This window comes from Pinus tabuliformis, chromosome 7, assembly GCF_031772625.1.
Source record: "Pinus tabuliformis cultivar Carrire ecotype Pingquan chromosome 7, CPIR1, whole genome shotgun sequence".
Lineage (NCBI taxonomy): Eukaryota > Viridiplantae > Streptophyta > Pinopsida > Pinales > Pinaceae > Pinus > Pinus tabuliformis.
In genome coordinates, this window is record NC_142293.1 from 1,623,072,083 (window position 1) to 1,623,216,261 (window position 144,179).

The 144,179-nt window shown below is 39.3% G+C and overlaps 1 protein-coding gene across 1 annotated transcript; it reads right to left on the reverse strand.

Moving 5' to 3' along the window:
• Positions 1 to 27,039: 27,039 nt before the first annotated feature.
• LOC149254450 (tRNA synthetase beta subunit family protein) lies at positions 27,040 to 92,471 on the reverse strand. Its single transcript, XM_089460160.1, has 19 exons — positions 92,236 to 92,471; positions 92,039 to 92,094; positions 91,723 to 91,820; positions 81,079 to 81,208; positions 80,893 to 81,008; positions 73,794 to 73,860; positions 59,439 to 59,480; positions 59,215 to 59,256; positions 58,838 to 58,914; positions 58,502 to 58,628; positions 58,039 to 58,206; positions 46,377 to 46,490; positions 46,089 to 46,199; positions 30,925 to 31,059; positions 30,549 to 30,623; positions 28,527 to 28,634; positions 28,012 to 28,107; positions 27,724 to 27,807; positions 27,040 to 27,339 (listed from the first exon to the last, which is right to left on the reverse strand). The coding sequence occupies exons 1-19, from the start codon at positions 92,291 to 92,293 to the stop codon at positions 27,271 to 27,273; spliced, it is 1,773 nt and encodes a 590-aa protein (XP_089316286.1). The 5' UTR covers positions 92,294 to 92,471; the 3' UTR covers positions 27,040 to 27,270.
• Positions 92,472 to 144,179: the final 51,708 nt, after the last annotated feature.

Genomic DNA, 144,179 nt, shown 5'->3' on the forward strand with positions numbered 1-144,179 from the left:
TCTTCTGGATTGCTCTTTATATATTATTCTTCCATAAATGACTCAACATATTTTAGTTCTACACTTCCACAGGCAACCACCTTCAATAAGTAATGACAACATGTTTGTGTGAAAGATATTATATTTTGAGGGGTTAGGGTATATCTTCAATATATGGCTTGCATTCAAATTAAGGAGAGAATCTGATACATAATGTCTTCTCTCCAAGGCCTCATGTTCAAATTTAGTTATCCATAAACCCACTCAATTTTGTATATTGACTAAGTACAACCTTTATTCGAATTGGGTATCCATACACCCATTCACTTTTGTGTTTACCACCCACTTGAACTTGTATTGAGCTAGCCACTCTCAATTTTATCAAGTTGCATATTTATAAACACATTTTCATATGTAAAAACTAGCTCTTAGATATATTTGAGTTGGGTGTCCATAAACCTATTCCCATGTAGATTGAGTTAGGTATTGATCAACCCAGTTTCATATTTATTGTGTTGGGCACCCATAAACCCACTTTGCATCATATTTGAGTTGGATGTCCACAAACCCACCCACATTTGTATTGAGTTCGCTTCCATAAACCCACTCTCATTTTGTATTTTAGTCACAACACATCATATATTGAGTTATCTATCCATAAACACTCATTTATAATTGTCGTATTTCAAATGTATACAAATTGGAATCCAATACTTCCACTCTTAGTGGTATTTGAAACGGGAATCCATACACCTCCTCCATTTATATTGAATATTTATGTAAGCTCACTCTTAGTTGTATTTGTGTATGGTATCTATACACCAAATCCATTTGTATTGGGTATATATAAACCTGCTCTCTCTTTGTGTTCATCATTATTCTTCGTGGCCTCCTACTCAACTCAAGGGGGAATGTTGAAATATTGAGAATGGTGTAAGCTTCATTTCTCAACAATCAATCCTACTGTAATCATTCTTATATCATTTACTAGATTTGAAGTCAACCTATTCACACCCATTTATTACGTATTTCTAGGTGGTTAGGTTAATAGTGGGCCTACAAACACTCTTGTAGATGTTTCCCTCCTCTTGGTTCTTGTATAATCAAATAACCAACTCTCGTTTGTAAGATCATCATGTGACCACTTTGATTCTTTACTAGAAGTGACTTATTCTTTTATTCTATAGGAACCATAGCTAGAGTTATTCTATTTTCATGATCTAATCTATTATTCACTGGTTCTCTCAAGTGTTGCAATCTCTTTTTCTTGAGTGATTCGTCTCTAAGGTGTACTCTTGGTTTCCTTCCCTTTGACAAAAAGGTTGTAGGAAGTCACTTGGGATACACTATTTTAATAATTAACACAAGATGATAGTAGATAAAAGACCTTTACAAGAACATCTTAGAGTAAATATTTGATTTTGCATGTTCTATATTATTAGGGCAAATAAACTCACATTTGTTTAATACTACTTCAAATTTAACATCAAAATAGTATCAAAATGAATTAACATTTCAAGAACATCTTGGAATAAACATTTCATTTTTCACATTTAATCTATATTCATCAGGAAATCAACTAACATTGTTTAATAATACTTGTGGATATCCTACGAGTCTCATTGTTTGTTAGAAAGTGTAACAGTGCTAATTGTTATGCAAAAGTACACCATATTCAAGAAAACATTTCCTATTAAATATGTTATTTGGCCCTAGTTTTGTCATCAGGCAATCTTGCATCCTGAAAAAAATTATTTTTGTCTATATCTATAAAAGAAAATAAATAAATAAAATAGTTTGCAAATTTAGAAACCCAATTTTCTAGGACAAGCTTTTCAAAAAAAATTATCCCTACAACCACTGTGAATGGACTTTTATTTAACTAATTTTAAAGAAAACATGTGGGAAACATCATTGTATTGGTTAATAAACTTCAATATTTTATAATTTTTTTGACTTATAATTTTTTAGCTATTAACAATTATAATGCAACAATCATTATTTGAACCAATAATAAATAAAAACTATATCATCTATCACCAACAATTATATATGGATAAAATACATTTCAGCGCTTATTCAATGCCATGCAATTAAAATGTTTTTTTTAATCATGATTATACATATATATATAACAATAACGATTATGCAAGGGCTTCTTTCTTTATATTTATTTTACGTGATGTAGTGACAAAATTTCCAAAGGGATACATGTATTTTTATGTCGATAGGCATTTCTTTTGGATCAGTGCACCTCTTGTTTTCCTCTACACTTCTCGTCTTCATCTGGCATCTGTTCACAAATTTTTACGCCGATCCTTAAGCTCTCTGCTTGACATTTGTTCGCACCATTTTTACATCGAAGTTCCAAGACATATTTCCTCTATGCCCTTTGGGTTTCTATGAATTCTTCATGGTGTCTATGGCAGTGAACATGATTTTATGGTGCATGACGGCATGATGAAGACTTTGTCGATGGCAGTAAACATCCAAAACCGCTAATAAACTTGTTGTTTCCATACGCTGCATTCTTCTCCTCTCCGCTTGACATTTGTGTGCATTATTTTTTCGCCGGAGTTCCAGGGCATATTTCCTCTGCCCTTAGGGTCTCTCTGAATGTCATTTCCAATGGTTGCATTTCAGAGGAATGGTTCTAACACTCTATGAGCGAGTTTTATGGTGCACGACCACACAACGAAGACCATGTCGATTTTTGTAGTGCACAACCAACAACTTCTTAATTCCATGCAATCAACACATTTGTTGTTGTGTCGAGTCAAAATAAGTTCATCAATTCATATTTTTGTTTCTCAATTCCCTGCTTGTATGTTTGTTTCTCAGTTTGAATCATATGGGGTAACTTTGTTCGACAAAAAATGCGCACTGCGAGCGGCCCAAGTCACAATCTCATACATGCATCCCAAAGAGACTAAAGAAGGTAGGCCAGTCTCACACAATCAAATTTTGTCTGAGTTCAAAACTTTGTTCCTCTCTTGAAGTTGTTCATTTTGTGCCCTATAAATAATATCAAAAAGGAATACAAGGAAACCCTTCACCATGCACCAAAAACCATTAAACTATGCTTGGAGGTCATTTAATGGAATATGATAGATTTTTGTTATGAAATATTCCCCTCTAACATTGCCAAATTTATTTTTCTTTCTCAATTGAAGTTATTTGAATCTGGGCAAAAAATATCATGGATGAATTTGGTTTTTATGGACAAAAAAATAGTCTTAAGATTTCTTTATTTTTGTTTCTGGTGGGTTTATGTGCATTTGGGGGAGGGGGAGAGGGGACATCAGGGTTGAATTGGAGTTCTATGAATTCAAATAAAACGTGAAGAGAAAAAGAAATGACTTTGTATCCCTTTTCTTTCGATCAATTTATATTGTTTTTTCCCGGGGAAAAATCGTAATTTTATTCAAAGAGAGAAAAATCACATGTTGTAGATGCTAACGAGCATATGTAGTAATAACAGGTCCCGATTTCTGAGAATCCATATAAGACTAATCTATTCTTTCCTACCTTTCTTCTTTTCCACTTTTCGCCAACCACATGTGTTGGGCGTGGAAGTTACAATAGACATTTGATTCTCGTTGGTAGTAGTAAGATATTCTTTGACGAATCTGATCCCTCCGATCCATGAATTTGTCTGCTGCCGCCAACTTCTTTCCCGGTTGCGTGTTTTTTGTACTACTGCGAATGGTTGTTGGGCCGTTGTATTGATGCAGAATTATGCTTTGTGTTGTCTGTCTGTGGATTGATCTGTTCAGTCTGCTCGATGTTATCTGCAGTGTTCTTTGCAGTCTCCTCTTCTACTATTGTTTCATCTTGATGCTCTCTGCATTGCCAGCCTTTTGGTTTTGTGATTGTTTCATATTTATTTTGGTGTCTTTTTTAGCTTGTGGGTAGATACTGAGAAGGTGACTTGTTTTTCGGCAACCCTGACACCTGAATGTCATATTTTCATAATCAAGTAGTTGTGTCCACTGTAGGTTATTATGGATCAGAATGATGCTATCAGGTAATCCTTGACTAAGATCTACCTCAACACATATTCGGGCGAAAGTGAATATGCCTTTGAGACTCTTTCCACATATGACTTGAGAAATTTTCCTATCGCATTCCCCATTCCTTATAATACTTTGGGATGCCAAAAATGTAGTGGGAGGTTGTGTATCCTGACCCAAACAGGCATTTTAGAAACAACCATAGTTGTGGCGTCAAAACCTGGGAACCAATGGGTCATGAATAGTCCTGCCTTGCCCCAGAACCATGGTCCCTCATTGAGGGCATATTCCTTTTCCTTGACTGTGTCGAATTTGACAATAAAAAACCCTTTAGAGCATAGATGGATATCACAATTTGTTGTCCATGTGGTGTAGATCCATGATCAATTTATAATGTTACAAATAAGTGAAAAAAATAGAGATAGGCGATTAATTGAAACTTCCATTGGTTAGAATTTTTAGAAAATAATTCATCCCATAGTGGGATTCATTTTCAGTGATTTGTTTTTAATCTTTGTCAAATTTAAAGAAAAAAGGAGAAACTTGGACTTTTTGTTTCGCCTAATTCCAATCTAGGTATTTTATTATGTCATCGTTTTCACTCGCTCCATATTCGGAAGGGTGGCTTGAAGACTCTGCCTGTGAGTTTCATGGTGAATGACCACACAACTAACAACCCTCGAAGATGTGCACTTTAGCTTGCCACAGGCTTACGTAGTGAAATCACCATCACTTAGAGTTTGAGTCATCACCCTCCACTACAAAGGAAAGATCTTACACTTAACCCATATGCCCTCCATGCAGAAGATGGCTTTTCAAAATATTTGGTTTGTTTCATTAGAAAAACTCGAAATTAAGAAAACTTACAGTATAAAAGAGTTGCTTTAGGTTGAAATAAATTTATAACAAATCCATAGATTTTGGTTTTTGGATTCTTAGTTTTGGTATTCTAAACAAAGAAACTCTATATAACATTAGTTGAAATCCAAATATTATCCTTGGTTTGGTTGGTATGTATTTGTTTTTCTATTAAATTTATTTATTTCTCCACTCTGTTATATCAGACAACATTCGAGCTTGTTACCCTCCTTAAATTAAGGAATTCAATTCATACACTGCAATGCAATGCTTATAATTATGTTTTCCTCTAGCTTCAAAGGAGAGTCGTTGTCTCTGTGGTGTGTTTAGAATTCATCTGGTTTTTTAGAAAGATAATGAATACTATTGGTGGCAAACCAACGAATAAGACAATAATAAGGTTTTGTATACATAATGAGAATAGGTTACATGATGTACATGATTATTTGACCTCCATTTCTTTATTATGTACCTCTCTCGCTTGTGCTCAACATTGTTGGAAATACTACGAGGGGGGGTGAATCAATGTTTCTTTTCAATTGTTATTTTTACTAGTTAAATCATGTATATTTAGAACACAAAAATGAACAATAGCAATAGATGCTTTTATTCATATAATATTTACAATAAAACAGATACAATATATATATGGCTTCAATCTGTTGCCAAGCACCAACTTGGTCTTTTGTGAGGCTCCAACCTCTAGGGCACCAACCCTGTTTTGTCAAGGCACCAACCTTGGATTTAGGAGCACCGACTCCAAGGACATCAATCCTTCCAATTCTGAGGCACCAACCCCAAGGGCTCCAACCCTATCTTTTCAAGGCATGTTAGATAGTAATTTTTTGCTCCCAAAATCTTCTTTACTGAATTCTGTCAATTTACAGCTTCACTGTAGTCTCCATGCTACAACATCAATGACAACCTATCTTTATATGAAGGAGTCTTCACAACTCTTCATACTGTCCACACAAAGTCTGCAAAGTTACCTCATGATGATTTCAAATAGGCATCATGATCTTCAATAATGTTTCCAAGATTTGTTGAAGCTTTCCAACAAGATATCTAGGCTAAGCCTCAATGTATGCATAAAACAATTCTCTGTTTTCAAGCCTCTGTTTTTATTGTCGCAATAACTGCTTTAGAAGTGATTGTCGTGGTATCTTACCTCCAAAGAACATACTTGCAAATACTTTAACGTTGGTGTTGTCCACTACTCCCTTCAACTGATGACTGATGAAATCTTACTTGACTGGTCCGAGGTCAAACAGATCTTTGTCTTTCGCTACATCGTTCGGCTTCCTTCTGTCCTGCTGGACCTTCGGCTTTCTTCTGTCCTGCTGGGCCTTCAGCCTCCTTCTTTTTATTGTTATGTTGGACCTACGGCATACTCTATTTCTTCCAAGTCTGCCAGACCTTCGGCTTCCTCTTTTTCTTACAGTTTCACCAACCAATAAAATTTCCTTGTTCTATGTTATATATGCCTAATACGCCTAACCTTTTGGCTTCCTTTTCACTCGCTTACTTTTCACTCACTTGATCTTTCGGCTTCCTCTGTCTCTTCGAATTCACCAATACTCAAAGGACGCATTCATTCGGAATAGAAGCCGAATTACAAAAGTGTTGCATATTAAAAACTATATTAGGGAGGCCCTTTTTAATATTCATACAATATACATTAATTGTTCACGGAAATCGCATCACAAGAGAGGTTATACCCATATTGGAGATCCACATGCCGCGTCATTCCTTTAATCGCAATCGCAGCGTTTGGAGGTCTTTTACGAGTCGTGCCCATAACATACTCTGTCCTTCGATATCAATATCATCAATCTTCATATATCAACATAGTTAAAAAACAAAACATATAATAGGTGGTCCCACCAGCCAGATCATCACCTTAATCGCAATCGCAGTTTTTCGGAGGTTCGCACATAACACAGTGATTCTGCTACTGCCGATGGAGCGGATGCGATGCGATCTTAAGCAGTAGTTAATATACCCGTCGGGTCCATAACCTTATCACAATCGGCGGTTTTCCATTGTTACATCTCTTGAAGACTTGCAATATGTGACGGATGTGATATTTCTTTAGAGCATAATATAATGGTGCAACAGGTCCGCATACTTATATCGCAATCGGGGTTTTAATGTGACAATAGATTTAAAAACTTACAATGTGGCAAATGCGATGTTGTATTACAGTGTATTGTAATGGTCCTGTGGGTCCGTATATATATATCGCAATCACAGATTTCAAGTGGCATTCCTTTTTAATACATGACTTCCAATGCGGATGCGATATAACTTTAAATCATATTGTAATGGTGTAACGGGTCCACAATAATATCGCAATCGCAATTTTAACGTGACAAGGCTTTAAACACTTGCAGTATGGCGGATGCGATATTTCTATAAGGTGTATTATAATGGAACCATCGGGTCCACTGTGTTATCTCAATTGACGGCTTGTGGGACTTCGACTGGCACAAGGATTATAAACCGGCCTTAACCCCCGCAGTTGACTGTGATCTAGGGTTGACTTATGAGATCGACGGCTAGGATTGAGTGTGGGACTTCAGCCGTACTTTCCTACCCCTGCTCTTTCGATAGATGTTGCTCCTGTTGGCTCCTTCCTCGCTGCGTGTTCCTCTTTGCTCCTTCTGATGAATTCTTCCTATCAGTTCTTCTTGGGCATATATTACATGTGATACTCCCGATATGGCTCCTTTGATGTTAACTCTTATGATACTTCATGGATTGGCTTTCCTATGGCTTCTCCTCACTCTTCCGCTCTTACACTTTGGCTTCATGATGGCTTCCGATAAACTGCTTCCAATGATCTTGGCTTGGCTTTCCTGTGGCTTCTCCTCACTCTTCCACTCTTACACTTTGGCTTCATGATGGCTCTCGATAAACTTTTCTGATATGCTTCTCTTGCTCCAATAGGTCTTCCTTTGACTTCCGATAGCTCTTCTTTGATAGCTCATGTTACTTCACAGATCTACTGCTTCCGATATCTCTTATTTGACTGCTCCTGTTCTTGACTTCCAATGGCTTCCCTGATGGCTTTGCTCCTTGGTTTCTTGCTCCTGTTTCTTCATGGATCTGCTCTGCTTCTCCTTGGCTTTATATCATCATTTAGTATTTAAAATACTTCCATACTGACATCAATGACAATCTAGATCAACAAACATGAATGTACAGATCACCTTCATACGTTAACGTTTATATATTTTCAAACATTATAATATATATGTTCAAATTTTATAATGTGTTCATTAAGAGATGAACTATTATGTACCTCTCTCTCTTGTGCTCAACATAAAAGAGCACCTTCATGGGTTCATGTTTATAAATTTTCAAACATTATAATATATATGTTCAAAGTTTTTAATGTGTTCATAAAGAGGTGAGGCTATGAACATAAAAATTTCACATATAATCCCTCTATCAAATCGATTAGTGGATTAGCAAAGAATTTCTTTTTTTTTTCGTGCTCTCATTGTGAGGATAGGAACGTGACACTAACTAAAAAAATCTCACATATAAATCCTTTCTCTATTAAATCAATAATCAATTGGTTATTGCACAATTTCTTTGCCTTTTTCATCCTCACAATTGTCTCAGGAATCAAGCATTATGTTTTTTTTCCTATTCCATTAGTCATATACATTTTCTAAATATGAATAATGGCTACATAGCATAAGTAATGCAGATCTATGTTTTGGTTGCAATGGTATAGGTTCTCATCTTGATGCAAGAGAATCTGACCCCTTAATCAAAATTGCAAATTTTGAGTGGAGAAGAGGAGGACGTGGACCATCAAAGCAACACAAGGGACAATGTTAAAACAGAGTAATTTGATGGACTTAATTAAATATTAATGTAATCTACCATGTATTCATATGTATCCATATAGCGAGTTGTAGAGAGATTTAAGGCTTGTTGAGATATTTGTGAGAGGAATCAAGGAGTGGATTTGATCAGATCCTTCCAGTGATCCGATCCAATATTTCTTATATATATATGAACCTGCGTAGACAGTAATAGATAGAGAGTGACAAATAGAATTGCATAAACTAGAGTGAGAAAAAAGTAATCGATTGGGAGTTTGTTCTAAGGCTAAAATGCCTTAGCATGTAATTGTTCCGTGTATAATATAAAAGTGTGCTTGTGTTGAAATTATGTGCCTGTGTGTTTATAGATAATCTGAATGTATTAGTGTTGCAGTTTTGATCGACCATCGATCACTGTATGGATCGATGGCGATCTAAAATATCAATTATATGAATGTCATGTATTAAAGGGAGTATGGCAGAAGGAAACCACGAACGGTGTAAATCCATCAATGGCAAACGAGATCAAGCCAAAGAGGAATGGATGGGTCAATACACAGGATCTGTTGGATCGATATGATCAACGGACAGGATCATATCACTGAGAACAGATTCAATTGATATCGCATCGGCAGAACCCTTTATGCATTATTGGAATCGACCGTGGAGCGATTGCGATTGCGATGATGTGATAGATCATGGACCGTCGGATGAAGAGTCAGGATCAACGGTCGCGATCTAATCACTGATCACAAATCAGAGAGGCAGGGACAGCGCGATGGAATGTCGATGAGCGATATGGTGATATCGCCGATATGCAATGAGGTGTGATCAGAGATCGGAGAAAATGAAGATCGGGGGAGCGTTATGGAATGGCTGGAATGAGCGGACCTGACAATTTAAAGATGCGGGCGTAATGCATATGAATTCCGACTGAGTGTTTTGGAGCAGGGTTTCCCCGTGTATCCTGTGTATCCTGTACATTCTGATAATTAAATGGTCCCGGGTTTTGAGGCTTAAGCAAAAGCTAAAACGCTTCCGATAGTTAAGTGGGCCATAACCCACAGGCATCAGGATCGAAAATTTATAAAGAAGGGGGAAATTGGTATACCCCAAAATCTCCTTTCATCAATTGGTATCAGAGCAGGGAAAGGTTAAGGGAAGAAGATTTCCTGCGATAAGGAAGAAGGAGTGCAAGCAGAAGGAAAAGAGGTACAGTTATTGAAGTATGGTGAGTTTATGGTCTTTATTGTCGTGCATATAGCGGTAGCAGAAGGTGATAAGACTTGCAACAGCCTAGAGCAAGGAGTGCTCAATTGGTTCCAGAGAAGAGAACTAGAAGGATGTCGAAAGACTAAGCTCAGAGGAGAAAGCTTGGTGAGGTATCATGTAGCAGAGAAGACTGTCACTGCAGAGGTTGGTTGCAGCTCACAGAAGATCATGAAGGCAGTTCCATTGACAAGTGGGTAGAATTGCTAAGGGATAAGGAGAATCATATGACCAGGAGGTCATAAAATTTTGTGCCTTGGGAGTCTGATGCATGAGCATCTGACCCCTTAATCAAAATTGTAAATTTTGAGCGGAGAAGAGGAGGACGTGGACCATCAAAGCAACACAAGGGACAAATCTATTAAAATAGAGTAATTCGATGGACTTAATTAAATATTAATGTAATCTGCCATGTATTCATATGTATCCATATAGCGAGCTGTAGAGAGATTTAAGGCTTGTTGAGATATTTGTGAGAGGAAATCAAGGAGTGGATTTGATCGGATCCAATATTTCTTATATATATATGAACCTGCGTAGACAGTAATAGATAGAGAGTGACAAATAGAATTGCGTAAACTAGAGTGAGCAAAATGTAATCGATTAGGATTTTGTTCTAACGCTGAAATGCCTTAGCATGTAATTGTTCCGTGTATAATATAAAAGTGTGCTTGTGTTGAAATTGTGTGCTTGTGTGTTCATAGATAATCTAAATGTATTAGTGTTGCAGTTTTGATTGACCATAGATCACTGTATGGATCGATGACGATCTAAAATATCAATTATATGAATGTCGTGTATTAAATGGAGTATGGCAGAAGGAAACCGTGAGCGGTGTAAATCCATCAATGGCAAACGAGATCAAGCCAAAGAGGAATGGATGGGTCAATACACAGGATCTGTTGGATCGATATGATCAACGGACAGGATCATATCGCTGAGAACAAAGTCAATTGATATCGCATCGGCGGAACCCTTTATGCGTTATCGGAATCAACCATGGAGCAATTGCGATTGTGATGATGCGATAGATCATGGACCATCGGATCGAGAGTCAGGATCGACGGTCGCGATCTAATCGTTGATCGCAAATTAGAGAGGTAGGGACAGCGCGATGGAATGTCGATGAGCGATATGGCGATATCGCCGATATGCGATGAGGCACGATCGAAGATCGGGGGAGCGCTATGGAATGGCTGGAATGAGCGGACCCAACAATTTATAGATGTGGGGGTAATGCATTTGAAGTCCGACTAAGTGTTTCAGAGCGAGGTTTCCCCGTGTATCCTGTGTATCCTATACATTCTAATAATTGAATGGTCTTGGGTTTTGAGGCTTAAGAAGAATCTAAAACACTTCCGATAGTTAAGTGGGCCATAACCCACAGGCCTCAGGATCGAAAATTTATAAAGAAAGGGGAAATTGGTATACCCCAAAATCTCATTTCATCAAGTGGTATCAGAGCAGGGAAAGTTTAAGGGAAGAAGATTTCCTGCGAGAAGGAAGAAGGAGTGCAAGCAGAAGGAGAAGAGGTACAGTTGTTGAAGTATGGTGATTTTATGGTCTTTACTGTGGTGCAAATAGCGGCAACTGAAGGTGAGAAGACTTGCAGCAATCTAGAGCAAGGAGTGCTCAATTGGTTCCAGATAAGAGAACCAGAAGGATGCCGAAAGACTAAGCTCAGAGGAGAAAGCTTGGTGAGGTATCGTGTAGCAGAGAAGACTGTCACTGCAGAGGTTGGTTGCAACTCACAGAAGATCATGAAGGCAGTTCCATTGACAAGTGGGTAGAATTGCTAAGGGATAAGGAGAATCATATGACCAGGAGGTCATAAAATTTTGTGCCTCAGGAGTCTGGTGCATGAGCATCTGACCCCTTAATCAAAATTGCAAATTTTGAGCAGAGAAGAGGAGGACGTGGACCATCGAAGCAGCACAAGGGAAAAATCTATTAAAATAGAGTAATTCGATGGACTTAATTAAGTATTAATGTAATCTGCCATGTATTCATATGTATCCATATAGCGAGTTGTAGAGAGATTTAAGGCTTGTTGAGATATTTGTGAGAGGAAATCAAGGAGTGGATTTGATCGGATCCTTCCAGTGATCCGATCCAATATTTCTTATATATATATGAACCTGCGTAGACAGTAATAGATACAGAGTGACAAATAGAATTTGTGTAAACCAAAGTAAGAAAAATGTAATCGATTGGGAGTTTGTTCTAAGGCTGAAATGCCTTAGCATGTAATTGTTCCGTGTATATATAAAAGTGTTCTTGTGTTGAAATTGTGTGCCTGTGTGTTCATAGATAATCTGAATGTATTAGTGTTGCGGTTTTGATCGACCAACAATCACTGTATGGATCGATGGCGATCTAAAATATCAAATATATGAATGTCGTTTATTAAAGGGAGTATGGCAGAAGGAAACCGCGAGCAGTGTAAATCCATCAATGGCAAATGAGATCAAGCCAAAGAGGAATGGATGGGTCAATACATAGGATCTGTTGGATCGATATGATCAACGGACAAGATCATATCACTGAGAAAAGAGTCAATTGATATCGCATCAGCAGAACCCTTTATGCGTTATCTGAATCAACCGTGGAGCGATTGCGATTGCGATGATGCGATAGATCATGGACTATCAGATCGAGAGTCAAGATCGACAGTGGCGATCTAATCGTTGATCGCAAATTGGAGAGGCAGGGACAGCGCGATGGAATGTTGATGAGCGATATGGCGATATCGCCGATATGCAATGAGGTGCGATCGGATATCGGAGAAAATGAAGATTGGGGAGCACTGTGGAATGGCTAGAATGAGCGGACCTGACAATTTATAGATGCGGGCGTAATGCATTTGAAGTCCGACTAAGTGTTTCGGAGCGGGGTTTCCCCGTGTATCTTGTGTATCCTCTACATTCCGACAATTGAATGTTCTCGGTTTTGAGGCTTAAGCAAAAGCTAAAAAACTTCCGATAGTTAAGTGGGCCATAACCCACAAGCCTCAGGATCGAAAATTTATAAAGGGAGGGGAAATTGGTATACCCCAAAATCTCCTTTCATCACATCTCATAGGCTCTGTAGGATAATTTTAGAAGTAAGTTTTATTAAAAGTCTTCAAGGCTTCCTAAAAAAATTAGGCAATTTCTATTAAGCAGAACCTTCCTCTTCATATCAATTAAAATTCAATATGGACTCTTTGCATTTGTTTGGACAAAGATATACGTTATTATTAAATCCAGAGGAAGTCATAGAGAAATTTCTGGATTCTTATCATTTTGTATTCCTACTCAATCAAGTTAATTTCCTCCTTCAAAATGATCTAAAAATATTCCGTTGTTTTGACTCAGAAACTGGAGTGCAAACACTCACAGTGCTCCAAGCTGAGTGAGTTTTGACAAAAGCAATGTCTTTCTTCTTGGTTTATGTTGCACTAACTTCTTTGTAGTTTTAAATTTAGGTGTAGAGCCAAATCTAGCAAGGAAGCAAGCCTCCTGGAGTGGTGTGGAGGGATCAATAAATAGTGTACCATCCAAAAAAATCTATCATCCCATCGTTTCCTTTCTTGGTACATCAGTGTCTAATCTTGACCTAAGCTGAGATATAATGCTTAAGATTGTAATTGATTCTTCTAAAGTGGCCAACTCTAAGCCAGCATAGGGGAAATGTAACATAAACCCTGCGATTTCAATTGAATATACTTACAAAACAAATGGTTTAAAAGACTCATAAATACCAAAATGAGTTACTACAATTTAGATTTAGGATTTGTTATATTTTAAAAAACTTTTAACATAAAACTTCCATGGAAAACCCATAATCCATAAACATAACATATGTTAACTATTTTGCATGCCATCCTTGTTTGAGAAGTTCAATCTTTTTATCCAAAGTCAAGGAACATTTTATTATTCTATTAAAAAAAATGGTAGGGGTAATTTATTGGTCTTTTTATTCGTTAAATTTTGCATATTATGTTTTGAAAGTCTATAATTTTGTTGGGACATAGGTATAGTTTGAGTAACTTGTAATTATGAGCAGAGAAGAGCAAAGCAGGGCAGTGAAATACATAGGTATAGTTTTAATAACTTGTATTTATGTTTGGGCTTCTTGATCCTACATTACACTGAGGCCGACCTAAACAATTTGTACATGTGAGAGAATAAATTCAAAACCACACTTCTACTTGCCCGAATGAGATGATATTTATATCAAACTTGGACCTCTCGAAAAGAGGAATCCAATGCAATAATCATCTCAATCATATGAGTTGTCCTAAGGTGGAATTTGGCCCTGGTTTCCAATTTTAACACTCCCTCTCAACTAGGGAGAATTCCACCTACCAATCCATCTGTCGTCATCATGCCACCGTGTCATCTTGTACCATCCCTGTCATCACTGCCCTACTCTGCTCTGCTCTGCTAAACCATGAAGTAATAATGAAGAAGAAGTGATCGAGAGTGAGTCATAAGATCATACCACTCTCCATTGACAAAAGTCAATCCATAGTGGATTGTGCCCTGGAGATATCTCAAGAGATTCTTAGCAGCAATCCAATGAATGTGATGAGGATCAACCATAAATTGACTCAACGTGTTCACGGCGAAGCATATGTGAGGAAGGGAGTTGACCAAGAACATCGGGGCCCCCACAAGTTGACGATACTCGGAAGGGTTTGCTAATTCGGTCCCAGCAACACTTCCATATAGCTTCTTAAAGTTGAGTTCCATCGGAGTAGTCACGGACTTGCAATCCACCATTCCACGTCTCTCAAATAACTTCACAATGTATTTCTCACCTAGATTTTGCCAGACCTCCAGCCCTAGGAAGTAATGCATCAGTCTTAGGTCCTTCATCTCGAATTCGGAAGCCAACTCCCTCTTGCAGTGATAAATGAGAGGGTCATCACCTGTCAGAAAGAGATCATCCACATAAAGGAACAGAATGAGAGGCTTATCTTTTTCAACCTTGAAGTATAGGTTCATGTCAACATCCCCCTTGTAAAACCTAGCTTCATAAGATAGTTATCAATCCTCTCATACCAAGCCCTAGGGGCTTGCTTCAACCCATAGAGGGATTTCTTCAACCTGCATACATGTGTCTCATGATCTTGAACTTCGAACCACTTGAGTTGTTCGACATAGACTTCCTCTTTAAGCGAACCATGCAAGAAGGAAATTTTGACATCCATCTGGTGTAGGCTCCATCCTTGCGAAGCGGCAAGGGCTATGATCGAACAAATGGTGGTATATCAGGCAACTAGTGAAAATATATCATCATAGTCTACTCCTTCCTTTTGAGAGAAGCCTCGAGCAACAAATCTGGCCTTGAATTTCTTAGCACTCCCATCAGCTCCATGTTTGATCTTGTAGAGCCATTTTGAAGTGACCACTGACTTATCCTTGGATCTAGGAATCACATCCCAGACATCGTTCTTCATGATTGACTCATACTCCTCATTCATCGCATCCTTCCAAACTTGGTGTTTCACGACTTCTTTGAATGTGCAAGGCTCATATTGTACAATGGTACACATGGCAGCTAAGTACCCTTGGTACCTATCGGCTTCTTTCTTTCACGAAATGTCCCCCTCGATGCAATATGTTTCTCAACATCTTCAAGAGTATCTTTGAGCCACAAAGGTATTTTTCTTGAAGTAGTGGGCTCACTAGAAGGTGGGTCAATGGGATCCATTGAACCTTCAACATCGAGCATCGGTTCATCCTAATTTTCTGTATCAGCATCATCATTGTCCTTCCTAGGGATAAGAAGATCTCAGATCTTTCTAAAAGCAGAATCTTCATCAAAATTAACATCATGACTTAATTCCACTTCCCTTTAACCAGGCACATAGATTCTATATGCCTTTGAAGTTTCACTGTAGCCCACAAACGTTCCTTTCTTCCCAGATGCATCTAGTTTGTTTCTCTTCTCTTTCGGCACATGAAAATATACGGGACAACCAAAAATTCTAAAATGAGAAACATCAGGTTTTTTACCGGTGAATACTTCTTCGAGTGTCTTGAAGTCCAAAGCTTGATGTGGGAATCTATTTTGGACATACACATCGGTGTTGGCAACTTCTCCCCATAAGAACTTCGGAAGACCTTGAACATGGCATGGGTGGCTTCTATGATAATATGATTCTTCCTTTTGGCAACACCATTTTGTTTAGGAGTATATGCAGTAGTGGTCTCCCTCTTAGGTACATATAGTACTTCTTGCAAATGAAGAGTTTGACCTTGATTTAAGTGGAGAGTAACAAACCCAATTCCTTTTAGGGGATAGGTGGAATTATCCCCAAGCATAATCTCCATATTCGTCTTCTTTTCAATCAAGCTAGAGAGAGATTCTTTGTACCTAGTGAAGTGCTTGAGGCACCACTATCAATCAACCAATGATCCAATGTATCTGGAGTCGAAGGGGAGGCAGTGGTGAGGGCAGAAATAAGATAAAAAATAAAATAAAATAAATAAATAAAAATTTGCTCTACAACATTAACTTCTTCATACCTAGATTTTCTCGACTTCTTGGGAGGACGACCATTTCCATTTCGAGCAACATGAGCATTCCTCTTTGTTATTAAACTTGGTGTTCCTTTTATTGCCATTGCCCTTAAAGTTGTTGTTATGGTTGTCATCATCTCTTATAGTATCCTTCTTGTGAGGACACTCCCTAGCGAAGTGGCCAAACCTTTTACAATTGAAACATATTCCTTTTCTTCCTTCTTTAAATATCGACTTGAACCCTTCTCCTTGATTCCTTAGACTAGCATTGTTCCTCCTTTTAGAATGAGGGGAGAAGGTGGTAAGATTGTTTCCATTTGAGGGCTTGTCTCTTTCCATCATTTTTATTTTTTCTTGAATGCATCTAGCCAATAATTCATCAAATCCTGGAATCTTGCCATTGTTGAGGATGGTAGTGTTGAACACATCCCATTCTCTTGTAAAGCCTCCAAGTGCGATAAGTGTAAGCTCCCTGCCACCAATGAATCTCCAATAGATAGGAGATCATTCTTGATCTTGGTAATCCTCATGAAGTAGGATTGGATGGACTCTCCTCCATCTATCTTGATGTCTTTCAACTTGCTCTTGAGAAAGAGAACTTGATTTGCATTATTTACTTTGAACATCCCAACCAGCTTGTCATACATCTCCTTAGATGTTTCCAAATCAGAAATATATGCAGCCAAAGGCTTCTGAATAGAATCAACAATAATTTTCTTAGCTTTAACCTCACCTTTCTTGTACTTTGTTTGTGCAGTTGTAGATGCATTTGAAAGAGGCTACACTATTCTTCCTTTGACATAGTCCATGGCATCTTCTTCCAATGTCAAATCTAGAGTCATCTTCCATGCATGATAGTCGGATTGTCCTTAAGCTTGTCCTCATATTTGAAGAAATATGTAGTCATCATTGGGACTAGTGATTTATTTTCCTCACTCTTGTTTGGGTTTTATCTTCACCTGAGCTATGATACCATGCTAATTTTAGATAACAATGGTATGTTCTATGTTGTAGCACAAATTACTTAACAGCCCAATGACAATTTCCAATTATATACAGTAGCAATCACATTAACTTAAACACATTGACAGTAAATGCAGATAGAACATAAAAACATATGCAGAAGACAAGCCAGGACAAGAGGATACAAGATGTGGCGGATGCCACGGAAAAATCTCAATGTGGGGAACCCTTTAATCAAATCATCTTATTATTCTTCAATAGTTCAGCACAAAGAGAGAGTACAAATATCGAATTAACTTGCCCAAAAAAATCTTATCAAATCAACAATCAACTGCAACCCTAACCAAAAAGTCAACAGTGGTCAAAGCAACTCCAAAATGTCCTCCAAGCAGCTCGATCAACAGCAGATAAATTCGGCCTTCCAAGAGGGTCAAATTCGACACAAAACAGATCGATCAAACCAATCAAAGGAGAGAGAAAACCCTGCTGTAAATATTGCAATCAACGTTGAAGTCAACTTGGTCAATCTATCCCAATCACCTCAAAAATTGTGCCAATCAATGTGGCCTCCAAAAATCGACATTCTTCCCACAAGAATGAAGTCAACATTGGTCGAAAGCACCCAAGTCAACGCTAGTCAACGCTAACTTATTTCCTGAAATTTTCAGCCAGCAAACTAACCCAGAAATTCGTCATCCTTTCACACGTGCGAAGTAGAGAAGGTTGCCTCCAAGTTGTATGAACCAATCAAGAGAGGAGAGAGAGATATCTGATGAGATGAGTAATGTCCAAATGAGGAGAGATGTCACTCCTATTTATACACTTCGCTGAGGGTGAGGAAACACATATGTTGTGCTTATGAGCCTACATTTGACTGAGGCCAACCTTGTTAATTTGTGCATGAAAGAGAATAAATTCAAAATTCCATTTATGCTTGTCATAATGAGATGATCTTTATATAAAAATTGGACCTCTCGAAAAGAGGAATCCAATGCAATAATCGTTTCCATCATATGAGTTGTCCTAAGGTAGAATTTGACCCTAGTTGCCAATTTTAAAAAATCTCGATGACTCTGAACCCATCGAGAAACAATTTTGGACAGTTCATGGAGACAAGCCACTTGTTTAGAGATTCTCTAGCATTAATAAGAAAACTTTTACAAGAAAAACATTAATTCAGTGCAGGGTCAGCCATACTCTACAAGCACATAAAGTATAATTCATTTTTTAGTTGTATAGAATGTTCGTTTGGGTCAATTGTTGTGTTATTATGAACAATGATATGAAGTTCCTTATTTCAAATTTATCTAACTCTATAATGAAATGAGCCATAGCCATTTTTGTAGAAGTTTCACTTGAACTCACACATTGTAATTATACCGGTTGTATTCAGTCCTATTTAATATAGTTATCTTATCTTTTTTTAGAGAAATTCAGTATGAAAAGGTGGCATTTAAGAATCTTAAAAATATTTTGATCACAAAATTTCTTACTTTTGATCATTTCTGGTAAAATAACTAACAAAATATAAGTATCTTATCTTGTTTAAAGAAATTCATTATGAAAAGGTGGCATTTAAGAATCTCAAAAACAGTCCTGATCACATAAAATTTCTTTGACTTTTGATCATGCCTGGTAAGATAACTAACACAATAAAGTAAAATTCATTTTTAGTTGTATATAATGGCTGCATGAATCAATTGTTTTGCCTCAGTTTGAAAAATGATGCAACGGTCCTCATTTGAAGTTACATAATTTATCTAACTCTATTTTTTTATAATTTCCTGATTTGGACTATAATGTTATGCTACCTTTTGGACATCTGACAGGATTTATGTTCTTAGCTAAATTTGACTCCCGTAGATAAATAGATTTAATAAGTAATTATGTGTGTAGCATGGTTTTTAGACAGCACAACAAAATGATTTTTTGTAACCGATGTTAACCTCATATGGTGATTCAATTGGATGACATTCATCACAAAGGTCTAGAAGCGTTGGCATCAGTCAGGATCCTTGTGTTGGTTAAATAAGAAATATCCTAACTTTGTTGTCGAAGGTAATTGTCAATCGGTAGCTCATGGAAGTTTCTGAGAAAGCGATACTTGTTATTTAGATCTCAGAAATATTTTGGATTTTTGCTAATGCATCACCACAAATGTCTCTGCATCAAAGAACGGCCATTATGAAACATTTCACTGGTGCTCTATACCAAGGTTTTAGGAGAAACAAGTTTTCCCGTTCTTCTATCATTTAGAGGGCAATGCCCATCCAGAAGATGGCTTCTATATTTAGTTAAGCTATTGCAAGGAGCAAGGATGAAATGTATATATGAAAATTACAAATCTAATCTATGCATTTTATATAACAAGTTACCTGAAATTTTCTAAATTTTCTTTTCAGCTTGAGATTGGAAGCCACGAGGAAGTTGAATTGTTCTTTTCTACAGAACAACTTTGGAAAACTATTGTTTGGGATTGTTTAGGAAGTTACAAATTTTCTTATGGTGAACACCATCAATTGTTGGTTTGTTTACTGCAATTTATTAGATCAATCTAGATGACTTTTTATCAAAGACATTTGACACGTTATATTGCCTAGAACTATGAACCCTAGAAATTGCTTTCGGTCTTGAATCCATGAAATTGTTTTTCAGTCATGTTGGACTACATATCCCATTTTGAATTGTACCTAGTTTTTGGGAACAATTTCTAGACATTTTCCTTGTGTAGAAATTATGATGTAGATTTCCAACTGCTCATGAAGTTTTAATCAAAATCACAAGACACAAACATACTCTACTACGTTGCGGACATTAATTCACAATTTAGACCATCAATCACAAACATGCAATAATAAATAACACACATGCACAGTATTTTTCCCGGGGAAAGCAATCTGCTAAAAACCCCAATGTTTGCTTGCATTGATCTGATGAATAGAGACGTATTACAATTTCTTTGCTCAACTGAGCACAACCTACAACTGAATAACCTATCTCTCTGTTCACTGAGAAGCTCTGACCCAGACTTAGTCAATATTTCCCTCTGCTTGAGCCCCTATTTCCTTGCGCAATTCCTTGAGCAATTAGGCCCCTATTATTTAAGAATTTCTCAAAAATAGATTGCACAATTCCCAAGGTTGATCATCAAGTTGCATGCAACACCTGTACACTCCATAATATTCTACAACTGATGTCACACTACCTTGGAATCTCCACAACAACTAGAGAACTCAAATTCTCTACATGCACTAGCTATTTTAAGCTTATTGATAAGTTAACTTGATGATCCCTGAGTTAGACTGAAGTCCCACTACACAACTGACCTTCCACTAGTTCCTTCAACAGTTAAAACTAGTTTAACTGAAAACAACTTGAAATAACTAATCTTGAATGCTACAAATTAGCAATCACGCATGCTTAACTGAACTCTAACTCCTCTAACTCGAATTTACTAAGATCACTGAGTGACAAAAGCCATGTCACCTCAGTTAATTGCATCCAAGTTATCTATTGATGTGGAAATTCGAATTTTCTCAATTAATCAAGGCATAATCAAATTGAGATTTTCTTGTAACATTTTTCAACACTCCCTTATCTTGCACCTTTGGAACTCAAACTTCCCTCTTGACAAGGCCTTTGTCAAAATGTTAGCATTGATGTTACACTGCCTTGGAATCTCCACCACAGTTGGGGAACTCGGATTCTATAGCATTGATGTTACACTGCCTTGGAATCTCCACCACAGTTGGGGAACTCGGATTCTCTACATGCACTAGCCATTTTTGTTTGATTGGTAAGTTAACTTGATGATCACTAAGTTACACTGAAGTCCCACTGCACAACTGACCTTCCACTAGTTTCTCCAATAGTTAGAACTAGTTTAACTGAAAACAATTTGAAATAATTGAACTTGATTGCTACAAATTAGCAATCACACGTGCTTAATTAAACTCTAACTCCTCTAACTTGAATTTACTGAGTTAACTGGGTAACAAAACCCATGTTACCTCAGTTAACTACATCCAAGTTGTAAGTTGATGTGGAAATTCAAATTTTCTCAATTTAATCAAGGTAAAATCAAATTGAGAATTTCTTGTTGCATTTTTCAACGCTCCCTCTCAACAAGAAAGGGATTATCAACCACCCATATCTTGCACCTATGGAACTCAAACTTCCCTCTTGACAAGGCCTTTGTCAAAATGTCAACATCTCGTTCATGTGTCAGAATGTATTTAAGCAACATTATATGCCTCTGCACACAATCTCATAAATGATGATATTGGATATCTATATGCTTGGATGAATCATGTAATACATGATTCTCAGAGAATTTAATGCAACTCTAATTATCACAGTAGATCACAATTGGATCCATCATCTGACCAAACAATCCAACAAATATCTTTCTCATCCAGATCGTCTCACAAGTTGTTTGACTTGCAGCGATGTATTCTGCTTCTATTGAATGGAGCACCACAGATCTTTGCTTTTTGTTGTACTAGGAAACAGCTGCAGACCCAACACTTAAAATTCCACCTAATGTACTCTTCCAGTCTGATGGACTCCCCGCCCAATTTGCATCTGTGATGCCACACAGCTTCACTCTCTCTGTTCATTTGTACCATAGTCTAAACTAGGTAGTGCCTCTGACGTACAGTAAAATATGCTTAGCTGCCTTCCAAAATAATTTGGTTGGCCTAACCATAGCCTGGCTCAGCTAGTTGACTGCATAGCACATATCTGGTCATGTGTTCACTAGATACATCAGTGAACCCACTCACTATCGATAAATGGTAGCATCCACTTCTTCACTTGAAGTGGCATCCTCCTTCTAATTAGTCGTTAGAGGTGTGTCCATGGGTTTGCAACTCTCCGTGCGGAATCTAGGTAATATCTCATTTGCATACTTGCCTTGAGAGACAAATAGTTCCCCGTCACCTTGCCATACTTCCAACCCAATGAAGTAGTGCATGAGACCCGTGTCCTTCATTTCAAATTCCCTTGCAAGGTCCCCCTTGCAAGATCTGATCAGCAGCTCATCACTAGTTAAAATTAAATCATCAACATATAAGATAATAATAAGCAATTTACCTTCTACCAAGATATGATAGAGGTTTGCATCGACTTCACTTTTGGTGAAGCCCAAACCGGTGAGATAACAATCGATCCCAATGTACCAATCACGGGGTGCTTGTTTGAGACCATACAACGCTCGCTTGATTATGCACACATCAGACTCCAAATTAAATGTCTCAAAACCTTCTAGTTGCTCGATGTACAACTCCTCCTCAATAACCCCATTGAAAAATGTTGTTTTTACATCCATCTGGTGGATCTTCCACCCCATTTACGCAATGAGAGCAAGAATTGATCTAATGCATGAGTACCTTGTTACAGGAGCAAAGGTCTCCTCATAGTCGATTCCCTCAACTTGAGAGTACCCCTTGGCCACAAATTCGGCCTTATACTTCTCTATGCTTCTGTCTGCTTCATACTTTACCTTGAAGATCCATCTTAAACCCACAATTGATTTATCTACTAGTCTTGGGACCACTTCCCAAACATTGTTCTTTACAATGGATTCAGATTCCTCCACCATTGCATCAACCCATACAGCGTTCTTTACTGCTTCCTTGGAAGAGGATGGCTCAATCTCTACAAACTCATTCATTAGAGCCATGTAGCCAGTGTGCCGATCAGGTGATCTTCTCTATTGGCGCTGCTTTGAAGGAACACCCACATTCCCCCTCATAGCCTGCACAAATCTCTCAGCTTCCCTGGTTCTTTTTCTATCTTCTTTGGATAGTTTTGCTTGAGTGGATATCTCCACTCTCTACTCCTCAATTTGTCGCTGCTCCACAACCTCTTGAGGTTCCTCCTTTGGATGTAAAAGTTCCCCTAGAGAGCATTTCATCTCTTTCTCCTCAACAAATTTTATATCCCTTCGCACAATTGTTATTCTGAGGGATGGCAAGTACACATGGTAGTTGTGTGGAGTTTCTGTGTACCCACAAATACCCACAATTTTGTTGTCGGCTCAAGCTTCTTCCTTGATTCTTTGGAGACAAGGCAGTAAACAAAGGCTCCAAAAATCCTGAAGTGTGACACATTCAGCGCTCTTCCCAACAAAGCCTTCTCCAATGTAATCATGCCCAAAATATGATGAGGACTCTGGTTCTGCAAATAGACTATTGTGTTGCATGCCTTAGCCCACAAATGCAGAGGTAGGCCTTGGTCATGCAACATAGCCCTTGCAGCTCCCACAATTCTACAATTTTTTCTCTGAGCCACCCCATTTTGTTGTGGGTTGTGGGGTGTTGTCAACTCTCGTTGAATGCCTTCTTTCGCACAGAATTTAAAATTCATTCAAAACATACTCACCTCCATTATCACTCCTGAGAGTCTTCACCTTCTTACCGATTTCTTTCTCAACTAGTGCCTCGAATTCTACAAAGTTGGAGAAGTCTCATCCTTCTTCCGCATGAAGAAGATCCAACACTTCCTTGAGAATTCATCAATAAAAATGACAAAATATTTATGTCTAGCACTGGAGGATATCAAGAAAGGTCCATAGACATCAGAGTGGATCCTTTCCAAAACGACATGTGCTTTGTTGTCCCAATCATGGAATGTGGATTTTGTGTACTTCCCCAAGGTACATCATTTGCATACATCTTATTGCTCAAGTGCTCCTTTCGGGAGGCCAATGGTTATTTGTTACATAATCTTCGAGGCACCATGATGAACTTTTGTGCCAAAGTTCACCGACATCGTGGCCCTGCACTTTTTCCACCACACTGCTTAGTGCAGCACAGTGTTCCACATCTAGCTTATACAAATCTTCACACAAACCTCGATATGGTTCACCTGTCTCATGGTTGTCTCAGGAATGCCTTTCCGTTACTGAAGATCACATCATAACCACGATCTTCCAAAACTACAACAAAGATGAAATTTTTCTTTAGGCCCGGAACGAACATGACATCCTTGAGCCTATGAGGGGAGCCCAACTCCCCTTGAAAGGTATATGTACCAATCTCAGTCGCGCTATATCTTTTGTCGTCTCTCATCTCAATGTGCATCTGCAAATCTTTCTCCTCCATGTCGCTAAAAATATCTCTACACCTTGTCATGTGGAACGATGCACCTGATTCTAAGTACCACACACTCCCCATCAATGTGTTGGCCATGTAATCGATAGGTATAAAGTCAAGCTCAACCTGTGAAGCCAAGGCTTCACCTGCTACTCCTCCTGAGTTTTCTTGTTTGTCCTTTTATGTGTACACTTCGTGGCATAATGCCTGAATTCATGACAATTGAAGCATTTAATTTTGGACAAATCTTTATTCCTACCCCCTTGCCTAGATTCTAGTTTGGTTTGAGGTTTCTTCCCTTTTCCCTTCTTTCCCTTTCTAAACAATGCAAAGTTTTCTTCATCCTTGTCCTTGGATGTATTCCACTTTATTTCCTCCTGTACCAAATCAGACCATAAGCGTTCCCAATTCAGTAGTTTCTCCTTCTCGTTCACCGAATCTTGGTAGTTATGCCAACTTTTGGGAAGGCCTAGAAGGGCTAGGCTTACCAAGTCTTCTTCTACAACATTTACACCAACCCCGCCAAGTTCATCACAAACTTGTGTGAACCTGCTCAGATACTGCAGAATAGTGTCATTCTTATGCATCTTGATATTTTGAAGTCTATCCTTGAGCGCCAGCGTCTTGTGGTCACTATTATTCTCGAACAATTCTATCAGTGCTTTTCACATTGCAAACGGAGTTTCTTTTCCATGGATATTTGAGACAATGTGATCTTGTACTCCCTCCAAGATTATTCTCCTCGCCTTGACTATGTCTTTCTTCCACTGAGCAAGGTTACAAGGATCAGATGCTTGTGGTTTTGGAACATCTGTCTTGATGTATTCTAGCAATCCATTGTCATTTAATATCGCCTCCATGTGATCCTTCCATGCGATGAAATTAGAGCTATGTCCCAAGGCATACTCTAGCCTCAGCCCGTTGTAAGGCCATCTTCTCAGCTCTCAAGAGATCCTGCTACACTGAACTACAAATTCAATCCTCCTGAGAAACAACTTCAAAATTCTTGCTCTAATGTGAATTCTGCTCTGAGACCATGTAGAAATTATGATGTATATTTTCAATTACTCATGTAATTTTAATCAAAATAACGACACAAACCTACTTTATTGCTCTGCAGACATTAATTCACTCTTTAGAACATCAATCACAAACATGCAATGAGAAATAACACACATGCACACAATATTTTTCCCAGGGAAAGCAATTTGCTAAAAACCCCATTGTCGGCTTGCATTAATATGATGAATAAAGATGTATTACAATTGTTTTGCTCAATTGCAAATATACACCAGACTTAGTCAATTCCTGCCTTTGCTTGAACCCCTATTTCCTCATGCAATTCCTTGAGAAATTAGGCCCCTACTATTTAGGAATTTCTTTAAAATGGATTGTGCAATTCCCAATGTTGATCACCAGGTTGCATGCAACACATGTACACTCCAAAATAGTCTACAACTAATGTTACACTACCTTGGAATCTCCACCACAACTAGGGAACTCAAATTCTCTGCATGCACTAACTATTTTGTGTTGATTGATCAATTAACTTGATGATCATTGAATTAGATTGAAGTCCCACTTCACAACTAACATTCCACTAGTTCCTCCAATAGTTAAAACTAGTTTAACTGAAAACAACCTGAAATAACTGACATTGATTGCTACAAATTGGCAAATCACACATGCTTAACTGAACTCTAACTCTAACTCGAATTTACTGCGCTAACTAAGTGACAAAAGTCATGTCACCTCATTTAATTGCATCCATGTTGTTTGCTGATGTGAAAATTCAAATTTTCTCCATTTAATCAAGGCAAAATCAAATTGAGAACTTGTTGCATTTTTCAATACCTTGATGGCTGAAAATGCTTTAGATATTGTGGAAAACTTTGGAAATCATTTAGTTAAATTTAAAAAAAAAACAAAAACAAAAACAAAACAAACAGATTTCATGACTTTACTGTGAACACCAACCATTGAGAAATAAACAAAAAAAAAGGTTAATGAGAAGTTAAAGCAAAAAAATAACAAGAATGAAGTAGGGAACATATTTTTCAAAACAAAGGTGGTTTTAGTGAGATTTGAAAAGTACTGTCTGTTGAATTTTTTATTTTATTTTTCAAAAGAAAAAACCGTTCACTTTTATATAAAAAGAGATGCAATGATCAGGAGATCAGGAAATTACAGCCACTATCTACAGCAATATAGCGAAACCAGGAGCGAGCAAGGATAGCTCCCCAGAAATTGACATATCTGTCAACTGGAAACAATACATAATATTCAGAAAAACAAGACCAGCCCCCTCAAAGTAACGTTGAAATATGGCACACTTTTCTAACTTTGGAGGAAACAAGGCAGCATCATCATGATATGTCTGACCACATGGTTAACAAAAGAGCCAATGTAACGAAACCAAAGCACAACTTTTTTTCAATTTAACAAGCTTATCAGTTCCTCTTTGCACCTTTTGGGGCAATTGCTAGTCTTTACTTTTTCGTACATCATATTCAAAATCATTACCTTTCATATAAGAAGAATAAGCGTCCACTACAATAAATATTTGCTAAAATTAGGTGAGCCAATGTACAGACCACTGCATTGGCTGCTCAGAAAGATACTTGTGTATGGATAAGCGATCTTTGCGGGCACAACAAAACAATAACTTACAATGATGGAATACTCAACAGTCTTTTGTGTCAGATTTAGTTGACACGTTAGCATAACTACATTATACGATCTACAAAAATGGTTGAATGTTCATCTCAAGCATCGAACATGGATCTGGAATGTCAAATCGAGCCAAGACCTGGACACAAACAAAGAAATATTAGGACAACAATCAAATCAAAACCATTAAATTTGCTGGCAACAATTTTTATCCCAATAACCTAGATTACAAGTAATTTGGAACTTCATTACACGACATTTCAAGGAAATAGATTAAAGGACTTACATATTATTTATTTCAGGAAACTTACAAGGAAATTTTTTACAGGACATTTAAAAGGAAAACTACCTTTCAAAAAGTTATACGTCTTTCAATAGAGATGCCAAAAACAAATTTCCTATCCACCAAAGCATATATCTTTTCACAAGACCCCAGCATCATCGGGATATTTTCATCTCAATTCTCAACCAATTTACAATAAACTATATAACATTTAAAGATGTCAACCAAGACATGATTTACCTCAGGATGCACAATGCCAAATGCCCCAATGGACTTCCCTTTGAATATAATACTTGCCTGTCTTCCAGGGAAAAACTCCGGCTCCTTTAATTGGATTGCAACAGAATAGCATTAGCTAAGTCCCTAAAAATTCAAATTTCTTATGATTTAAGTTAAGGACAATCTCTAGCTTGTTCATAAATAGAACTGGAATTAGGCCTTCAAGCTACCTTCGTGCTAGAATGTTTCAAGGAACTAAATCAACATGCTTTTGTTATGTTACCTACTGCAAAACCATTTAAATCTTACATGTGATGGCCTTATATAGTAACCCGAATCATCTCCAACTGTGACAAAAGGCACACCAACAACCTCCATGATTCTATCAACCAAACCATGAATGATCTGCATGAATTGAAAAACAATATAAGCCGCGAGAATTTGGACAGCAATGAAAAACTATGTTCCATTCATTCCTTTAGTCTCCGAAGCTCAAGAAATAATGCTTTTCAATTCCTCTACTGTGGTTATCCTGGTATTGACAAATGAACAGAGCAAAACATCGTTTGAGATTTCTGGTAGGATGTGGAAGATTAATCAGCATTCACAAGTCAAGGACATTTACTCAAATTGCTCTGAGCAGATAAATAAGACAAGATAATTTTATTAATGTCCATCAAATTACCACAAAGGTAGGTCAAAGGCGTTGAAAAGTGCATCCAGTATGAATACAAAGTGGTAGTGTGAGGAAATGCAAAGAGTGCTAAAAAGAAGCAATAAATGTTTCAAAATGTTTTCCTGGCATCTTGAGAGATAGAGAGAACCTCGAATCCTGAATTTGAATTGCAATACAGAGCAGCAAGCCGACGTTGATTTGCAGCACCAACGTCTTTTTGATCATCCAAAACGACGATGTCACCAACCTCAAATATCTGCAACACAACAGCAGAAGAATTAAATGAGGAGACTATAACTCTCAAAACCTTATCTATCTGGAATTAACATCTTTATATCTGATTGCAGAGACTTCTTACTATAGTTTCTCAAAATATTATTCCAGTAGATATCAAACGATCAAAGCATAAGAAAAGCAAGGAAACAATCTAAGACACCACGCACAATTAAGTTCAAAACATGTATGCCAATACGCATGTAAAAAAAATTGGAACTCAAAATGACAGTGTTTTTTACAATTTTCAATAACATACATGAATACCTTCATCTGGGAATGGTCTGGGAAATTTGTCATCAATATTTATTTTTGGAGATAAGTGTATGAGATAAACAATTGTTCCTTTTCATCAGGAATATCCAAATGAAAAGGATGGCAGGTTGAAATCAATATAGGATCAATAATGTGTAATTAACAATGAATAAAAAACGATTCAATTGATTGATACAATGCTATGGGGCAGTGTACTTGTACATAATGACTTGAAATGTTACCAAGGCTTTTAAACTATCTCAGGGAGACACATTGGAGTGCAGCAAAAAGAGAGCTTAGATATAACAAAGGTACCTCAGTTTGGTATTGTACGGATGAAACCACTGTTGATAATATCAGTGATAATCGAAAATATCGCCATATTTTCAGCAAAATGATATTATCACCAAGAAAATATTGCGATATTTTCAAAATATCGTGATATTTTCAAAATATCGCGATATTTTGAAAATATTGGCAAAATATCTCCATATTTTGAAAATATCGGCTGTGTTTAAAAAACTGAAAAAAAAAAAAAATAATAATATATATATATATATATTATGCTTGCCGATATTTTCGCCGATATTGCCAATAAGATGTTTTTTGGACCCTCGCCAATATTTTGCCGATACCGATATTATCAACACTGGATGAAACAATATCTAAAACAAATTGCGTTTTTACTCTTGGTAGTAGAGTGACTTCATGAGCAAATAAAAAGCTACCTTTAGTAGCTCTTTCAACAACAAAATCAGAACACAAAAATATAGCCAGAGCAACATGTGAAGCAATCCTGTTACATAGAATTTTCTACAATTTGAAGTTTCCACAAATGCAACCAGCAACTTTACACCGTGACAACCAAAGTGCAACCAAGATGACAAAGCATCCAATCTATCATTTGGAAACAAAGCACGTCAAAATTCATCATCATTACGTTAGAAAACAAGTGCAGACCAAATAGATAGAACAGATTTATTGCAGCTTCCAAGAGATGTCAGGGGTTATGGATTAAAAAAATAGACATTATGAGTGGGGTGTTCCGATATTTTAATGTCTATTTTATCTAAGAAGTCATAAATGTTATGTATTAGACTAATGTTGTAAAGTCATAGAGTGGGAAATAAGTCACATATAACAAAAGAATGAAATCAGGTGAGTGGTCCCTAAAGAGAATAACAGAATTTGCTGGACGTTTATACAACACCATTCTATGTAATTTTGAAACTCTCCATAGTCTAATTTAGCAATTATAGAACATCTTGTTCAATATATATGCAATAGTGAATGAACAAGAGAAGCCAATTTCAAAAAGAAAATTCAGGGCATTTGATCTTTCCTTCATCTACTGCTGGTTTGAAACTTATTATTAATTTTACTAAAATATCTTATATTGTGATCAACAATTCTTGCAAATGTCCACCATTCCTAACCTATGTGTATAAAAAATCCCACCATGTTATTATTTTGTGTGACCATAAGGTATGTTTCTACTGTGCAGTTTCTCTACAATAAAGATAAACCAGTCAGGTTTAATTTGAGATGCAATATTTTTTTCAAAAAGACTTCTAGGAATGAGCCACCAGTAACAAAAAAACGTAACCCCTTCTGTCAGCTTGCAAAGCAGAGAACATTATACCTTTATAGGCCGGGGATGGTCTTTGTTGTGACCCATAGTCTTCAAAATACCAGGCAAGAGGCTTGTACGAGCAACCTGTTAAAAGTTAAAATGACAATGGACATGGTAAGAATTACAAAGGGAATCCTAACATTGAGAGCAAGAGATCAAAGACATTAATTTAAGAATCAAATTTTGAATGCACCCTGATATCTCTCTTCAGACCACTCGTTGCAAAAAGAAAAGATGCTAAAATCTATTAGGATTCTTGCCATCAAAGAGGTGACTTAGGACAAAATTGAAAAAACAATACACATAAATTTTTCATATTACAGACATCATGGTTTTAAAATTTCATTTATTCCTATCAATATAAGACAAGTAAATGATGCATCACCTCAAATTCACTAGAACGAGGGTTTCCAATGACAACTGCAGTTTTCTTGTCATCCTTTCTGTTCACCATAGAAAAGTTCTCTTCATAAGAGCATAATATCCATGTTAGTACTTCTGTGAAACCAGCCATGGCAATCTGCAAGCAAAAAAGCACAACATAAATAGTTACTATCCCTCAAAGAGTGTAAATGTTGCCTTCACCTGTCTGTTAGGGAAATTTTCAAAGTATGTAATCATAATTTGGAACCCTAAATAAATGAAAATAGCATTTGGAATTATAACACATTAATTGTGTATGTGAGTGTCACAACTCACCAAGGTCATTTCATTTAGCTAGTTCATATGCATAATGCCAGCAGGTGGCAGGTTTAAATCACCCTCGGTGAGGCGCACTAGTCTACACTGTTGGGATTACTAGGGATGCCATCCAGGAAAGCAGATTTCCCAGTGAGGTTTTCTTTGGAAAAGATAGTTCTTGAGGTCATTATTAAGGTAATTAGCATATCCATGTGTCAGGATTTGTCATGTTAAGTGAGGGAAAATTGTCTAGCTAACACGTATCACATGAAATATGAAGAGTCATAGGATACAACAGTATATTGAGTCAGGATTGAGAGACAACTTAACACATGTGACACCATATATCACTTGTGACGATTGAGAGAGAGAAAGAGGAGCTATTTTAGTGAAGTATAAAACACATGATTTTTATTTGAAAATGGACATGCTCATGGGATCAAAAAATAGCAAACTCAAAAAAAAGGACATAGGATATTATTACATGGTAAAACTACAACAAGAGCAACATCCACGAAGCAAAGAAAGAGCTTAATTATTTGTCATCTCAATCAACATAGTAGAATGAGGACCCACATCCAATTTATAAAGCAATTGTGCATCTACGTTAGATATTCAACTTCAAGTTTCAACCTATTGTGCCATCTTGAAGGCTTTGATGCTTACTTTTTAGCACTTTCCTGGTTTCCCAGCACCTTAAAATACTGATCATACTTCAATCAAGCCTTGCCATAAGTCATGTCCCTTGCACACTTTTTGCCAAGCATAAACGAAGATGCCATTAAGGAGAAGATGGCATATAATGCCTACTTCCCTCCATTTCCAAGTCAATCTTACTGGGGGGTATTGGTGCATAGTTTTTTTTCTGTGGTTCATGGTCCTGGAGATCGGTAAGTCACTGCGTCCATGGAATATTGTTCCAGGCAGATCCGCTCGAAGGGATCACTTCCTGCCAGCTCAATAACGGGGCCTGACCCCGAGAGTGTCAAGAGAGTTTGAACCCTTGACCTCTCAATAGCAAAGGTGCTTAACCACGGGGACTCGACCAATTGCGCTAACCCTCGGGGCTTAGGTATTGGTGCATAGTTATTTGTGCACATTCATAATTAATTGTTCTAATTTATCGTGCATATAATTAGTCATTTATGCAGCTAGTGGGCATCAAAAAGCAACATTTTCATCACCAACATTAAGAATTGTAATGATCAAATAAAGCTGGCACAGTTTAGACAAACCATCTTGATCATAATCTGCATTGTCATGATCCCAAGTGGTCAGTAAGCTTAGCTTAACTTGAAAAATATGGCTAGAGGCCAGGGGACTTAGTACACTGCAAATCAGTGAGCACTTTGCATTCAGTTGGTTGCTCTATAAATTGGACCTGAGTCCTCATTGTACTATGTTGACTAAATGGGACCTGAGTTTCATTGTACTATGTCGACTGAGGTGACAGAATTATTCATTTTCTTTGCAACTGTGGACATTTCCCGTTCCATGGGTTTTACCATGTAATATCTTGTGGCTTTCATGAGTTTGCTATTTCGTTATTATCCCATTACAATGTTCATTTTCAAACAGTTTTCAATTGATTATTTTCCTTTTTATATCTGCTTGTACACGGATGTGATTTGTTTATCTGTAATTGTTAAAATTGGCAACTAGGGCCAAACTCCATGTGGGTCACCTTATTTATGGCAGCTGATATTTTTCCTAGGTTCCTCTCGTCGAGAGGTGTAGGATTAATCTAAAGATCATCTGATTCCGACGAGTATTTATGGAGATATGAATTTATTTCTAATTACTTGACAAATTGTCAAGGTCGGCCCGCAGCTAAAGTGTGTGGCACACATGCCCAGCGTTTCATATAAATAGAAGAGAGGTTGAGTCATTTTAGCATCTCATCTCATCATCTCTTCTTCTCTCTCACTCTCCTTTCTTGTTTGGGTTAACAAAGGAGCAGGTAGCGGGAGAAGAAGGACGCAGCAAGGAAGGGAGGCAGGTCTGTTCTGTGTTGACCTGGGTGCAGCCAGCAAACAGGGACAGCGTTGACCAGTGAGAAGCCTCCTTTGACTGCGGCCTTGTGTGGGGAGTTTCCCTCAAGCAAGCCACAAATCAGATCTTCTGTTTGGAGGGCTGATTTGACCACAAAGTGACCAGCGCAAATCTGGGGTTTGTCCCTGGCTAGCCGCCACATCTAGTGTCTATTAATGTTCTATCTGCACTTTACTTTATGTTTATGTGATTGCTAAATCAGTGGCTAATAAGAAGATTTGAAGTAAACTGCTCTAAGCATAGAACATACCATAAATTAACATGGTATCAGAGCTGAGGTGAAGACAAAGCCCAAGCAAGAGCAAGAGCACGAGCAATCACCGAAGGCTGTTGAAGCAATCCTAAGACTTCATGGGGTCCTCATCACACTTCCCTGCTGAAGACAAGCTCTGTGAGAAGTCTAACTATCACGGATGGAAGATGTCTCTCGATCTGACATTAGAAGAGCAGGAAGTGTTGGACCATGTGAGAGGCAGAATTGTCGAGCCTCCATCAAATGCATCCGCTGCTGCTAGGAACAAGTGGACCAGGGGAGAAGTCAAAGCAAAGAAGATCATCCGGGACTCTATCGACAAGCGCCTGGTGGCCTATGTTTCCGAGCTGACCACCTCCAAGGAAATCTACAATAGACTGGTGAGTTTATTTAAAGTTAATGATGCAAATCAAGTTTTGTTCCTTAGAAATAAGCTGAAGGAAATTAAGAAGGGCAAAGATGAGAGTATGCAAGCATATTTCTTAAGGATCACCGAGATCAAGAATGATCTCCTATCAATTGGGGAAGTAGTTCCTGACAGGGAAATGACTATCACAACTCTCGGAGGGCTCCCATCTGAATGGTATATATTCAAAACCACTCTTCTCAACAATAATGTAATTCCTGGATTTGAGGAATTGATGGCGAGATGCATTCAAGAAGAAACAAGGATTGAAGAGCAGGAAATGCCTGCACATAGAGGCAATCCCTTTGCTTTCTCCTCTCATGCTAAAAGGAGAAACTATTCCGGGGCTAAATCCAAAGGAAACGTCCGACCTAAGGGTGGAAGAAAAGGACGATGTTACAATTGCAACAAAAAGGGACTCACATCATGCAAGGGAGTGCCCTGATAAAAGGGAGTCACATCATGCAAGGGAGTGCCCTGATAAAAGGGACTCACATCATGACGATGATCAAAATCACTCTTGTGGCAATCAAAGGAATGGCAGGTTCAATGGCAAAAGGAATGTCAAAAATCAAAGAAGAGGTCAACCCTCCAAGAAGGAAAGAAACTCCAGGTATGAATCTAACATTGTTAACAATAAGAAAGATGAATATTATCTACCAATGGCCCTCTCTACTACTGCTCCCCCAGACTCGCTGGGAAATTGGCTTATTCATAGTGGTGCCTCAAGACACTTCACTGGTTACAAAGAATCTCTCTCTAATCTGATAGAAAAGGAGACCAACCTGGAAATTGTTCTTGGGGACAACTCCAAACATCCCGTGAAAGGCGTACGGAATGTCACTCTTCAATTGAATCAGGGTAATACAATTCATTTACAAGAAGTCCTATATGTACATGATCTCCTAAAGAACCTGGTGTCCATTTCGGCAATGGAAGACAAAGGCTACAAGGTGGCCTTCATCGATGGTAAGGTACATGTATGGAAAAAGAATTTTAAAGATGCTTTCACTCTTGAATTTCGAGTTGATTCATTATATCAGGTTGGAGGAAGTCTGTTGGGTGTCATGTCTTGTGACACATCTCTTCAGTTTGAACTATGGCACCGGAGGTTTGCTCACCTTCATTATAAAGCTCTACCCGATGTGAGACAAATGGTGACCAGGATGCCCGAGTTCAAATTAGAGCAAGAAGGTGTATGTCCGGGATGTACCGAAGGAAACCTCAAAAGGGGACCATTCCCCTCAAGCCATAGCAAGACCTCCGATATATTGCAGCTGGTTCACTCAGACATATCTGGTATGATGCTTGTGAACTCCTCGGGAGGATATCTATACCTCATATTTACAGATGATTATTCTCGCAAGACTTGGATATACTTCTTGAAAAAGAAGGATGAAGTGTTCTCCTGGTTTCATTACTTTGAAGCCTTGATCGAGAATCAAACCAAAAAGAAGATCAAGATCTTAAGGATTGATAATGGGACTGAGTATGAATCCAATGAGTTCCATGACTTTTGCAAAGAGTCTGGCATTAAGAGGGGGGCTACAACACCATATACTCTTGAGCAGAATAGTGTGGCGGAAAGGAAGAATCGTATGATTGTGGAAGTTGTCTGTGCTATGCTCCATGATCAAAGACTTCCGAAGTTTCTATGGGCCGAAGCTGCGAATACCGCCGTATATGTACAAAACCGGTGCCCTCATCAAGCATTGGGTTCCAACACTCCCGAAGAGATTTTCACTGGTAAGAAACCTGACGTATCTCATTTTATAATTTTTGGGAGTCCCGTATATTTTCATGTGCCGAAGGAGAAAAGGAATAAATTGGGTGCATCTGGAAAGCAAAGAATCTTCGTGGGCTATAGAGAAAATACTAAGGGCTATAGAATCTATGTGGCTGGTCAAAGGGAAGTCGAGATTAGCCATGATCTCACCTTTGACGAAGATATGGCTCTTAGCAAAGTTGACAATCTTCCTACTCTAAGGGAATCTAAAGAAGTTGACACCAAGAAACCGGAGGAAAAGGAAGATGAGACGATGCCCGATGTGGAAGAACCTATGGATCCTATTGATCCCCCTCCACAAGAGCCTTCCTCTTCTAGGAAGAGGCCTTCATGGCTCAAGGGGACACTTGATGATGTCGAAAGACACATTGCACCCAAAGGAACTTTCCGTGAAAGTAAGAAAATCAAGGATACTTGACCATCATGAGCACAATCATACAAAATGGGCCTTCGTCGTTCGCAGAAGTTGTCAAGCATCAAATATGGAAGTATGCTACAACTGAGGACTATGAGTCCATCATGAAGAACGATGTCTGGGATGTGGTCACCAGACCCCGAGACAAAGCAGTTGTCACTTCAAAATGGCTTTGGAGCTAATGGGAGTGCTGAAAAATATTAGGCTCGTTTTGTCACTTGTGGCTTCTCTCAGAAGGAAGGCATAGACTATGACGAGATATTTGCACCTGTTGCCCAATACACCACCATTTGCTCCATCATAGCCCTTGCTGCTTCGCAAGGATGGAGCCTACATCAAATGGATGTCAAGACTGCATTCTTGCATGGTTCGATCAAAGAGGAAGTCTATGTGGAACAACCCGAAGGATTTGAGATTCATGATCGGGAATCTCATGTGTGCAGGTTGAAGAAAGCCCTCTATGGGCTGAAGCAAGCACCCTGAGCATGGTATGAGAGGATCGATAGCTACTTGATGAAGCTGGGATTCACTAGGAGTGAAGCCGACCCTAACCTTTACTTTAAGGTTGAAGATGACAAACCTCTCATACTGGTGTTGTACATTGACGACCTCTTTCTAACAGGTGCAGACCCTCTCATTCACAAATGTAAGAGGGAGTTGGCTTCTGAATTTGAGATGAAGGACCTAGGACTGATGCACTATTTCCTAGGACTGGATGTCTCGCAGAAGCCAGGAGATATTTTCCTATCTCAAGGAAAATATGTGGTGAAGGTATTGGAGAGATTCGGTATGGTGGACTGCAAGCCCGTGACTACCCCGATGGAGCTTGACTTCAAGAAGTTAAGCGATAGTGTTGTCGGACCAGCTTTACATAATGCTACCGATTATCGTCAACTCATCAGAGCATTGATGTTCTTGGTGAACTCCCGTCTGGATATATGTTTTGCAGTCAACACATTGAGTCAACATATGGTTGAGCCTCACCACACACATTGGATTGGTGCCAAGAATCTGTTGAGATACCTTCGTGGCACAATCACTCATGGGTTGAGATACACTGTCGGAGATGTAAGACTACATGGATATACCAATGTTGATTGGGCAGGTAGTGTGGTGGACCGAAAGAGCACTTCCGAGTGCTACTTCTCTTTGGGATCTGCCTCGATATCCTAGATGAGCAGGAAGCAGAATTTGGTGGCTTTGAGCACCGCTGAGGCAGAGTACATTGCTGCGAGTATGGCCTCTTGTGAGGCGGTCTGGTTGCGGAAGCTATTCAGTGAGTTGTTTGGATTTACATTGGACACTACCATGATCATGTTTGACAACCAGAGCAGGATTCGTTTATCAGAGAATCATGTATTTCATGATCGCTCCAAGCATATCGATATCAGGTACCACTATATCCGGGATATGGTGCAGCGGGGACCAATAAGGCTCCAACATATCTGTACAAATGAGCAGGTCTCCGAAATTTTGACGGAGCCCCTGAGAAAGGTCAAATTCCTGACTTTCCGAGAACGACTTGGTGTCGTTGAGAGACCCTCTTATGAGGGTCGTGTATGATGCATAAATTGAGCTCTAGGAGCTCCAGGGGGGCGTGGGGTACTTCTTGGAGCGACATACGACCACAGGGCGACTCACCCTCCCCTAGTGGTGTGCTATGTACAGGGTGAAAGGTTCAACCTTCCCCTGTGATACCCCGTGGCGACTTTGGGACAAGATGATTAGTTCTCCTGTCGAGGCATCCTACCCATGCAGTCTAGGACTCATGGGAAGTACCTCTCATCTTATCAATGAGTAGGGAAATGGGGTTAGGGACCATTAGTAGTAATATCGATGGACGCATCGTTGTATCTAGGATGACCTCCATTGATCTAGGATCAGTGAGAGTGGTATGACACACTCTAAGACTGACTTCGGGTCAGTGGAGGATGGTATGATACATCCTCGATCATTTCTTCTTCTTCATAGTTCAGCAGAGCAGAGCCTAGCAATGTAAGGCAGTGCATTTGATGGCAGAGATAGTACCGACGGTTAGACGGATTAGCAAATGGAGTTCTCCATAGTTGAGAGGGAGTGTTAAAATTGGCAACTAGGGCCAAACTCCATGTGGGTCACCTTATTTATGGCAGCTAATATTTTTCCTAGATTCCTCTCGTCGAGAGGTGTAAGATTGATCTAAAGATCATCTAATTCCGACGAGTATTTATGGAGATATGAATTTATTTCTAATTACTTGACAAATTGTCAAGGTCGGCCAGCAGCGAAGTGTGTGGCACACATGCCCAGCGTTTCATATAAATAGAAGAGAGGTTGAGTCATTTTAGAATCTCATCTCATCATCTCTTCTTCTCTCTCTCTCCTTTCGTGTTTGGGTTAACAAAGGAGCAGCTAGTGGGAGAAGAAGGACGCAGCAAGGAGAGGGATGCAGGTCTGTTCTACGTTGACCTAGGGTGCAACCAGCAAACAGGGACAACGTTGACCAGCGAGAAGCCTCCTTTAACTGCAACCTTGTGTGGGGAGTCTCCCTCAAGCAAGCCACAAATCAGAACTACTGTTTGGAGGGCTGACTTGACCACAAAGTGACCAGCACAAATCTGGTTAGGGCTGACCGTAGGGCTGCCTAGACGTTGACGAGATTTGACCTTTTTCTCTGAACTGTTTCGGGTTGTCCTTCATCTCTGTTGAAGGCTGGGTTGACTAAGGTTGATTATAGACTAATTGTGAATCATCTGATCCACAAGTGCTGGTTAGGGCTTCTTTTACTATTGTCATAAAAATTACAGATCTGAACTATTGTACTATTTCTCTCTCTGTTGAACTATTGAAGATTAAAGAAGAATTGATCAAAGGGTTTCCCCACATTGGGGTTTGTCCCTGGCTAGCCGCCACATCTGGTGTCTCTTGTCTTGGCTTGTTTTTTGTCGATCTATTAATGTTTCATTCCCTTCAAGTGAAAGTCAAACAAACAATATTCTTCAATTGATCCATTTTGATCTATCAAATATGTTGCCCGTAACATCTTTAGGAGGATACTTGTACTATGCAATTTTTGTGGATGACTTCTCTCACAAAACATGGATCTATTTCTTGAAGAAGGACGAAGTGTTCAAATGGTTCCGCTCTTTCAAAGCCTTGGTCGAAAATAAAACAGGGAAGAAAATCAAAATATTAAAGACCAATAATGGAACTGAATATGAATCAAATGAATTCAATGACTATTGTAGAGACGCTGGCATTAACAGGGAGACCACTACTATATATACTCCTGTAAAAAATGGAGTTGCTGAAAAGAAGAATCGAACTATCATAAAAGCCACATGCCATGCTTCATGACCAAGGCCTACCAAAGTTCTTATGGGGAGAAGTTGCCAACACCGTTGCGTATGTTCAAAATAGATGCCCGCATCAAACATTGGACTTCAAGACACCCGAAGAAGTTTTCACCGGTATGAAACCTGATGCTTCTCATTTTAGAATTTTTGGCTGTCCCGTATATTTTCAGGTGCCGAAGGAGAAAAGAAACAAGCTAGATGCATCTGGGAAGAAAGGAATGTTTGTGGGCTACAATGAAACTTCGAAGGCATATAGAATCTATGTGTCTGGTCAAATAAAGTGGAAATAAGTCATGATGTTACTTTCGATGAAGATTTTGCCCTTGGGAAAGACCGAGATCTTCCTATCCCTAGGAAAGACAATGATGATGATGCAGGAAAACAAGATGAATCTCCGATAGATGATCTGATGCCCGAAGTTGAAGGTTCAATGGATCCCATTGATCCACCTCCTAGTGAACCCTCTACTTCAAGAAAAAGACCTTTGTGACTCAAAGATACTCTTGAAGATGCCAAGAGATATATTGCACCAAGGGGAACATTTCATGAAAGCAAGAAGTCGAATAGTTACCAAGGGTACTTAGCTGTTGTGAGTACCATAGTTCAATCTGAGCCATGTACATTCAAACAAGCCATGAAGCACCAAGTTTGGACGAATGCGATGAACGAGGAATATGAGTCGATCATGAAGAATGATGTATGGGATGTGGTTTTTAGACCCAAGGACAAGTCAGTGATCACATCAAAATGGCTTTACAAAATCAAACATGGAGTTGATGGGAGTGTTGAAAAGTTCAAGGCCAGGTACTTTGCTTGAGGCTTCTCTCAAAAAGGAGTAGACTATGATGAGATATTTGCACCATTTGCCCAATATACAACTATCCGTTCAATCATAGCCCTTGTTGCCTCTCAAGGATGGATCTCACACCAAATGGATGTCAAAATTGCCTTCTTGCATGGCTCACTTAAGGAGGAAGTCTATGTAGAACAACCCGAGGGGTTCAAAGTTCAAGATCGTAAGACACATGTATGCAAGTTGAAGAAATCCCTCTATGGGTTGAATCAAGCCCATAAGGCTTGGCATGAGAGGATTGATAGCTATCTTATGAAGCTGGGATTTACAAGCAGCGACGCTGACCCGAACCTATAATTCAAGGTTGAAAAGGATAGGCCTCTCATTCTGGTCCTTTATGTGGATGATCTATGTTTGATAGGTGATGACCCTCTAATTTATCAATCCAACAGGGAGTTGGCTTCCGAATTCGATATGAAGGACCTAGGGCTGATGCACTACTTTCCTAGGGCTAGAGGTCTGGCAAAAGCCAAGTGAGATTTTCTTTTCTCAAGGAAAATACATTGTGAAGCTGCTTGAGAGATGTGCGATGGTGGATTACAAGTCCGTGTCTACTCCGATGGAACTCAACTTCAAGAAGCTATGTGGAAGTGTTGTTGGGCCCGGATTAGCAAACCCTTCTGAGTATCGACAACTAGCGGGAGCCCTGATGTTCTTGGCAAACTCTCGTCCTGACATATGCTTCATTGTGAACACGTTGAGTCAATTTATGGCCGAGCCTCATCACATTCATTGGATTGCTGCTAAGAATCTCTTGAGATATCTCTGAGGCACAATCCACTATGGACTGAGATACACTGTCGAGAACTTGAGGCTGCATGAGTATACAAATGCTAACTGGGTTGGCAGTGTGGTGGATCATAAGAGTGTGTATGGGTGTTAATTCTCGTTGGGGTCTGCTTCAATATCTCGGATGAGCAGAAAGCATAAATCGATTGCTTTAAGCTCCGCTGAAACCAAATACATTGCAGCGAGTATGGCCTATTGTGAAGTTGTTTGGTTGAGGAAGACCTTCAGTGAGCTATTTGAGCACGTGCTAGATACCACCGTGATCTTCTGCAACATCCAGAGTGGAATTCGCCTTTCAGAGAATCTCGTGTTCCACGACTACTCCAAGCACATTGATATTAGGTACCACTTTATTCGGGATATGGTACAACGGGGAGCAATGAGGCTCCAACACATCAGGAAGGATGAGCAGGTCACAAACATTCTCATGAAACCTTTGAGGAAGGTCAAATTCTTAACATTCTGAGAGAGGATTGGAGTTGTGGAAAGACCCTCCTATGAGGGTCCCGCATGAGTTGGACAATGAGCTCTGAGAGCTCTTGGGGGATTGGGGTACTTCTTGGAGCTATTAGCAACCATAGGGTGAGTGGTTCACCCTCCCCTAGTGGTGCGTTGTGTACAGGGTGAGTGGTTCACCTTCCCCTAGGATTGACATATGCATAGGATTAGTGGTTCGCCTTCTCCTATGGCATATGAGCAAGAGTTCACCTTCTCCTGTCGATGCCACTGCATACATCCTACCCATAGAGTCTGGGACTCATGTTAAGTATCTCTCATCTGCCCAATGAGTTGGGAAAAGTGGTTAGGGACCATAGCACTACTGACGGACGCATCGTGTACTGTCATACTCCCTATAACTAGGATGCATGGTGTTCAACAACTTGATCTGGGATCAAGGATTGACTTTTGTCAATGGAGAGTGGTAAGGTCTAGTGACTCACTCTCAATCACTTCTTCTTCGTTATTACTTCATGGTTCAGCAGAGCAGAGTAGTGATGGAAAATATGGTACACGATGACAAGATGGAATGATGGTGACAGATGGATTGGCAGGTGGAATTCTCCCTAGTTGAGAGGGAGTGTTAAAAATGGCAATTAGGGCACCTTAGGACAGCTCATATGATGGAGATGATTATTGCACTGGATTCCTCTTTTCGAGAGGTCCAAGTTTGATATATAGATCATCTCATTCGGACAAGCAAAAGTGTGATTTTGAATTTATTCTCTCACATGTACATATTGTTCCGGTCGGCCTCAACGTAATGTAGGCTCAAGAAGCCCAATAGATGTGTCTCTTCAACCACATCAAAGTGTATAAATAGAAGAGACCTCACACCTCATTTGGACATCATTCACTCACACATTCTTCTCTCTTCATCAGATTAGTTCATACAGCTTGGGCTTCTTCACTCTCTCTCTCTCTCACGTGCGGCTAGGACAGAATTTCTGGGCTAAAACAGAACCAAATTTCAGACTGTTTGACCAGCATTGACCGAGACTGTTTTGACTGAATTTGACTGCGGTTTTGGAGGCAGAATTCCGATTTCTCTAGGCCACATTCTCTGGCACAGAAATCAAGGTGTTTGGGACTCTTTGACCAGTGTTGACCGCAGGGCTGACTGCTGTTTGACCAGTATTTGTAGGACTGTTTTGGGTTGACTTTGACCCTTGATGGATGTCGAATTAATCTTCCTTTGACCGAGCTTCAAAGGAGGTAACTTGCTGCTGATTTGACCAGCGTTGACTTTCTGGTTAGGGCTAAAGTTTGACTGCAGAATTTGACAGGGCTGATTTGACTTTGTATTGGGCTAGTGTATTTGACTTTTGTACTCTCTCTCTCTCTCTGCTGAACTATTGAATAATAATAAGAAGATTTGGTCAAAGGGTTTTCCCCACATTGGGGTTTTTCCCTAGCATCCGCCACATTTGGTGTCCTCTTGTCTTGGCTTGTCTTCTGCATATGTTTTTATGTTCTATTTGCATTCACTGTCAATGTGATAAATGGTTGATGTGATTGCTACATAAAATTGTTATTGGGCTGCTAAAGAACATTGAAGTAAATTGTGCTAAGCATAGAACATACCATTGTTATCTAAAATTAACGAAACTGCATTGCAAAAGGAGAGAAGGCCAAGAAGGCTACCTTCACAAAGTTAATAACCATGTCATAAACATGAAAAAGGGGCATATTGTTTCCATTGGTTTAAAAGGTGCTAGCCCAAAAGGTCACAACTTCTAGCCCCCAAAAATCAAGGGCACACAGCACGCTATCCTATCAATTAAACAAATGTTAGTCCAACAACTAGCATTTGTACAAAATATTTAAAGGACAGCCCACTTATCTACTGGTTATACACCTTTATGAAACCATCTGCCAGAAATATCACTGCCAGGCATAGGTGTTCCCCTATGAAACCAGCAGTGCACAAACCACCTTAGGGGGTTATAACGACAAATCCTATCTGCCACAGCTGCTAAATCAGTGGCCTGTTGACCTACCCAAGTTACTAAGCAATCGTGTTTGACCTTAGTTGAACTGTCACATCTTCCTTGCCAATCATTGCAATGATGGAAGACATGATCGACAAATATATAGTATATTAAGGTTAAAAAATTAATACATATAGCTTAGTTGGTTCAACCCTTTTCTCCAAAAGGCATAATGGCCAGGGACATCGTGGGATACATTCCCACAGAGTCCTACAGCATTACTAACCGGTAATTCGAATGATGGCTATTCTGATCCTCCATGCCGAAAATCTGAAGAAGAGGTGGGAAATCTGCAGGGCACTAGCAAGGTATCAGCGTCCTCACTTGGAATGCTCAATACACGGGAGCTAAAAAGATATATAGTACATACCATATGCTATATTACTTTAGCTATCTATATTATATGATGCATTTTAATATTATATATTTTAGTCATTTTATACAAGGAAAAAAGGGGGCAATGTAAATCGATTAGAGAGTACAGAAAAACGATACGAATGAAAAGTTGCAATGAACATTGCTGGTTCAAAATGTTTTAAAAGCATAGAACTCATTTAGCATAACAAAATATGGGAATTTTTGTGGAAATAGTCAAATATCTCCCATTAATGAGAAAGCGGGAAACAATAACTCTGGAACTTAGTAGCGAAAGCTTAAATGACTTAAAATTTTTGATTGAAAATGCCAAAGAAATATAGATAATTTCAGTTATTATTATTTTTGACTGACCTAGTGGCAGCTCTGCAACAGCCACTAAGCAGCACTAGTGGTGCTGCTTGGCAATTAATAATTCAATTCTAATTGTTATCAATACTGTCCAATAGAGATTGTATAAATCACTGTTATTATAGGCAGCGTTTGTAGTAGCAATTTCTACTCAAATAACAGTGAGTTTGGAGAAGTTCCTTTTATTAGTTTTTTTATCAGTGGCAGCAGGTCTCTAGTTTTCCATCAGATTGCTGCTCTGATTTTAGCAGCAAAGAGAACAGGGATTTGTTTTAGAGGCACCTGAGTTGGTGATGAACAATGAAACAGGCTCTAATGAAAGGATTACTGGAATGACTTGGAAGGGTTTATAGCCTTGAGAAGTTCTTTCATAGCCCTGGCACTGTCTAAATTCCTCTTAAGAAATACTTCAAGACTATCTTTAGTCAGGGTCCTGGGACTTGCACCTAGCCTCATCTGCACCCACTCAGGAGGTTTTCAACTACATTGCTCTGCAATGTCTACATTTTATTAGTGACTACATTCAAAACTTGTAGAGATGAAGGGCAACTGAGATGAAATGGCCATATGCCATTGGCAAGGCTCTCATACTCTTTGTAACATACCTTGTGGTAATCATAGTTGTCTATAGCCATTCTTAGATAAAAACAAAAAGGCAAAATGGTCCAATGGAAAAGAGACACATTCTCAAATACACAGGAAGTAAGAGACATGAATATCCTAATAGACAGAACTCTACAGAAAAATTATTGAACATAAGTAATAGTGATCATGTATAATAGACACTATTTCAATTGACTTTGTTAGTAGATTTCAATTGACACTGTTCTTCAAACAAATGCTCTTTTATAATTGTATCTAAATTTCTGTCGCTGTTATAATAATTTAATCCTATCTAAAGTGTTACTACTTCATCATTATTTTTTGTTTTGTGGAGCTTGTAGCATCATTAGTAGTACTCAAGAGTATACCACATCATCCCTTGTTGCAGAGCTCTCGATCTATATTTTCCAATGCAATAAATGACACACAAACCTGGCTCTAAATATCACTTTTTAGTGAATGAAAAAGCAACATATCAGGCATCAATAAAAACTAGCCATTAATGGAAAAATTAAAGGAACCTCAACTAAAGCAAAAACAAACATTATATGCTGTTAAGTATGTAGTTTAAATGCATGAAATCCAAATGCAACTGACTCTAGATGTGTGAATTTAAAGAAACCACATACATTCAGGATGGTTCCAATCCGAAAAGGCATCATGAGTGCAACTAGAATATCAGGTCAGTTGACCAGTGAAGATTTCAAGAGACTGAACCAGTTGATGGCAGGAACTCATTAACACTTTTCTCGACCTCAGATGTTAGAAGAGCTGATGACTGACAGCTTAGTTGGTTTCAGGCTGATGGGACATTATTATTTAAATATAGCTTGCAACACAAATATCCAATCTTGATTACTCTTAGCTCCAACAGAGTTCTAGGTTATTGGTGAAGCTAGGCTTTACACTAACTCGTAATAATGTTCTGTTAATATCATAGTGATTCCGTTACATATAACCCTTGGGTTCACCAATGAAGAACATGTTAAATCAATATCCTGGCCACTCTAAATAAGAGGTGTACTACATAAGTAAGGGGATTTCAGATTTTCCCAAGTAACAATGATATAATGCTTTCGTGCAAATAAGTCACAACTATTTTAATGACTCATGCCTAACTATATTATCAACTTGGATATTCTTCTATATTGAGAACCATACCTCTGACCTTATCAAGTCGCTGAGATGATTCAAGGGATGTTGTTTTCCTTGAGTTAATGACTTTGGTTTGGTCTTTGGGATATTGTTAAACCCATAGGCAATAGAAACGTCCTGTCCAAAAAATAGAGCTATTTTGTTAGTGCTAAAGAAAACTCAGATCACTTAGAAGATCATAAGACAAGATCTTCCCCATTAAAATATCTAACCATGCAAGTCAGTCCCCTACTATACACCACAAGTAAATAAAATTTACTAGTTAAAAGAATAATCAATCGCATAGATAAATACCTCCATTACATCACACTTGTGGAGAATATCACTTCTAGTTGGTGGAACAGATACCCGAATCTTAGAATTTTGACTTTGTGCAGACAGCTGCATTTTTGCCAATAGGCTTATAACCTGTGTCACAAGGTAGAATACTGAATAAGCAACATTTTATATTCAACCTGCAATAGTTACCATTTGTTTCTCAGGCCAAAAATAAGGGAATTCCTAACCTTTTCTCTTAATTAAGCTGAGAAAATCAAGAAAATAATAATCTTTCAAAAGCATGTTAGAGTTCATTCAATACTGATTCTAAAAATGAAAGTAAAACAGTGTTACAAATAAAAGAATGCCAGAGCTGATTAAAGATTTTAACAAATTAAGCCAATATATGATCCAAGCAACATGCCACCCAAAAAAAGAGTTAACAACAAAAGCTACATAGTCTATAATGATTTTCTGGTTTTACGGAACCAAGAAAGTATATCTAGTTTTATCATTTATTTCCATATATTAACTCCCAAACCCGCGTTTAAAATATCCAAACTCCCAAAACCAAGTGAAACTCTAGAGGCACCTAGGAAGGTTGCCCATTGTTACCACAGCAACTCTTCCTCTCATTTTATGCCAGCTCTCCTCCAGAACAACAGGGGAAACCCTAGGAAAGGTGTCAGATAAACTTCAGAGATACATGGGATGGTGGTCAGAGACCAGTGCCTAACCAATGGACAATGTAATCAAGATCTTCAAACAAGCAGGTTTGAAATTATGGAGAAGACATAATTAAGCCACACACAGATGTGCCATAATTAGTCAAAAATAGCATTTTAAGTTTTGCAAGGATAAATATTAAAAACTAATGTCCAGAATAATGTGCAACCGTTAAACAGTGAAGAAACAGCCATAACATGAAACCAGAGATGAAAAGTACAAAGTGTGACAGCCTTCTGTTAAAATGAACATAACAATACATCACATCTTCAAATCTGATCCCATCACAACATCAACAGGGCCATAACATGCCACATTCAATCTGCATATACAGTATCAAACGTTATTCTCCACTTATCAATGTACAACTACCCTTCTAGAAATTGGAAACATTAGGAGATTTAATTTTACTCGGGGTGTCTGTGATTGAATATGCAATAATAGGATAGGATTTTCACAACATGTTTCTTTACCCTAAGTTTTCTACCACGCATCCTAGCACCGTGGACAATGAGGTGGAACTGGTAGATTGCAGAGAAGGGGAGAACTACTGCCCCAATTCTATCTTCAAGTCCCACCAGGAGTTATTGGAGATATGGTAAAGCTCCAACACTTTCAATGAAGTTTTGAAGGCTGATGAGGTCTATTGTTCATAAATGAACCCTTTGCGAGAATTTCCTTCAGGCCTCTTACCCCTCATTTCTGCCGGGGTACCTGTACCCATATTTTCTTTGACAACACCATTGTAAGAACAAAGAGATGCGAGTTTAAAGCCTTGTAGGCCATATGATGGCTATGTATCATGCTATCCTATGCCTATTATGGTCAGCCATGCCCTGTCCTTTTAGTCTCTGCATGAGCCCTATCCAACCACTCCCAAACAAGGATAGTCAACACCACTCAGGGCCTTAATGGCCCCATCAACTACTCCCAAACATAGCATGCTATAAATGGTCTTCGACTTGCCATCAAGGGACCAAACCTTCAGCAGTGTTAGAGGCTCAAGAATTCTTGAGTTTCCAGCTTAATCGGAGACTCCTTCTGAGATAGGATTTCTCTTGTAGCCTTAGACAAAATTTCTAGGTTCATGTGGATTCAACTCAATGGATCTACCTCCCTCCCCAGAGACATCTACATGACAATTTGTTCCTTCCACCCTCTGCCATTTCAGTTTGCTATTCATAGTAAATCAAACAAAGACCCTTATATGGACCTATATTATAGCATCATTTAGTACTCAATGATGGGGGATGACATCTTACTGGAAAAATTCAATGCTCATATCCAACCTCTTTGAATTGCTCTCCATGATTGCTCAGAGGACATGTTTTGCATCTACGAAACAGATCCAGATTCAGTAATACTCCAGCTGGCATCAGATGATGCATCTAGGCCTCTTATATGAGGTTATGGAAGGAACCTAGCTCAATATATCCCATGAGCATGATCCTTCCCTACTTTCCAAAGTCTCGCTTTTCATTTGTCAACCTCATGATGGAGGTGCTAGTGTGTATTCAATTAAGTCTTGGCCAATCAAACTCTACTCTCCTTCATCCACCTCTTCTCGATGACTCCCATCACCTTAGTTGACAATACTCCAATTTCTCCCTTCAAATTGACAACCCCCTCCCTTACTAGCCCACCTCAAACCACATTTTCTTTAATGAAGTTGATCCTGACATCTTTATTCCACATTTCTGCCAAAGGCTCCTACCTAGGTCCATTTTCTCATGCCTCCCTTTCAACAATGCCAAATACACCCAACATTCTTCCACCATTTAGGAGGTTTCTCTTTGGTCCTACTCCCATCACATCAAATCCACTCACCTTCCCTAAATGCTAGATCTTCTCCCATGAACAAGTGGTAGGACAATGATTGCAAAATCCTCCAAAGGCAACTTTGACATGCCTTTACTAATAGTCACCCATGCTACCCTTATCTTTAAGCTTCCTACCACTAGCTGCTTCGCCATAACAAGTGTTGCTTCATTTACCATCAAAAACGTGAGTTGTGTGCTTCGTTTATCAATTCCTTTAAAAAAATTCTTGCGCACCTTCTTCCTTGACCACTCTCCTCTTCCTCGAAACACAAAATCCATGTTTACCCATACATCTTCCATGTATGATGTCCCTAGATACCCACCTCCCCCAGCACCATTGTCATTTATTCTTATACCAAAATCTCTGAGAGGTCATTTGGATGGTGAATACTAGTAAAGCAACAAATGAAGAAGAGTTCCAAGTAAATATTTTCAAGAGAGGTCTTCACCCTCAGCACAACCACTTAGCGAACTCGTTCAACCATGTGGTCTGCATGAATTTTCCATAGTCATGGTCACATCACATTATTCATCCAATTCACAAATCAGGCTCTAATATGAATCTCAATAACTACAAGACTATCATGGTAGGCCACACATTTTCAAAATTTTATGTTATGATCCTCCATTTGAAGCTTTATAGGGAGCATGAGAGGAGGCAACTCAGAGCCAAATAACAAGCTAGATTGTAACCTAGGCACAAAACCATCAACCACAGTTGGAAAATCTAGTTTGGTAATTATTTAAACAATTCTCCTTATCTTTGATAACTGCCTGTGAACTTATGTTAGCTTCTTATTATTCTTTGTTAGATTATTTTCATCAAACAATTATTAAGACCATAAAACATGAAGATCATAACAGACAATGGACACAAGATGTAGGTTCCCAGCCAAGGGAAAACCCCTCCAAGGGGAAAACCCAAAAAGAATTTCTTCTCTTCTTATAGAATCAAATCAAATGAGAAATCCAAGACCCAAGTCGGCCCTCGTTCCAAGCTTTTCCAACAAGTCAAAGTCTCCACAAGTCCATGATGGTCAAACCATTCCAAAACTAGTTAAGCTTCAGATTTCCATCCCCGCAACAGAATTTCGGCCTCCTACAAAAGACTTGCAATTTTGGACCTTCCTGCAACTTTGAAATTTCACACATGGGGGAGTTTTTAGGGCAAATTTCCTTCTCTTTTGATATTTCTTTCTCTCTCCTTGACTTTCACTTCTTTCCTTATCCTTTTCACTAATTTTCCTCCTCCTTTTTCAAGAGATCGAACTTGCCTGATGTGTTCTTTCAAATGAGGTCGAGCTACTCTTATATATACACACCTTAAGAGGTCAAGAGGTCGAATTGCCCCAAACAAGGCCGATTTGGTCTTGTAGTGACAAAAATTGATATTTTGACTTAAAAGGAAATCTTTGTACACTTTCTTATCAAAGTTCAAATGGGACTTGACTTCTAGACATGACAAATACTCTTTTGACTTGAAAAACCCTAGAAGCATGAAGAACATGCTTGACCTAGAAGACAAATCAATTTGAGCATGAAACCCATGCTTAAAATAATAACTCTTTTTCTTCTTTTTACAAAAATATACAATGTCATAAGTACAAAGGTAATTATGAAGACCGAATCTAGTTACACTCCAACACTCCCTCTTAACTAGGGAGTTATTCATAATTACATAATCGATACAAGAATTCTCTCAAACTAAAAATATTCTCATAAAAAGAGTTGAATTAATAAGCCATATTTAAGAATCAACATCATAACCATCATTGTCAACATAGCAAGGCCTTGACTAACAAGCTCTATCTCTCCACTATATTAGAGCATAATGATAGGAGGCTTTACGTGAGACACCACACTACCTCTCAGGCACATAGCCCATCTGGATGTTCACTAGGTATGTCCTTCTAGGACTATTCTTATCTTGGATTCCAAATCCTTAAAGAATATCGGTCCTCTTCGACCACTCTTGTCTTGGATAACCTGTCCAATCCTCAAAGAGTGTAGGTCCACAAGATTTCCCAACCCTCAAGGAGTATCAATCCTAGATGCTTATCCAATCCTCCATTTTCCATTCTCCCTCCATGGCCTTCACTAGATGTACAACTATTAGTCCTGGCCTAGTGCATGACACATGAAGAAGAGAATAAAATGTCCATCATCACCCTATCTCAACCAGAGAGGAGATCCTAAGTTCCCTCTTGATCGGGGAATAGATCCTTACTCCTCAAACATCAAAGGTTAAGGAGATTACTTACTCCCTCTTAAGCATAGAGGATATGCCTCACTTCCTTTTAACTAGGAAGACATAACCACAAGCTTTTTAGCTTGTCTCAAAACTTTATGAATACATCAAATACTAGTTCTTTCATGGAGATCTTTAAGTAGTAGCTGCATGGCTCCTCCTTATCCTTTGCATCTCATCATATTGAGCTTTTACCTTCCAGGATGTTATGGAGCCAAACTCTTTTTTTAATCTGTGACAGGGTTCAAGCCATCAATCTTTCATATCACTTTCCTCTAGTCATCATCAACAAAGGAATTATATTGAACCAATCAAAGTAGAGCTAGTCATAGCTCCCTCTAATCATGAAAGTGATCTTTATTGTCATCGAAACATAAACATCAAGTTATCTTTTTGTACTGCTACCTTTCAATCCCAAGATGATGTAGACATCTTGGCCATATAATCCTCCAAGGATTACCAAAGCCATCCACTAAAGCCATCTACTAATGCAATGGTGCATGCTACTCTAACTGCTACTTTCTAATAAAAGAAAGACAAAGTGAAAATAAGCCTGATAGAGGTGGAGCTCCTTCAATAGTATAGATCCTTGGGATCTTCACCTTTTGGCTTCTTTTCAGGTTCTTTTTCTTCAACTTTGTGAGCTCCACTCCTTTCCTTCCTTTTGTTGTTTTTCTTGTTTTGTGGATTGTTTGGACAATCCCTCTTAAAATATCCATATTCATTGCACCCATAGCATTATATTTTGGACATATCTTGTTTTCCTTTGGACTTTCCAAACTTCCCATTCTTCTTCTTGGATTTTACAACAAAGACTTGAGACTTTTCATTTAGTTCGATGTCATCTTTTGCCTTCAATCTTGTTTCTTCCAAGATGCATTGGCCCATAGTTCATCAAAGGGAGTAGTATCTTTTCTTGAGTGCATGCTACTCTAACTGCTACTTTCTAATAAAAGAAAGATGTACTGCAAATAAACCTGATAGAGGTGGAACTCCTTCAATAGTATAGATCCTTGGGATCTTCACCTTTCAGGTTCTTTTTCTTCAACTATGTGAGCTCCACTCGTTTCCTTCCTTTTGTTGTTTTTCTTGTTTTGTGGATTGTTTGGACAATCCCTCTTAAAATGTCCATGTTCATTGCACCCATAGCATTGTATTTTGGACATATCTTGTTTTCCTTTAGACTTTGCAAACTTCCCATTCTTCTTCTTGGATTTTACAACAAAGGCTTGAGACTTTTCTTTTAGTTTGATGTCATCTTTTGCCTTCAATCTTGTTTCTTCCAAGATGCATTGAGCCCATAGTTCATCAAAGGGAGTAGTATCTTTTCTTGAGTAGACACTAGTCACAAAACTGCTCCATTCAGGTGGCAAAGCATTTAGTACACAAGTAGTCATCTCTAAATCGAAGATGACTTCCCCAAGCCCTTGCAATTGATCCCTCAATTGTGAGATATTCATAAGATATGTGGCCATATCTTCATTCTTTGACATCCTTGTTTTATATAGTTGATTCCTCAAGGATATTTTCTGACCTAAGGTACTTATAGAGTACAATTTCACCAACTTATCATAAATTGCTTTAGATGTACTCAAATCAGCAACAAAGGGAATGAGATGATCCTTTATAGATTCAATAAGAATCCTTTGTGCCCTCACTTCTCCCTTCTTGTATTTTGCTAATTCTTGAGTCTTCTCTTTTTATGGTCCAGTAATTTCGCCAAGAAGACGGTCCATGACTTCATTTTCTATGAGCACCAAATCAATCCTTTTCTTCAATGCTAGAAAGTTTGTTGATCCACTGAGCTTATTACTTTCCTTGCAAAACGAAGTCATTTGATTTGTAGATTGAGACATGGAAGATAATATGGTACTTGTCAAATGATTGTCCTTCTAGATGATGCCTTCAACTATTTTGAAGTTTCAAGGACCTTGAAGAGACTTTAAAGATGTCCTTCAATAACAAAGAGCTTTCAAGAGAGAAAAAGATAGATGTTCATCTTAAAGGAGCATTAGAGAGCCTTCAATAAGAGCTTATAGTCTTCTTCCTTATGCCCTTTCTTGTGTCCTTAGCAAGTGATTTCCTTTGATAAGCAATCTCTTCTTATGCCAACAAGAATGATCTTCAAGCTGCCTTCTCTTCACCTTAGCTCTGATACCATGTTGGAAAATTTAGTATGGCAGTTATTGAAACAATTTGCCTTATCCTTGATAACTGCTTGTGAACTTATGTTAGCTTCTTATTATTCTTTGTTAGATTCTTGTTATCAAACAATTATCAAGACCAAAAAACATGAAGATCATAAAAGACAATAAACACAGGTTGTAGGCTTTAAGCCAAGGCAAAGGCTCCAAACTAGTGAAAAACCCCTCCAAGGGGAAAACCCGGAAAGAATTTAAACAATTCTCCTTATCCTTGATAACTACTTGTGAACTTATGATAGCTTCTTATTATTCTTTGCTATATTATTTTCAACAAACAATTATCAAAACCATAAAACATGAAGATCATAAAAGACAATGGAAACAATATGTAGGCTCCCAACCAGGGCAAAAGCCCTCTAAGGGGAAAACCCAGAAAGAATTCCTTCTCTTCTTATAGAATCAGATCAAATGAGAAATCCAAGACCCAAACACCAAGACCAAGTCCACTCACAAGCCCCAAGTCAATGCTCCTTCCAACCTTTTTCAAAAAGTCAAATGTTTCCACAAGTCAATGATGATCAAACCCTTCCAAAATTGGTTAAACTTTAGATTCCAACCCCTACAATATAATTTTGGCCTCCTGCAACAAACCTGCAATTTTCGGCCTTCCTGCAACAGACAAATTTTGCACGCGTGGGAGTTTTTAGGGCAGATTTCCTTCTCTTTTGATCTTGCTTTCTCTCTCCTTGACTTTCACTTCTTTCCTTGTGTTTTTCGTTGACTATCCTCCTTTTTCAAGAGATCAGACTTACTTGATGTGTTCTTTCAAATGAGATCAAGCTACTCTTATATATACACATCTTAGGAGGTCGAATTGCCCCAAACAGGGTTGAATTGAAGAGGCAAGGCCAACATGGTCTTGTAGTGACAAAAATTGATATTTTGACTTAAAACAAAATTCTTTTTACACTTTCTTATCAAGGTCCAACTGGGACTTAACTTCTAGACTTATGACAAATATTCTTTTGACTTGAAAAAACCTAGAAGCATGAAGAACATGCTCGACCTAAAAGACAAATCAATTTGAGCATGAAAACCATGCTTAAGATAATAATTCGTTTTCTTCATTTTACAAAAATATACAATGTCATTAGTACAAAGGTAATTATGAAGACCAAATCTAGTTACATTCTCCAACAATCCTTACACTCCAAACCATTATTAAGGAGGTCCAACATTGTTCTTTGAAACTCTACTACTTCGTGGACTTTTGAAAATCTCATCCCTCAAAAGGTTGCAAAGACAATTGGATGCCCTAGCTCTTTTGTGACCTTCAATAGTTGACGATCAAACTAGGTAAAACCAAGGTCATGATCTTCAATGGGCTCAAGAACGTCGTCTTTGATCACCAATTCTTTTTCAGAGGAGAGGAGGTTGAGATCACTTGCACATATACTTAATTGGGACTATTATTCATAGGACCTCGCTTTAAAGTTCAGTGTGCACCATGCACTTCAGCCTCAAGTCAGCAAGGGCTATGGTTCCCTGGCCCTCTTAGAGAGGCAATGTTTCTAGAACCATTTTCAAGACATATCATCCAATATGTTGCTCATGAATACTCTTGTTCGACCCACATTTTTATATGGTACCAAGTTGTGGAGACCTCATCTACTAGAGTTTGATCGATCTTCAGCAAAGAGAGTACAAATCAGCCTCATGCACCACATCAAGTGCAAGCAAATAGTCTCCTGGCCATCATCCCTACAAAGTTGGGTGCTTGTCCCTTTCGACTTGAAACATCGTTCGGTCCCATCTCACTTCTCAATGGCATTCGAAGTTTTGTTGATACAACATAGGGATGGTACTGATATCCCCACTTAGTCTACAACTCACTGAAGTCCATAACACCATTAGTTCTCTAGTTCCTTCTTGAGGCAGGTATGCCAAGGTCTCAGTCCTCCTAGCATTTATTGGAATTACAAAGGATCAACTCCCTCCATTCACATATTCACTTGATGCACCAAACCACCTCTTACCTACACAATAGGTGATGAACACAATCATCAAAGTGGACATATCTCAGCAATTTGTACAGGTCACTTAGATAAACCTTCAAGGTTGGTTGCATCCAAAGATGGCCTTCTTTGCTAAGCACTTCATGGTTATGAGGAATGTACTCATTATTTGACGCCCTTACACACTTCACTATCCCCCAAGGCCAATTTAGAGTTGGCTCCCATAGGCTATGGATTGAGATTGATGACCAAAACTAACCAATCAGATAAGATCTACCAATTATGCCATCTCTATGAGGTGGAGAATAAGGAGCACATAATCTTCCATTGCCCAGTTTGCTACAAAATCTAAGGACGATTTCATTGTCTTTTTCATGATTTATCGACACATGGAAATTTCTTTAGGTACCCTAACCTCATCCACTCCCTGAACCAACTTCCACTCAATGGATTACTTCCTTTATATGGTGCTCCCAAGTAGGGGCACCAAGCAACAAATGACATCTTCCAAACCACAACAATGGATCCTTCTTCCCAAGCAATTGCACAACACTCAGTCCCAAATCCTCATCCAATTCTTCCTCCAAATAGATATCTATTTTTGAGTTTTCTCCATTCACCCTTGGATGCCAGGAGAGATGGCTCCAATAAATCAAAAAATCTACCATTGGTACCATAGGCTAAGAGCCACTCATCTTGTACATTTGTCTCCTAGATCGCCTCTTCATTCTTTGAAGTTGACCAAGTAGAATTTTATATTAGTCTATTAATTTACTTCATATTTCTTGCTTTTATATAGGAGTTGCTTTAGCACTCTTGCTCTATGCTAACATCATTGTGCCTAAAACATTCCCATCGACCTACTTCGGTGGTCACTTGTTGGACATTAATACATTTATCTTATCTTATCTAAAGGGCATTCATCCTTTGTGCACTTCTTTTGTCATGTCATGCTCTGGGGCCCTGCTTGTGGGATGTTTTACTCCTTTAGCTTTAGAATGAATGCAAAGGATCAACAATTCCATTTGTCATATTCATAAGCAATGGCTATCCTTTCAGTGGTCCAACAATGCAACACAACACCTCATCATGTGGAGGGTTTGCCTCAAACAATCTGCCCTTACCTTAAAAAGGTGAAATATGCTTCCAAATGTGTGTAAACTTGTTCGTTAGGGTTTCCTCTTATGTTCAGTATGTTTTAGACCTCTCCTAAAGTAGGGTATTCATGCTCTGGTGCTTCCTTCCTCCACAGTCCCAAGTGTAGCAAAGTTGGCCTAGGAACAAGGCTCTCCATCAAACTAATGCTAGAATCCAAGGATCCTTGTTGTGTAATGAGAGAATAAAGGCCCATGAAAATGCCCTTGACTAGAAAACATTTCCTTAGCCTAAAGTGAAGGGGAGAGTTGGTGAGGTGACAGAAACCAACCTTTCATGTTCCATAAAGCTGGCAACCATCTTTGGGACTTTGAGCTAAGATGCCGATTGGTGTAGTAACAAGGGGCATCAAGAAGAACTAATATGGTGGAAGTGGAGAAATCTTCAGAGGAAAGATAATGGGTTGCACTGAGACAATATTAATAGGTGTAAAATTATGTGAATTAGATATGCAAAAGCCTAAAACAACACAATGTATGAAATACTCGTATTAAGCATAATCATCTGCAAAATTAATGATTCCATGTGTAAGATATAGCATTCATCTATCCATAAAATGACCAACTTTAACTTCAGATTTGGACAATATCAAAATTTATAATACAAAGTAATAAGAACATACTCCAAAATGGCAAAATGAAAAAAAATAAGTTACCTGATACCCTGAAAAACAAAAATCTTCCATTTTCTTTATATTTCCCTCACTGCTTTCCAATTTCTTTATATTTCCCTTACTACTTTCCATTTTCATTATATTCCCCTTTTACCATTTTACATGAACATTTTATATTATCATTAATTGTCTCAGAATGTTTGAGAGGGGTTCGAACCTCATTGGACCTCAAACGATGAAAATAGAATCTCACATTCCATCCAAAATTCAGAATTCCAAACACTGAATTGCACCAAACCAAAAACAAGTGCACTAAATCATCAAAAGGCACCAAATGTCTCCCTGCTCTTCTGCCATATGCTACCTGTAACAATAGACACGCCAAAAATAACAGTTCCAACTCCTAAAAAATAGGAGTTCCAGAATACAAAGATCACTCGTCCAGTTACTCAACAGAAGCTCTGATACAGATCCCATTGTGTTGGACGATATCGATCCAACAATTTTGATTTATTACGTGTTTTTAGTAAACAAAATCACAAACCAGTCCAATTACAATCTGAGTCTGAGCAGACTGTCAGCTGGTTCTGAGACCAAGTTTTAAAACATTGGTTTGAACCAATCAAAGACATTTATTTAATCCTATTCTCAATAGGAGGTGACAGAATTGCTTGTTTAAAAAGCTTCCTGTGGCTTTTTACAACTGTAGTCTAAATTCTAAGCCCCTTCACAAATGAGCTACTGTTGCCAGGATCACTCTGAACTTTTAGACCCGCCCATGTAAGTCAGGGTGCAGGTAGTCTTATGGTGAACTAAGAACCATGACACAGATTTCTGGAAGCGTTGCAATAGAATCTTGCCCCTAAATCTAAATTTCTATCTTAAATATTATTCGACTAGTCTATAATACTTGGGTATATTTAACTACATTGAATTGAAAAGACGAGATCAGAAATCATAATTAAAATCATCCTCACCTCATTTTCTTTGAGAGGAACACCAATCGATCTAGAAATGTAAGGTAAATCAATCTCCAAATTCCAAATGGAGAGATCTGGATATATGACTGATTTTTCATCTGGGTTTATGACTTCAACTGGCTCAACCTCAAACTTCGTTTCACAGTACATAGAAAACATTGTCACCTGCACAAATATAAACAGAAACCAAAATTTTGTTACAAACCCAATCTGCAAACATGTCTGTGATATTCTAAGCAAGGCTATTACCTAATTTATCTTTAAGGTTTTTCCTTTTCTCAAGAACATAATTTACTTTCTAACCACTACACAGGCTGGGCTGTGTGGCATACTAGACCACTGACATATGCCATGTATAACACACCAATAGCGGATATTCTTAACAATAATCAGATTCAGAGAAATGTACATTGTATACAGAAGTGGGAACACAATAAATAATAAGATGGCAAATTCTCACCATTGTGTTCAGTACAATTTTTGCTTTAGTTAGGTCCGTTCCTGTGCATTCAATGAAGACATTCTTTGTTTTCAAAGTGATTGCAGAATGTGCACCATTGATAATGGGAGGCAAAGATAATACTGTTCTGCAGCATATAACCACATTTACAAAAGGGAAATGTCAGCACAGCAAAAAGAGTGAAATTGATTCAGAAATTATGCAGTAGAGAAGCCTGCGGACAACATATTTATAAGCTCAGATAGTGCCAAGACTAACATTTATTGACTCACAATGGCTGCACTAGTCTTAGAGCCACACTACATTAAAATGCTTCGATTATAAACCTAAATATACCTTTTGTTATCATAAATCACTGGAAATACTGACGAGTTCTCAATAATGTGTAGGAACTTCTTTAATTTCATATCTGACTGCAAAAAAAATACACGATTATAAGTTAACACAAAAATGGAAAGCAACACACCATACGATAGCCAATATTTACTGAAATATTCCCTCCATTTACTAACTAGACTAGTAAACTTATCTTTGTATCGCTTTGCCCTGTTATCATCTGTGCTGTGCTATAAAATAGTTTTGGCCATCTGATATTACTATTTTCAAATACTAAGCTCACCCAGACAGAACAAGATAGATTGGAAAGAAGGTTTATATAAAATAAATATAACCAGTCTATCATTTTATTGTCAAATACTATTAACCATGTCTACCTTGTAGTATTCCATAAGCTCGTCAGCTCTGAACTCCTTCTCCTGCAGAATAGCGGTAGACACAAACTTAGCAATGTGAAGAGGCAATCATTTGAGACAATAGTTACTTGAAAGTGAAAACTCTAAGATCTTGTACTTGTTCTTTACACTTTTCATTCTATTTTGGATGCTAATATCACGTTAACAAAGTTTTCAGATCAATGAAAGGAAAGAGAGAAAATAACCTGTTTCAATGGAACAAACTTAATTTGAGAAGGTGCCAGTGCCTGCAAAGAAGAAAGATATATAACAAATTTAGTCACATGACATGAGGACACAGGACACAGAAATACAAGTATCTGACATGGGACACTCAACGCCAGAAACAGGACACAGGATATATATATATATATATATATATATCTATATCTATATATATATATATATAGACAGATCCAATTTTAAAGAAAACAAAACATTTACAAAAACACTTGGAATCCTTTCTAATCTCAATTTTACCCTTCACCTGCACAATGAGAAACCATAAGTGCTATTTCCAAACCTCTGAAAGTGAGAAAATATCAATGAAAATTTGTTTTTTCAGAGTCAAACAGGTAAGGCACATTTAGGGCACGTCTGGCAGATGTTTAGCATGTGTCCTATTTTAGGACATGTACCAAACATGTTGGACAGGTATCCTAGCATGTCACATGTCTGACACGCAGGATATGAACAAAATAGAACTACCATCAAACGATTTTGATATTCTGATTTAACAGCTAATGATTTGTGACATAGATATTCAGAATAACAACAATGCAAATCAAAGCTATACAATGGCTGCCAAAAGTTGCAAACAGAAATTGAAGCGATGTGAAGGAATCTAAATTAAGATGAGCAAAACATGAACTAGGAAGCCAATGTATATTTGTAAATAGCATAATGAATTTAAACAACACACAAAGTGATGAACAGAACCTTTTAAATTACGATATACAAAAATGCCAATCCAAATGTGTACCTGGTTGAAAGTTTCACGACCGGAAATTCTATTGCAGCAACTGGAATTAATTTTCGTAACTGTTAATTAATTTAGCAGTTCATTGCTACGGCAGCAACGAATTAATCACACTGCAATCATCACAAATAAAAAATACTGCGGAAGCTAAACTGGAAACTGAGAAGTATTAGGCTACTAGCACACACACACACACAAATATGACACCGTTATTTTTGGACAAAAGTCCCCGGAAAAACCCAACTTGGGAAAATCAGTGCAGCAGCTGAGGGTTTTTATTATTAAGCAGCAGTGAGAAATTTTGAGTACAATCTATGGATGCCCAACTGGCAATCCAATCAGCAAAATAATCTGGCCAAAATATCTGTGAGGCAAATACCTCAACACCACACCTGATCCAGCTCCAACAACTGGCAAAACTAGCTAGTCGTACAGCCTCTGTGCAGTGCTTGCGCAGACCCCAACTTGGTGAACCCCGGAACTGCTGGAAAAAATGATGTACTCGCTGACTCTACCTCTGGAAGGAATTCACTTGGCCTGTTGGAGAATTTCCGGACCAACTGCAACTAAATTACCCTTCCCTTCAGCAAAATGGATCTCCCTCTAAAGCTTTTTGTGTTGGCTTTGCACAACTTCTCTGGGAAACACGGCCCTTCTGTTGTTGACTCTCCAAAACTAGAAGACTTCCTCCGGAATCACTGTCTTTGCCCCTCTCTATCTCTGCTTCCCCTCTTTGGATCTTACTCTTCTAGCAACTGATGCTACTCCCTGGAAAATCAAATTGCCCAAGGAAAATTGATCTCAAGTGTCACAAGTGCGTTCCTCCATCTACCCATCAACTTCTTATAATCTCACTGTGGGACTCGAACGACCAAGATTAAATCCTATGAAACCGGATTCGTCCAAAACAGTCCACGTGTCCGAATACCACGAATCCGACACGATTCGATGGGAATTCGAATCCTAAAATGGGACACCACGTGTCATAACAGGACACCATCGAATCTCGGTCGTGTCCAGATTTTGGGATTCGAATCCCAAAAAAGTGAGGATTTATGAGGTTTGTGAGGGTTTATGAGGTTTGTGAGGGTTTATGGGGGTTTATGAGGTTTGTGAGGGTTTATGCAAATATTTGAATTTTGTATGTACTATGCATGCTATAATGTTACTACCTTTGTAAACAGTAAAACTAACATCTAGATGAAGATCTATGTTTGAAATCAATGAATTTATATCATTAATGAGAATTTGTATAAGAAATATCTAATTTTTAGTATATATATATATATATATATATAACGAATCCTATGTGTCCTGTTCCGGGGGGTCAACGTGTCCGAATTCGACACTCGAATCCCCGTATCCTACGAATCCTGGATCCCTGTGTCAGGTGACTTAGATTAAATCTTAATCAATGGTTGAGAATATTTCCTAGTCGATCCGTGTGAGTTTCTAGATAATACTAATTAATGAACCAAATTTCCTAAGTTTAGACTATGGAAATATTTAAAAAATTGGTTAATATCTAATTGAGACACTTCTAAGTGGAATTTCCAGAAACGATTTTTGATTTATGGAGAAATCCTATGCTTTAGCCTCTCCACAAAGTCTCGAGACTAGAACACCTCTTATGCTACAAAAAACTAACACTCCCTCTTAGCGAGGAAGGTGTTCTAGTGTTAAACTGCTCCAACACCCTATCTTTGAATGGCCTCTAGAATCTGAAACTGGACCAAAAATCTCTCGCTTTCACCTGCTCAGTTGCTAAACCTGTTATTCGCACTCCCTTCTGGAGTGAGAAAATTTGCTTGCAGCAACTATTGACTGCAAATGGAAATATGGATTTCTAGGCTAGAAACCTTCTGAGAGGAATTTCCCTTTGTGTGTGCACTTTCTGTTCCACCCGACGCTAATTCTGCTACTGCAAATTGCTGCAAAAACCTCTTGCACCCAAACAAGGAATCTGCTCAACAAAACTACTGAGTTGTTGCTCCCTCTACCTGTTGGAATCACTCAATCTGGAAAGCCGAATTTTTCTGCAGCCCTGCACTGAAAATATCAAACTGCTCAAGCAATTCGCACTGCCTTGCTTCTGCGTAACCCCCAGAAATCCGTCCTGTTGCTCTAACAACTGGAAAAACTAGCTAGTCGTACAACCTCTGCGTGAGCCTCTGCGCAGACCCAATTCGTTGAGCGCCAGAACTACTGAAAAAATGACATCCCGGCTAACTCTGCCTCTGGAAGGAATTCACATGGCCTCCTGGAGAATTTCTGGACCAACTGCAACTGAATTACCCTTCCCCTCTCTGTCTCTGCTTCCCCTCTCTGGTTCGAACTATTCCCCCAATTGTTGCTGCTCTCTGGAAAATCAAATTGCCCAAGAAAAATCGATCTCAAGTGTCACAAGTGTGTTCCTCCATCTACCCATCGACTTATTCTTATAATCTCACTGTGGGACTCCAACAGCGAAGATTAAATCTTAACCAATGGCTGAGATTATTTCCTAGTCAATTCGTATGAGTTTTTAGATAATTCTCACATTTCTCAATTAATATTGATTAATTAACCAGATTTCCTAAGTTTAGACTTAGGAAATATTAAAAAATTGATTAATAACCTAATTGAGACACTTCTAGGTGGAATTTCTATAAACGATTTATGGGTTGTGGAGAACTCCTATGCTTTAGCCTCTACACAAAGTCTCGAGACTAGAACACCTTTGGTGATACAAAAAACTAACATCTGGAACTATAAACAATGATGCCTAGAACTTTTCTTAGAAGAAAACTATAGAATAAAACAGATTCTATTTAATTCATTAGATGGAATATAATATAAATGTTCCATTGGTCACATGCCATTAATATAAAGAGGACATTATACAAACGTTCACTACTACCAAATATTATTGGAGTGTTCACACTCATGCCCCACCTTAACATGAGAACAATGTTTCATAAATGATTTTCACTGACAAGATGATTTTAAAAAATATATCTACAAAACTTGATGGCTAGTTGTCTTTTCCTCCAACAAATTTGCAACTCCCGTAAATGCTTTGTAAGGTTGTCATCACCCTTGTTAAGGTAGCATTCTACCTGTGCCATCAAATTCCCTAAAGCTATGCTGCACGAAACTTCTAGGAACCCAGCATTTCAGGGCGTACCCGTACACAAAACTTCGAAACTCAGTCCAAACTCGATTCGACCATCATGTAATCATCTATGAGAGTTAATATAGACTTGGTTTTCCTTCTAAATTGTCATCTATGGATCTTATTCCAATTTTATTTGCAAGATAATGTGTTATTCACTTAATTATAACTTTATATATATATATATATATATACATATATGACATTTTAGTCGGCGTTTCAGCTGACGTTTCCATTTTTGGGAGGTGACGTTTATAAACATACCCGTTTGCGTTTCGTGCAACTTAGCCCTGAAACAACCATCCAAAACGAGCAATGAAACTATTTATACCCCTGTCTGGACACCCAACAAAGTAGACAAAGTTACTTGAAATAGCAAATCATTACCAGCTTTGTCATCATCAAAGACATCCTCATCCTCGTTGCCAATAGCATTGCCAATGAAAGTATTGTTCCTTTCTCCTTCTTTGTTTCACTGAGCCAGACCTTTTACTGTTTTGGGACTAAATTCTTCCTTTGGTCTCCTTGATTTAGGCACATTTATCCCTTTTTTGTGCTAGAGCTCCTATTTCAATGTGTTTGCTTGAATTGTAGACGAGGGTTTAGGTTCACTTCAATCATTTGCAAGCAATGTGTTCATCCAATAGCATAGTTTTAAAAACTGGCCTAGCTAATTGGTTACCGGTCTAACCGGCCAGTTAGCAGGCCCACCGGTTGGAACCGGAGCAAAAACCTGGTTTAGGAGGCTGGATGGCGAGAAATGGGCCCTAACTGGTCCTAACTGGCCGGTTTAGGACAGAACCTGCCGATTCCGCCCTATACTGGCCAATTACCTGCCATGCTTGCAGAGGACCCACATAGCAACTTGTCCAAGGTGGTTTAGGGTTTTTGGAGGGAAAGTAAGGGTCCTTTCCCTCCAAAAACACCCTCTCCAAGCCTTTAAGAGGCCCTTCTCCCTCTCATTTGTCTCACACATCTCATTTGGAGTGTTTGTTTGCTTGGGAGCTTGGAGAGTGTTGAGTTTTTGTTGGAGTAGTGGAACAACAAAGTTTAAGCTAAGTCATCATGCCTCCAAAAGCCAGAGATATTGCATGGGCTCATTGTGATATGATTGATGGCAAAATGACCTGCAAATATTGCCAAAAATCCATTGAAGGAGGGGGTATTAACAAGTTCAAGCAACAATTCGTTGGGATAGGAGGCCATGTAAAGCCATGTGGAACACCAAACGAAATAATAGGGCATATTAGGGCATAATACCTTCAGAGTTTGAGACTCAAGTCACTGAACCAATAAAGAAGTTTGTGACTGCAAAGTTTGGGAGTCGAGACTCAACCAATTGAGTTTGATCATGATGACTCATGAGAAGTTTCAAGTGATAATGTTGATCACGAGTCTTGTAGTAGGCCACTGGCCCCATAGTTTGTAGGCTTTGTTTTTGCACTCTAGAGGCCATTTAGAGCCTCATTGCTTATGTATTTTGTCGATGATATGTATTGCACTTGGTGCCATTTTGATATATTCACCTTTACATGGTATATAAATGAGCAATCTTTGCATGTTTTGTCTCTATTGGCTTGGAATCATGGTTTTAAATCTTGAAAATAATTTTTTCATTAAAAATTAATTATTTAATGTATTTTTCTAAAACCGGTTCATTTAGACCAAACCAATCCCAATTAGACCGGTTCCAGTCAGTAAACCGGTTCATTAGGTGGACCGGTCTAGTCACCGGTTCCAATTTTAAAAACATTTTCCAATAGTGAATATTTAGTCCTCATCCTAGGGTGCGTGCACAACACAAGATTACCTTTGATCATTTAAAGCATACACAAGGCCTATAAAGGCACCAAATTCCATAACTTCACCTTTGTCTTTGAAAATAATGGCAAGAGCTCCTCGTGGACGATGACCCAGTTGTTGGATCTTTCCCTCTATACATCTCCCTCCCATTGTGGTTGTCTGCACTTGAGTTAAGGGTTTTCCATGTTCTAGCATATAGACAAATGTTGCAAATGCTAGCTTCAGGATAAAATTGGCAAGGGTCTTGGAAACCAAAAACCCATAAAAATCGACAAACATCGACAAAATTAAGATAGCACCAAAATATTAATAAAAATCTGCAAACATCGGCTAGGTGAAAAAATCGCGATTTTTTCCCAATAAAATCAGGATGCTTGCAACACTAATCTAGACACCATGCTTTACTTCTTGTTATTTATGTAGGAGACATTTTGGCACTCCTACTTTGTATCAACATCATTGTACTCAATAGTCCCATTGACCAACTTTTGTGGTCATTTCTTGGACATTAATATAATTATCTTATCTCCCTCAAAAATTGTCCAAGGAAGTCTTCTTTATCCAAATGCTCCTCTCTCTATACCCAGATCAAATTATGAGTGATAAATACAAGCATGTATGAGCTAAAAACAAACTAGAAAAGTGCCCTACAAGTCTTTGTTCATAACATGTAATTGCAATTAATCCTCAACTTCTTACAATGATTAATACATCCCTATAATGAGTATTGAACTTAGGACCCATCCTAAGGTAGAAAAAATGACCCTTGTTTGCACTAAAGCATGCGAACTAAGTCATGCAGTTATATCATAAAAATTTATAAAGCATTACCTACACCACAAAGCTTTGCCAATCCAAAAGTTGGTTTTGGGATGCAAGTACCTAGGTTTGTTGTTGTTATCCATGTGATCACTGATGACACAAGCTATATGACAACAATGGCATACCCCTTTGTTGGGATTTCATTCCACATTAATACTTGCCTTATAATTGTGTGTGATGGGTGTGTGTTGTGAATAATACCACATGCCCAACAATTGTGAGAAAGAGAGATGATTTAGTTCGCATGCTTTATGTTGAGAAAAAGATACCAAGGAGGTGTTTCCTAGTAATTTTTGCCTTTGGCCTAGGAAAACACAAGACCCACTTTTTAGTGTGACTTTATGAGTTATTAAAGTCCTGTGACTTTTTAGTCATCTTATGAGGTACAAAAAGTACATGGTACTTTAATATATTAAAGTTAATTAAACCGAATTTACTTAAAAAAGGTACAGTGTACAAAAACAAGTTATAAAATGACTAGGGAGACTCATTAATGAAGGGGGAGACACAAGAAGGTTCAACGGGAGATTAGATATGTTAGTTTTTATAGAATCAAATGTGTTCCAGCCACGAAATTTGGTGGAGAGGCTAAAATGCATGAGATCTCCAAAACCCAGAAATTGTTTCTAGAAATTCCACTTAGAAATGTCACAATTAGATTATTAGCCATTTTTTAAATATTTCTTAAGTCTAAACTTAGCAAATATGGTTAATTAATTAGTACTAATTGAGATAAAGTAAGAATCATCTAGAAACTCACACAGATCAATCCAAAAATGATTTGAGCCATCGATTAAGATTTAATCTTGGCTGTTGGAGTCCCAACAGAAAGATATAAGAAGGGATCAATGTGGTGATGGAGAAAACACCCGTGCAGATACTCAATTGCCCAGGCAGTTAGATTTTCTCAATGGCAGAGATTCAGCAAAAAAGATAGAGCCAAAGGGTGAGTAGAAAGTGGTAAAGGAGGGTTAGCAGCATTCCAAGAGAAAATATTCTAGTTCCAGGAAGAGGCAATAAGAGGAAGGCCGAAATCCCTAGAGATTCTACACAAGCACTGTGCAGAGGGTGACGCAAAAGGCTCAACATGTGGCTAGGGAGGCAATTTTTGTGGCAAAAATTAGTTGTGGAGTGAGAGAAAATTCTCACAATAATTTTGCCAGTATTTTCCTCAGATTAGATTGTTAGTAGAGCATCTAAATTGTTGTACTCAGAATTGTTGTTGAAGAATAATAATAAAACCCTCATCTGTTGCACCGGTTTTCCCACATTGGGTTTTTCCGGGGACAACTGTCCAAAAATAACTGTGTCAAAATTCCTGTGCGCTAGAATTTCTCAGTCTCCAGTATTTTATTTTTCCATTGTGATTTTATGGTGAAAATTGCAGTTGTAATTTTATTCATTGTTTGTCGTAGCAAATAAACTGCATAATTTAATTTATAGTTAGGAAAATAATTTCCAGTTCCTGCAATAGATGAAATTTACACATGGTATCAGAGAGTAAGTGATCAGACGAAAGCTCAGAAGCGAAAGAAAAGAATTTCGCTGCTCAGGAGGAGCAGCAGGCTAAAATTCTCGAGGCAATGCAATTCATTGCCACGCAGGACACGTTGCTTGGGGAAGTTCAATTTTTCAGTGCAGGAGGCAAAAAAAGTTCAAATTTCCCAGATTAGTGATTCTAGCAGGTAGAGGGGGCAGTTGCAGCTCATATTTTTGTTGAGCAAATTCCTGGTTGGACACAGAGGGTTTTGCTACAGGTTGCAAAAGTAGAATCAGTGTCGGGAGGAGAAGAGGAATAGCACACAGTATGTCCATGGATCGATTTGATATTCAGGGAGTTTCAGAGTCGTTTTCCAGATTAGAGGATGAATTTGCTTGCTTATCAAGCTTAACTTCACAGGGTGTCTAGTATATAGACAGTGGAGCTTCAACTCATATGACAAGGGTTAGAGAATATTTCTCTAGCTACAAGGGGGAGCAAATGGACTTCCAGATTACGATGGGAAACAGAACTAAGTGTACTCTAGTAGGGAGAGATACCATCGGTTTTCAAAGAGAGTCAGGAACAACCATCAATGCTAAAATGTACTGCATGTGCCAGGATTGGGTATGAACCTGATTTCAGTATCCCAGTTACAAGATAAGGGATATGATATCCACTTCGTAGGGAAGAGAGTGTTTATTAAACACTCAAGCTGGAAGAAGGTAAGACAGATTGGAGTCCTAAGCAACAGATTGTACAAGTTGCAGCTCGACTCTCCAATGGCACTGATAGGCAGTGATAATAGCAGTGGGAAGGATCTAAATGAGTTATGGCATAGGAGAATGGGACATCTACACCATGGAGCACTCAAGATGCTCAAGGAAACAGTAACAGGGGTTCCAGAACTTGGCACAGAACATGATGATGTGTGCAGAGGATGCGTACTTGGGAAGTATGCTAAGGCAGCATTCCCAAGAAGTGACAGCAAAGCAGATGGCATGTTAGGACTTATACATTCAGATATTTGTGGCTCGATGTCCACTAGAACTCTCAGTGGTGCTGAATACTTCGTCACCTTTATTGATGACCATTCCAGGAAAACCTGGATCTACTTCTTAAAGACCAAAGATGAGGTCTTCGATCGTTTTAAAGAGTTTAAGGCTCTCATGGAGAATGCGACAGGGAAGAAAATCAAGGTGCTTCTCTCAGATAATGATGGAGAATATATTGATAAGGACTTCACATATTTTTGTGCAAAGGAAGGCATCAGAAGAGAATGGACAAATGGAGCGAAAAAAGAGAACCATAGTTGGGCTTGCAAAGGCTATGTTATATGACCAGGATTTTCTCAAGTTTCTATGGGCAGAGGCATGTAACACGGCAGTGTATATTCAAAACAGGACTCCTCATAGAGCATTGGGGAAGAAAACGCCAAAAGGGGTCTTCACAGGGAAGAAGCTAGAAGTTAGTCACTTCAAGATCTTTGGCAGCGTTGCTTATTGCCACGTGCTAGATGAAAAGCGTACCAAATTGGATCAGACTACAAAGAATGGGTTTCTCGTTGGATATAGTGAAACCTCAAAGGGATACAAGATCTACATTCCTAGCAGTAGGAAGATTGTGGTGAGACGAGACGTGAAGTTCATGGAGGACCAAGCTTTCAGGAGATCTCGTGAGATGCCTGCAGGTGATCAGAATCAGTCAGCAAAAGCTCCTTTGTTCCAACAGTAGGGGTAGCCACAGGGGCAACTAGCGAGACCAGTAGGAGGATAGTCACAGGGATCGAGTACAGTGACTAGTACCAATATTTCCTCAAATGCAGGAGATCTGGGGAGTTCTTTGCACACGGAGTAACAGAGGCAAGATGAGGAGGAACTGGTTGAACCTCCCACCACAAGTGGTCGAGCCAGCAGAGAGGTTTGTCAGACATTGAGAGATGCAGAGGAGTTTATTAGAACTCCTAGGACGAGCAAAAGACAACACAGACAGCTTGACAGGTACCAAGCATTGGTGGCTCAGGTTGCAGAACCTTCTAGCTTTCAGGAGGCCGCACAACATCAGGTGTGGGTAGATGCCATGGTAGAAGAGTATAGCTCTATCATGACGAATGATGTTTGGGAGGTGGTGCCAAGGCCTGAAGACAAGTCAATTGTAGGTTCTAGATGGATCTACAAGATCAAGTATGTTGCAGACAGCAGTGTGGAAAAGTATGACACAAAAAGAAGGGATAGATTATGAGGAGACCTTCTCCCTAGTTTCCAGATACACCTCTATCCAATCAATTATATCCCAAGCAGCTCAGATGGGATGGCGGACTCATCAGATGGACGTTGAGACTGAAGAAAGCTCTATACGGACTCAAGCAAGCCCCTAGGGCATGGTATGGTCGGATTGACAGCTACTTGCAGCAGATGGGATTTGTCAACAGTGACGTAGATCCCAGGCTTTACTATTTGATGGTAGAGGGTGAGCCACTCATCCTAGTTTTGTATGTGGATGATCTTTTTCTGACAGGATCATCAGGGCTCATAGAGGACTGCAAGAGGAACCTGGCAGTAGAATTTCACATGAAGGACTTGGGGTTGATGGACTATTTCCTAGGATTGGAAGTGTGGCAGAAAAATGGGGTGATCTTCCTTGGGCAAGGAAGATATGCTACACATATTCCGAAGAGGTTCAAAATGGAGGATTATAGACCCATGTCTACGCCGATGATCACCAACTGGAAGAAGATAGATGCATCAAATGACAAGGATGTATGTTCCCAAAAAGAGCAGGTTGTGTAGATACTCACAAAAGCTCTAGGGAGAGATAAGTTTGTCTATTTTAGAGAACAGATTGGCATGGTGGAGAACTTGTTCCAGTAGCAGGAACAGATTTTCAATTGCAAATGTTGTAGTTGCAACAGCAACAGACGAGAGGGGAGTTGCAGTGCAGATGCAGTGTTGGAAGTAGTATGGCAGTGTCAGCAGCGGCATAGATGCAGCATCAGAGTTGCGCAGTAGTTGGTGGGCAGCAGCAACCAGACATCAGTGGCGTGACAGGGGATGATACAGAGACAGAATGTTGTGACAAGGTGTGCAGCACTAGAACACATTACTCGCCAAAGGGGAGTGTTAGTTTTTGTAGCATCGCATGTATTCTAACCACGAAATTTGGTGGAGAGGCTAGAATAAATGAGATCTCCAAAACCCAAAAATCGTTTCTGGAAATTCCACTTAGAAGTGTCTCAATTAGATTATTAGTTGTTTTTTAAATATTTCTAAGTCTAAAGTTAGCGAACATGGTTAATTAATCAGTACTAATTGAGTTAAGGTGAGAATCATCTAGAAACTCACACGGATCGATCCAAAAATGATTTGATCCATCGATTAAGATTTAATCTTGGTTGTTGGAGTCCCAACAGGAAGATCTAAGAAGGGATCAATGTGGTGATGGAGAAAACACCAGTGCAAATACTCAGTTGCCCAAACAATTTGATTTTTTCAATGGCGAAGATTTTGCAGAAAAGATAGAGTCAGAGGGTGAGTAGCAGGTGGTAGAGGTTAGCAACATTCCAGGAGGAAATATTCCAGTTCCGGGAAGAGGCAGTGAGAGGAAGGCTGAAATCCCCAAAGATTTTGCGCAAGCACTGCGCAAAGGGTGACGCAAAAGGCTCAGCGTGTGCCTAGGGAGGCAATTTCGGTGGCAGAAATTAGCTGTGGGGTGAGAGAAAATTCTCACAATAATTTTTGCCAGTATATTCCTCATATTACATTGCCATTAGAGCATCTAAAGTATTGTACTCATAATTGTTGCTGAAAAATAATAATAAAACCCTCCTCTGTTGCACCGGTTTTCCCACATTGAGTTTTCTGGGGACAACTCTCCAAAAATAATTGTGTCAAGATTCTTATGTGTGTGCTAGAATTTCTTAGTCTCCAGTATTTTATTTTTCCACGGTATTTTTATGGTGAAAGTTGCAATTGTGATTTTATTCATTGTTTGTCGTAGCAAATAAACTGCATAATTTTAATTTACAGTTAGAAGAATAATTTCCAGTTGTTGCAATAGATGAAATTTTCACAGAATCTCCACCATTGATCAATGAGAGCTGAAATCTAATCTCAGCCCTTGATGCTAGGGGCAGGGCTTCTCACCCCTAGTGAGACTAAAAAGGAGGAAAAGACAGAGGAGGCAATTCATTCTTCATGTGCAAGAATTGAGGAAGAGAAGAGCAAGGAGGAGAAGGCAAGGAGGCTGTGATAGCTGACATTTTTCTGAAGCAGAGAGACCATACTTACAGCAAGGAAAAGCCACCAAACAGACCCATGTTTCCAGGCTAGAAAGCAGGCATGCAGACCAAGGTTTAGCAAGCTCTCTCTCTCAGCATGATTTTCAAGGGGCTGAGAGCAGTGTTTCCAGCACACATTTCCAGGCATAAAAAGTGATGAACAGCAGCATGAAAATTGAGGTCTGAGGCACAAATTTTAAGACTGCTACAGCGCCAAAATCAACGCTGAGTAGGCAGTCTGTTAAACAGGCAGTTCGAGGAAAAATTGCTGAAGTCTGACAGCACTGAAATCAAGAGCTGAGCCTGCTGAAGGTGGCCCAAAATTCAAGAGATTAATTGCTGGTTATGTGACACAAAATTCGAGGGAAGAAAGCTGATAGTGGCACACAGTTTGAGGGGCAGAGATTGCTGACAGTGGGACGAGTTTTAGACAATTTCATGGGAGAGATAAGTACCCTTGATGAGTTTTTAATGCTGTAATAAACTCTCTGAGATTAGCAAGTAAAATCCTCCTTCAAACTGGTTTTCCCCTTTGGGGTTTTTCCAGGGCCTGAGATTGACCAAAAATCTAGTGTCCTGAATTTCTGTGCATGCTTGTGTAATTATTTTATCAGCTGAAAGTGAAGGTGAAAAGTAGTGGTAGCCTAGCAGTGTTTCTTTGGCATTTTAGATTCATGTTTAAATGTGAAATGAAACATGGGGTTGGGCATTAAACAATGATGTGCAAAACAAACTGAAACCAAAGGGTCTACAACACATGCAATTTTTCTACATTACAGCACATTAATACTTGCCTAATAATTGTGTGATGGGTGCGTGTTGTGAATAACAGCACATGCATAACAATTGTGAGAGAGAGAGAGAGATGATTTATAAGGCATTACTCACCAAAAAGCTTTTCCAGTATGGAAGCTAGCTTTGGGGTGCAAATCCCCAAGTTGATGTGATAGCATCCTCTAACACTTATGTACTAACATCGTAGGCAATTTCAGTGCCATCAATGGTGGTTCATCTTTCTCTTTCAATTGTTATTGCTACAAGCTATCTTAAAACAATGGCATATCCCTATGTGGTTTATAGCAAATTACCCATGCCAAAATGCCTTGTCAATCCAAAAGGTGGCTTTGTCACTAAGTTCATGTGATAGCATCCTTCTAAAGTACTTCTAGGGAAAGCATTCAATTTGCCAAATTTTCAATTAAAATCCCTAATAATCATCACTCAAAGTACAAAGAACTATAGATACCTTCAATCATTGTAATCCTTGTTCAAGGGTGAATATTTTTCATGCTAGACATGCACTTATATTCATGCCCTAATGAAGGCATTTATGAACAAGTCCTTTGTCTACAAAAGCAGAAGCATCTTGTATATTTAGCTCTTTATGTTGGGCCATTTTGGGTAGTAAGCAATATACCTAGTCATAGATTGGCCATCTCCTTCAAATTGCACCTATATTTGCACCTTCATACTATTGCTTCTTTATCATGGCATTTACATTGGCTAAAAGAAAAAACAAGGGAATGTGGTGCTTCGCATCAGGACTAGTATCATACTCTTGGCAACATCATCTTCAAAATGATTTTTGCAAATGTGAGCAACTCTAATCTAGTTCCTATCTATGTTAAGATAATCAATTATAAAGTTTCGTCTAGATTTTTGTAGGCAATGGCAACATTCTACAAAACTTCATCCACTACACAAAATTGCTTTGATTATGGTCTCCAAATGTCTCCATTTTGGAGACATGACCGAATGTCTCTATTTCGCCTTGTTATGGGCTTCACGTCAATATATCTTACATTAAATTCCTTTTAATGTCTAAATGGTGTGACGTCTTCAGTTTACATGCCTCATTTCATTTATAACATCCCCAAGAGATTCAAGTGATGTCACTAGCTAAGCCCAAAACATAACTTATAAATGTTACATTAGTCACTTGTCTCTAAAATAAAGTCGCCATTATACAACATTTTGCTACTCCCAAATATTATTAAGCATAAATACTCCAACACCGCATACATTGGCATCTAGAAACCATTTTTACCTCATATGTAAAAGGACCTTCCAAGGTGTCCAAGTCATGTGTCCCAATAGCAACCAAAGTCCTCTTCCTACAAAATCCAAAATATATACTCGTTTAGCTTTTGTATACATTCATAGATTAACTAAGAAAAAATATGATACAAACTTGACTACACCACACAAAGGCATCAAACAATTATAATGAAGCTTTTGAAATCAAAGTTACCCATGATATTCATAAATTGTATAACAAAGTCGCCTAACAAAAATACAGCTGTCAATATAAAATATCATTTTAGTCAAACCCAAAGGAAAAGCAAGAACTAATGGATCAAGTACAATGTGAAGGAAACCTTTTCTGTACCACTAAATCTATTTCAAAGTCACTCACAGAATTGACCAAAACCAATGGATAGTGTAAGATATTCAATAAAGGAAACCTTTCACTTAGAGGTGAACTCATCGTACTCCAAGGATCGGGAATAAGGGAGCCAAAGCATAAGGTTCAATAAAAACTAATGGCTACCTCCAAATTTTTAGGGGGCATGTTAATGGGACCAGAATATAATTTTTTTTTAATATAGAAATTATTTACTGAACCTCTAAAATAAAGATGCAAATATCAAATTAGATTCTCAAGCATGGACAATTAAAGATCAATCACAAATATTAACATTTTGAGTTAAAATTAAATGACAATAAAAATCAGATTCATGAATAAAATCATGACACGCATCAATGTCAAGTTCTGCTATTAAAGAGATGATACTTTCTATTTAAATCAAAAATGTAAAAAGAACAATAATATAATACATAATTGTGTGTTTCTTATATATCTGAGAGAATAAAAGATTCTAACATTACATCCTTCATGAATTTGAAAGCAAAGTTTTGTGCATGCCTATCATACCAATCTCAACCACTACTCAAGTCAAATATATTCTGTCAAAAGCACCACTTTTTGTTAATCCTGAGGAAAATTGAATCCAACTAGACAATAAAGCCAAGGAGCCCCCTTCTATGGGAGACCCAAGTTAGATTTTTTGGTGAGATTTCATTTTATGGACAAAATTCAGTCTTCCTGTTCCCTCTTTTCTCTCACCTTTAGATATTAAGAGAGAGAGAGAGGCTTTCTATGGCTCTCATCACCAAAAACTATAACAATAACCCAAGAGATTTAATTAAACAAAAAAATGAAAATTAGTTGAATTACAAATGAAGTCAGAGACATCCCAATTCCAAAACAGAGGATGAGGAAGCTGTCAGTTATTCTAAAGATATGTGGAAAACAAAGAATTTTTCAGCCTTTTGACCTTAAGATGATGTAAATTTGAATTGTGGTTTCTCCATTAGAGTCAAGGGCAATCTTATTATAGGCCTAGATTTAGCCTCCACAATCGAAAAAAGAGATTTATCGAAGGATGAACAAAGCATTAATGTATTCATTCCTAGGGCAAAGCCATCTTACAATTTGGATTTGCCTTGTTTTGTGAGAACCACAGTTCTAAAACTAGTCTTCTAGGGTTTGTTGTCCAATGGGAGGTCAATAGTTGATGGGGAAACAGATAAGTTCATGTCAGTCACCTTTTGTTAGGAGGGACAACCGAGAAGGATCAAATATTAAAGGCATTAGTCCATGGTCACTTGAAATATACTAAATGACAAGTTGCTTCACACTGCAAAAAGGAAAAAAATAGCCTTGGGGAGGATGTTATGATGAGATTTGCAAAAGGGAGACATTGTTCGATGATTCTTTGGATGTCTTATTTTAGATAGGTGACTTTTCTAACAGATTACCGAGTTCTAGTTTTAGGGTTTTGGATATATCCCAAATTACCATATTTTAACCAAAGGTTGGTGGGAATTTGTATATCAAACTAAAGAGGATGCTAACAAGATCTTCAACCTATGGTGGTACTAGGAGATTGTGATTCTCTCTCTGAAATGGCAATCCCTGTATTTCGTTCTACAAGTTAAAAGATGCAATGGTACAACACATCTAGGTCAAGTTGTCAACGCTTCAGTTGGAATTGTGCACTTGGCACCCTTTGAGGGCTACAGGCAATAGTGTGGGTAAATTCTTGAACTTTGATCTAAGTTTCAAGAATCTGGTTAATTGTCCAATGTGCACATATTGGTATAAATAGAATTAAGAGTTTAATCAATTCAAAGGAGATAACTTCAAAGAAATGGAATTACACATAGATGATCAAGTATGTGAATGTCCTTTAGGTGAAAAATGTTGAATTTATGAAAATTTATCATAGCAATATGTGCATAGAAAATGTAGAGTCGAGTGGAGGACAAAGCACCCAATTAGTTCCAAAAATGATATGTTGTGTCTGCTATATGAAGGTCTTGCTCTTAAGGCTCAAAAGTTCCTTTAGAGAAGTCTGATGCTATGGAGATTGAATACCTTAAGTCTTTTAACAAGAAGGCACAACCCTTTCATGATGAATACAATAGTGATGTTATGATTGTAATTTGTGAAGTTCAACAAGGTGTTTTTTATCTCATAGCCCGCACGTTCCAATGCAAACTCCTACAGAATTAAAATTTTGTTCTCAATCACATTGTTTACAGGACATTTTGTCGAAGATGTCTCTTATGGATTTCCTTATCCAGCCCACAAATCTTTATGGTTCAGAGGTTTGGGTACCTTGTTTACTATTGATTTTTGGGTAGCATCAAATGTGCTCTAGCTCTGAAATTTTGTGGAGGGGCTAGAACACATGAGGTCTCCAAGACCCAAAAATCGTTTGGTGAAATTCCACCCGAATTGTATTTTATTAAAATAATTAATATTTTTAATGGGGTTCCTGAGTGCATTTTAGTCAAGTCTCTAGTCGATGTTGGATACAAAAATTACGAAGTCCACGGCTTTCCATCCCCAAACTGATGGCCAAACAAAGGTTGTCAACAGGATGATCGTACACATTATGCACATGTACAAATCAAAGCATCCACACATGTGAGATGAAAGTCTCCCCTATGTCAAACACAGCTACAACAGAGCTCTCCACGGCTCAACAAGAAACAGCCCCTTTCAAGTAGGGTTGGGATTTCAACCATTATGCCCCATTGATGTGGCCATACCATTTGCAGCCACTCAGGTAGATTCGGCTCATATTCAGTCCAAAGCTGAAAGGGCTAACAACTTCATTGAGCGCATTCAACACATTCGCCAGCAGGTCCATGATATATTGGACAGAGCCAATGCTAAGTACAAGCAGCGCCATGATCAGCATCGAGTGTCGCACAAGTTCCAGGTGGGCGACAAAGTTTGGCTACATTTGCAAAAGGAGCGCCTTGCTGGACCCCACCGCAAGCTTCGCCTGCTCCAATATGGGCCATACACCATCACCAAGGTCGTTGGTGACAATGCCTTCGAGCTCAGCATCCCACTGTTCCTTGGTCTGCACCCAGTGTTCAATGTAGATCGCCTTCGACCATACTTTCCACCATTGTTGGACACATTTGACATTCCAGAACAGCTCACACCAATAGAGCTCAACCCGAACTGCATGAACAGACCACAACTGATTAGATCATGAGCACACAAATCAAGAACACTCGCCAACAGAGGATACAGCTATATCGAGTTGTCAAAGCAAGCCAACTCCTTCACCAAGGCAAGTGGTTCACCAGGGACTAGGTTCAACAAAAATTTCCTCACCTCATGGAGGCTCTGCATGCAATGGGGACCATTGCTTCCTAAGGGAGGAGGAATGATTTGGGTGGATATTGGTGGCCACCCGCCTATTCCACCTAGACCCTCCAGTGAGTTTCATTTGTTTCCTTGTTCATTTTAGCATTTACTATTTTTAGCAATTTTTTGGGTCCTGAACTTCCGGAGCAGTTTTGACCCCCTAAACGGTGTTTTTTTGGGGTCCGCGGCAAACCCGTAGCCATAGGTAGTGGCCTACAGCAAAACTTGTAGTACTCATAGAGACCTTTCCAACAAGGTATTGTACACGCTAAACAGAGATAATATGACCAAGTTACGACCCCGGGAAGTTGGCTGCCCAACTAACCCCAACGGGACCCACAAACTCTTGGTGTTACATCTCATTGGGTTATGGTTTTGGTTGTTTAGGGTTTTATCATGTTTTCCAATAATAAATAGGCCCTTTAGCCTCATTGTAACATAATTCTGAGGAATGTAGCCGCCACATCTCTTCTCAAAGATAAGCTACCATCGCCCAAGCTATCTTATTTCCATTCTGTTTGTAAGCATAGTTCAATATTTTTCTATTAATGAAATGAAGTGTCTTTCTACTGCATTTCTATGTTTATAATTATATTTGTAAGTTGTTGCGTTCTTGTTTAAGTTCGGATCACTCTGGTGAGGAAGAGGTCACACTGTCAGTCTTGGTCATCTTGGTGTTGCGTAGCCTTTTTCGCAACACCATCTTCTTGTTCTCATTATTACTCTGATGTAAAGAGACCAAGGACTCCCACAACTAATAAGCAAACTCATCTTAGAGACATGCGGGAATAAATGGTCCTTGATGGTATCTAGAAGGATCCTCTTTGCCTTCACATTCTTCTTGTTGAACTCCACCAACTAAGCTGGATCAATGGGTGTTTGCATAGTTGATTCAACAACATCTCACACTTCAACTTCCTCTAGTAAAAGCATAATTTTCTCCTTCTATGGGCCAAAGTTTTCAGTCCCTACCAATTTGTCCTCTACTCTCAACCTTGTAGCCATGACCCCACAACCAGCGATGTGGAGCAAATCTATGAGAGTTAGAACCTTCCTCTCTTTGAACTGCTGAAGTCTTTGGGTTTTTGACAAAGTTTCAAAGGTTTTGGTTCATTGTTTGCAGAATTTAATGCTTGCTGCCCTCTTTATCAGCTGAATGAAATTGGAGATCTGAGCCTCAACTTTGCTATGATACCATGTAGAAATTAAATGCCCTGCACCCTTAATCCAGTTTACAATTTTGCATGTGTTTATTTAGGCCCAACCCACATGTTTTGACATGCTGATATAAATTTCAGAATGCATTTATTGCAAACATAAAGATTGTTTCTACTCTTTGTCACTTTCCTAACAGCTGATAATTAATGCAAGCATTCAACACATAAGAGACACTTGTTTTTGGTCAAACTGACCCCGGAAAAACCCCACAGCCTCTTGGGGAAAACCGGTCTTCAAAGGAGGATTTTATTGCTTGAGAAATTGTAAAATAAGTACATAAAAACACAGTACTTATCTCCCTTTTTGCTGTAGCATTAAATGTACAAATTCTGGAAATTTGTGCCCACTGACAAATCAGATTTTCACAGATTTTTGTGCCCAAAATTTCTGCATTTTTCCTCTCTCAGCACCAATTTGTGCCCAGAATCTGCCACGAAATCTGTACAAAAAAAGGCTGGCTCTACCTCCTCGAAAATTGTGCCAAACAGCAACTGAAACTTGCTTTGAAAATTGTGTTGCCTGTAACTGACAGTCCTGAAATTCATGCCTCAAATTTCAAGCCAGACCAGCGTTGTTCCTCAAATTTCGTGTTGGTCTGCTCTTGATTTTCATGCCTCCTGCCTCGATTTCCACACTGCTATCCTCCTCAAAATTCATGCAGTCTCTCTCCTAGATTTTGTGCATCTACTCCTTGAAAATTGTGCCTCCTCTCCTCTCTTCTCCTCGTGCTCTCTCAAGTGTGAAGTAGTGAAGAATGAGTTTCCCTTTTCCTCTTATCTCCTTGGGGCAGATTGAATCCCTAAAAGTAAGATCCAATGGCTGATATTTCATCCTCAAATCTCAAGATGTGTGATTGCGATCATTTCTCCCAAATGACCCCCCCTCATACATTGCCTCCATCACTTAAAAGTCTCCTAGTACCTTTTTCAATTTTTGTACATTTTTCTAATTTTTCTTATAAAGTGATTTTTCACCTCACTTTAATATTAAAAAAGTACACTTAGTACTTTTTCACATAAAGTCACTTTATAAAATACAAGTGACTAAAAGTACTTTTTCCTACCATGACATTAATATAACTCATAAATATCAACAATACAAAAGTCATTAATGTGCTCACTGGGCTAAAAGGGATAAAAGCCTAGTAACACCTCTCCTTGGTACTATTTTCAACATATTTAACCATCTCCCTTGTTTCAAATTGAGAAGGATGATCAAAAATTGGCAAGTCCTTTCAAGTTGAATCCATTTTGGATGGAAAATGAAAATTTTACCAAATTTCTAAAGGCTAAATAGAGCCATTTTGTTGAAGCTGTCTAATTCTAATAAGGATAAGTTTTCTCTAACGATGACAATGTAAGAATTAAAGAATTGGAACCCCAACGAGGAAATTGGTGGACAAGGATAAAGCCAACTGGGACATGAAGAGTAGAGCTACTCCATTGGATAAAAGTCATTAAAATACCAATTTCTTCTATGACAACACCAAGCAAGGAGGTTTTCTATGGATTTAAGGATGAAGAACATCTATGACCCTCGTTAATGTCAACATTGATGAAAGATGAGGAGCAGGTGGTATATCAAATTCTAAAGAGGCTGTAGCACAGACCATCCTCTCACACATCCTCTGAAATTTTCAAATTTTCTTTGTATCTTTAAAATCATATAACAATGATTACAGATGTATCCTATTTCCTGAAATTATGGAAGTGGTCAAATCCAAAACCCATTTATTTCGGATATATGCAGTCATTCCTCCAATCAAGGTGACAATTAAACAGAAAACAAAAACTTCCCACCTTCCTGCAATGCACCCATCATATAATTGTACTGGTAACAAAACAATGAGCAAGCAATTATATGATTGTAAAAGCCGCTGATAGCTTCAAACTTTCATGCAAACAAAGATCCCATTTAACAAGAACATGAGAATCAACAGAATAGCTCATTTAAAGTAACAGAAATAGCAAATCTCTGACTGTCAAACCAATATATAAAGTGCTCTATTAAAGATGAAACCAAATACTTATAAAAGTCATACTCAGGTTTCAGAAAGCTGGTCTACCATGCAAAACCAACATTGTTGTATTTAAGATTGCAGTACAACCTGTTCCTTGTTCATATTATTTGCAATTTCCAAGACCATTGCTGCCAAGTTACAAGAAGTGCACAAATCAAAGGGAAAACCAAGTACCTGCACAAATTCTGATGGAGCTTGTCTTGAAGATCAATAAAGCTATTGTACCTAGCTTCATCAAATGTGATTCCCCTCAATACGGCACAAACAACAAAAGGTCGTATCCAGGATGTCTGCCACCATAAACAAATTATGAGATATTAGCCCATTATTTGCTGAATATTTGGGAATTCGTTTTCATACCTCAGGTTTTACGTGCATCTTCAGCATAGAACTGACTGGTAAGTCCCGAACTTTATAGTCTGGAACCTCATCTTTGCCAATAAATATGCGTAATGCTTGAGCAAGTCCTTCAAGACATAGTAGATCATAGCTGCAAAAACAGAAAAGAGTATCCACAGTTCAAACATTCTTTGGCTTTGTGCTTGTTAAATCCCACATAAACATCCTATGGCTGATAAAGCTTTTTAAATACTCTATTTTTAACATTGGCTTTTAACAAGTGAAAGGAGGATCAAATAAAAACTAGTAGTTGGTAATATGACAAACATATTTATCCTAAAAAAAATCATGAAACCTTCAGCTGTCTAGGCTTCCTTCAATCAGCAGTGGATATGTAAAAGGTCCCTACACGTGCTCAGAAGTTAATGGATCGAATTCAACATTATTTCCAATAGAAAAATCTGGATACCAAATGACTTACAGGATACTATATGTCGAAACCAGCTAAAGGATAAGAGATGCAACTTGGAAAGCAAATACAGACAGTTTCATTGCGAGCCCTGTAAAAATTTTGAAATTGATTTGCTAAAGCACTGAGTTCTACCAGGCTCTGCTGTTAAACAAGTGGAGACGGCGAAGGAAAATCACATTATCAATCTTGGAGCAACTACAATGGAGGCAAAAATTGCAATAAGAAGTGTTAATACAGCTACACTGGAGGCAAGAGGAAAACATTCTACAAATTGGCATTATGTCTTCTGGTATTCTGTTACACATATGCAAAAGAATAGGGTCCAGCTAGATTGACAACATCTCATTATACCCCCAGACCACTCTAGCAATCACAATTCCATTCTACTGCTGAAGCATGTACCTGACTTACCAGGTTACCGATAGTGGTATGGGTGTGGATACTATTGCCTCTTTCAATGCTTTCTAGGCAATAAGAACCAAACATTGTGAGATAGATTTCTTCAAAATATGAGGATACAATTGACATGCATGTACATGATAAAAAGTCTCACACAAAGGGAGCTCTATTTGGCAGACAAATCAAGTCTAATTTTTGCTATGAAGCTAACGGTGTCAGAGGCAATGAATGTAAGACAGATGCGATCAGAAATTCAGACAAGGGTTTTAATGCAATCACTAAGGGAGGCCTGTGCAAGGAAGGGGGATTTAATGGAGGTCTTCATTCACACCAGAGGAAGGAAATTGAACATCATAGACCAGGAGTTTCAGTCCAGTAATTATTTCCCAAGTTCCAACACAGTAGGGCGCAGACGAGGCACTTAAGGGCCTAGGTTTTGTAACTTTGTTGAAACAAGCCTTGACATAGGGTTGCTAAGTGTACCTAGGAGGACAATAAGAAATGGGAAGCAGGAAGTGGTAGCAAATTTCAAAAGAGGCCAACAGATACGTAAAAATGAGAAAGGATTTGGTGAAAATGGTGGTAGGGAAAGGGCATCTAGATTCTATCTAATGTAAATTTTGGAAAACTAGAGATTAGCCTTAATAGCCAATGATCACGATACACAAAGAGCCAGAGAAACCTTAATCAAAAGGATGAGGGTTCACTAGAATCCAATCCTGGGTATTCCCCTGGGTCATGATGCCGAGGGGATGCTTAGGTTTTATTCTATGGTCAAAAGGAGATGTGGTCAAGATTTTGAGGAAGAAGTGATCTTGGGGGTCCAACCATTCTGCCTTTGTTGAAATGGCACCCATACTTTGATCCCAGGTCAAAGCCGATAACAAAGCAACCACCTTGAACAAAGTTACTAGGGCTACCACTTGAATAACAATGACAATATCAAGACCCTAGATTTAGACAATTCATATAAAACAAGCATGCACCGACCTATAGCCAGAATTTATGCGGAAGTCGACTTAATGTAGGGCTTCCTTATGGAATAGAATTGGTAATGGAGACAAAATCTCATAGGTGGATTATAGATCACATGAAAATCCCATTCCATTATGTGAGATGCCATCCTGATTGTAGCTATATGTTTTCAAAGCAGATGTGGAAAACAAAAATCCCTGTCAGAAGGAAGTAAAGGGTTAAGTCTACAATATGGGAGACGGCAAAAATCAGAATAAGTATTAATGTTGGGCAACCGCATTCCATTGAAACTCAGAAAAAGGAGAAGGGGGGGTTACTGAGGAACTCCAATCATCTTTCAGAGTGGATGGATGAATTTACTCGGGCCTTGAAACCTCGAGTTCATCAAGAAGGGATGAAGATCAACGAAAAAGAGGACATGGGGCATTCCACCTGAACGCATCTTTGGTAAGTCAAATTCTTATAAATCAAATCTTTCCATTCATTCAAAAGATGGTCATTTTGATTTAGGGTACAAAGGGTCTTCGACGTCTCTTTCAAAAGTGGGTAGGATGCACGTAGAGGGGTAAATCTTGTTGGAGCTAAGGTTGTAAAGAAAAAACCAACCAAGGACATCAATATTTGACCAAAAAATGAAGAGGAAGAGGGGTGCAGGGTTATATCAAATATTGAGACAAGCACTTCAAACTCTAGCTTAGAGGAATAACTCAACAATCAATGAAAATCAAGATATTTAAGGTCTATAAAGAGAGAGAGTCAAAATATTGATGAACAAATTGAGGGGGCTCTCATGGTTTGATCTTGTAAAGGAAATTCACTCAAATAACTTAGGTAGAAAATCAAATCTACACAATGCCCAAGAGAATATTTTGAAAGAGACTAGGCAAGGGAAACAAAAGTCCATTAAAGGGGTCCTTAGAGGCAAACAAAGCTCCTCTAGGGTTAACACATGATTATTGTATCCCTAAATCTTAGAGGCTTGAGCAACCCCTCCAAAAGGCTAGCCCTAGTCTTGCTTGTGGAAGTACACAGCCCAAAAGGTATATTATTGCAAGAAACAATGGGGTAAGGGAGGAAGTTGATAGATAAGATAATTTTATTAACATCCAACAAATGACCATAAATAGGTCAGTGGGAGTGAAAAGGTCGCTCCTAGAAAAACACAACATAAGCAAAACTAGCCAAGATGTAAAAGGCCTAAAGTCTCCATCCTCAAAGCATGGATTGGGGATACAAACAATAGTCTAGATATCTGCAAGTTCTTCGAAGAACCAAATAAAAAGACCAACTATCAAGGGAGGATGGCTTACCTAAGGGGTGATCAACCTCCCCTGATGCAAACTCTACTACCATCTGATGTTGTAGGAAAATAACTCTCGATATATGTCTACTCAAAAGAACTAGAAGAGCTAGAATCTGATCTAAGATATATCTCATTGCCAGAGCACTACAACTTGCAACCGAGATGTAGGGGATGTGCCCCCACCATTGTTGCGGTATTATCTATCCCAAGATCTAAAGCTACATGTCCATAAGGGTCTTGTTGGTTAAGCCTAAAAGGCCTCCCAAAATCTCACAAATATAATGATTGATGTAGTGTTGTTGTTTGCATGTCTCTTGGTAATTTTGTCTACTAGGAGCACTAGAAAAGACGGAAAAAAAAAAATCCTACAATCTCATAATAGGTGGGGCACCTAAAGATGAAGTGATGATAGTGCTTATGAATCCTATCTCCCCAAGTGATATGTTTTAACATGAAGACAGTGATAACCAACTAGAAACTACCCAAGGAGGATTCAAATAACATGCATCAAAGTTTAGAAACCTTGGCGAATCTTATTAGTCCTTAATGTGCAAACTATAAAACTTTTGGCGTTACCTTTAGAAAATGTTCAAATTTCTAATGATTTTATATAGGCTTCGGCGATTTCTAAGATAAAATAATTTTATAGTATAAAATTTGGGTGAATTATTTTTTAAAAATAATTAAAATTGGCAAATCTTTTTTTTGGAAAAAGCATGGAAGTCATCCACCTACAAATATTAGCCCCTAAGATTTTCCTTGTCGAACAATAAGGCCATCTCTCAACTCCAAAAAGTGCTCTACATTGAAAGCCATATTGGGTATTCGCTTGCCTAGTGGGTCAACCCAAGTAACTTGAACATATTGTCTAATGACTTTGTTCAATTCCTACCTATTTGGCAAGAGTCGACCAAGGATCTCAAGAGAATAACTAAATGGAGGGAAGTAATCTATCAAGACACCAACCAACTAAAGTAGATAGGTAGCCTCCATAAAATAGAAAGGCACTTGATTAAATAAACTAGCAGTGGTTCTGGCCTCCAAGGAAGTAAGGATAGTGATCCCTGCCAACTGGGGACTCTACAAAATGCCAAACTTGGTGAAAAAGGGCAACTAGTCCGAAGATGGTTTCAGTCCTGAAGGACAGTGCCACAAATTTTGTTGGAATAATGACCTAGGGAACTGCCCTCTCGCATTTGATGATGCAAGAAAGCATGATAGTCTAAACTCTTTTTGTTGTTGCCCACCCTAACTCCAATAAACTAAACCAAAGATCTCCAAACCATAAAGAATTGTGCATCTAATGAGGATGTCCATGAGATCCATCTTGGACTAGATGCCATTAAAATGGTTTCGAAAACCACAAAACTCAAGAAGAGCAAGGGATCCATTGCCCTTGTTAATCTAGGGTTGTCAGGATTTCCTCAAACCAAATATGCCCTAAGAACTAAAGAACTACCTAAGTGTAAGCAGTGGTGATATCAATCTCAATATCCCGAAAATAAAAATGATACCATTACAAGGTGGGTTTCAACCTATTAAAGATCATGACCTTGATTTTGCCAAGGACGACCATTAACCAACAAAGATCACAAAACTTGGATAAGACATCAAGCCATAATAGGGGATGATTTAAATTTCACATTAAGTATATGCTCAGTCAAAGGACACATCCCTCAGGGTCACGTGTCCCGTATTTCACGTGTCAGACACGAAATACGACCTAAAACGTGTCCAAAACATTTTTTATCGTGTCCTCCAATCATGACACGCGTTTTCAACGTGGCAAAAACGTGCCCTAATGTTTTTCCCCTTAGGACACGTGTCCCACAAAAAATCACTCATAAAGCCCGCACATGGTTCATTTTTTTGGTTTTTTCGGTCATTTTTCGTCGTCATTGCTGTGTTGGAACTTGGTCATTGTTTGCTCGTTGGAGTCGTTGTTGTGTTGTGTTGGAAGTTCCTTTAGCGATTCCCAACTGTCAACTTCACATCGACCTGGGTCCTGGATAATAGTGTTCATGGTTTGGAGCTCATGGTTTGGGGCTTAAATTTCTTGTTTTTGAGCGTGTGGGGGCCAGGTCAAAATTTTCTTGTATTCCATACGCCCATACCAATATAATTTGTATCAATGTATTCAAGAGCCTTTTCAAGTGCCGACTGCCATTCACAAATTTTAACTTTTGAAATAGCTTTCTTCGTGGTCTCTATAGCTCGATTCATTTGATTGTTCTCTAAATATCCATCCACAAACATTTCCCATGTTTTGAAATTTGGTTTTCCTCCTTTTTCTAAAACATGTTCAAGAAAGACTCTACGGCATGCCTTTTCAATCATTCCTTTTGTGATATAGGCATCAATTAATATATTGGGCACTCTGATATCATAACTTAGAGGCCATCAAATTCCCATTGTTCAAAACATTTTTCGACTCCCTGCATATCTCCAAGTTTGACCAATGAAGAAAGCATGCATATATAGCCATTGTATTGTTTTAATTGCAAATTTCAATGGCTACAGAGAGTTGACTTAAATATATAGGGCTATACCTAGTTGAGTCTGTCTTGCAATTGCCCACATTTTCCAGGATGTGCAACTTGAGTAAGTCATATTCATATACTAGTCAACAAGAGAGCTAGAACTGCCGAGAAAGAAAATATCAGTGTCTGATGTCATATGTGCAATACGCAAAATGCCCCTGTTGAGATCCTCGATTTGGTTCTCAATCTGTTTAATAAGTTAATAACATGAAAATTCAAGAATGAACATTGAACTGTGAGCAATGAACATCATTGATGTAGTAAATTAATAAACTAATACTATATTCCAGTAACTTAATATGGATTAGGAACTATATTTCAGTGTTACATATATATATATATTTAAAACGTGTCCCTCGTGTCATGTTTCCAACGTTGTTGTGTCTCGTGTTGAATATATGATATATCAAAGGTTTGGAGAGTTCAGGCAAGGCAAGGCATATTAGCTGAATTTTTCGAGTACAAAATGAGGGAACAAATTTAGATCATGAGCGTTAGTAGGAGGTGGTTTTGACCATCATCCAATCATCTTATAGATAGACACATTGAAAGCCAACAACTCTTTTAAATTCAACCTTGAATGGCTAGATGAAGATGTTCTAAAGGTTGTAAAGGATGAATGTCTTAGGTATGATGTTATTTCAAGGGATATAGCAAGTTTCCATTTGTTAAAGCCCTAAAGAAGGTTAAAAGGCAGTAGCAACATGGGCCTCCAATAAATATCAAGATAGAAACGAGGATATTAAATAAATGAAATCTCAATTACCATCAAACATGATCAACACGCAACCAGCGTATTCAATGAAGAAAAAAAAAGAGAGATTGAAGAATTTAGGAAGTGCTCAACAAAAGCTATCAGAGATAAGAGAGACAGATTGAAGGATGAAGAGTATATGGTGGGACAATGGTGATGAAAGCATTTCTTTTTAATTATGAAAAAGATAGAAGGAGAGTTAATACTACATGTTAGATGAAAAGAATAGATGGAAGCAAGGCCAAAACATTTCAGGACATAGCATATATGGGGATTTTATTCTTCCAAATCATTTCTATAGAACCTAATAGGGAACTAACATTGCGGAGAACTGAAAATTCCATCATTTTTTCTCAGGTTTATAATAGAACAAGGAAATCAGATGTTAATGGAAGACTTCTTTCAAAACAGACAAAGGCCCTAGGCCAGATGGATGGCTAGTTGAATTTCATCTAGGTATTTATGAATCAGTGGAAAAAGATCTCTTAAGGGACAATACAGCAAGTTTTGATGAATTTAGGCCAATATCATTATGCAGTTGTATATATTTTGGCTAAAATATTGGCAGTTAGTATTAAAAAGATCTTTTAAAAGGCGATATCTCAGGAACAATTTGAATTCCTGACAAGAAGACAGAGTCATGATGCAATACAGGCAACACAAGAGGGTTCAGATACTATAAAGTCTAAAAACTTTTCAGCTTTAGTAATGATGCTCTACCTACATAAGGCATATGATAGGTCAAGTTAGTTACATATCAGACTATTTTTTTTACATTAAAAACAAACACCTCACACTCTAGCCTGTAAGCAAGCGTAAGACATTCTGTCACGAGTGGGAAGGATAATATTCATCTTCCCTAACCACCCAAGATACACAGTTGAATATATATAATTTGAATAACTGTGGAAACCTCCAAGCACATATATATCAAACTGTTATTTCATGTGAAATTTTGCTTGCCTTTTGTGAAATAGATAATCAGGTGTTTGACTTCAATAACCTTTCCTGTACTTTATAGGTCAGTAGCAAAGTTTTTCAAACTAACAAGGTGTATGAAGCATGGATGCCTTCTTTCCCATTTTGGTTTCTCATGATAACAGAAAGATTAGGTAGGACAATATTAATGGCCAAGAAAGATGGAGCAATAACAAGAGTCAATGTGGGGAGAGACTTTTTCTTATCACATCTTTTGTCCACTCACGATGTTCAAATGTTTATTAATGGATCTCTAAGGGAACCATAAAAGCTAAAAGAAATCCTAGTTCTCTATAGCATTATAATAGGTATAGAAATAAATGTAATAAAATCTACTATTCCTTTCGATGGTCTGAATGTGGCGCATGAAAGACATTTTACAAATATTCCCTTTTAAGCACATTGAGTTTCAAGCAGGCTTCAAATACCTGGGGTTCCTCTGCACCCAAATGCTTATGGGAATAAAGATCGGGTATGCTTGATATAGAAGATTGAGACTAGAATAAATAATCAGTGCAAGGTTGTTGATATAGAATATTGAGACTAGAATAAATAATTGGTGTAATAGATGGTTGTCGATAGGCACAGGATGACTTTGGTCAAGTCAGTACTAGATTCCATCCCAGTATTTTGGTTAAATGGAAGCTAATTGCTAAGCCAAAGGAGAAAGGCAATTGCCCACGGGATGTAGAATAGATAGTGATGAGGTGTACTGTTAAGTCACTCCGTGATGTGAAGGTCACTGGTTCGAAACTCCGTGGGCAAAAATCCAGTCATGTTAAGGGCTGGTGTGGCCCAGGCCGGGTGCAATCCCCGGGTGATTTTGGCGGCTTAGATGCTCCTAGGTCGCGATTTCTCAAGCCACAGGTCAAGCCTGATGTAATCTATGATGAACTCAGACCACTTGACAAACAAACAAAAGAAGGAGAAAGGCAATTGGGGCTTCAAGAAAGTATATTCTTGGGAAAATTGTTGGTAATGACAAGTTTATGGAGAGTACTTACTTGTGAAAGTTTATGGAAACATGTCATCATCTAAAAATATGTAAGAGCGTGAACATTAATAGACTGGATCAAAAATTTAAGGATGTCAACAAAAAATGCATCCACTCACTGGAAGGCATTAGCCCAAGCGTTCCCAGTGATCACTAACTAGATGATTTGGAAGGTTGGGGCAGTTGAGCAAATTAGGGTTGGTTTTGATGCTTGGATTGGATACAAAATCAGTATCTATCACCTAACTGACTCAGAGAAGAGAAATAGCTGATGAATTTGATCACACTAAAGATCAGGTATGGGAGGTTTTTGATGGAGCAAAGTAAGGGACGCAGAATGGCAGCAATGCTGGTCGTATATTGTATTTTTCTGAGAACCACACAGTTAATATGAAATAGGGCCTTGGTGCAGGATCCAATAACTTCATAGAACTTATAGCATTACGGCTGCTTCTCAAATGTGTTATAGAAAAAAAAAGGAACAGTCATAGATCTACATGATTCCAGTCTGGTGATTAAGTGAATATACAGGCCAGCTTCTAAATATACAACTAAAGCATCTTGAGGAACAGATAAAATCAATTTGCAATCCTGTTTGAGAAAATTTCCTTTATCCATGTGTATAGAAAGCAAAATGTGGAGCCAGATGCCCTATCACAGGAAGGACAAAAGGGAGCAGAGGGAAAAGTGGACTTTCAAGAATGCAGAAATGGATTAATTCCCGTCTCTGAATTCAATTTATAATTGATGCTGCCTGGAAAACGATCTTAGATGGCAGTTTGAAGTTTATAGCCATTAAATGGGAATAAAATTGTGATGTTTTTGCTTTCTATCGGGAGCTGTGGACACAGTTTATTGTAGAAATGTGTAGAAGAGATAGTTAAGGACTATTGCTGACTGTATTAATACATAACCATGTAGCTGAAGATGTAGTTGGAGTTTGTTTTAGTTTGATACATTGTAAGCGCTGCAGCAAATTAGGAGTGTAATTTCTCTCTTGAATAGAAACGGCAATTTTTCCTTGGACAAAAATCAAGAAAAACTCTATTTGGAATCTGGATTTTATCCAGTACGGATATCTGTTGCAGAAGTAGACAATTAGCATGTTCCATAGATCAGCTAGTGGAAGTACATATCCAAAGAGTTAAAGATTTCAATGGGCATAGGCTGCAACGAAGGCTGACCCCTTTTTTTGTAATTGAGCCTTAACGTTAATGTTTCTACTTAATCATCATCAAGCAGGTCATGGCCAATTGGTCAGTCGAGTGAGCTTTCTTCAGAGCGACCCAATTTCAATTACCCTGAGAACATGCTGCCACGTTAACGTGGCTAATCGTTGTGCTATCATGTTTATTGAGCCTAGATGATTTAACCTAGGCAGTGTAACTTAACAGACAAGGCCAGATGCAAGTTCTGGGTGGTTTTTGAAGAAATAGATAACCCTGGTCCCTCAGTCATGGCATCTAAGCCAAAGGTAGAGCCCGCTTCCTTGACAAAGGGTCATTTACCAACCAGAAAAATGTTTCTACTTAATCATCACTAAACTGGGATATCCATAAATTACATGACTGTGCCGTTCGATTTTATCATATTGACTGTGATCTGTTGTTCCACTTCAGAGAACCAAACCAGAACTTGCTCTTGCAGACAGCTATGGCTTGGGCAGTCAAATTGAAAGGTTGTTATCCTCCTACCCAGGTTCAATTGTGACTCTGACAGATTAAATTCCTCATGGTCACAGCCACTTAGCCTATAATTGTTTCTGCAACTCAATGGGTGAAAGTCAAATGAGTAGAATTGAACGAGCTATAATGTTGGCATTCAAATTCACAAATCCGCCATGGCTAAATCTCTTTTTTACATATATGAATCCATAGCATATGACATTAAAACTGGTTTCTACATGTCTTACAGCATCAAGGTTTGCTTGGAAGAGAAATGTTTACGTAATGTATAGTAGTGTTCATAACAATCAGTGCAGGTAGCAATCAAAGGAGCCATTAGCAAACGGGGCGTGGATTTACAGGTGAAGATAGAGTACTAAGCACTCTACCGCAGTTCCATTCTCATTGTGTTCTGCTCCAAGTAAATGGCAGGTTTCAGAAAGGGATGAGACTGGGTGCAAGGACAAATGAAACTTGTCTTCTGCAGTGCAACCCCGATCACGGAACGTGTTTTTCAAAGCAAGTTCTAAAAATATATAAATAAATAAAAACGAATATTAAGAGCCGTTTTGCTCTAGCTCCCTACCGATTGGCAGGAATCTCTATCTTGTATATGACTTCTTCATCGTCAGTGGCTTCCTCGTCCAAATGTTTCTCTTTCCTGATTATGGCTTTCTCACTTGTCTGCAATCCCAAAACGTGCATTGCCATAAACATTTAAACACAAAACGAAATAATGAAGCAATATATAATTTCACTGTAAACCCAAATCGACTTTGAAGTTATGGCAAATACATATTTCAAACCAAAAATAAAAAGAATTCTAAATATCTCCCAAACAGAATAAATATATATACGAACATTACAACCAGAACAAACTCCAAACAGATTTAGCTACTTACAACATCGTCCAGCTCAATTCCGAAGTCAAAGCAGAGTTCCTCAAATTGTTCCTGACCTGTGAAGAAAATAGAAATAAATCAAACGATTGGTTTAAAGACCTGATTTTCAACTTGTAGCGACATCGTAAGGGCAGATCACAATCAACGCAGGAACTGTTACGAATTAAAGTGAAATGATTTGACAGCGAAATACTTACTGTAAGTCTTTCCCAGAGCTTTGAACAGGCGATCCCGCCCGACACTGATGATCGGCATGATAAGCAACCGGAATAAGTCCCGCTCAAGTTATTCACAGAGCCGAGGGCTTTGAAACCCTACAAGGAAACGCCGGATACTCTGCAAATAATCTCGCCGGAATTTTCTTTGCTTTGCACGCAGCCAGTTATTTTTGTGTCTCATGCGCGTGATTTTAATCTCCTGATTTCCAAGTAGTAACTGTTTATACATTTCATGGTTTAAGTGAATCAAATAAAACTTGGTTTACTTGTAATGTGACTTTGATTTTTAAGCATGATTTGGTAGATATTAACACGGCAATTTTAAAGTTTCGCGTTAAAGGGGTATGTTTGTGGTGTAATGTTTGAGATTAGGGGTATGTTTGTGTAATGTTTGAGATTACCATATGTTTAAATTTTTAGATTTTTAGATTGAGAAATGGGGATGGAGGGGTATTCAATTAGTTAAAATTATGGGGGATTGTTAGTTTATAGAAGTTATTAATATGGTTGTATTTTTTGTTCATGGAGTTTGTGGAGTGTTTTAACATTATATCTCATCACTTCGCATCATAGAGTGTCTTAACATTATATCTCATCGTTGTTTATTTTACACTCACAGCAGTGATTAACATGGTTGTATTTTTTGCTCACGGAATTTCAAACCGGTGACCTCCACATTAGAGAATGCCTTTATAGTACACCCCATCATTGTTTATTCTACACTCCTTAGGCAATAAAATAATAATAAGTAATTTAATTAATTGTTTAGTTTTATTAATATGGAGATGTATATATTTTCTTTTCTTTTAAATTTGGTTTTATAGTAATTTGTTTTATGAGTTATTATATAGTTTGAGAGGATTTCGACATTAAAGCACCTTGCTAATGGGAGGTCACAGGGTCAATTCTCCTCGATGTTCTTGGGGTTAGGCTTTGCTAATGAGTCGGCACGAAGCGATCGCTTTGGGTGGATCTTCTTAGATAGTTTCCATGGACATAAGACCACGTCCAATATTTGTGAACCACACATTAAAAAAAATAGTTTGAGAGAAATTAATGATTAAGAGTATGTGTTTCCTTCTAAGAAGTTATAGGATCAAAATTAATAAAGAAGTAGAGTATGTATGTCTTTGCGGACTTTAGTTAAATCCTTGCAAAGGTGGGTCCTTCTCTCATAAACAAATAGGTTACATATACCAGTTTGGTGTATGGCTTGGCCTTTGCCTTAAAATTGAATTATTAATACTACAAAAAAAGTATAAAATGTATCCATCTCCATAAATTTTAAAAGTCAAATAGTTTATATGGTGGTATATATATATATCTTAATTGTGCAAAAATAAAGAGTGATATATATATATATATAAGAGAGAGAGTACCATTCATGCCTAAAGAGATTGGATCCAATTGTAGAAAACAAGGATTTTTTCACCATTAGGCAAGATTTAATTCTCATGAGAGCTTCATTGGGGCCACAAGGGCACCTTGAGGTAGTGGCCAAACGTGTGGTTACACCTAGAGAGACCATATTAAATGATTACATGATTAGTTCACACATAAGTGGATCAAAGCCCACTCCCATGTCCTTCTTTTGTAAAGTCAAAGTATCTTAGCTCAAGTGGTTTGGTAAACACTTTGTTTCCCAACTGCGTGGGTTCAAGTCTCTGGAAACATGTTGTAACTAGCCTATTTATGGCATTTATGAAATAGTTGTATATGGTGTAATTGTGGCAATCAATCTTTCGAAGTTAATGATTCTCCATAAATTATTGTTCCTATTAAAAATTACCATTCATATTAAAAAGATATGAGATTAGGTATAATTCTCATATAAATTTAAAAATAATACATAACTTTTGAGCTTAGCTTTTAGGCCAAATAAAAGTGTGTTTTATCTCTTAAAAGAAGGGCATTAAAAAACTAGCAAAGATATATAATATCTCTCGAAGAGATAATGACGGATGGGTTTAGAGTAGCTTCTTAGCTGTCAAAAATGTTTGGGAGTTGGGATTTTAGTTATATTAATGCAAGAAGGGGAATAACACTAGGTGGAAAAAGGAGCATTTCTCTTAATATAACTTTTGGGCTTTCTTATAAGATATAGGGACATTCTATTTTCTCTAGACCTGGGAAAGAGATCAACTTCTTGAATATTTATAGCTCGTATGTGGATAAAGTAGAGTATTGGGATTTGCATGGAGCCAACTTATTAGATTATTGAGCATGTTAGGTTTGAAGAAAGAACAGTAGAGTACTTAGAGATGGAGATTGGAACTTGGGGTTTTCGCATATGTACTTTTCTGGTTTTTCTCAATTAATGATGTTATGATTTCATATTAATGGACAACGTAGCTCCGAGGCACAATCCCATCTCATCCATCATATATGTATATCTGGTGGATTATTTGGAGGACACCTTATTGGAGGATTAGATATTTTTCAATCAAGAGCGTGTGTGTTCATAGTGTTCTAGCTCGAATAGTCATCATAGCTATATTTTGGGGTCATGCTTTTGCAATGGGGAGGATGAGGGTGCTCTCTTCCCACAATCCCCTGAAATTGTCTTGCATGGTGTTGTAGGCTTGGGATCTCCAATTAATATTCTATCAATTTTGTCCTGATGATGGACCCCCTTTGGGGTTTGAAACGTTGACAAAATAAACATAATACTGTGGATAATCAAGGTCATGCTACTCCAAAAAACTACCACAAAAGCTTAAAATCTAATACAAAGATCTCTTCATAATCTATACCCTTTCTTGTGCTCATTGTGAGAAAACTAATGTGGAGATTTGTCATTCCAACAATTAATCATTTTGACAGTCTTTGGAAGGTGGTTCGACCTCACATCTTGTTGCGCCCAATTTATCTCTTACTACTCACGATAGTGGATTCATCAACATTGGTCTAGGGTTGGAAGAGTTGCATGGTCTTGGCCCCATCTGATATCAATATCGTTATAACACGGCCATAAGCAGAGGAAGACCATTCAATCCCAAGGGAACAATATCTCATTGATGGTTGGGAAGGATATTCATATTGACCAAGTTGGAGACTGCCTTCATAAAAACCTAGTTGGCAAGTTTTTAGGTCAGAGAATTAACATGATCCATCTATGTTCTTATATACAACAAAATTGGGTGCATGTTATGGTTATCGCTCCATTAGCCATTGCTTATCGAGGGGTTGGTATGGATTTATTTTTTAGAGTGAAAAGAATGCTTAAAATATCCTATCTCAAAGGTGGTTCTTGGATCATGGCATATTAGTTCTTAAACCCTACCATCCTCTTTTTGACACAAGGTCAAATAAGGACTCTAGCATTCTTATTTAGTCAAGTTGTCAAATCTTCCATTTGATTTGTGCAATGAGGACGATTTTAAATCTATGTGCAACTCCATCATTTCATATATTTTCGGAGACTAAAGTAATTTGGAGAACCATTTACAATTAGTGGCATAGATTTTGGTTGATATTGAAACCAAGCAAGGCTTGTTTTAATCTACCCAAATTGTCGAGGGAAATATCTCATACACTCAAATCTTAGACCACTTGAATGTCCCTTTCAATTGTTATAGATGTCAAGTTGTGGGCTATGTGATGGCGAAGTGTCATCACCCTTTCATTCTCCATAACCAAGAGGTGAAAAATGTAGAAATTAATGTGTGGATTCAAAATTTCTCCTGAAATTTACTAAATCACAAGACTCGAAGCTACTCCACTGATCTACAGAAATTAATTCACCATCTAGATCACAAATCATAGACATGCAAAAGGAAACATCACACATGCACAAAGATTTATCTAGGGGAAAGCAATTGCTCAAACCTCTTCCTATTTGTATTGCATTAATCAAAGAATATAGATGAATACATATGTTTGCTCAAGCCTAAGCACACCCTGCAAGTGTATGGTCTATCCCTCTACTTAACTGACTGACTCTAGCCAACACAGCCAATTTTCAATCCCTCAAGCTCTTAATTCCTTTCGCAATTTATGAGGAAATAGGCTCATATTTTTTAGGAATTTCACCCTATTTGCTTTTGGGCAATTCCTCTAGGTTGATCACCTGACCAATACAATAGCTATACACTCACTATAGTATATAATTAATTGTACACTGCCTTGGAAACTCCACCACAACTGGGTAACTCGAATTCTCTGCATGCATGAGCTAATTTAGGCTGATTGATTAGTTATCTGGATGATCACTGAGTGTGGTTGAATTTCAGCTTTCACAACTTGACCTTCCACTAATTCCTCCAACAGTTAGAACTAGTTTAACTGACCATAGCTCAATTTAATTGAATTAAATTGCTACAACTGAAATTAACTCAACTTAGGCTTCTAAAATTTAGGAACCCACTGCACACAATTGAACTTCATGTCCCGAACTCAAATTAACTGAGCTAGACTCCTAATTTTTAGGATCAACTCAAGTAAACTAAACTTCAACTCATTAACTCAAATTGAGTGTTCTTAACTAAGTGACAAAAGCCATTTCACCGCAGTTAACTTCTCCAAGTTGTTTGCTGATGTGGAATTTTGAATTTCCTCAATTTGATCAAGGAAAAATCAAAATTGAGACTTTTTTGTTGCATTTTCAACACTCCCTCTTAGCAAGAAAGGGATTATCAACCACCCCTATCCTACACCTGTGGAATGTACTGCATGCAACACCTCTCGCTGATGTTGTTGCTACTGAAACATCTGCAACTATACTGAATCAACTGTGTCTACAACTGTCTACCGAGAAAATTGTGTTTCTGATGACTCTGCTACTGAGCCTCTTGCTCTACTGTCAACACTCCTTAGTATCTAGCTTATATTGATTCTCATGCTACTGAATATTGTGGGCCCCCGTAGCAAGGTAATGATCCATGAGGAGAACACCTCAATGGACCCTACCCAAATTTCTGCAACTCTGGGACTAAGCATCTACATTGCACCACCTCACTCCAAGAGGTATCACTGTATGCAAAACGAACTCTGATCTACTCATATTGTTGCTACTACTGCTCTGTTGTTGCTTCCACACTGTTGTTGCTACTATTGCAATAATGAGTCTGATCTCCCTAGATCCTGAAGTACTAGCTTCCATAGGGTTGCTCCCTCTGAAACTAGACTCCCTCTAAGTTTCAATCTCCCTGTGGGAAATCTCGCTACTCCTCAATCTACCAATATCAATGATCACAACTCCTTTTTGTGTCACTAAACATTGGCTCATTGATCTGCCCACTAGCAACCTTCTAGCTCCATTAAGAAGTTTGCACATAGGGTCTTCTGGATCTTCCCTGAACTAGGGCTCCATAAATCTACCTCCTAACAACTCATTAGTTCTTCAATGATCATTGTACATGAGGACTTCAATGATTGGTTTCTAATGTGAATCCAACTCTGATACCATGTAGAAATTAATGTGTAGATTCAAAATTGCTAATGAAATTTACTAAATCACAAGACTCGAAGCTACTCTACTTATCCGCGGAAGTTAATTCACCATCTAGAACACAAATCATAGACATTCAAAAGGAAACATCACACATGCACAATGATTTATCTAGGGGAAAGAAACTGCTCAAAACCCCTTCCTATCTATATTGCATTAATCAAAGAATAGAGATGAATACATATGCTTGCTCAAGCCTTAGCACACCCTACAAGTGTATGGTCTATCACTCTGCCTAACTGACTAACTCTAGCCAACACTTAGCCAATTTTCAAGCACTCCAAGCTCTTAATTCCTTTTGCGTTTTCTGAGGAAATGGGCTCATATTCTTTAGGAATTTCCCCATATTTACTTGCTCAATTCCTCTAGGTTGATCACCTGACCAACACAATAGCCATACATGCAATCTAGTATATAATTAATCATACATTGCCTTGGAAACTCCACCACAACTCGGTAACTCGAATTCTCTACATGCATGAGCTAATTTAGGTTGATTGATTAGTTATTTGGATGATCACTGAGTGTGGTTGAAGTTCCACTTCCACAACTTGACCTTCCACTAGTTCCTCCAACAGTTAGAACTAGTTTAACTGACCATAACTCAATTTAACTGAATTAAATTGATACAATTGAAATTAACTCAACCTAGGCTCCTAAAATTTAGGAACCCACTGCACACAACTGAACTTCATGTCCCTAACTCAAATTAATTGAGCTAGACTCCTATTTTTTAGGAATAAACTCAAGTAAACTAAACTTCAACTCATTAACTTGAATTGAGTGTTCTTAACTGAGTGACAAGAGCCATGTCACCTCAGTTAAGTTCTCCAAGTTGTCTGCTGATGTGGAATTTCGAAATTCCTCAATTTGATTAAGGGAAAATCAAAATTGAGATTTTCTTGTTGCATTTTCAACAAAAAATCCTAGTAATGAAGTAATTCATAAGGTGGAGATTAAGGATCATAAGGATGGCTCCAAGTCAACTAATAATGATGATTTCTCTATGAATGACTTGGTCAGTTATGAGGTTTCTCCTATTGCTCTCCTAGTGGGTTGCAGTCAAACGATAGGTGAAGTAGTTCACTTGTGGGCAATTATGCTTACCGCAATCATGGACTTATTATTGGTGATATATGAATTTCCATTGTTATGGGTATGTCAAAGGATTAGGACAAGCTTTCATAAAAGGACCTTTTCATGGACTTGGATAGTTCACCAACGCAATGGGACAAGCTAGAAAATATATAGATAGCCATTGCTAGTTCTATAGTGGTATTGTGAAAGAATACCTCTCCTTCTAGTTCAGATCCTTTGTGTTATTTTAGTGGGGTGGACCCTTTTCCTTCATTCTCTACTCCCCATACCACTATAAATTAAATGTTTTTTCTAAGAAGGCCCTTTCGGTCCTTTTTTGTTCCATCTATAAAGTTATGGCTTTCCCTTCCCAAAGTGCCTACTATGCTTGTCCCTTATCCATCTAATGCTTTTGCTTGGAGTGAAAGGGAACCCTAGCTACTTAGATTAGACCTCGTACAAATTCTCAGTTGATGTAGGGTTGGGGTTGGATGATCCTACAAATAGGGGCCCTTATAAGACTGGATGCAAATCAAAAATTTGCATTGCATAAGAGATGGTTGCAAGAGAGATTAATCATAGGCACCAATGCCTTTTTCTGGGGTTCTTAGAGTAAATAAAACTGCGTCGAGAGTTCCCTAGTGAAAATTATGTCTATGGATATCAAAGGGTTAGGAGGGAGAGGTGAAGTCTTATTTCTTAAGTTAAAAATTTACTAGCTTGTGCAAAAGAAAAAGGATGTACATAGCAACAGGTTTACGGTGACTTTGTGCTTGTTATAAATTAGCTAAAAATATCTCAAGCATGTAGAAACTTACTCTTAACCTCTATTTTGGAAGACTCGTGGAGGATCAAGGACTCATTCGATTATTTTGAATTTTCTCATACATATAGGGAGCGAAATGGGGAGGCTAACAGGCTCTCTAAATCAAGAATGAGCATGGATCAAGGACTTTGGCTCATACAATTACAACAGGAATATTCTTCATACGAGTTTTATCATTGGTCATTCATAGAGTAGGCTGATTAAAATGAAAGGTTTAAATCTCAATTTTTTGTTGAGCTCATCACCAGTTATAACATGTTGAATCCTTTAGATATTATGATTAATCTTGGTTTTTTCCTTGGAAAAAATGATGAAGACAACATTTTTTCACCTATTAGCGTACCAAGTTGATTTGGGAGGAACATTATAGTTGAGTAGCAAGGCACTTTAGTGTGGAGACAACAGTGGAAATACTACAAAAACAATTTTATTGATCGACACTCCGACTGGATGTTGCAAGTATATAAGGTCTTGCATTGCATGCGCCATTTCCAAACCAACCATTAAGAAGCAAGACATGTACAACCCCCTTGCTACTCCTAATAGACCTTGGGAATCCATATCGGTGGCTATATGTTTGGCCTTCCTTCTACCAAGCATGGTAATGATTGTGTGTTTGTGGTTGTTGATAGATTTTCTAAGATGGTTATCCTCACTTCCTGCAAAAAGAGTATCATAACATAATCCACTGCCAAGCTCTCCTTCAAATGGGTGTGGGTACATTTTTGGATCCCGCAAACCATCACCTTAGATTAGAAGAGCGAGTTACTAAGTGCATTTTGGTCGAGACTTTGAACATTTTTGGACACCAAGCTCACCAAATCAATTACATTCCACCCCATACTGATGGCTAGACAAAGGTTGTCAACAAGATGACCGTGCACATTTTGTGCATGTACAACTCCAAGCATCCATGTACATGGGACGAGAGCCTCCCCTATGTTCAATATTGCTACAATAGAGCTCTCTGTAGCTCAACTAGCCACAAACCCTTTCAGGTGGGCTTGATATTTCAACCATTAGGTCTCATTGATGTTGCACTACCCCTTGCAACTACACATGCAAAATTTGTACATGTTCAATCCGACGCTAACAAAGATACCAAGTTCATTTAATGAATTCAACATATCTTCCATCAAGTCCATGTTATCTTGCAAAAAGGCAATACTAAGTATAAACAATGCCATGATTAGGTTGGGTGCCACACAAATTTCAAGTGGGAAACAAGGTTTGGTTGGATCTGCAAAATATAGAGCAAGTCTATCAATCATGTTTCAAAATGTTCAACAATTACACTATTCCTATTGTGTTAGAGTTATACTTACATGTTTTACATGTATACAACTCAATAAACTTAAAGTTATACTTATGGACCTGACTTCAAAATGCCTAATAAACTATTTTATCAATGATAGTATTTTGCAAAATATTACAAATATCAATTATTACATGAAACCATGTCCATTAAGAGATTTTTAATTAATACCAACCTGAGATTTGATTATCTATTCAATTAATCTCATCTCCATGTCTCCCTCATAACTCCAAAATGTCTAATAAACTATTTTAACAATGATAACATTTTGAAAAATATTACCCATGCCAATTATTACATGAAACCGTGTCCATTAATGGATTCTTAATAAATTTCAACTTCAGTGTTAGTTACCTATTCAATTGATCCTATCTCCGTGTTTCCCTTTAGGCCTTGGCCTTGTTACATGGCCTTCTCTTTTAGCCTCGCTACATCATATCAAAATACACAAGTGGAAATATTGTGGTGGGGGGATGTGAGAATTACCAAGCCTCTTCTTAAAAATCTTAAATTTTTTGATACCATATTATATAAAGAATCAATTTGACCTTCAAAACTTTTCTCATTTAATCTTAATATGGATATCATGATAATTTTTTTGATGTTGATACTTTTGTAACGTGTCATTTAAACATGAAAATCTTGTTATAATTAATGTAAATGATGGAATGATTTGGTTTTTTTTTTTAATAAATATATTTAATATTTACGATAAATATAAAAATTGGTAAATAAAATTGACATTTAAATAGGCTGGAAAGTTACATACATATATCAATATATTAACTAAGAATACAACAATATCATTTGTAAAAATTAACTATAGGTGTCGAGAATAAAAATTCTTTCAATTACTCAAACAAACTTAATTTATGTGATAGAATACACTTAGCTTAATTTTTTATTTCATGAATTCCTATGTGGCTATTTATTATCAATGCAACATACATTTAGATATACATGTCATTGCTCTAAGATTTTGTCATACAAATTGACGACTGTTAAGATTCAACCAATGGGGATAGCTTAATTGTCTAAGTGTCAGACTAAATATTTGAAGGTCGCATATTTGACCCACGCTCACTGCATCATAAATGAACTTGTATCAAGCATTCTTTTATCTTCATATGAAATTTCATTTTCGATTTCCATCCAGCCCCTATATATATATGGAAGAATAAATTGTGCAGTAAAGTGAAAAGACTTCCAAGCAACATTGAAAACCTAGTATTTTGTCCTATTGGAAGCACTTTCAAGCATTACATTCCACAAAGGCATGTTCCTAGTCCCAAAAATGTGCCTTTATATCCCTACAGGATTTCAATGAAATGTGCAAGCACAGTCTACAGGATTTTAGTGAAATGTGCAAGAACAATTTGTTCTATTAGGGAAAAAAATTGTAAAATACCATTTATGATGACATTCAAGATTTTAGTGAAATGTGTAAGTAGAGTCCATTCTATTAGGGAAAAAATTGAAAAATACCATTTTATTCACATTCCTTGTCACATAAATGTGTCTTTATATCCCTACAGGATTTTAGTGAAACTTGCAAGCACAGATTGTTCTTTTAAGGGAAAAATTGTGAAATACCATTGTGAAATTTGGGGTAGTCTGATATTTTTTCGATTAAAAAGAACCTAAACATATAGACTTGTATTGTTTTCATGGTATATTTCTTCTCTCCAAAGAAATCTATCTAACCTTGAAACTAAACAAAAAGGCTCTCAAATCAATATATGTCATGACCCTAGGGGCTCCTACAATTACAAGGTGCCTTTTGGGCACACCATAACCCCTCAAGTGTGTGGCACCAACGTGTTTCACCTCTGTCTCGTGAAGTACAAAGTTACTCCACTTGGACTACGCCTCATAGTAAGTTGACTTATATAATCTCTATACCTTTAGTTATTTAACGAAATATCATAACTCTAGATATAGTGCAAGTAAACTCATCGTTTCATCTACTTCAATTAATCTTCCAATTCGTTCATTAACCAAACATGTATATCAAATGCAAGACATTAAACCAACATTAGAATCATCATACACATGAACAATATTGAGAGAAACAACCCTCTGACCTATTGCTTTCTTTATAAATCATAAATACAATAGTCCTTCGAGACAATAGATTGGGCCAAAATAAATACATAGCCAACAAATTTAGAATTACAATGCAAAACCTTTTTCTATCTACTCAGACTTGACCTGGGTTGTATCGACAACCTTCAGACACTAAATGGGTCATCTTGCACCCCTCGGACCTACTTGGATCATCTTGCAACTTTTGGACCCTACTTGGGTCAACCTTCCACTTTGCTCGGCTACACTTTAGTTCGATTCAGAATGTGTTTAGGTCTGCATGAATGCAGACTCCTGATCCCTCCCTTCTTTTATGCCCTCTTCACACTTTGCTCCTCTCATTTGCATCTCATCCCAAGTCTATGCTATGCAGATTTAGTTGGTCATTAGATCATGTTGTTCCCATCGTGCAATTGTTGTGGGATGTGCCTTCCCTCTGTGTACTTTCCCTTACTTACATATGGGTCAGCTCATGTCATGAACCTTGGGTCGGGCCAAACTCCATCATTTCGCCCAATAAATCACACGCCACTCCCACGTCTCACTGGTTCCACCCATGTTGCTTCAACTTTTCTCAGTTGATATGTCATCGAATAAACATTAAGTTGATCAATCACCTCAAACCACCATGTCGCCCATCGTTCGAACCAATGTGCTTCGAGCCGACTTACTCCTCATTGCTTAGATGCTCATCTCAAAGGAATCTTTGGTTGTGCCTAGGGGCACTCGTGTCACCTCTCACAGTCTAACTATTGATTTATTTCCCCTTGTTTGGTTAAGTTGGGTGCTTAGTCATCCACATCCATTGTGCCACTAAGCCATCCACATGTGCCCAATGGAAACCTCGAGTGTTGGTTTATTAACACCTTGTGTTGGCATGCTCTCACCCAACATCCACTTTCGTCATATTTCTTGTGATATATTCGTCACAAATCATGCAATGTAGATGTCACCCATAGTGCATACCTCGGTTAAAGGCAAACCCAACTCTAGGGCCTGAGATCCTCCCCCACTCAAAATCATTATTGTCCTGACAATAGTCCAACCATAACTCTCTGATCATCTCCCACTGGATATTAACATTGTGATGTAGCCTCTTTGGATGATGTCTCTAATTGCATTTATAGGCACATGTGTTCTCCTACGACACACCTATCATCCTTTGGCCTCAATCATTCAAGCTAATTATAATGGTGCAAATGTACTACCCTATGCACCCAAGGTCCTTAGTTTTATTTTTAACAATGATCCTTCCTGTCAACTGTCTGTCTCAGTATTGGGTCACCAACCTCGCATCTGCTTGAGATATCAAGCTCTCTCTTGACACTTGTCCTACACATTAAGATCCCCCATATTGTAGGCTAACTGGGTAGCTAATCCGACTATCTCCCTATTCAACGATAATGTACCTCATCTTTTCACTTAATCCTTCTTCATGCTTATCAAAATTAGCGTATCCCAACACTATTGATATGGTAGGGTGCACCTTCACACCTTATTCCAATCTTAGTTGAAAGTCCTTGATGTATTATGTTAATTCCCTCGACTTGTCCAATTGCTTGGCCTACCTATCTGTAATCCTTCAGATACTCTTCAATTACCTGTCTGTATCTTTTTCTAATGATGAATCTTCATAGGTTACACTAGCAGTTGTACTCCCTCAGGGACTGTCCATCTTCAACTTGCACTAAGAACTAATAACCAAAAACCCTTTCCCACTTGGAAATTAATTATAGAATCCTCCTTCCCTAATAACCAATATGAGAAAAGGAAATTATCGTTGCAATCTTCCTTTGGCTTGCTTCTTCTCTTTATGCATGTAAGAACCCTGGTAAAAAATTCCACATAATAAAGTTAATAAAGGCAAAATAATAACCAAGGTCATGGGAAACTTATTTCAAGCTGAATGTTGGGAAAAACATCCTAGTGTGGGTGTTCATTTGGTTTATTATGGCTACGGAAATTGGAAGAGGCAATGACAAAGGCTTTGGAAAGGCAAAGTGGCATTCATTGGCATTTTATGTATGAAAATAATGGAAAATATGAGAAAAGGAAGGTGAAAGGTCACAGGTTGCATGTGAGGAGGAAAATGAAGGAAAATAATGGAAAATGAAGAAAATAGAGTCCTCATTAATAAAAAGGCTTCCAAGGATCAGTTTGTAGCTTTTTGTCAGTTCAGTTTTGGAGCTGTCTCTCTCTCTCATACTCTTGGACACTTAGAGCATTCTTGGATAACTCCAACATCGAAGGAAAGAAGGCAAAGGAAGGACAAGAAAGCAAGAGGAAGCAAGGATAAAGCAGGGAAGAACAAGATTCAAGCGGCTACAACGGGATTACTTGCAGGTATCAAGTTGCATGTATGATTTCCTTGCTAGTTTTGGCATGCATGGTACATGCATGTGTGTGTATATGGTTCTCTTGTTGTCATTGGCATGGGTCTTGCCAGGTGTGACTGTTTTTTTCAACCTTTCCTTGCCATTTCTATATAGCCATGGTGTGATGGCATTCCCTTATTTTGGTTGAGATGGATTTCTAGATGGATTCGAAGTTCAGTGGGGTGGTCTCATGATTAATCACAAGGTCTGGGAATCTTGGGGTAGGGATATACGGTAAAGCCTTATTGTGAATACCCTTGATTGGGCCTAGGAATCCCTTGACCGGTAATGGTGGGATACACGATAAATCCCAGAGGGTGGTGACCTCGTAGGCCTAGGAATCCCTTGACCGATAATGATGCGATACACGATGAAGCCAAAAGGTTGAGACAAACAAATTCCTCACGGTTTAGGTGGAGAGATTCAGAGGCATCCATGCTTGTTTAAGGCCTAGTGATATGGTGGGATTGCGGTAAATCCTGGTTGTATTGATGAGGGTTTCGGGCCTAGGAATCCCTTGGTGGATATACGGTAAAGCCTGAGGAAGCCCTGGTTGGTTTTGTTGTGAGTCCCACATTCATGCTTGGAATATGGCATGGGGGTGATTGGCTGAAAGAAATATTTGGTTCAGCCTAATCTATGGTTAGGTGGTTTGTGGAAGTCCTTGGCTTGGTTGGCTTATGCATTCATTAATAAGAGCTCCTTCTCCTTTGGTATTTCATGTGTAAATGTACTTGTTCATATGTGGTTTTTATGGTTGTTATGTCATTGTATTTTTGTTGGTTATATGCTAGTTATAAGTATGGTTTATGACAAACTTTGATTATGGCTCTCATCATGATTTGATTAGTATATGAAATGTGAATGATTATATGACCTAATATATGATAATGTAACTATTTTGATAAGTCATCAATCCTTCCATTCGAATCTTAGATATGTATGAAACCCCTATGCTCAGATATGTTGTTATGACCTGTAGATTACATATTTGTGACATGTTTGACGAAATGCCTGTCATGGCTAGTAGGGGTCCAATAAATTCCTTGTACCAATTTTGCATTAGTAGTCTTATTTCATTGTTATTTATCATTTCTAAAAGTTTCATGAAGTCCTGGGCAGAGGCCTGGGACCTAGCCCTGAAAAAGTGGCACATAATTTGGGGTCGTTGGCACAGAACTGCCTGAAAAAGGCCACAGTCGCTAGCATGCCTTGCTGTGGGAGTGATTGGAGGACCTCAATCGCCTGAATGGATTGTCATGGGAGCGGATGAGGGTCCAAATCAACAAAATGAAAAGTTGTCTAAGGGGTTAAACACTTAGAAGGGTTGGTTGCCTCCTGAAGGGTCTGTAGCTTCTGATGAAGGTTAGATTCGTTTTGTTTTGTCAGTTCCACTTCCTTAATTGTACATGGGGATTTGAATCACATCATAGTAGCCCCTCGTGACATGTTCACCCCAGTCGATCGGTTAGCTTGAGTAAATGTGGGAGGAGGGTGTTACAGAGTGGCATCAGAGCATGGTTCACCCCTTGGACTGGATGGGCAGAATGTGTTGGTCATGCATATTTGTCGATTACATACGCATTATTCATGTTTGTGGTCTATGTGCTTGTTGTGTATGCATGGTGGAGGTCATGGTGGTCATTGTGTCGCCATGTGAGAGTTGATGGTGTTGTTGTTGGATGTGGTCGTCATGAGTGTATGTTGGTTATGCACTTGTTATGCATGTCAATGTCTATATGTCATTATGCATACATTGACATGGTTATAGTTGCCGTGCATGAGATCATGGTGTGTGGTTGGTATGGTTATGCATTGATAACTGGATAATGGTTGAAATGATGATTATATGTTGATATGATTATGTTTATACATGTATTGCGCTAATATGGTTAATCTTGCAGATGAGATATCCTCACTTGAACTATACTAAGGTATGTTGATTATGTTTATATTTTGGTTTAGTTGACATGGTATACTTGCAAGAAGAAGATCAAAGATGACTATCAAGATGGTAGAATACATTTATGAGACTCTCCCTATGGATCAAATGAGCGTCGTTGATCCAGGTGGATCTCCAGACACCAGTGGTATGAAAAAGGCTCAAAATTCAAAGTGGCAGAAAGTTGATTAACTTGACATCAGATCAAAGTACTCATCACCTTGATTCCAACGGCAAGAACGACACTCCAATCCGAGTCCGTATGAAGAAGATAGAAGCAGTCAAAGTTTTGGGTTGACTTACCCATGTGGCAAGCTTAAGGAGGCCGCAATTTGGCAAGAACCTAGCACCGGAATCCGGCCAGTTTTTCGGGCGAAATTGTGGGTCCGTTAATTTGTCTAATATGCCTAAGGTTCTGGAAAAAAATTAATAGGTGGTGGTATATATATATATATATATATATATATATATATATATATATATATATATATATATACGGAGCGGGTGGCCATGATCCCACCACCCCCGGAACCACCATAGCCAAAAAAAATTAAGTTGAATTGGGGTGGGCGACCATGACCTCGCCATCCCCGGAGTCCACAACAAACATTGAATATATGGTGGGGGCCGCAGGTTGTCAACCCCACCGCCCCTCCACCTCACCCATATGTAACAAAGAGGCCAGCGGAAATGGGGCCGGGCCACCCAAAACAACAGACTCGCCACCCAACATTAACCCATAAAAAAATATACATAGGTTAATTCGGGAGGGGTGGGATTTGATCCCCTGACCCCTCCTCAACAAATTTCCATGTTTGCCATTGCACCCAACGATCCTACTTTGGTTTATCCGCCCACCAATTTATATTTAAACACTTATGCACAGTGCAACGAGAGGAGAGAGCGCACACGTGTTTTGAGGCAGATGAATTGCAGGTGGCAGAACCATGAGCAGGTCTGTGACAGGGGGCGGAACCTTGCCTGAGCACATTTTCCAAGGGGTCAGTTTTGGTCCAGTGTTAGAATTGGGCAAGTTTTATATCGATTTTTCACCTCTCGGCGACAGGAACTCATGGTGATGCCAATTTCTGCAATAGAGCTCTCCATTTTTCGGCCATTTTCCAGATTGGAGGTATAATACTCATTTTTGTAAATGTTGATTGTACTCTTCTTTCTCATGCCACTTAATGAATGAAGGCCTCCCCATTGATTGAGCAGAGCGCGAAGACGTAGTCCAAATTGGACGAACTCCATTATCAAGTCTCTTGTCTTCTTTCATGCTTTTATGTGTTTTTCCTCTTCTCTCATGTGAACATTAAATTTATATGGTTAAGCTGCAATTTATCCATGTAATTCTTTAATACATCTAAGAGAAAAAGAACCTGGATCAAGTGGTATGAGAGGAGGTCTTTGTAGATGTGAATTGCATGTTTGTATGTTGATAAGAAATAATCTCCGAAGAGGCGAAGGGAAACTAAAGTCTTTCAATCTCGAAGCGGGGCGTGCACATCGAAGGAGAAACATGGCAGATGAAGAGGCTCGTCATGAAGAGGAGCACAATTTCCACAAAACCTTCTATACAATGGCAGAAAATATCGGTTAGTTGCTTTCAAGGCTGGAGAAAGCAGAAGAGAGAAATCCAGAAGAACAAGGTTTAGTGCATGGAAATGGTGGAGAATAACCCCCTCCTTCTTTTTCCACGAGTGAAAGTTCTTCTTCCTCTCATCACCATCATCATAGATATTCAAGGGATGCATCTAAGAAACCTTTCTTTAAATTAGATGTCAGATTTGATCTTCCCATTTATAACGGTGAAAGTAATGCAAAAAAGCTTAATAACTGGATTAGGTAGATTGAAATCTACTGCAGGATTTAACAGATCGAAGAGGACGAGGCAAAGATTCAGTTGGCCTCTCTTCAGCTGAGTGGCACTGCTCTCGTCTGGTGGGAGAGCAAATTGCGAAGCAGTAAGAGTGTGGGTAATCTTCTTTCCTCATGGCCTAGTTTCATTGCTGCATTAAAGGAACAATTTTGTCCCTTGGGTTATAAGCAAAAAACCTTAATGGATTGGAAATACTTAAGGCAAGGCAAAGGTCAGGATGTTCAAAGCTTTACCGAGGAGTTTAGAAAACAAGCACTTAATTTGGGCATTGCACTTGACTCACCTGAAGTAGTAACTAAGTATATTGGATCATTACATAGTTACATTAGACATTCATTATTATTGTTTGAACCAACTACTATTGACTCGGCCAGTGTAAAGGCCATTCATCTTGAGAACATGGGCAAAAATGAAAGAGATGATCATTTCAAGAAACCACCTTTCAAACCTCCAAATGGCAAACCCAAAGTGAAAGGAAAGGGAAAGGAGAAGGGGACGACGTCAACCAAGAAAGATGAAGGAGAAAGGCCTTATTACACTCACTGTAAAAAGGAAGGTCATGATGACGATCATTGTTGGAAATTGTACCTGGAAAAGAGACCAAAGAAGTATGGAGGAAAAGGCAATCAGAAGACAGTGGCAACTGTGCAGCAAGACCTTGGATCCGATTTAAGAGATGAAGCATTGATCACAACAGCGGGGACAAAAGGTACTCTTACACCTCATGTTACTTCCGAATCACATGAAGGCACTAGTTCAATAAATGAGTCTCTTCCTAATGAATGAAAAAGAATTGAGATATTTGATATTAGAGTTGTCATAAATCATACAAAAGTGGAAACTCTACTTTATAACGGATCCCAATCAAATTTAATTTTAGAGTCTTTGGTAAAGAATCTAGGCTTAGAAACCAAACCACATCCAAAACCTTACCCGCTTGGATGGATACATGATAAAGCAAAATTGAATGTAACTAAGCAGTGCAAGGTTAAATTTGTGATCGCTTCTAAGTTAGTGGATGAGGTAGAACTTGATGTGATACCATTGGATATTTGTGGCATGGTGCTAGGGAGTCGATATCTGTATGATGGAAAGGGAATCTTCTTCTGTCATGAGAACAAATACCAAATCACAAAAGATGGGGTAGAATATATTGTAAGGGCTCATCAAACTAAAATCAATGCCAACCTTGTAAGTGCAGGACAAATGAAGAGGTTGGTGAATTCCAATAAGGTTTGCATGCTTATGGTTGTAAGGGGGAAATATGCAGAATTATCCGATGCTTTCCATGGTTGTGATCATGTGCATAAAAAGGAATTATGTGAATTAATTTCTAATTATGATGAGATGTTTCAGGAACCAAGGGGATTACCTCCGAAGAGGGAAATCCAACATGAGATCTATTTGCAGCATGACGCTCCTTTACCAAATATTGGCATGTATAGGATGTCGACTATTGAGATGGAGGAGATCAAAAATCAGGTGTAGGAACTATTGAACCAAGGGGTCATCAAACTGAGCACTTCTCCATGTGGCTCACCGATTGTCTTAGTGCCGAAGAAAGATGGCACTTGGAGGATGTGTGTGGATTACCAAGCACTAAACAAGATCACGGTGAAAAATCGTTATCCTCTCCCTCGCATTGATGATTTACTAGATCAATTAAAGAATGTTATCTATTTCACCAAATTGGATTTGCATAGTGGTTATCACCAGGTCCGAATTGCAGAGCAGGATGTGTAGAAAACCACCTTCAAGACCAAACAGGGGTTATTCGAATGGATGGTGATGCCATTCGGACTTTGCAACGCTCCAACCACTTTCATGAGGGTCATGAATGATCTCTTTAGGCCTTTCATTAATGAATTTGTTCTTGTATATCTAGATGATATTCTTGTCTTTAGTAAAAATTGGAATGAACATGTATGCCATGTAAAGAAAGTGCTTGATGTATTGAAAAAAGAAAAAATCTATGTAAAATGTCAAAGTGTGAGTTTGGAAAAACCTCTTTGGTTTACCTAGGTCGTATTGTTGGCCATGGTCAGTTAAAAATTGATCCTTCTAAAGTTGAAGCAATTGTAAATTGGCCTAAGCCTACTAGTGTAACCGAGGTTCGTAGCTTTTTGGGTGCAGTACAGTATTGGAGGAAATTTATTGCCAATTTCTCTATTATTGCAACACCTCTACACACACTAACAAGTGTAAAGCAAGTATTTCAATGGGGAGGAAAGAAGCAGAAGTCCTTCGAAACATTGAAAGAAAAGATCAGCACCACACCGGTCTTGGCCTTACCAGATCTCCAGCAGCCATTCGAGATCGAGACAGACGCTAGCGGATATGCCATGGGAGTTGTACTGATGCAACAAAAGAAGCCGATATGTTACCATTCAGAGAAATTCTCTCAGGTTGTGATAAACTATCCCACTTATGACAAAGAGTTATATGCCTTGGTCCAGAGTGTGAAAATTGGAAACACTACCTAATAAGCAAGGAGACCATCATCCATACGGATCATCAACCCTTGCAATATCTTCAGTCACAAACCAAGTTGCAACAGGCTCGTCATTTCAGGTGGATGGGTTTTCTTCAATAGTTTCATCTGGTAATAAAGTATAAGAAGGGCACTAGCAACAAAGTGGCCGATATGCTATCTCGCCCTCCTATTTCTGCTTCTGTTATTTTGCATAATGCTTCGTTATCTTTTGAAAGTTATGCTGAACAATATGCTAACGATGATGACTTTAAGGAGATTTATGCAAAACTAACCCATGGTTCACAGGTGGACAACTATCACTTGCAGGGGAAACTGTTGTATCACCTTGGAAAATTGTGCATACCCACAGGGGAAAGGGTACATGTAATCTGGGAGGCCCACACCTCCCTTGTGTCTGGTCATTTTGGTGTTGAAAAAACTTTGTGTCATGTACAAAGATTTTGTTTTTGGCCTCATATGAAGAACATTGTGACTCGCTATGTAAAGGGATGTGTGATGTGTTATGTTTCAAAGCCCTCTAATAGAAAACTCGGGCTCTACACACCACTCCCTATTCCGAGTCATCCATGGGAAAGTGTGTCGATGGATTTTGTAGGAGGTTTGCCTTTGTCTAGAAAAAGTCACGACTATTTGTATGTCGTCGTTGACCGTTTTAGTAAGATGTGTATTTTAATGCCTTGTGTTAGCGTTTGAAATTTCACCTCAGGCTGAGAAGGCAAATCTCAAAGCTACATCAAACCATTCAGCCTCGTAGCTAGCCCTACGGGGCAGGAGAAGGCTCTCTCCGGTCAATCTCGGCAAATTTTCAATGAAATGAGATGACCAATCAAAGGTAACACTGATATTAGGCTAGTAAACTGATTAAAAGGTTGATTTGGGGGTTTTTGGGGTTTTTGGTGGCAAATTGAGGAGCTGCAATTTAGGGTGCGGGGATTGGACACAGTTTCTGCAGGGGGGTCTTTGGGGCGAGGTAGGAACCTGTGTTGATGTCTTTAGCTGAGAGGGATGATTAAGAAGAAAGATGAGAGGGCTAAAGAGAGCAAACAATGGATTTGAATTCTCTTTAGACAACAGAAAACATAGAAATTAAACAAATTTGAAAGCAGAGCATGCAAGCATGAGTTCTAACTTTATCACTTCATTTGTTTAATATGCAGCAGTATAGAAAGGAAATGAATCACATAACAAAGCTTACAATAACATGAAGAGACACACCATCAACACAATGAGTCCACAAGAATCCCAATGATGACTGCAAAACCCTGGTCTTCCTTAGCCAAAAATTGCAGAGATACAAGCAAAATATACAATGATAGTTCCTCCCTCAAGAGTCCAACCATGAAAATGAGCATGAAAGTACATAATATAGATGATATAACCTATTCCCCACCTCTAGGGGTCGAGCTCACTATCCTAGGAGTTGTTTGAACAACTCCTAAACTAAGCACTACAAAATAGGCAGTCAAAACAACTTGCCTCTAAAAACTTGGAAACCAGTTCATACAGTCAAATTTACCCTTTTACATGAGAGAAACTTCTAGAAGAGTAAAACAAGAGTAAAAGTACCCAAAAAGTGCCACAAGTACAGTGAAAAGGACCACCATCGACCTCAGCAAGTCAAACTGGAGCTAAACTGCAAATTCTCGGCTGAACTGGTCAAATCTGGCAAAGTTCCCTCAACGGGTCGCGCACTTTGGAGCCCTGTTTGGAGGCCTTCCCGGTGTCAGAATCAGGTGCAGGATAGCTCGTTGGAAAGGTATCTGAGTCTACTTTCCAACCCAACCATAATTTTTGTATTTGGAGGTCATTTTCCTAGTCAAAAGTCAATTCTCCCAAGACTACTTCTGCAGCTCAAAAAATGGGCAGAAAGTCAAAATTTTACTGTATTTTGACCTTTTGGAGGCCCAAAACTCCATGAAAACTCAAGGTAATGGATGGGAATATGTAACTTTGCATGAAAAATCCACCAATGCTGAGTTTCCGCAAAACGAAGCTACGATGACAAAGGGTCTCACCGGGGGTGAGACCCGTTGAGAAGCCAAAACCTGTAAATTGCCCAAAAATGCCAAAAATGAGCCAAAACTTCCAAAATTTTTTGTGCTTGGTGCTGTAAAGAGGCTAGTGAGTGTCATGATGAGTGAGAGAAGCCTTGGCCAAGATGCGGAGTGGGTTGGCCTTTTTTTTTCCTCTTAAGTGCCTCGGTCAACCTTCTTTGGAACACTTTCATCTTTGCTTTACAAACGTGCATCCTAGCCCAATAGTGGTTTTTCATATTCCTTAGCAGCCTTTTGTCTTGGTTGGCCTTAGCCAACAGCCTCTCCAAGTGGGCATTCTCCTAAATAAGCAAAGACTCCCGGTCAACAGGCAATGGATCACCGGGCCTCCTACGGTTGAGGACTCGATCACTACGAATCCTCCAAATCTCATCAAGTGCCTTCTCCTCCTCTAGCTGTGTGTTCCGCTGCTCTAGATATGTGATGGTCCATTGGGCACCCTCAAGTTTCCGCTGCAAAGTATCATTCTCAGCCCTAAGCTGCTGAATGATCTCCTTTGCCTCTTGGCTAGGAGAACTGACCTCAAGATCGATCACTGGATCATCACGAACCATGGGCTCTTTGCCCCTCTGCAATACCTCTGCTGGTGAAGAAAGCGAGGCCCCTTCCCCCTGCTGTGGAGATAACACTCGCTGCTTTGAAGATGAAGGCGAGACCCCTTCCACCTGCTGTGGAGATAATACTCGCCTAGCTGCTGCAAATAAGGCCCTTGGGCCTTTCTGATAGGTGACCATAGGAGTGGAGCTGACATGTCGGGTGATGGGAGCATCAGGCTGCTGAGATGGTCCTCCCTCCTCATGAATAGCCTCCTGATGTGGCTGAGGTGGCACTGTGAAAAACTCACGGGAGATGAACTCCTCCCATGAGATACCCCTTGTGTCAATTGATGCAAAACAATGAGCTGAATCAAACCATAGTGACAAAGACTCCTGTACTGCTGAGCCGGGGTCTTCCTCTGCAACATGGGTACCATCCTCTGAATGTTCTGAAACAGGAAAACTGGGAGGTTCATCATCCTCACCCGGGTGAAATGCATCAACAGGCGAATGTGATATGAATACACCTGTGAAAATCTGCCCTCACATGTGAAGTAATGCATGATGAGTCTCATGAGGGGGGCATACTCACTCCGAAGAAATCTGAATGGGAAAACACTTGTCAACAGTTTCACAAATGATGGCCGGATATAGGGCTCAAAGTGAACAAAATCAAGAAGTCTGCGCTTCGACCACACCTCACCCACATTCGGTATACCTGTAGCCTCTGAGATCACCTCGGGTGTCAATATGAAGTTCACCCCTGCAAGAGTGACATGTCCATCATGGAGGTGTAAGACAAACAAGCGGGCCAACTCTCTATGATGCTGAATCTGAGAGAGCCTCTCACAAAACTGATAGCATGACATGTACTGGAAACAACTCAGTGCCAAAGGACAAGCCTGTAACTCTGCCAATGAAGTAGGCTCCTCCCTCTTATGGTGACCTCCCTTACCCCCTCTACGAGGCCTCCTCTGTTCCTCAATCTCTGTAGATGATGAATGGTCATCACCTTGCTCATAAGTCTCGGTATCTGACATGGTTTTGGAGCAAGGTGGGCAAACTGAAGGACAAATTGAACTGCTGCCTCTGCCTGCAAAAATACTGAACTCTATGCTGTTTCAAGGGGAAAAACATGAGGGGAATGTTAGGGGAGGGAACTTCTTAACAAGGAATGGGAATATATGATAAAAACAGGGAATTTTTTCAAGGGAAACTTTACAAATTGTCATGCATATAGGAACAATTTTAACATTGGGAAATCATTTGCAAAGAACATCTCATATGGGACAAAACATGTATGATAATGAACATGAAGGGGCATACATGAATCAATAGGGACATAGGGACACCATACACAAATTTGCTTGCAGGAGTTCATGTGTGGCATAAGGCAAATTTTGCTCTTTTTGTTCTTTAAGGAGTACATGCACATTAAGGAGTACATACACATTATTTTCACATAAAGGGAAAGTGTTCATGTACAAGAGGATGTCAAGGGTATATAGGGGTTATGTACATGCCTTTTGATATACAACAACATTTTAATTTCACATGACTCTTTCTTTATTTACAAATGTATCTTTTCTTTTTGTTTTATTTTTGCATGTGTATGGTAGAGGGAATTAGGGTTTTGAGTGCTTGTGAGAGGGGTAGGGTTTATAACTTAGGGATGGGGGGAAAAAGACAACATTTTATGTGCAAATGAAATGGGACAGAGATGCAAGCATGACTATGAATGAAAGAGGGGAAAAAGGAAGGTATCAATGGGACAAAAAACACTTGAAACAGTCACAAAACCCTAGCATTTTACAAACATTAGCAACAGCCACATTAATCCATTCATTTGCAAATTTAAAAGATAAAACCATAGCATACATCATTATTTTCATCACCCATACCATCAACCATGGATTAGGAGCCTACCTCGACCGATCAAGCAAGTTTGAAGAGGAAAGAAGGAATTGTTTTGAAGTTTTGATATTAGGCAGATGAACGGGTCGCGCACAGCCCTGGATGGGTCGCACACAGCTCAACGGGTCGCGCCCGTTATGTTTTTGCACTGCCGGAGACCCCTGGATGGGTCGCGCACCGCCCAACAGGTCGCGCACCTGCAAACTGCCCGAAATGCTTGTATCTTCGCCTCCTTCGCCTTTCACTCTCTCACAATCTCTCTTGGAAGCTCGAAATGCACAATGAGAGTGAAAGGAGGGAGAATTACCTTTTATAATCTCACTTTTAAAAAAAAATTCATCCAAAACCCACTTTATAAAGTCTATTTTGTCACTTTTTTAAAACACTGATTTTCTTGGTTTCCTTTATCCTGAAGTTGACTTTTTGAGTGCTTTGACCTGATTCTTTTGCAGGGAGATCATCTGAAGGACTGTGGCAAGGGGACCAGGGTTGTTGCTGCCTTTCTGAAGACAATTTGGAAATTTATTCTCTTTACAAAAATTATCATGACCTTGGCTTTAAAAACAGGGTTTTTAAATCCAAGGTTTAAATGAACTATACATAATGAAAATTTCAAAGGAAAATATTTACCATCCTTCCTCTGGCTTGCTGGTCACTCAAGGACTCTCAGAAACATGACCTTGCTAAGACAACTGACCAAAACCCTAGACCTGGAATTTTGACATTAAGACCAAATAAGAGCAGCTTGACAAACTCAATGACCTGATATGACCTGATCCAGCAAAGCCAAGAGGGGTATGAATAGACCAGCTCCTCCATCAGGGTTATGGCATGCCTAACGGGATGCAAATTTTGACACTGATGAGACACCTACCAATGCAAATGCAAAGAGCTTTGATCACTGATGGAGGGCTTTCAAGACCGACACTAACATTGGCTCCAATGGGGATGGTAGCTCCTTGGAGGTACCAAGAACCTCAGACCTCTGGGAGAGCAGATCAGTGCCTTTATCATTGGGCAATGGAGTCAACTTATTTCACATGTGACCAACTTGAAAACAACTCTACTTGACTTAGACAATTAACTGAAACTCAAAACTATCTTGGACACTAACTCACTAACTCTATACAGAAAATGAACTAACATGAAACAACTTTGTAAAACTCTCACCAACTAATCACCATTTTCAGAATTATAGCCTTCACCGCGGGCCCCAAACTGAAGATGGAAATCAGCTTCACACTTGCTGCAGAAAGAAAATGACATGGTATTTACAATGAGAGTGATAAGAGCAGAAAATGCTCAAGCATGATACCTTTTGAGCAGCCGGCCATTCACCGACCCTCCAAGACATTCATCTCCGTTCATTTCTTTGAGAAGGAAAGCATTTGGACCACGGTATGCTGCAATTTTGTAAGGACCCTTCCATAAGTTGTCAAATTTTCCATGCTTCCCTTTATCCTCATTTCGGGCATCCCACCATAACACAACATCATCAATCTGAAACTCATCTGCCTTGGCCTTTTTGTCATAGATTCTCTTTATGCGCTCCTGCAACTTAAGGGAATTCTGATGAACTTCTTCTCGTGTCTGCTGCAAATGAATCATTTGACTGATCCGTCGTTGCATAGGATCCTCTTCACCACTAGCTTCTTGAAACAACTTGGCTACCGGGACACTAAGTGAAGTAGGAAACACTGCATCTACTCCGTAAACAATTTCAAAAGGTGACATACCAATTGACTTCTTTTGACTTACCCAATCAGCCCATAGTGCATTTATTAACTTCTTATGCCAACTCTTCTTGTTTATTTCCAGCAATTTCTTGATAATATTCACAAGGGATTTGTTCGAAGATTCGGCCAGCCCATTACCTTGCGGATGATAAGCGGTTGAATGCCCCAAACTGATGTTATATTTAAAGCAAAAATCAACCAACTTCTTTGATTTGAATGCAGCTGCATTGTTAGTAATCAACTTTTGTGGACAGCCAAAACGTGACAAGATATTATTTTCAAGAAAGGAAATAATTACCAAATCTGTGGCCTGCCGGGTGGGAATGGCTTCAATCCATTTTGTGAAGTAATCTGTAGCTGTCAAGATCCATCGATGCTGCCCGGAAGATGCTGGGTGGATCTCGCCAATAAAATCCAAACCCCATTGCTGAAATGGCGCACTGATTTCCACCGGTTTGAGAGGCAAGGGCTGTAATTTCTGTTTTCCTTGAAAAATTTGACATTCATGACAGCTCTTTACCGCTTTATATACATCTGAAAATAAAGAGGGCCAATAGAAACCAGCTCTCAAGATCTTATTCGCCGTGGTCTTCCAAAATAAGTGACCCCCACAGTCACCTTTATGGAAATCATTTACTGTTGTTTTAGCTTCCTCTTCGACCAAACAATTCAGCAAGATACCACCGGGATCCTTCCAATAAAGTGCAGATTTGATAATGCAAAATTTAGCAGCCTTAAGCTTCAATGTTCTAGCTTTGTTTCTAGGCATGCCAGGAGGTGCAGATAAGTTTTGAAGCACATAAACTATATCAGCATACCAAGGGGAAGACACAAAGATATCGGACACCTGTAGGACTGAATTTTCTTCATCTTCATCGGACAAGGTAGCAATCAAATTTATATCAAGGACATGAAGATTTGCCTCAGCCATCAACTTAGCTAGACCTTGACCCTTAATCAACTTGGTAGGCTTAATTTCAACATCATATTCTAAGAGTGCAGCAATCCACTTACCCCTTCTTCCTTCCGGTTCCGTTTGCACTAGAACATCCTTCACAGCTGCATTAGGAACATATGCTAGAACATGAGAATTTAATATGTAAACTCGAAAATCTTTCAATGCTTTAATCAGGGCCAATGCTTGCTTTTCAATGATATTATAATTCAGTGCTCCATCTCTTATGATGCGGCTGAAAAAAGCTATGGGCCTCTCAACTCCATCCCTCTTTTGCATCAACACAGCTGCCAATGTATGCTCAGAGGCGAATGAAAACAAAATAAAATCCTGTGTATAATCCGGGCTAATCAATGTTGGAGCTGAAGATAAGATTACCTTTATCAAATTAAACGATTTCACCGCCCCTTCGGTCCATCTTAGTTCGCTGTCCTTTTTGAGCATATTGGTTATTTCTCTGAGATGTTCAGCAAGATTGGGAATGAAACGACGCAGAAAATTCAACTTACCATTGAAGGAATGAATTTCTTTCTTGCTACGGGGCTGCTCCAATTGCTGAATTGCTTTTACTCGTGCAGGGTCTATGCGAATGCCATCTTTAGAAATGATATGGCCCAGCAGCTTGCCTTCACTCATAGCAAAAAGACTCTTCTTCGGATTCAATGAGATGCCATATTTTCTGCACTTTTCAAACACCTTAGTCAAATGAAACAGATGCTCTTCATCTGATTTCGAAAACACGGTCAAATCATCAAGATAAACTACTAAAAAGACATCCTTCTCATTTGCAAAGGCCATATCCATTGCCCGCTGAAATGTGGCACCCGCATTCTTCAATCCAAACGGCATCTTGGCATAATGAAATGTACCCCATGGAGTAGTAAATGTTGTCTTGTCACGGTCATCTTCGTGCACTAAAATCTGATTATACCCGGAGTAACCATCAAGCAATGACATTCTGGATGCCCCTACAACCCGCTGCAATATGTGATCCATCTTGGGCAGCGGATAATTGTCCTTTAATGACACTTTGTTCAGATTTCTAAAGTCTATACACAAGTGAATCTCACCGGTTTTCTTCCTCACGGGCACCAAGTTTGAGATCCAATCGGAAAACCGGATTGGCACTATGATCCCGGACTTATACAACCTGTTGACTTCCTTCTCAATCAATGGCAGCAATTTAGGATTAATTCTTCTCAACTTTTGCCGGAAAGGCTTTTGATTTGGCTTTATGGGAATGGTATGCTGACTAATGCTTGTGTCATAAGTTTTCAAATCTGAATAATCCCATGCAAAAACATTAGAATACAGGGACAATAATCTGATATACTCTTGCTTTACCTTAGGCGGCAACGCTTTTGAAAGCTTCACCATCTTTGGATTTGCAGCTGTCCCAAGGTTCACATCTTCAACTCCTTCGTCCGTTGGCCTCAAAGTTGGCTTGCGGGCGACATCATCCTGATCAAACAATTCCTCTAAAGGAATAAATCCTTTTGGAATGTGATTGTCTTTGAGCTGCAATACATCCATCTGATTCACTCCTTCAGCTTCCGTATCTATTGAGATGTCTTCAAACTTACCCTTAACTTGCAGAAAATCTTCAATTTCTTCGTCATCTTGGAACACTTGCCAACACCTTTGGTTATCTGGAACTGTAGGACGATGCTTCACATATATCTCAAACTTATTGCTGGAATTCATGGGTATTTTCAGATTACTTGCTGCCTTAGCCAATGCATCCGCAACACCATTTTGAATCCGGGGCACACATGTCAAGGTATGTTCAGAAAATCTTTTCAGGATATCTAAAACAACATTTTTATAAGCTCTCATGCGAGGATGTTTGGCCTGAAATTCACCTTTCACTTGCTTGATAACTAGTTCGGAGTCGCCATATACTGCTATTTTCTTTGCTTTTAACTTCAGAAGGATTTTCAAACCAGCAATAAGAGCTTCATATTCTGCCTCATTATTCGAGCAATCAAATGCTAATTTGTAAGAACATACCCGTACCTTGCTTGGAACTTGATCTTGGGCTGAGAATGGGCTTCGAATCCATACACCTATACCAGCACCATCGCTGCCCACTGCACCATCAAAATCCATTGTCCAAAGACCCTCTTCATCATCTTCTAGGTGCTGAAAGTCTGATTTTGTTTCATGTTCTGTTTGCTGCCCATTTATTTCTGCAATTGGCCTTATGACAGCAGACCTTTCTTCCCTTTCCTTTCTCAAAACATCCCTGAAATTTTCTGAAATGTCTGGTATATCTTCTACTTGAACTAACTGACTATCTATCTCATTGAAATTTTCCACAAACAAAACAAAAGATTCTAAATCTGTTTGTACATAATTTACAGGATGATTCACGGGCTTTTCCTTACTAGTGATCATGTATTTCATCTTCTGTTCCCGATATAACTTCCTCATTTGACCGAAAACTGGAATTGAAGCATATGAAAAATCAAGCTGAATCGTACCTTTGAGTTTGGCTCCCCATGACCTCGACAACAACATGCCAAATCGTGGAGGAATGTCCGCCACCACCACATCCATCAAAACATTCTTTGCTGGAATTTGATCTAGACTCACCACTAAGTCTTTGATCAAACCAATGCATCTTACCCGGCTGGAATCAAACGAATACAAATCATGGTACTTCCTTGTGATGTCAAGCCCCAGCTTCTCCATGATTGTTTTCGGCATCAAATTATGTGAAGCTCCCGAGTCAAACATAGCATTGTGCAGCACAAACTCATGCAATCGCAAACTAATATAAAATGGAGCAATGTCACTCTCGGGAGACTCACCATTCAAAGCTGGCCCAAAGATTAACTCCGGCTGATCATCTTGTACATTCACCATGTCTAGCATTGGGTCAAAATTCAGCAATTTGGAAATTTGGCCTCGGTAAGTAGCATTCTTCATAACCTCCGTTAAAGGAATAGGTATCTTCACCTTTGCAATATCATTCTCCAAACTGAAAACTGGAAACTTCTCACCTTCCTTTGCCGGATTGTCTCTCTTCTCAGCTTTATCCTTTGGTGCATTTGATGGCTGGTCCACTTTAGCCGCTGATGATGATGGGATTGTTGAGGGACCAACTATGTCTTTACCTTTTGAAGCAACTGAATCATTTTTCGCTGCAATGTCTTTCCTTTTCTGCACAGGATTTATAGGAATAGTCCGACCTCTCAATTGCCTTTGCTGTCCTTGCTGAGCTGATAATGCATTCAAGTACCCTCTTTGATATTCTTCAGATTCTTCTTCAAGTATCATATCATTTGATAAAATATAATGCTCATCTTGTGGAAAGACGGAATTACTTACCAACTCATCTTCTTCCGTGATATATGTAGGCATATCATCAGGGGTAAAGAAATGATTTTCCTCGCTGCCAACATTATCACCCTCATCTTCAGATTCTTGACCAACAAAGTTCTGCTGAAAAGGCGGTTTCATTTGCTGCTGAACTGCTGTGTCTTGTGCCTTTGTTTCACGCTGCTTGATCCTATATTGTTGCTGCTGACCTCTGAAATTTGGGTTACGAATCTGAGGTTCCGGCTTGTCAATTGTGACCCTTTCAAGTAACCTCTTCACCTGTTCAACTGACTGAAGAACCTGATTTGATGTGGATGCTTCCTCCTTGATTGTAACTCGCTTTTCTGCCTTCATCCTTGCTCTTTTGTCATTCAAATTTGCCTCAACGCTGACAGCAATTTTCTGCATATCCTCCAAGGTAGGGGGATCTCTATCTCTCAACGAATAAGCCATCTCCGGATCAAAACCATCCGGAAATTTGAGAAGTGCTGATTTTTTAGATGGCCTCAAATCATCGGGAATAGCATTATAAACTGTATTGAATCTGATTATATAATCTTGAACTGACTCACCCGGATTACGCTTGAGGTTGTTGTATTCGGCATTGATTTGAAGCGGATCCTTTCTGATTTCCCACCGATCCAAGAATTGATTCTGAAGTGCTTCCAAGGTAGTGATGCTGTTAGCTGCCAACCCTCTGAACCATTTTCTTACTTCCCCGGCAAATGTTTGCACGAACAACCGCATGGTAACATCTTCTTCATCTAACTCATATAGATCAAAGAAAGTAGACATTTTATCGATATGTTGCTGTGCTGTAATACTTTGTGGAGTGCCATCAAACATGGGGATTTTACTTTGGTAATCAGCAGGCATATCATGAAGATTAGCAGGCAATGCAAGTGGGGCAAACCGGGCTGCCATTTTTCTAGGTAAGGTAGGTCTTGGAGTAGCAGGCGGGGTAGGTGTAGCAGTATGAGGAGTAAGAGGAGGAGAAGCAGTATGTGAAGCTGAAGGCGAAACAACTGTAGACGGAGGATGAGTAACTATGGGAGAGATAACAATAAAAGGAGGATTTGTCTGTTCATGCGCCGTGATAGAAGATCCAATATGACCAGAGATATTTTCAAGGAAATCAGCAAGAGTAGTAGCTTGTACACGTGTCTGGAGATTCCTCAAAATGAAGTTTTCAACTAATTTGTTATACCTCTCAAATTCAATAGCAGCTGCAAAATCAGGATTAGGAACTAGAGTTGCAAGTGCACTTTCAGATTTAGTTTTGAATAGAGACAACTCAAAGCTTTCGTCAAAATCTAAATCTTCAAGATACTCAAAAATAGCTGGGCATGAATGAGATCTGAAAATGGGTTTAGGAGCTGTAGCCAGCTTGTTTTCTCAGAATAACTAGGAAAGAAAAAGCGTTTCAGCCTGTGAAAACTCTCAACCTATCATCCACGGCTCAGAGTTAACAAATACATGGGGATAAGATGCCAAAGAAGCGCTATGTTCACAAGCTCACGGAGATTGACTGAAGCAGTGTTTATCTACTTGCGCTGATGTAAAACAAGAGCGTTTTCGAAGGCTACCTGGCGTAACTTCAGGCTCCGTCTAAGACCTATGAAATAACACGTCAATGAACAAAAGATCAGTTTGTTCTCCCCAGTATGGTCGCCAGTATGTTAGCGTTTGAAATTTCACCTCAGGCTGAGAAGGCAAATCTCAAAGCTACATCAAACCATTCAGCCTCGTAGCTAGCCCTACGGGGCAGGAGAAGGCTCTCTCCGGTCAATCTCGGCAAATTTTCAATGAAATGAGATGACCAATCAAAGGTAACACTGATATTAGGCTAGTAAACTGATTAAAAGGTTGATTTGGGGGTTTTTGGGGTTTTTGGTGGCAAATTGAGGAGCTGCAATTTAGGGTGCGGGGATTGGACACAGTTTCTGCAGGGGGGTCTTTGGGGCGAGGTAGGAACCTGTGTTGATGTCTTTAGCTGAGAGGGATGATTAAGAAGAAAGATGAGAGGGCTAAAGAGAGCAAACAATGGATTTGAATTCTCTTTAGACAGCAGAAAACATAGAAATTAAACAAATTTGAAAGCAGAGCATGCAAGCATGAGTTCTAACTTTATCACTTCATTTGTTTAATATGCAACAGTATAGAAAGGAAATGAATCACATAACAAAGCTTAAAATAACATGAAGAGACACACCATCAACACAATGAGTCCACAAGAATCTCAATGATGACTGCAAAACCCTGGTCTTCCTTAGCCAAAAATTGCAAAGATACAAGCAAAATATACAATGATAGTTCCTCCCTCAAGAGTCCAACCATGAAAATGAGCATGAAAGTACATAATATAGATGATCTAACCTCTTCCCCACCTCTAGGGGTCGAGCTCACTATCCTAGGAGCTGTTTGAACAACTCCTAAACTAAGCACTACAAAATAGGCAGTCAAAACAACTTGCCTCTAAAAACTTGGAAACCAGTTCATACAGTCAAATTTACCCTTTTACATGAGAGAAACTTCTAGAAGAGTAAAACAAGAGTAAAAGTACCCAAAAAGTGCCACAAGTACAGTCAAAAGGACCACCATCGACCTCAGCAAGTCAAACTGGAGCTAAACTGCAAATTCTGGGCTGAACTGGTCAAATCTGGCAAAGTTCCCTCAACGGGTCGCGCACATCCAGCTCAACGGGTCGCGCACTTTGGAGCCCTGTTTGGAGGCCTTCTCGATGTCAGAATCAGGTGCAGGATAGCTCGTTGGAAAGGTCTCTAAGTCTACTTTCCAACCCAAACAGAATTTTTGGATTTGGAGGTCATTTGCCCAGTCAAAAGTCAATTCTCCCAAGACTACTTCTGCAGCTCAAAAAATGGGCAGAAAGTCAAAATTTGACTGTATTTTGACCTTTTGGAGGCCCAAAACTCCATGAAAACTCAAGGTAATGGATGGGGATATGTAACTTTGCATGAAAAATCCACCAATGCTGAGTTTCCGCAAAACGGAGCTATGATGACAAAGGGTCTCACCGGGGGTGAGACCCGTTGAGAAGCCAAAACCTGTAAATTGCCCAAAAATGCCAAAAATGAGCCAAAACTTCCAAAATTTTTTGTGCTTGGTGCTGTAAAGAGGCTAGTGAGTGTCATGATGAGTGAGAGAAGCCTCGGCCAAGATGCGGAGTGGGTTGGCCTTCTTTTTCCTCTTAAGTGCCTCGGTCAACCTTCTTTGGAACACTTTCATCTTTGCTTTACAAACGTGCATCCTAGCCCAATAGTGGTTTTTCATATTCCTTAGCAGCCTTTTGTCTTGGTTGGCCTTAGCCAACAGCCTCTCCAAGTGGGCATTCTCCTGAATAAGCAAAGACTCCCGGTCAACAGGCAATGGATCACCGGGCCTCCTACGGTTGAGGACTCGATCACTACGAATCCTCCAAATCTCATCAAGTGCCTTCTCCTCCTCCAGCTGTGTGTTCCGCTGCTCTAGATATGTGATGGTCCATTGGGCACCCTCAAGTTTCCGCTGCAAAGTATCATTCTCAGCCCTAAGCTGTTGAATGATCTCCTTTGCCTCTTGGCTAGGAGAACTGACCTCAAGATCGATCACTGGATCATCACGAACCATGGGCTCTTTGCCCCTCTGCAATACCTCTGCTAGTGAAGAAAGCGAGGCCCCTTCCCCCTGCTGTGGAGATAACACTCGCTACTCTGAAGATGAAGGCGAGACCCCTTCCACCTGCTGTGGAGATAATACTCGCCTAGCTGCTGCAAATAAGGCCCTTGGGCCTTTCTGATAGGTGACCATAGGAGTGGAGCTGACATGTCGGGTGATGGGAGCATCAGGCTGCTGAGATGGTCCTCCCTCCTCATGAATAGCCTCCTGATGTGGCTGAGGTGGCACTGTGAAAAACTCACGGGAGATGAACTCCTCCCATGAGATACCCTGCTGTGTCAACTGATGCAAAACAATGAGCTGAATCAAACCATAGTGACAAAGACTCCTGTACTGCTGAGCCGGGGTCTTCCTCTGCAACATGGGTACCATCCTCTGAATGTTCTGAAACAGGAAAACTGGGAGGTTCATCATCCTCACCCGGGTGAAATGCATCAACAAGCGAATGTGATATGAATACACCTGTGAAAATCTGCCCTCACATGTGAAGTAATGCATGATGAGTCTCATGAGGGGGGCATACTCACTCCGAAGAAATCTGAATGGGAAAACACCTGTCAACAGTTTCACAAATGATGGCCGGATATAGGGCTCAAAGTGAACAAAATCAAGAAGTCTGCGCTTCGACCACACCTCACCCACATTCGGTATACCTGTAGCCTCTGAGATCACCTCGGGTGTCAATATGAAATTCACCCCTGCAAGAGTGACATGTCCATCATGGAGGTGTAAGACAAACAAGCGGGCCAACTCTCAATGATGCTGAATCTGAGAGAGCCTCTCACAAAACTGATAGCATGACATGTACTGGAAACAACTCAGTGCCAAAGGACAAGCCTGTAACTCTGCCAATGAAGTAGGCTCCTCCCTCTTATGGTGACCTCCCTTACCCCCTCTACAAGGCCTCCTCTGTTCCTCAATCTCTGTAGATGATGAATGGTCATCACCTTGCTCATAAGTCTCGGTATCTGACATGGTTTTGGAGCAAGGTGGGCAAACTGAAGGACAAATTGAACTGCTGCCTCTGCCTGCAAAAGTACTGAACTCTATGCTGTTTCAAGGGGAAAAACATGAGGGGAATGTTAGGGGAGGGAACTTCTTAACAAGGAATGGGAATATATGATAATAACAGGGAATTTTCAAGGGAAACTTTACAAATTGTCATGCATATAGGAACAATTTTAACATTGGGAAATCATTTGCAAAGAACATCTCATATGGGACAAAACATGTATGATAATGAACATGAAGGGGCATACATGAATCAATAGGGACATAGGGACACCATACACAAATTTGCTTGCAGGAGTTCATGTGTGGCATAAGGCAAATTTTGCTCTTTTTGTTCTTTAAGGAGTACATGCACATTAAGGAGTACATACACATTATTTTCACATAAAGGGAAAGTGTTCATGTACAAGAGGATGTCAAGGGTATATAGGGGTTATGTACATGCCTTTTGATATACAACAACATTTTAATTTCACATGACTCTTTCTTTATTTACAAATGTATCTTTTCTTTTTGTTTTATTTTTGCATGTGTATGGTAGAGGGAATTAGGGTTTTGAGTGCTTGTGAGAGGGGTAGGGTTTATAACTTAGGGATGGGGGGAAAAATACAACATTTTATGTGCAAATGAAATGGGACAGAGATGCAAGCATGACTATGAATGAAAGAGGGGAAAAAGGAAGGTATCAATGGGACAAAAAACACTTGAAACAGTCACAAAACCCTAGCATTTTACAAACATTAGCAACAACCACATTAATCCATTCATTTGCAAATTTAAAAGATAAAACCATAGCATACATCATTATTTTCATCACCCATACCATCAACCATGGATTAGGAGCCTACCTCGACCGATCAAGCAAGTTTGAAGAGGAAAGAAGGAATTGTTTTGAAGTTTTGATATTAGGCAGATGAACGGGTCGCGCACAGCCCTGGATGGGTCGCACACAGCTCAACGGGTCGCGCCCGTTATGTTTTTGCACTGCCGGAGACCCCTGGACGGGTCGCGCACGAGCCTGGACGGGTCGCGCACCTGCAAACTGCCCGAAATGCTTGTATCTTCGCCTCCTTCGCCTTTCACTCTCTCACAATCTCTCTTGGAAGCTCAAAATGCACAATGAGAGTGAAAGGAGGGAGAATTACCTTTTATAATCTCACTTTTAAAAAAAAATTCATCCAAAACCCACTTTATAAAGTCTATTTTGTCACTTTTTTAAAACACTGATTTTCTTGGTTTCCTTTATCCAGAAGTTGACTTTTTGAGTGCTTTGACCTGATTCTTTTGCAGGGAGATCATCTGAAGGACTGTGGCAAGGGGACCAGGGTTGTTGCTGCCTTTCTGAAGACAATTTGGAAATTTATTCTCTTTACAAAAATTATCATGACCTTGGCTTTAAAAACAGGGTTTTTAAATCCAAGGTTTAAATGAACTATACATAACGAAAATTTCAAAGGAACATATTTACCATCCTTCCTCTGGCTTGCTGGTCACTCAAGGACTCTCAGAAACATGACCTTGCTAAGACAACTGACCAAAACCCTAGACCTGGAATTTTGACATTAAGACCAAATAAGAGCAGCTTGACAAACTCAATGACCTGATATGACCTGATCCAGCAAAGCCAAGAGGGGTATGAATAGACCAACTCCTCCATCAGGGTTATGGCATGCCTAATGGGATGCAAATTTTGACACTGATGAGACACCTACCAATGCAAATGCAAAGAGCTTTGATCACTGATGGAGGGCTTTCAAGACCGACACTAACACCTTGTAAAAAGCAGATCACTGTAGAGCATACTGCTTATCTTTTCTTTCAACTTTTTTGGGTCCATTTTGGGTTACCCACATCGATTATGTCAGATCGGGACTCTCGCTTTCTCAGAGATTTTTGGACCAGCTTGTGGAAGATGATGGACACCAAGTTGAAAAGAAGCATGACATTTCATCCACAGACTGACGGACAGACAGAGGTTGTCAACTGCACCGTGGTACACTTGTTGCAAGGCTATTGTGGAAAACATCCTAAGTTGTGGGATGAGCATCTTCCATATGTGCAACATTCCTACAATCGAGCAGTGCACTCATCTACGCATCATTCACCTTTTGAGACATGTTTTGGCTACCTACCCAAAGATCCTTTTGATATGGTCTTTGGAAGGGAATATGACTCCAGTGGACGTGATGACAGGGACAAAGCGCAGTGGTTCATTCAGCAGATCCAATTGATTCACCAAGCAGTACAGGAGAAGTTGGAGAAAAGTCAAGCTCAGTACAAGACTCGACATGACAAAAACTTAGTCGACCATCAATTTCAAGTGGGCGACAAAGTGTGGTTCCATATCAACAAGGACAGAATGAAGGGAGAAGGGAAGAAATTGTGACCAATTCGATATGGTCCATTCACCATCTTGGAGAAGATTGGAGACAATGCCTTTCGTCTCGATTTGCCGACATATATGCAAATGTACTCCATAGTGGATGTGGAAAACTTAAAGCTTTAAGAGCCACCATTGATTGTGGACACTGAAGAGGTGGGATCAATTCCTACAATTGATGATTTTGCACCAGAGTATCTCGATGAGTTGCCAGAAGATATCATCCTTGATAGAAGGACTAGGACTTCACGATGGGGAGATGTGGAATACCTTTGAGTTGGTTTCAAAGGGATGCACCCTAGAAAGGAAAAATGGCTGGAAAATAAAGAGTGAGGGATAAAGAGTGAGGGAACAATTCCCTCACTTGCCAATTGACTGATTAAACTTTTGGCAGTCCAAAAGCTCCTCAATGGGGAGGATTGATCCAGGTGGATCTCCAGACACCAGTGGCATGAAAAAGGTTCAAAATTCAAAGTGGCAGAAAGTCGATTAACTTGACATCAGATCGAAGTACTCGTCGCCCTGATTCCAACAGCGTGAACGACACTCCAATCCGAGTCCGTATGAAGAAGATAGAAGCAGTTAAAGTTTTGGGTTGACTTACCCATGTGGTGACATTAAGGAGGGCGCAATTTGGCAGGAATCTGACACCAGAATCTGGCCAGTTTTTGGGGCGAATTGTGGGTCCAGGTTAGAGCCTTTATCGGGTCGCAGGGTTCGAGTCCCGCTATGTCCGGCATACCAACAAGGAAGTCACACCCAATATACCAGAATGATGATTCCTACAAGGCATGGTGTTCCTGGGTTTGACGCCATCTCAGGAATGAAATTGACCATACTCGTATGCGGCTCACTCCGTGCAGGCAATATTGAGCTTGAAGCAACACTGAGCTTCTAATATGCCTAAGGTTTTGGAAAATTTTTAATAAGCGGTGGTATATATATATATATATATATATATACGGGGCAGGCGGCCATGACCTTGCCACCCCCGGAGTCCACAACAAACATTGAATATATGGTGGGGGGCGCGTGCTGTCAACCCCGCTGCCCCTCCACCTCACCCATATGTAACAAAGTGGCCGGCGTAAATGGGGGCGGGCCACCAAAAACAACGGACCCACCACCCAACATTAACCCATAAAAAAAGATACGTAGGTTAATTCGTGTAGGTTTTAACCCCGTACAGAAATTACCTACATACGAATTCTAAAACACATAAAATAAACAATGCAAGAGCATAACACATAAAACACATATACACAGAGATTTTCCCACTGGATCCCAAAACCGAGACTACCAGCTTGATTTTTCATTATGTTCCTTTCAATGTTACAATACATATTTATACATGCCGAAGCATCCAATACCATGGACTGAAAACCATCGCGTCCAATACCATGGACCGAAAACCATCGCGTCCAAAAAACATGTGCGAAAATCATGCACAAAACCATAGGTGGGTCCGCCCAACCTAACATAGGGTCCAAAACCAAAATTTTCCCGGGCGCTGCCCCGGACCCCATAAAGTGGGGTTACGGGTGCCCTTCAAACCCCTGTTAACTACGTGGAAAGAATATAACACAACCCAACATTCTCCCACTTATTGCTTTCTTTCCACAGGGGGCCACAAGAGAGCTTAGTCATTTTCCCAGCCCCTAAATGCCCATTGTCTCTCTACACCAAGAGAACTTCTCAGAGCTCACAGATTTTGTCAGTGCATATGCAGTATTCTTCAAAGTGTCCACCTTTACCAACAACACCATTTTGTCTTCTATCATATCCCTCACAAAGTGATATTGAACATCAATGTGCTTTGTCTTTGAATGATATGCAGGGTTCTTTGCCAAGAAAATTGCACTTTCGTTGTCACAGTCTATCCTTACAGCTTCCTGTACTAACCCCATACTTGAACACAATTTCTGCAACCAAACTGCTTCCTTGCTTGCATGAGTGGCTGCCATGTATTATGCCTCTGTAGTTGATAGTGCCACTACATATTGTTTCTTACTCATCCAACTGACTACACCTCCAAATAGGTTAAACACATACCCACTTGTAGATCTTCTCTGATCCAGGTCTCCAGCCCAGTCTGCATCAACAAAGCCACGAATATCCAACACTCTGTCCAATCCTGGTCTTCCTTGGTAGCATAGACCATAATCACTAGTGGCACGCAAATACCTGAAAACCCGCTTCATTGTTGTCCAATGCTCCTTTCCTGGTTTTGACATAAACCTGCTCAATACTCCCACTGCATGTGCAATGTCTAGTCAAGTACAAACCATTGCATACATTAGGCTACCGATTGAACTTGCATATGGAACACGGGACATGTCCTCTTCCTTGTCTTGTGTCTTGGGACATTGTTCAGCAGATAACCTCACACCTACAAGAATAGGAACCTTCACTGGTTTACTATCCTGCATATTAAACCTTTGCAGTATTGTCTCGACATATTTCCTCTGGTTTAACCAGAGCTTCCTCTTTTCCCGATCTCTTTTAATTTCCATGCCCAAAATATAGTTTGCAGCACCAAGATCTTTCATGTCGAATTTGGAGGACAATTGGGTATTCAAATCCTAGATAATTTCTTTGTTATTTCCAACCAGCAACATATCATCCACATACAAGACCAGATAAATAACACGGTCACCAATTAATTTAAAATACACACAATGATCTGCTTTGCTTCTAGTGAAGCCAAGTCCCCGTATAAATGTATCAAATTTCTGATACCACATCCTTGGTGACTGTTTTAACCCATACAAAGACTTTTTTAACTTGCATACCAGTTCTTTCTTACCCTTCACCACAAAGCCTTCAGGTTGTTTCATGTAGATCTCCTTTTCCAGATCCCCGTGAAGAAATGTTGTCTTCACATCCATCTGTTCTACCTCAAAATCAAAAGTAGCAGCAATAGATAAAAGTAATCTAATAGAAGTTAATATGACCAAAATCAATTCCCGACACCTGGGAATAACCTTTTGCTACCAACCAAGCTTTGTATTTCTCCACTTTTCCTTCTGCATTTGTCTTCTTTTTGAACACCCATTTGCTACCAATGGGTTTCCTTCCAGCCGGCAACTCCACCAGATCCCAAGCCTCATTTTTGTGCAAAGATGCCATTTCATCAACCATGGCCTCTTTCTAGAGTTTTCCATCCTCTGAATCCACTGCTTCCTTCACAGTTCTGGGATCATCATCAGTAATAGACAAAGCAAAATTTGAACAGAAAGCAGATGGACTATACCTTTCTGGCTGCCTTCTTTCTTGAACTAATCTTCTCACAACCGGAGTTTGTGGCTCTTCATCTTCTGATTCCTCCTCTGCTGTAGAGTCTGATTCTTCCTCCTTAAGCTCAAACTCTATCTTCTCAGTTTCCTTTGGTTGGATTTCATGTTTAATAACATCTTTTACCTCTCTTAACACCACATCTCGACTGTACACAATCGTCCTTGTTACAGGGTTCCAAATCTTATAACCCTTTAAACCATCCTTATACCCAATAAAGATGCACTTTTCAGATTTACTATCTAACTTGGTTCGTTTCTCCTTTGGAACATGTACATATGCATCACATCCAAATACCCTCAGATGTGAAAGAGAGGGTTTCTAATTACCAGTCCATACCTCTTGTGGAGTCTTATCCTCCAACGTTGATGAAGGTGACATGTTGACCAGGTAACATGCAGTATCCACCGCCTCTGCCCAAAATTTCTGTCCTAACCCGGCCCCATTGAGCATGCTTCTTGCCCTTTCCATCAACGTCTTATTCATTCTTTCTGCAACTCCATTTTGCTGAGGTGTATATGGAGTAGTCTTCTGCCGTGCTATACCACACTTCTTACAGAATTCTTCAAATTCCTTATTGCAAAACTCTCCACCGTTATCTGTCCTCAGCACCTTTATCTTCTTCTCTGTCTGGTTTTCCACCAAAGCCTCTAATTCTTTAAACCTGTCAAAAACTTCAGATTTCTTCTTAAGGAAATATATCCATGTATTCCTTGAGAAGTCATCTATAAGTGATACATAGTACACAGACTTACCCAGTGATGGAACCTTCACAGGTCCAAACACATCACTGTGCACAATCTCTAATATCTTTTTCACCCTCTTACTTCCAGAGGGGAAACTCACCCAATTCTGCTTCCCATATACACAATTTTCACAGAAATCAAAATCGAGAGAGCTATTACTCATACCTTCTACCATACCTTTACCATGAAGTATTCGAAGGCCCTTCTCTCCAATATGTCCAAGCCTTTGATGCCACAACATGGTCCTCTCTCTAGAGACGATTAGATTTTCTGCTCCACTTTCAGGAACCACAGAACTGTTGCACCCATCAACAATAGTGCTACCTTGCAGCTTGTACAGAGTTCCAGTCCGAACTCCCCGCATCAATACCAGTACTCCTCGAACCATCTTGCAGGTATCTTTTTCGAACACTATTTTTACACCTGCATCATCCAGCTTGCTTACAGAAATCAGATTTCTGGCCAATGCAGGAATATGTAGAACACCCGGAAGTGTTCTAACCCTTCCACCTTGCAACTTCAACTTTACTTTTTCGCGACCAATGATTTTAGCCTTCCTGTCATCCCCCAAGAAGACATCACCACCATCATATTTCTCATACTCGCAGAACCACTCTCTATGGGGAGTGAAGTGAAAGGATGTACCTGAGTCAATCAACCATGCCTCATGATCTACATGTGTACTTGAAGAAGCCAAGTACACATCCCCACCTTCATCTGAGGTGGTTTTCGCCTCTGTAGAAGGAGCATCATCAAATCCCTTTCCTTTATCAAGAGCTTTAGATTTACAGTCCCTTTTGAAGTGCCCTTCCTTTCCACATTTCCAGCACACCACCTTTACACGTTTTCCTGGAGATTTAGATCTCCCACTCAATGACTTATTTTTGTTTCTATTCTGGGACCGTCCTCGTACAGACAAGGCATCACCATTCTAGCTCTCCATATTTTTCCGTCTCATCTCCTCCGTCAGCAAGGATGAGACTATTTCATGAAAATGCAAGGCAGTTGCATTGCTACCTATTGCAATAACCAGAGTATCCCACGAATCTGGTAGAGAACACAACAAACTGATGCACTTATCTTGATCTGAAATTTTAATATCAACAGATGCTAACTGACTTACCACAATATTAAATGCATTCAGATGCTCTGTCACTGAGTCTCCATCTTTCAACCTCAGGTTATACAGCTTTTTCCGCAGGAATATTTTATTCACCAAAGACTTAGATTGGTACAAAGTCCCTAACTTGTCCCACAAAGCCTTCGCCGTAGCTTCCCCTGATACATTTAGCAATACTGAATCTAAGACACACAATCGTATTGTGCTCTTTGCCTTCCGATCCAACTTCTTCCATTCTTCATCGGTCACTCCCGTTGGTTTAGTACTTGGATCTACTGCGATCCACTGATCTTTATCCACCAACAGATCCTCCATCTTGAGTTTCCACAACTCAAAACTCTGACCATTAAATTTCTCGATCTCTATCTTTCCACCACTCGCCATTTCCTTTCACCACCAGAATCGATCTTGCAGATCTCCCACTGAACAGGGTCTACCACAAGCCTGAGTGAAACCCCTCAGCAACAAAGGCGTCCCCTTGAAGCCAAAAACAAATCTAATACCAAATGTAGGTTTTAACTCCGTACATAAATTACCTGCATACGAATTATAAAACACATAAAATAAGCAATGCGAGAGCATAACACATAAAACACATATACACAAGATTTTCCCACTGGATCCCAAAACCGGGACTACCAGTTTGATTTGTTCCTTTCAATGTTACAATACATTTATACATGCCGAAGCATCCAATACCATGGACCGAAAACCATCGCGTCCAAAAAACATGTGCGAAAATCATGCACAAAACCATAGGTGGGTCCACCCAACCTAACATAGGGTCCAAAACCAAAATTTTCCGGTGCGCTGCCTCAGACCCCATAAAGTGGGGTTATGGGTGCCCTTCAAACCCCCTGTTAACTATGTGGAAAGAATATAACACAACCCAATAATTCGGGAGGGGTAGGATTTGATCCCTCGACCCCTCCTCAACAAATTTCCATGTTTTCCATTGCGCCCAACAATCCTTCTTTGGTTTATTTGCCCACCAATTTATATTTAAACACTTATGCACAGTGTGGTGGGAAGAGAGAGCGCGCGCGTATTTTGAGTAAGATGAATTGCAGGTGGCGGAACCGTGAGCAGGCCTGTGACAGGGGGCAGAACCTTGCTTGAGCACATTTTCCAAGGGGTCAGTTTTGGTCCAGTGTCAGAATTGGGCAAGTTTTATATCGATTTTGCACCTCTCGGCGATAGGAACTCAAAGGTGATTCCAGTTTCTGCAACAAAGCTCTCCATTTTTTTGGCAATTTTCCACATTGGAGGTATAAGACTCCTTTTTGTAAATGTTGATTGTATTCTTCTTTCTCATGCCACTTAATGAATGAAGGCCTCCCCATTGATTGAACAAGGCACAGAGACATAGTCCAAATTGGACGAACTTTGTTATCAAGCCTTTTGTCTTCTTTCATGATTTTATGTGTTTTTTCTCTTCTCTCATGTGCACATTAAATTTCTATGGTTAAGATGCAATTTATCCATGTAATTCTTTAATACATCTAAAAGCAAAATAACCTGGATCAATCGTGGTGTTGGGTACTCTTCTGACATAACCGACATATTGAGAAGTTTGAAGGCAGAAATAAGAAGTTTCAAAGCAGATAATGACAGAATCATTCAAGCACAGGAGAAACAAGCAGAAGTTAATGCAGTAATCATTCAAAGTTTGTCAAAATTGAAGAGACAGGGACTGTGTAGGATCAACCATGGCAAGGAGGATAGGACTAATGGGGCATATGACTGTAGGTATCATGGTGGGCATAAGTCAGATAGAGATGAGACGATCAGAGATTTCAGGTTATTGGATACACCGAATAGGAGAGGTGATGGACACGGGTTATATTCTAGTTTTGGTTTTAACAAGCACTGTGATTGTCATCATTATCATCCTTATAGGAGGAGTGATAGGGGATATTTTCTAGATGAGTTCAAGAAAGCAAAGCCACCTACCTTTGATGGGGATTTGAAGAAGCCGAAGGATGCAGATGCATGGTTACTCATAATGAATAAGTTATGTAAGTTGTGTGATTACACGAAGAATATGAAGGCCGGAATAGTTATCTTCAACATCAAAGGGAAAGCAGACATCTGGTGGGAAGGTGTGAAGTAGGTTAGAGACATCAAGATAGAGGAGTTGATTTGGCATGAATCCAAGAGACTTTTTAGGAAGAAATGTCTGCTAAAGAGGTACTACGACAACAAAGCCAAGGAATTCTATGAGCTAAAGATGGGGTCGATGATGGATGAGGAGTATACGACCAAGTTCCTGGAGTTGTTGAGGTATGTACCATATCTTAAGGATGAAAAAGACAAAGTTCAAAGATTTGTCAGTGGATTTCCATTAGCATTTAGAAATCGGATTGAGTATGATGAGCCTCGATCGCTTAAGGAGGTCATTGAGGAATTGAAGCACTGCTATGAACAATCAAAGGGTAAGACAAAATATCAGCAAGGTTGGAAAGGGAAAGACAAAGCTAAAGGTAAATGACAACCGAAAATTTCACGACCTCAAAATGTAAGAGAGAAAGAAAATGTTGCACCTTACAAGATGTTTAATGGGTCACAACTTGGAGAGCAACAAAATAAAGGTGATGGTAAAGGATTGTTATAGTGTTAGATATGTGACAAGGAGCATCTCAAGAGAGATTGTCCGCAAAATCAGAGTGGTAGGCCTCAGATTTACAGTGCACATGATACATAGACATTTGAGGATGTTGGGAAGAGCATTCCACGAATCCATGCCACATTAGATAAAAGGAAGGTAGATCACCAAGCATCTATTATCAAGGTGTACGGTAAGCTTTGTGATCAAGTTGTTTCTATTTTGATTGACCCCGGATCTAATTATAATTATGTTAGTCCTGACTTGGTGGATAAGTGTGGTTTGAATAAAGAAGTGCATGCAAAATCTTGGTTAGTGTAGTTGGCTACATGTACAAAGAACAAAGTTCATCATTGGGTAAGATCTTGTGCATTCGAGTTGAATGGTATGCCTAGATCAACACATTTGAATGTACTTCCATTGGCATCATATAATATGCTTTTGGGTATGGACTGGTTGTATCTTCACAGGGCTAAGGTGGATTATTATGACAAACCTATTGAATGTTTGGATGACAATGGGGAACAAAGAATCTTGCATGGTAAGAAGGAAGCTACATCATTCAGAATGGTGACAACTATGCAGGCAAAGCGTCGTCACAGAAAAGGGTGTGTGTTATTTGCAGTGCATATTTCTAGTGATAAAGGTAAGGATGTTGAGCATGCAGAAGTTATGAAGAGCTAGCCAATCTTGCAACAATTTCAAGATGTGTTTCCAACAAAGATTTTAGAGTTGTTGCCTCACAGAGAATTGGACTTCTCTATTGAGTTGGTACCAGGGGTAGCACCAGCATCAAAGGCACCATACATGATGAGCACACTAGAGTTAGTAGAGGTTAAGTTGTAGTTGAAGGAAATTCTTGACAAGGGATACATTAGGACAAGTGTATCTCCTTGGGATGCACCCGTGTTGTTTGTGAAGAAAAAGGATGGTACTCTTAGGTTATGCATTGATTACAAGAAGTTGAATAAGGTGACCATCAAGAATAGGTCTCCATTACTGAGGATTGATGACTTGTTCGACCAATTGAAGGGGGCAGCAATGTTCTTGAAGATTGACTTGAGATCCATATATCATCAGGTACACATTAAAGAGGAGGACATTTACAAGATTGCTTTTAGGACCAGGTATGGGCATTATGAGTTTGTTGTAGTTCCATTTATTTTGACCAATGCTCCAACTACCTTTATGTGTGATGAGCCCCAATTTTGGTACAATTTGGGCTCATTTTGGCCTATTCTACTTGCTCAAACCATTCATTTTTATTGCTTATGCATGCATTTCTTAGTTTATTCATGTTGTTTGTAGGAAGAAGGGTAGGCACTCTCTCTACGTGACTAATGCATTATGATTCCAGGTTTTGGCATTAAAAGGGAGCAAAAGACAACGAAAAAGGAGACAAGGAGACAATGAGGTGGCACTGCTGGTTTTTAGGAGAGGATGTCCACGGTCTTGGGACATTCCTCGTGATTCCCACCAAGAACTCCGAGCTCCAATCCATCTCCCCTCCGAGCTTAAGAAGCAGCCAGCTGTCCTACAGGAACAACAGTTATAAACTGCTCTACAGGAACAGCAATTATGACCATCCTACAGGATCAGCAGTTAAACTCTAGTTGGACAGCCGAGCTCCTAAAATGAAGGACACTTGTTGGATCATCGTTTTTGTATAAGTATGGAGGCCTTAGCCTTAGATAGGTTGTTGAAACTCTCGTATTGCTATTGTAATTTTGGAGCACAGTTCAGTTTTCGTTCCTTTTTGTAAGCCAATTTGGCATGATATCAGTTATGAATAAAGAAGGCAGTTTGTGATCTAGTTCTGAGTTTTTCTTAAGGAGACTATAGCTCTCAGGTTAGGGCCCAACCTGAGAGCCATAGGTCCCCTATGCTGTAGTGTTGTTTCCATTTCATTTCAGCACTTTGAGCTTTTCATTTACACATGCAATTCGAATTACAGGTTGTTAAGTTGGTCTTTTTCATGAGTTAGATAGGAGTTGCTTATGTTGAATTTGTTTCCATTTGCTTAGTGTAGCAGAGGATAGATATAATTGATTGGAGCTCCAACAAAAAGGTTGTTAAGGCTCACTGCCGTCTCATCTGGGATTGGAGTGAAGTCCATGATTAACCACCAAAAATACGCATTTCTTTATTCCATGATTGCTGCCAACACAGTCACGTTAAGTTAGCTGCTTCCACATGATTCACACCTGCACCACACTTCCTTACCACAGCTTCATGCACGTTCTCTTTCACGTTTAGATTGCTGATCATCGAATTTACAAGCACAAGTAGTTTAGGTTGATGCATTTTTGGTTAAATGACAGTTATAAGCATTTGTTTCACTTACACTGCTCTCTCTCGTTCCATCACTTTGTCCTCCATCTTGATCACGCATGCAGACATCTCTTTGACCCCTGCTCCGCTCTGTTACCTCACAAAGTCTTTCATTCCTCACGTATTTCCATTCTCTAGCCTTTCGTTGACATAGCCCTTCACCTTCCATCCTCCTCCCTACACTCACTTCCCATCCTAATCTTCCACTTCTAAAGCCATCACCAGCCTCATCCCTACCTTACACATCTCCCTCTACCATTTCATTATCCCTCCATCACTCCAAACACTCACGGTAGGTCATCCTGTAGAAAACAGAGTATCCTGTAGGATTCTCCACAGCCATCCTGTAGGAGGCCACTCTCTCGGTTGCTGAGCATCTGAATGCGAGGAACCTCTGTGGATGGGTGCTAAGGATCCCTAGGGACCTCTCCTAGCCTCCCCAACCTATCCCACGCTTTCCTTCCTTCTCCATCCCATCTACACAACCAAACCCTAGTTAACTCAAGATCACCATCATCCCACACACTTAACAGAAAATACAAAAACATAACTTTCATGATGCAAGTAGTTTAGAACGATGCATTTTCATTTATCAGAGGTAGTGACAGCATTGGTAGAAGTTGCATTTACATTCCATGCATTGTAGAGGTCAGACTAGTTAAATTAGGGTTTCCTAGGTTTACATGCTTTGATTTGCTTTCAGTCCATTTTTGTTAAGTAGAGTAGCTTTCCTTTGAGATTAGCTTTCGTCCATCAATTAGCAAGCTTCTTCTGAGAGCCTATAGAAGTTGGCTTGAGCCCTAGCGGACTTGTGCCAGCTGACCAAGTGACAGCTGCGACAAGAGCTAGTACTTGTGCATATAGCACCGTCGCTTCCAAGTTTGTACGAACTACCGGGTTGATAAAATGAGAGACAGGAAGCCCCAAGAGTTGTAGCATTATTGCTACAATACTGGAGCTCACCATCTTTTTGGCGCCGTTGCCGGGGAAGCGTCAGAGTATTAGTAATTGTTGCTTTTCTTCTACTTTCGTACTCTTACTTCTGCTCAGTAGTTTATTTCATTTCCATTCTGCAAAAGTAGCTTAGCATTTCCTGCTTTCCTAGAATAGCATTTCTTGCTTTCATAGATTAGCATTTCCTGCTTTCCTAGATTAGCATTTCCTGCTTTCCTAGATTAATATTTCTTGCTTTCCTAGACTAATTTTTCTTGCTTTCCTAGATTAGCTTTCCAATTCTGCAAATTCATTTGAGCAATATAGTTAGTTGTAGATCACTTTGTTTCAGTTTTGCAGGTACCAAAGAAAAAGCAAAAGCACTCAAAACAAAAGAAAGAAAAGTCCTTTCCATTTCATGCCTCGTAGGAACCGTGATAGATCAGGCAAATTCCTACCAAACACCCCCACCACATCACTGAGTCACCCTTCACTCTTCTTTGGTGACCGTGACCCAGAGGAACCTATAGGTGAACATCCGAAGATATACCAAGACCCTATAGAAGAAGAAGAGTTAGAGACCACTCCATCTGTAGCCATGGCTGATAATAGGAGAGAAGATGAGAGAATAGAAGGAGCTTTCCCCATCCGAGAGACCAATGGAGAGATGAAAATGAAAAACATTAGCCCCTCCGCCTTGCCTCACTTCCATGGACTGACCACTGAGGATCCTGATACCTTCTTGTTTGAGTTTGCTGTCCTTTGTAGAACCTATGACTATACTGAAGATGAGCAAAAGCTGAAGCTTTTCCCTTCCACTCTTAAGGATGCAGCCCTACGCTGGTTCATGGGATTACCTGGGAATAGCATAGCCACTTGGGCTCAGATGCAGCAAGCCTTCAATACCAAGTATAGGGATTATTGTAGGTCCAAGGAAACCAAGGGGGAGATCTTTCGAATGACCATGGGGAATGATGAGTCTTTAGAGGATTATGAGGAGAGGTTCCAACTTAGCTATAAACGGGCCAGGTGCACACTTGACCCTGAATCTCTCAAGTTGGTTCTACTCCGAGGAGTCCCTGAAGATCTCTTAGACACCCTTAACATGTTAGCTGGGGGGGACATTTACCAACTGCCTTATGAGGACATCAAGACTGTGTTTCGAAATCATTCTAGGGCAGCTAGGAAAAGAGGTAGAGGAAATCTCCTCTCCACTGGTGTCCCTTTCTCCAAACATGAGTTTACAAACCAATTAGAAGATCTTAAGAGTGAGGTGAGACAGACCATTGCCATGCAGCTGGACACATTCAGGATCCAGCAGAAGAAAGAAGAAGCTGAGAGAGCCTTGGCTGTCTTCTGTCCTAGGTGCACCAGAAGACACCCTAAGAACGAATGTCCATTGCATTCGGTTGAAGTGTGTTTCGTTTGTGAGGAGGACCACCCAACAAATCAGTGTCCAAGCTTACCTGGGTTTAAAGCCATGTACCAAGGGACCGAAGCCCCCACTGAACCTCTCTACTTCATCAACCAAAGGAGGCCTCAAGGATCTAGACCTTATCAGCAGGGGATGCAAGGGGCATCTCAAGCTTATTACAACCCCAACCAGTCAACTCCTATGCCTTCCTGGGGTCCCCCTGCTCACCCTTCATGGTCCATGCCTCCTCCATGGTCTTATCCACCTCAGTACCCTACTCAACCTCCTTCTCATCCATATCACTCACATACCCAGTCGCAGCCTCAATGGAGTGCTCCTCAGTCGGGGTGGAGGCCCCAATACAACACTCCTCCTGCCATTTTGCCTCCACCACCAGTTCAACCTCAGCCTTTACCTCCTGCTCCTCCAAGGCAACCTCAGATGCCTGCTCAACCGAACCCGAACCCCAACAATAGACAGGCTCAACAGGTATATACTGGGGAAACCTCATGCCCTACCTATGCTGTGGAGATCCAGGAGATCAATCTTAGATCTGGAAAGACCCTTCCAGATCGCCAACCTCCTCCCCCAGAGGATGAGGAAAACCATCAGGAGAGTGAACCAAAGCCTATTCCACCCTTTCCTGAGAGACTAACAGCCACCACACAACCTAACCCCGAAGAAGATGAGCTTTTGGGTGAGCTCAAGCAGTTGTGTGTAAAAATCCCACTTCTCCAAGCCATCAAGGATGTGCCTATATATAACAAGCTGGTTAAGGAGAAGTGTTTCAAACACCCAGGCAGACGGAAGAAAGATGCCTCAACTATCAATGTCATAGGACAACTGTCTGACCTTATGCTAGGACAAGTCATCTGCCCAAAGTACCTAGATCCTGGAAGCCCTGTAGTAGATGTTCACATCAATGGCACCATTATCCCCCACACCTTGATTGATCTGGGGGCAGCCATCAATGTGATGACCAGAGATACCATGCTTAAACTCAATCTTCAGGGTTCCTTGAGGAAGACCTCGACAGTACTGCAATTAGCAGATCGCTCCACCGTGACTCCCGAAGGGATTGTGGAGGATGTCTTGGTCTCTATTGATTCTTGGGAATACCCTGCAGACTTCCTGGTTCTGCAACCAAAGGCCAAGCTTACTGGATATCCTCTCATCTTGGGAAGGCCTTGGTTAGCTACTGCAGATGCTTACATAAGTTGTCGGGCAGGAAACATGACCATCAAGAATGGTCCCATGTCCAAGTAGCTAGTCCTATACCCTCCTGCCCAACCTTCTTTAGAGCATGATTTACCACTCTGGTTGGAGGAAGGAGAGGAAGACGAGGTGTACTCTGCACCTCTGTGCACCCTAGATACCAATAGAAGAGACCCTCCTACCGAGGATGATCTGATTGAGACCCTGATCCAGAATCCACCTTCCAGTGCACTACCTTTAGAAAGATTGGTGGAGGATGCCCAAGCTAGCACCTTAGTGGATCTTTGTACAACCAACCCTGTCACTCCCAGAGTTAAGAATGTGGAGTTCGGCCCTGAGAGAGCATTGAAAATCAGCTCCTCCCTATCTCCTTCTCAGGAAAAGGAGCTGTGCAACCTGTTGGCCAGCCACCTAGATGCTTTTGCTTGGAGCTATAAGGAGATGAAAGGAGTCCATCCCTCGGTCTGTACTCATCATATATACATCAAAGAGGACTGTAAACCGGTTAGGCAACCTCAGAGGAGAATGAATCCAGCCCTTAAAGACATTGTCAAGGAAGAATTGCAAAAACTGTTGGATGCCGGATTCATCTACCCCATCTCAGATAGTGAATGGGTGTCCCCTCTAGTGTTGGTTCCCAAGAAGAATGGGAAGTGGAGGATCTGTGTAGATTACCGTGAGCTGAACAAAGCTACCAAGAAAGACCATTTCCCCCTACCCTTCATAGATCAAGTGTTGGATGGACTGGCAGGAAAGAAGTTCTTCTCTTTCCTGGATGGGTTTAGCGGGTACAATCAAATCCAAATCAGCCCGGAAGACCAAGATAAGACCACCTTCACCTGTCCTTGGGGTACCTTTGCCTACAGAGTCCTTCCCTTTGGGCTATGCAATGCTCCTGCTACCTTTCAGAGAGCTGTCTTGAGCATCTTCTCGGAGTTGGTCCATGATGCAGTGGAAATATACATGGATGACTTTACCCCTTATGGGGCCAACTTCCAGGAAGCATTGTCCAACTTGGGAAAGGTCCTAACCAAGTGCATTGAGATGAACTTGTCCCTTAGTCCTGAAAAATGTGAATTCCTAATGACTGAGGGGACCGTGCTAGGCCATACTATTTATTCCCAAGGATTGCAGGTGGATCCCAACAAAATTGCTCTCATCAAGAGGGTTCCCCCTCCTCAAAAAGTAAGGGATGTCCGGAGTTTCTTGGGATTAGCAGGATACTACCGGAGATT

Coding starts and splice junctions, on each gene's coding strand:
- LOC149254450 (XM_089460160.1), bottom strand. CDS start 92,293: ATGCCGATCATCAGTGTCGGGCGGGATCGCCTGTTCAAAGCTCTGGGA. Junction 81,009..81,078: donor AGATGCACGTAAAACCTGAG/GTATGAAAACGA, acceptor TTATGGTGGCAG/ACATCCTGGATACGACCTTT. Junction 46,200..46,376: donor ACAAGTGTGATGTAATGGAG/GTATTTATCTAT, acceptor TTTTTTGGACAG/GACGTTTCTATTGCCTATGG.